At 50.0% G+C, this 121,896-nt stretch overlaps 1 protein-coding gene and 1 long non-coding RNA gene across 3 annotated transcripts; one reads left to right on the forward strand and one right to left on the reverse strand.

The window, feature by feature from the left end:
• Positions 1 to 12,966: 12,966 nt before the first annotated feature.
• Positions 12,967 to 117,313, forward strand: ELFN1 (extracellular leucine rich repeat and fibronectin type III domain containing 1). 2 transcript variants are annotated; one of them, XM_038151355.1, is made up of 4 exons: positions 12,967 to 13,813; positions 36,040 to 36,152; positions 71,274 to 71,407; positions 113,654 to 117,313. In XM_038151355.1, exon 4 carries the CDS (start codon positions 114,093 to 114,095, stop codon positions 116,481 to 116,483), a length of 2,391 nt encoding a protein of 796 aa, XP_038007283.1. In that variant the 5' UTR covers positions 12,967 to 13,813; positions 36,040 to 36,152; positions 71,274 to 71,407; positions 113,654 to 114,092; the 3' UTR covers positions 116,484 to 117,313. The 2 variants fall into 2 exon arrangements, with proteins under 2 accessions (XP_038007283.1, XP_038007284.1); XM_038151356.1 differs by lacking the exon at positions 12,967 to 13,813 and adding an exon at positions 13,879 to 16,893.
• LOC119707004 lies at positions 38,895 to 47,138 on the reverse strand. Its single transcript, XR_005258655.1, has 3 exons — positions 46,217 to 47,138; positions 45,758 to 45,830; positions 38,895 to 39,695 (listed from the first exon to the last, which is right to left on the reverse strand). It is a non-coding gene; the product is annotated as an uncharacterized LOC119707004 (long non-coding RNA).
• Positions 117,314 to 121,896: the final 4,583 nt, after the last annotated feature.

The raw sequence follows: 121,896 nt of genomic DNA on the forward strand, positions 1-121,896 counted from the left end.
TCAGAGAGGATTTTGTCCATGTACAGAAGGAAATGTATTGCCTTTGCAAAGCACTGTCTGACAGGCTAATGCAAAACATGCCAGCACCAAGCTGTGACTCGAAACAAAGAGAGGGAAAACAGGGTATTTTTATTTTCTCTGCTGCTGCACTCAGTTGGAGTTTTTTCTTTCTTCTTGTTTTTGGTTTTTGTTTTTTTTCTTTGCCTGAGACAGGTATTTGGATTCTCTTTGCTCCCCAAACTCTTCCCCGGGCTGTCTCCAGCAATCAGACAGAGTGACAGCTCTGAAACTCTCCAAGTTAACAAGTTCAAGTGCTGATGATTAACTAGATTCACAAAGTTGATTGGAAAAAAATAGGGATATAAATAAATATTCCTGGAGATATTCCACCCCCTGTAGTCATGAACTTTGAATAATTGGAGGGAATTATGCTGAGTACTAATCAAAAGGGTTGTTTTTTTTTTTAATTTGCTAATTACTGCTGGGTTTCATCAGTGTCAGACTCTAATCATCTCAAGACATGTTAATTGACCCTTGGGAGTTGTTTATCTGATGCAGAAAGTTTTAGATGGGGTCATACAAAGAAATGCAATCACTGAGGTTACTTCTTGCCTGCCACTCAGCTGGAGAGAAGAGTTAAAAAGTCTTTGGGCCATGAGGAGGTGTGCACTGACCTTCCCATCAGCCAGGCTCTGGAATGGCCCCTTGTGGACACTGTGGCATCCTCCATCCTTTGGGGACCTTCTCTTTCTTGTCCCTTGCACTTCAGTGTCCTCTCTGCAGGCCTTCTGGTTCTTTACACACAGAGGAACTTCAGTGATCCACCTGCAGTGAGTGCTAACAGAGACATCCCTCTGGGATGTGGTGATGCTGCAAAGCTGTTCTTTTCCATGGCAAGATTTCTGGGACAGGTCTGTGGTGCTCCAGGAGCAGGCCGAGGTTCTGCTAGTGAGTGCAGGCATCACTGTGGAAGGATGTATGCAAAGAGGAAGGGTTTGGGATGTTTTCTAACTAAGTTCAGACACAGACCTTTAAATCCCCACATTGCTTCCACCTCCTGAGAATGCAGTGACCAGCAGCAGGCTGTCACTGTGACTGCAGAGGGGCTCAGTGTGTCACTGTGTGGTCCCCTCCTCCCTCAGAGACAAGGCTGCTGAGGTGCACACTTCCAGGCTGGGTCACCTTTGCAAGCTGTGTGGGTGCAGACCTGTCACCTCCCTAAGCTGTTCTTTTTTCCATCATTACCCCAAAACTGACTTCCTGGGCAGTTTCACAGCCTGGCTGCCTCACCTGTCTCACGTCCTATTAATTAAACAAGAGGAGGTGGGAATTAGTGGGATAAAAGGTGGGGGTGGTGAGGAGCTGGGAAGCACTAAGCAAAGGGCTGACCAGGTTTCTCAAGGGCAGGTTTCAGGAATGCCAATGTTTTCATCATTTAATGTTTTAATTAATGACCTTGGTATAAAAATTAGTCTTATGCTAATGAAATGCTCTAGAGACGCAATGCTGTGAAATATCCTCAATAGAGAGGCACATAATGTCATACCAGGAGACCTGGGTGATCTCAACATGAGTAGAAGTGATTAAATCTAAGAGTGCCAGCAGTGCAAGGTCACTCACATAAGGGCAGATGAGGAGAACTTCTGCTACCAGCTGGGAACTGAGCAGCAGCTCGGGAAAAATGCCTGAGTCACGTAGTTAATGGTGGGTGACCACACTGCAGAGATGCAACCCAGCCCCAGGACTGGCCTCTTGTGTCCATCTCAGCATCACGGCACGACGTGGGTGTAAGTCAAACAGAGGAAGAGCATTCCCAGGTGGTGTGGGACCCCCATGGCACACAGGGGCACCACCAGGAGCTGTACCAGGCTCAGTGCATCCGCTGGCATCACAATTCACAGTGACAGTGATGGAGGGATCTGTGTTCCCATTACTGACTGATAATATTTCACCATGTCTTTTGTACCCATTTTCATTTGGATTCCAGGATAATTTGTATCAGTTTATGAAGTGTGGCCTTTCTTTCATTGCAGAAGAACACAAACACAACTATGTTGTCTAGGTACTATTGACTTAAGGCGTATATAGGCGTGTGTTTTTATTTGATCACCTTCATTTTTCTAATTTTCCCCTTCCCATATTCTTTTTCCTTTTTATTACATTGTGGCTGTTGGAGGTCCTTAAATAGAAATAAACTTTCTAGGTAATATTTCTTAATAAAAAACATCATTTATTATTGTTTTTCCCTACCAGTAAATGCTCAGCTCATTCTCTCACTTGTTATAAGTCTAGATTAACATATTTTGTGGCAAGGCTAGAATAGATACCTGACTGCAGCTGTACCCAGTTGTGGGTGTGCTAACAGAGGTCAGGTCTCAGCCACTGGCAGTGTGTCACGAGTGGCAATTCCTTGCTGCCACAGCTGGACACTGAGTATGGAAGAGATTTTGTTTCAGGCTCCTGCATTTACCCTGTAGTGCCGAGGGGTGAGAGGCTCCTGACACCAGTGCCTGATCCTGCACCACTTGTTGTCCTCCAGTCGAGGTGCTGCTCATTGAATCTCAGCTCAGATCCTTCCCCTCCTGTTTGCTTCAACAGTTCGTCAGGAAGCAGGGGTAGGGATGTCTCTGGAAGACACCTGAGCTGTTGTTTACTGTATTGCCATTTCAAGGAAAAGCCTTTTGTGTAAAAGACACAAAAATAACTAATGGCATTAATATAAACATATACTTTAACTACCGTTTAAGGCTGTCACTGGGTTAAAATAATCCCTGGTGCTGCATCCCAAGTACACAGTAATTATGTGGCAAATCTCTTTATTACAGGGTGTCAGTCAAGTGAGGATGTAGCTGTGAGTGAAATCTCTTTGTGTCTGCACTGATATTCCCAGCACAGAGCTGCACGCTCCACCATGCTTCTGGAGTGCCTGTGCCCAGGATGTCTCATTAAAACATGGCTGTAGGAAGCAGAATTGGGCACAGCAACTGTGCTTGGCTTTTGGGAAGGAAATGCTTCGGCAAGGTATCTGTCCAGCTCCCTGTGTCAAAGGAAAGCACACAGAAACATTTGTTCTAGTGGTGTGCATCTCCAGGTGATGCTCACAGGGCACTGCACGGCAGTCTCCAGCCTGGATGGCCTGGTGGTTGGGCAGAAGCTGGTCCTGCCTTTGCTGGTCCTGGCAAGCACTGGGCTGTACGTGCAGCCACCCTCACCACAGCCCTGGCTAGAGCCTCGGGGGGGCTCCCAGGACACTGCCTGCACCACAGGCTGTGGTGTGCAGCCTCTGGAACTGTTGCATCCCACCAGGGCCTGTGTTTCAGCAGCTTTCAGAGGACATGATAGCAAATCACTTTGGGGACTGTTTATGGTAAAAAAGTGCAATACAAACAGATAATATCATCATACTCCACTATTAACAGGCTTAAATCCCAAGGACAGGGAGAAGCTCCTGTGGAGAGCAGAGCTATATCTCAAACACTTCTGCAGCAATTTAAAAGCACTCCCTAGTGTGGCAAGACTAATTTCACTTTTTTTTTTTTCTCCAGGGAGTGTATCTGGGGCTCTCCCTGCTTGAGGCAGGAGCCCTCCATGCTGATTGGATTCAGACAGTGGTTTTGGTGATTGCTCTCCTTGAGTTCTGATGGAGCATGATGCAGAAGAACATGTTACATGGTTGTCATCCCAACTGAGGCCAAATCAGCTGTGAGCTGGGCAGGATGTGCTTACTGAGTTGTGTCCCAGTGAGTGTGCCACCTGGGGCGGGCAATGGGGACAGCTGGCCAAATTTCCTCTTTTGTTATTGCTGCCACTGTGATCCTTGTCTGGTCTGTGTGGAAGAGTCTCAGAGGTGAGGCAGGAGAGTCAGTAAAAATAAAATAGAAACGGAGAAGAGCATGAAAGGCAAAAATCCTTTTTGTAATTAGGGCAGATGATCCATCCTTTCAGTTTGTACTGAGGGATGGAAATTGATTTTTCAGATTATTTCTGTGTCTGGAAAGATATTTGTATCCAAATATTGCTGGTATGGTTGGTGTCTTGACTGGGCCTTTTCATTTCAATGGCCCTTCTGGAAGAGCCACGTTTTCATGCATTAAATTTGGTTTCTGCTTTGAACAGTGACTCACTGAGCCTTAACCTGGGTCATCCCTGGTGATGCACACGCAGGCAGTGGGAATGCCAGGGATGAAGAGTGGGTGAAGGGATGTCCTCAGCAGGAGGAAAAGGGATAGTAAAGATTGAGTTGTGCTGCAGCTACAGCCCCATAGTGCCTTCAGGAGAGCATCTTCAGTTCCTGCAGTCACCCTCCTGCCAACACCTGCTCAATGCACGACTGGGCCTCCGTTCAGACACCTCTTAGTTCTGACTGGTTTTAAATCACTGCATTTCCCTTCTCGATTTCTTTTGCAGTGGGGGCTTTACCCCACTCAGCATCATTTCCCTGCTCATCTCCGGCTCAGACAAGGCAGGAAACATATTTTCAATGTATTAATTAAAATGTCTTTGCAGCGGAACATCTGCATGGAGAGCGATAGATCACCGAAGTGTGCGTGTGCGCGTGTGCCTGTGCGTTGCAGCCTTCCAGATAACGCATTGCTTTGCATAATTTATTCCAGCCAGCACAGCAATAATTTTCATAGCCTGCGATCTTCAAGTATGAGATTATCAACCTGCAACCTGGCTCCATGTGACCCAGACGTTAGATTATTCCCAGATAAAGGAGATGCAGGACGTTTGGTGCTCCATCACCTCTGGCCAAATGGTTGTATGGGATAAGATCGAGCACTGTTTTTTTAGATCCCACCTTGCTGAAGCAATGGATCTTCTCAGGTATTCATCACTGTCAGCTATTTTGGGAGAGGATGGTCTTTGCCAATGATGCTATTCAATTTCCTGATTGTTCAGCTCATATCAGTTTAGCTTGAAAGATAATAAGATAGAAACCAGAGACTTCCCAGTCAATAAAAGGAAACCTCAGAGACTTTTTCAGTCTTGCATCTGTCATACTTTGTTGATATTTTAGCTGCCGAGCATTTGACAGCTGGTTGTAAAACTCTTATTTCCTCCTTCAAGAGAATTAAATGAAGAACATTTAATTTATTCCATGGAGGTTTCCCCAAGTGACCCATGGAACAGGTCTCTTTCTGGCTGCTGGACCAAATCTGGAGGGATTTGGAGCTTTCTTCACTCGAGGGAGAGAAAAAGTGATTTCATTACCTTTGTCCTTCCTTTTTATATCATCAAACCAATTCAGTGTTTTCCAGCATTGGTCCTACTTCCCATGAGTGGCCTCTGTGGTGCCAGCCTGGCCCTGCCAGTGGCACCCAGCATCTCCTGAGTGGAGATCTTGATGAAGGATTGCACTGGGGTCCAAGCTCCAGGCACTGGTTGAACTGGGAATGGCAACTGGGAGCATTCCTCCTGCAACAGGCACAGAGTGCTCCTGCATCAGACACACAGGTGGGCACCCAGCACCACCCCTGGGGGTGTCCCAGCCCCTTCAGCAGGTCAGGACTTTAATGGGCTCATGGTTAAGGTCACTAATCAGTACCAGGGCAAGGCTCCCTTAGCTGTGCCAAGGGCAGGCAGCTCCTCAAAGCAGCACAATAATTATGTATAGCCCAAGTAATTATTTTTGTCACATCTTCCTGGCAGGAGAAGACCATTTGTGGGCTGGGTTTAGCTACCTTCTACAACACGCCTGTGTCTTATTTATCCAGAACAATACGCTCAGTGTGATTTTTCTGTCGTCTTTTTCCTTTTAACGTCGTTTCCAGCCCACACTGCTTTTAATTTGGTGAGGTAAATTGAGACTGGGAGGGGAAGCTGCAGAAAACCTCCAAACTCCCATTCTCTGAGCAAAACATTCCCCTGGGAGCTGACGGCAGTGCTGAATAGCTGGTCCTTCCCTTCCCAAGGGGCTTGTGAGTCTCAGTGGAGACAAAAGCTATTTTGGATGGCTGTAGTCACTGCACGGCCAGGGCTCATCGTGGGATCTGCTCACAGCTTTGGATCCTTCCCAGCAGCTCCTTCCTTACCTGGGGACCTCTGAGTCAGCAGCCCCAGCTGCCCTATTTTGAATGTCGTGTCAATAAAAGGGACATTAGCAGAATGCTGCCTTCGGAGTCCTGTGCTGGGCTGGTGTGGATGGAGGAGAATTGCTCCCCACACTCTTATTTCAAGGATCCACTCAGCCTGCCTGGGCCCAGCTGGAGAAGGTGATGGATGTGAAGGTCTCTGCTCCTGGAATCCTGGGGAAAGGAGATGTACCACACAACTCATTCTGAGCCCATTTCCATTCCCTTCCTGACAGCACTCATGTTCTCCTGGGTCTCCAGTCAGCCTTAAAATAAGAGAAGAAGCTGAGATGGTGTCATTAATCCCAGATTTGGTGGATTGAGTAGCTGGATTCCCATCTGAATTTCTAATTTGTTCACTGCTTTCAGCCATCTTAATTTTTTTTTCTGCTTTTCAGAGCAAAAGAGTTTAAATGTCCACAGCTGAGCCATAACCAGTCCTGTCTTGTAGCTTCACCTACACATCTCAACTATTCTCTCCTTTTTCCCTGTCATTTTGGCCTGAAATACAAATGCCCCTAAATAGCCTTAAATAGTGCAGGTGGCCACAAATAGCAACCAGAAGCCAGCCTCCATGGTGGCAGTCAGACAGGGTACTGACATTTCCCCTTGTCATGGACATCTTGAAAATGCTGCCTGAAGGTCCTAACGAGGATTCCCTGTCTGGATTTTGCTCCCCTCACCTGTTGCATCTGCTGTGGAGTTACACAGCTTTGAAAGGCACATTCTGTTTTGCACGGGGACAACCTCCAAGTCTGCTTAATACCTGAGTGCTCACTCAGAGGTGTCCTTTCATTTATTGCTTTCACCATCAGCAATCTATAGAAGTTTAGGGAGCCTTAGGGAATTCCTGGCTTTAGCATCTTTTGCTTGGTAACAGTGCAGCTGCTCCTGGTGCAAATGGGTTTCTCCTGGCCCCCTCCCCACCACGTTGCAGCATCGCCCATCCTCTCTTTCTTGGCTTTCTCCCTCCTCCTTCCTCTTCCTCTGGGTGTATTTGCAAAGTGTCTGCTGTAACTATTGAAATGGATATAGTGGCAATTTGGGGAAAAGATGCTGTTTAAAGCTCTTTAATTTAAAGGATGCTAATTCACTCCACTCCATCCTCGAGTGAGTTATCCAGCTTCGTGCAAGCCTCTTTTTCTGCGGGTGTCAAATAGGAAGATGATTTTCTTCAGTGTCTATTTAGAGACTCTGCTGAGCCCATGGCCCACAGGGCATCCTGCAAGGACAGCTGGGGGAGCAGGGAGTTCACAGAAGGCAGAGATGCTTTGGGTCACCATCCCCATGCAGCTGGGATGCTGCTGGGGTGCTGTAGCCTGTGCTGGGGTTCCTTGGGCTCTGCTTTGTCTCTCCTGCTTGGGACCACAGGAAGGGGGGAACCTGAGGCAGGCTGTGTTTGGCAGCCAGGGACCAGGGTGAGGGCGGTTGCTGGGAATAATAATAAAAAACTTGGCTACAGATCTCCGTCCCAGGTGGGGTGCTCCAAGGGCTGTAGTTAACCCATGTGAAAAATTGGCTGGAGACCTCCCTGCAAACCAGGTTCTGCCTCCAAGGCAAGCTGGATAAATAGCTCTTCAAGTCAGGGGGGCAGCTCCAAAGAGAAGCCACAGGGCGATTCTCTGTGTTCGAAAGATCCCTGCAGTTACCATCCCAAATGATTCCTGTCCTGGGCCCGTGTGTGCTCTGTTATCTCCCAGGCTGATCCACGTGTCCCCACACAATTGCTCTGCAATCTCCCCCCGTGTGATATTGCAGGATATTCCACTGCATTAGCAAATTGAACATGTTTTTACTGCCCACTGTCTCTCCATGCAATATTTCACTGTCTCCCTGGCTATTATCCTGGCGGCACAAAGTCCCATTGAAATTCATGGTGCAAGTCGCCCATTTGTTTCCTTTGAGCTTTGCAGGGTTGTTCTATGCAGCTTTATGCATATCATTTTTTGCTATGCAAAGTGAGGGTAATGACTTTACCTGCTCTCTTTCAAAGCACTGAACAAAGCCTGTCCCCATGCCGTAGACTGATTTTGGAATATTTGTTCTAGGTTTTGAAAGGGATGAATCAGAGCTCTTAGGGAATGTGCAATCTGATGCTCTGTAAATAAAAAGAAAGTCTTGCTGCATCTACATGTCTCCAAGGCAGGCGTGTGCTCCCTGTCAACCTTTCTTGCTGGAATCAGCTTCAGGGATGGCTTTGGCAAAACTGAATAGCTTCATTTTAATGACAGCCCTGGAACAGCATCACTTGGTTTGGCCAATGCCACTGACAAGCCTTGAGCTGGCTCTGCCTTTTGAGGAACAGATGATGCCCCTCATGCATGACAAGGTGAGACTCTTCGAGCAAAGGGTCACTGGAGATATCCTCATGGGCATCAGGAGCGTGGGGGAATCAAATGCACAGCAACAAAGGAAGGGTTTTGCTGTGAAGACCTTCAGGCTCAGGCTGACTTTCCTCCACCAGCACCCCAAAGGAGACTGAACCTTGGGTACCCACAGCATGGCTTTGATATCTTGAATGAATCCAGTGACCACTTGTAAACCTGGGGTTCGTGACGTCTGTGCTTGGATCTGTGCAGTGCCAGGAGGGCAGAGACAAGGCTTCCCTCTCCACACAGTGGTGTTTGGATGTGGCTAAGCATGCAGGGTGGATTTTGGACATTGCCCTGGGATGCATGGTTTGAAATGTGTGTTTTGCTGGGCCATGATCAAGTCGCCACTTGAAGGTTTGGTGACAGACTCCTTGCTTTGAAAGCATGCACAAGCTGAGAGTTATCCTCCAAAAAGACTTGTGAATAGCACCTAGCATGTGCACTGGAGAATTTCTCATTTTCTTCATGGACAATGTCTGTGAAACAGAGGAAGGAAAAAAAAAAGACAAAGATCTTTAAAGAATTTGCTCATTTTGAATTATTTACTCTGTCTACTTTCTTGGAGTCCCCAAGAGGAAGATGCTGTGCAATCTGCATTACAATAGCATGTCAAGGTATCCAGAAGGTCCAAACAAAACCATCAACAGCGGGATGAGTCCCCTGGGGCCTTGGTGAAGGACATCCAACTGTGCTGCACTGAATCCAGAGCTGCAGATGTGGGCTCCATGGGGATGCAAGCACAGCAGGGAGGCAGTGATCAGCATCAATGAGGACCAAATGAAACCCATTTTCAGAGTTAGTGGTCAATAAAAGCAGCACACAGGACAGGGAAGTGTCTCTGCTTTGGGAGATGGGTGAGCAGGAATGGGAACTGCACCATCCTCATGGACATCTCCTCAGCTGCCAGGCCCAGCAAGTAAAGGTAGGACTAGAGACCAAGCCAATCCTGGATGTCCCCACCAGCTCCAGGTGCTGAGCAGAGCAACTCAGGATGCACAATCACTCTGCACCTGGGCTTTGGGCTGGCAGGAGTCCCCTGTTCCCACTGCTGTCACCTCTTGCTGACTTTCATTGACTTCTTGAGAGTTTCAAAGTCAAAACTGAAAGAGGAACTCAGAACAAATGGGGACCTATAAAAACACATCCAAGCTGCCAAGTCTACAGCAGATGTGATTTGCAATGGATGAGGTATTAATGCCCTGAAAAATTGGAGTAATGATGTGCAGTAATATTTGTCATCACCAAGGCTGAGTATGTTAAACAAAAATGTTTTGAAATGCAGCTTCTGCCTGGGCCTGGTAACTTTCCCAGATGTAAATATTGCAGTTGTTTTCCAAACATTCTCTAAATACCATAAGGCCTTAGTCCACTTACAGCACCAACAGCCCATAAAATGTCATTTTTTGTTTTCTAATTAATCAGATGATTTTTAGATAGGGTTTGACAACAGCAGTGAAAAAGCATTTCAGGCTGAAAAAAAAATATCCCTTGGATGTCAAGTAACCCCCAGCCAAGCTGTTGCATCCTTGGGCACTGCAGAGCAGCATCCCCTCATCCTACTGGATGGTGACTCATGGTTGGGCACATCTACTCACCCTCCAAGCCAGGGGACACCAGCCAGTCTTGTGGGGATGCAGAGGGGGAGATCACACCCTCCCTGTGAGGATCATCCTCCCTTTTTTCTGGTAAGAGCTCCCCATTGTGGTGCATATTTCAGATGCCCACAGCAGAGAGGGGAGCTGGAGGCAGAGCCCTTGTGGGGGTCCCAGGTGGAGCAGGGCTGGTTGGATTTTCACCCTCTGTGTAAGGTGGGTCATTGCTGGTCTCACTGTGGGGCTTCAGGTGCTTGGGATTTTTAAGACAGTCGAAGCCCCTGCTTTTGGGGGGAGATGAACAGTATAACCCAGCAAAGTGCACCATACCTCCGTCCCTCGCCCACATGGGGTCCCATGGGGGTGTGGTGGGGACTTGTGACTCTCCCCAGGCTCTGTGCAGAGGCAGTCTCGTGTCTGTCACATCACCACCTTTCCCTCCAGACTCCCCTCTTTTGGTGAGTCCTTCCCTCTCGACAAGGACACCAGGTTGTCACACTCACTGTGACACAAGGACAATCCAGAGTCCAGCCCTGCTGCTGTGGGCACTGCAGGGGAACAACTCAGTCCCTGCCCTGAGCAAGGACAGAGGAGACATCGCCTACCCAAAGTCACACTTTGTTTCCTTATCTTACTCAACACCTCCCTGTTCTGCATGGGCAAATGGAGCAGTGCCCAGCCAACACTCTGTCCCTTGGCCAGCATTTCTTTCCAGGTGATTCTCAAAAAAGGCAGCAGAAGAGCTCTCATTCCCACAACCCCTCCACATCATCGTGGGAAGCAGCCAGTGTTTCATTAACCACCTCTCTCTCCTTGTTAAACTGGGTTAGGACTGCCTGAGCCTGCTGTGTTAGACATCTTCTGCTGGTGGAGGGGAAGGGCTGACAGGAGCTCTCCTGACCCCAGACACCTTTCTCACAGCCCTCCTCCCGCCATCTCTCATAAATAGATCAGTCATCCCAGCATGGCTATGTCTTCTTTTACTCCTTCCTGTCTTTAATAATATTATCAATGTCTGGTTTAGATTTTTACTAAATATAGGGGCCAGAGTCTGGACTGGCGTCACTTCCTCCCAGCAGAACTGGAACAGCTTGCTCAGAAGTACTTACTCCTTTTATTAATTTATCTTGGTTTGCAAAGTTGTTTGATTGCACCAAGTCTTTCCACCCCCCGTTGACCTGGCAGCTGGAAGAAATGATGCTGCTTAAATCCTGTCCTTGATCCGTGGGTGAGGCTTGAGGTTTTTGGGGCTGCCTCTCCCAAAGCAACCCTAAGAAGCAGGGACAAAGGCAGCAAATTTGCAAAGAGCCTTTGGCAAATCTTCCCTCCCCTCACTGCTGATCTCCATGGTGAGGATCTTTAATGGAGTGCCAGTGGCATCCATGTCCCCTCTGGGCCGTTCTTCTTCCAGCTGCCACCTGCAGCTCCAGGGCTGGCATGAACCCGCAGTGTTTGTGGCTGGCCCAGGGTTTGTGTGGCACAAATGTGGGGGCTGAACCCCAGAACAACCTGCTCTGGCACCAGGAGGCACCTGGCAGAATCTGTTCCCTGCCCAGGAAATCCAGTTTGTTCCTTCTCCAGCAAAGGCAGAGGAGGGATGGGACCTCTTATCTGTCATCTCCCCAGGAGGACATTTGTTCCCAGAGCCACCCTCATGGTGGTCCCTGCTATTTCGTGTCATTGCCTGGGTATTTATGAGTCCAAAGGAATTTCAGTGGGAATTCCTTGCCTTTAGGGCATCCCATGGGATGTGGGAGAATGGGATACCCCTGCTCCAGGGAGGAAGGGTCTTCCATGCTTCGAGGACATGAGCACAGCTGGTGATGGTGAAGGGGAATGGAAAAACCTCAGATCAACCTACTCACCCAGAGACCAAGCCTGGGGACTGGGTCACAGCTGTGGAAGAGAGGATGCTGGATCCATTCTCCATGCCCATCCTCTCCATCATGCAGGGTATCTCCTGCACTCCCATGGGCACTTCTCTGGGCTGTGTGTCTAATGCAGCTGAGTGCTGTGCCAGGTTGCCAGCTGCCATTTGGAGAGGGGCCATTGCTTGCCTGTTCCCAGGCTGTCTCCCAGCTCTATTACTCCACGCTTCAGGTTTTTTGGCTGTGGTGGTGTTGGTGTTGTTGCTATTAAATTGAAAGGAGTAAAATTTCTTTCCAGCACCCATCCTTTTCTCTCTCCCCTGCCACCTTCTTGCAGGGCTGCAAAAGGAAATCGCTGCCTAGGAGGTGGTTTCAGAAATTATTTGAGACATCCCAAACCATCAGGAAAAAATACACGGGCTAGTCCTTACCTCAAATGACAGTGCCTGGGGAGAGAGAAGAGCACTTCTGTTCCAAGGGCCAGCTCAGTGCCAGCCACACTTCAATCATCCTGATTAAAGGTGTGTTGTGTTGCTAAAACAGCATAAAAAACCTGCCCAAAATGGGGAGGCAGGATGGCAGTCTCTGGGACAGGGGAAGGGAGGTCTGAGGCAGAAGGATGCCTGGGAAGGGCTGAGCACAGGGGCTGGGGACCCCTGGGAGCTGTGGGCAGGGACGTGGTCCAGCTCCATCAGTGTCACAGCTAGTCCCCATCCTCGAGCTCCCTGCATCACCTGGTGCTGCCCAGCTGGCACCAGTTTGGCCCACGGAGGTTCAGATTTGATGTGAGGGGTGGGGTGGCTGTCATGCACACATAGGGGACACACAGAGATGTTCACACAGGCTCACAGAGACACAGCCCTGTGTGGGTAAATACGGACACACAGACACAGCCCGGACCCTCCACCCTCCCACTGCACAGATACACCCCAAGACACCCCAACACACAGTCACACACCCCAAGACACCCCAACACACAGTCACACACCCCAACACACAGTCACACACCCCAACACACCCCAACACACAGTCACACACCCCAACACACAGTCACACACCCCAAGACACAGTCACACACCCCAAGACACGGTCACACACCCCAGCACGATCATCCCTGCACCCCCTCAGGGTGTCACCACACACACACACAAAGGCAGATGTCCCCGACTCGGACACTCACACCTTCACAAGCCCTGCACACTCACAGCCCCGCTCTCACAAGGCGTCACTCTCACAGGCAGTGTCACACACATGCGAGTGACACAAATACAGTGCCGTGTACACACGGTACCGCGCAGTGTCACACAGCCTGTGTCACAGTGTCACACTCTCGGTGTCACCCGCACACAGCCCCCAGCACCCGGTGCCAGCCCGACTCTGCCGGCCAAGCCGTTCATCGCTCCGGGCCGTCACCGAGCCCCGGAGAGCTCTACCGATCCGTGCCGTGCCGAGCCGGAACCGAGCCGAAGCGGCCGTGCTGAGCCGTACCGGACCGTGCTAGGCCGTAGCGAGCCGAACCATGCCGTGCCCCATCGCACCCCTCCACCCGGCCCGCGGCGAGCCGAACCGCGCCGTGCCCATCCCATGCCAGCCGAGCCGCGTCGAGCCGAGCCGTGCCGAGCGGTGCCGGCGGAGCCCCCCGGGCCTGGCAGCGCTGCCCGGCGCCGCCTGCACGGGCAGGGCTCTTCGCCTGACGCAGTGAGGAGCTGCAGCCCTTCTCTTCTCGGAGGCCGGGCTCCAGCGCTGGGATTTGCTCGGCTCCGGCTGCGTTTCCCTGCCCGCCTCCTGCCCCCGGCCCGCCCGCTCGGAAGGGCGCGGGGAGCCGCAGCCGCGGGTGCGTCCGCCGCCCATCACCGCGCTTCGGGGCTGGGCGCGCCGCCGAGCGCCGGGAGCCGCCTCCGGAGCAGGTAAACGCGCCCGCATCCCCCGCCGCAGCCCGCCCGGGCCCCCCCCGCCGCCCCCGACCCCGAGCGGAGCCCCCCGCTCTGCTCCGCTCCGGCCCCGCGCCCGGTGTCGCCCCGCCGCGGCGCCCCGCGCTGCCCGCCAGCCCCGCGCAGCCCCCGGTGGCCGTTCCGTGTCGCCAAACTTTTAGCGGCTGCAGCCCAGGCTGGGGCTCCGGCGGGAGGGGAGAGCGGGGCCGGCGGTCGGGGGAGCGGGGCGCCCTCCCCTCCGCGGGCGGGGAGTCCCCCGGCTCGGCCGGGGCTGCTGCCGCTGTCCTTATCCCCGGGGCGAGCGGGAGGTCGGGAGCGGAGCGGCTCCCCACGGCCGGGCCGGGGCCACGGAGCCGGGAAGCCCTCCGGCCGCTCGGCCCGCGTTCCCTCCCCCGCCCGTGGGGGATCCCCACTTCGGGGTCTCCCTCCCGGCGGGGTGCGCCCGAGCCGGAGCATCCCCCGGGGCAGCCCCTGCCACTGTTGCCTGCGGGAAGCCCCGGTGCTCCGGGGGAAGAGCCGGTGCCGCGGGCAGTAGCATGGCCTCGGGGGCAGGGGTCTTCCGCCCGGGTCACCACAGCGCCGCGCGGAGCGCTCGGACAGGGGAGACCGTCGCCCTCACCCCAAATAACCCCGGAGGCTGCGAACCTTGGGGTGGGAGCTGTGGCAGAGCCGCTCTCCGGCTCTGCTCCCCCCGCCCCCCCAATCCCTTCTGCATTCCCACGCCGGCAGTTGGGACCTGCCTCCCCCCACACGCGCTCCTTCAGCGGCTATTTCTGTCCTCGCCGAACGCGCCGCACACAGAGCTTTAATTAAAGAAAATTAGTGGAGGAGGGCGAGCGGGGGGGTGTCCGTGCTCCGGAGAGGGGGACGGTCCCCGGGACCTCGCCGGGTGCGACTGCCGTCGCTGATGGCTCGGGGGAGGCGGGGGGTAGGTGCCCGCCTGAGAGTTTGAGCCGCTTTCGCTTGGTTGGTTGTTGGTTTGGGTTTTTTTTTAGAAAAGGGCGGCGGTGGAGGTGTGTGTGTGCGGGGGGGTGGTACGGACGACGCGGGAACGCGTTCCTTCCCGGAGGGTGTGTTGCAGTTTTAATTATAATGACAGATGTTGCCGTAAAGTTCCGTCTCGGTTCCTGAATACAAGCAGATCACGAAGCACCGGCAAACTCGCCCGTCGGACCGGGCACTCGCCCTTCGGCGCAGCGGAGTTGCTAAAGAATTTTTTTGGTTGCGTTTTAAACGAGGCTCGGCCGGCTCTGGGGGTCCTCGGGGCGGCGGCGGGGCGGTGCGTGGAACCCGGGGATGCCCGGGAGATGCGGGCAGCCTCCGCTCCCTGGGCAGGATCCCTCCAAGCGGCCCAAACCCCCGGCGGTCCCCAGTTCTCATCCCTCTCAATGTGGAGCGTGGCTACTCGTCCCGTGCGCGGCGGGAGCCGCCTGGCAGCCCGCTGCTGGGGGGATGCCGGGGTGTCCCCCCCGCAGCCCTTTCCTCCTCCAGCTCTCCCTGGACAGAACCCTCCGCACCTCCGCTCATCCCTGCCTCTCCGGCTCGGGCAGCCCGGGGGACCTGCGGTGCTGCCCACGTCCAGGCTGTGATTTGCAGCCCCGGGAAAGCCCCGCGGAGGGAGGGGACGGGGGGGACTGGCATCACCAGGCTCCCTCGGGGCAGAGCCGCCGCTCCCGCCTCCCCGGCCGGGGACTCGCCTCCTCCCGTCAGCTTCGCGCGTTCCGCCGCCGGTTCGCGCTGGATTAAATATTTAGAAGTTTGCAGCGGTGAATAAAGCGATGGTTAATAGAAATTGATGGCACCGATGCAAAGGGGGTGGCACCGGCGGCAGGAGCGGCGCGGCTCAACGGGAGCGGGCGGGGCGCTCCTGGGAGGGTTTTTAAGGGGTTTCACCCCAAGTTAAGGGTTTATCGGTCCGAATGCTGTGGCAGCGCCAAAACCCGGGAGCTGCTCTTCACGTTTCCGACGATGTCATTTAAAGGCGTGTTTTTTCCGCCCTGCCTGCCTGGAAAGAATAACCCCCTGCTTTCGCAGAGACGAGGCAATCCGCTCGAATTTAGCACCTAAAACCCCCCGTCAGCACCTCCCGCCGTGCTGCCTGACACCATGCAGGGCTCCCACTCCTCCAGACCCCCCGGGTTTGCCATGGCAGCGGGGGCAGTGGGCAGCGGGTGCTGTAGGCAGGGACTTGGAGCGTGTCCCCAGCTCCCCGAAGTGCAGCGCTGGGCAGTGGGGGGACCAGGCTGGAGCAGGGATGAAGTTTGCCCCATGACCTGGAGGAGCGAGCGGCCCCCGGGGTGGGGGCGGCCTCCGCAGGGTGGGGTGGGAAGGACACGGGGCTGACCGGGTGGCCGGGGAGCCCTGGCCCCGCACGCCGGCCCCGGCGCCGCGCTCCGAGCTGGAGGCAGCGCTTGTGTCAGCGGCGGGGATGGGCAGCGCTCGGCGGGGCGGGATGCGGTCCTGGCGCGGCTGCGGAGGCACCGGGAGAGGGGGAGGAAAGACGAGCTGGAATAGGATGGAGGGGCGAGCAGAGAGGGAAAGAAAGGGCGAGGGTTGCCCGGGGAGCGGCCGGGAGTGCGGGCCCTCTCCGCAGAGCCGCTGCTCGGTGGGAGCCAGCGGCGACGGCCGTGGGGATGGGGAAAGCGGAGGGCAGAGCGGAAAGCCCTGGGGCAGACCCGACACCACTGCTACGGGTGCCAGAGACGGTCTGTACCCACCGGGGCGGGTCGGTGCCGTGCCCACGCCCGCCCACGCCCCTCACCCCGCGCTGGGGGACGCTCCCCCGGCCCGGTGCTGCCCACGCGTGTCCCAGCCTGGCCGCCGCTCCGGGCTGGGGCAGCGCCGCTCTGTGACAACAGAAAGTGGCTGGAAAGGGGCGAGGCGTCACACGGTCTGCCTCCGGGAGGCAGGGAAAGGCTGAGGGACCGATGGGAAGGCATGAATGAATGAATCTCCATAAAGAGCCCCAAGCAGCAGGGAGAGGGAGAGAGGAGGAGGAAGGAGAGGAGGAGGAAGAGCCGGAGCAGGGCAGGCAGCAGCAGACGTGACGCCGGCAGGTAAGGGGGTGCCGGTGCAGCACGGCCCCGCGGTGCTCGGGATGGCAGGCTGGGGGGCACAGCCAAAGGGGGACAGGAGCTGCCGGGACCCTGCATGGGTTTGGGTATTTTTTTTTTTTTTTTTAGGAAGCATGTTTTCCTCCTGACTCCTTGCAAAATGTGGAGTCCCTAAACTTCCTAGGACTCCTTTCCTCCCCCGGTACTGCCGCCCCGAGCTCGCCGGCTTTGTAGGGCTCCGGGCAGGGGACCGGCGGGGACCGGCCCCTGCTCCGCACCGGGGCAGCCCCGAGCCGGGCCAGCCTGCCCGCTGGCAACGCCACTCGGCCGGGCGTCTAGAGTTACGTTGCCGGGGATATCCAGCTTCTCCCGCGGCCCCATTGCTTTCGGGGCTCAGTGGGGAGCTCCTCTCCCCCCCGGTCTCCATCCCCCTTCGGCGCTCCGTCCCTGCCGTGGTTACATAAGGCAGAGGAGCCCGTAGCCAGCGCTGACGCGGGCCGGATCATCGGGATCGCACCCAGGGATGCCCAGAGCTGAGCTCAGCCTTGTCCGGCTGCTCGCCATCCTCGGTCGCTTCTGCCCCGCTGCCCGCGCTGAGCCACCCGCTGCCTGTCCCTGCTTGCTGCGGGGACTGTGCGGCACAGGTAGCCCTACACACACACAGACACCGTGCCCTGCCCTGCCCTGCCCTTGGCTCCCCCGCAGAGCTGCCCCGCACTAACGCCGCTGGAACGCGCGCAGCCCTGGCAGCGCTCAGCCCGTCCCGTGGAGCAGCCTGGCTCCCGCAGACGGGCCCACGCCGAGGCGATGAACACTGGAAGTGTTTGCACACAAACACAGCGCTGCGGGCAGCACACGGGTCACGCTCCCGCTCACACGTGGGATGGTGCTCGCCCGGGGCTGGTGCTCGCCAGGGGCTGGTGCTCGCCAGGGGCTGGTGCTCGCCGCTGGCGGCTCGGGGGTGCTGGGTGCTCTCGTGGTGCCGGACGGGGCCGGCTCCCAGCCCGGGCAGGCGCTGGGAACTGTGCCGGGAACGCTGCAGGCCTGGCAGGGCAGCCCTGGCTGGCTGCGGTGGGCAGCTCTGCGGCTGCCCGCAGCTTCCCCCTCCCTGACCGAGGTGCTCCGAGCAGGGATCAATAATGCCTTTCTGATTGGCTTCAGTTCCCCATTCAAAGTCACTGCATTAGGACTTGATTTTTCTCCCCTTTGACTCCTGGCCAGATGAGATTGTGAATTTGGCTGATTTCAAGCTACTGGGGGAGGGAAGAATCATACAGCGAGCGAGAGAGAACTGAAATATCCTACAGGATCCCCTGGAGGGGAGAGAAATCAGGTCTAGATAAGAGCTTGTTCTCCCTGTCTGGCTAATGCTTCCCTGTTTGATGATCAGAAAACACAAGATCTAACCTCTCACCAGGATGCTTAACTGTGAAAGGTCAGGCTTTTGGCTTGTTCTAGGTGCAAGGTTTGTTCCTGTCAGCTGTGGATTATGCATTCCAGTTCTCCTGTCTATGCTAAACACAGGAGAGCACGATGCATGCAAACAGAAGGACGTGGTCAGTGATTCTGAGGTTTAGGAGTTGAGCTCTGGGTGTAACACTGAGGTTGGAGAAACTGTGATGGGGACAGGGCACGAGGACCATGCCCTGCAGAGCCCAGGGCTGTCCCATCTGTTTGTCAAGTCTCAGCCCCATCCTTGGGCAGTTTTTTCCAATACTTTTTTGTATGTGCTGGGGATAAGTGAGTGGGTTGTGTCAGTGAAGCCCTGCATTCCAGAGGGACACAGAAAGCAGCGGCCAGGAGCATCCCAGCCGTGCTGGTTAGGGTGCTCTTCCCTGCTGGCTGCTCCAGGACCAGGATTTCATGCTGAGAGAAGTCCCAGCAGCACAGCATCACCTGCAGCATCCCAGCTGCCAGCCCTTGTTGTGAATTGGTGTTAGCTCCAGGTAAAGCAAAAGCCTGGGATCGCATGGTTTGTCAGCAAAGGGCGCTGGGAAGTCTGGCGGAGCAGAGGGACTTGTGAAGGAGCTGTTGCAGGGCGGTGAGGAGCCTGAGGAGGAGAGGATGTGGGGCTGGGGGCTTGCTGCAGGGAAGCTGTGCTGTTCTGGGCAGTGGGGAGGTGGCTGTGGAGTCACCAACAAGGCTGTGAGGTGCAGGGCTGAGGAGATGGGAAGCTGCTGTGGAGGCTGTAAAGGGGGGTATGAGCAAGGAGCGCAGCCTTGAGTGGTGTTTGGCATGATTTCGTGCAGCTGCTGAATTTTCTTGGTGTTGCAAACCCAGGGCTTGGGGAGGGTTGGAGTGAGCCCGATGTCAGGACAGTGTTGGGGTGAAGTATTTGGTGTGGGGAGATGGAAATCTGATGGCCAGCAGTAAACTGGGCCCAGAGGAGGCTGATGAGGAGGAGAGGAGCTGTGTGGAGCTGGATGGGATGGCTGTGGAGTCATACACTGCCCAAGCTGTGGGTGAGGAGGGAGGCAGAGCTGTGAAAGCTGTAGGTCTGTGAGGACCTTGGGGTGAAGGGACTGGAGACCCTGAGCCTTGGTCCAGGGTGCAGACCAGTGCCAGGGGCTTGATGGGGAAAAAGAGGACAAAGCATGAAATGATTTGTGTGGTGTTATTTGGCTGCCGGAGTGGGGAGTGAATGTACCCAGCACGAGGGTTTTCTCAGTCCCTGAGGCATCTCTGTAATAGGAGCAAATAATAATAAATATCAAAGAAAGGAGTTGGGAGAGCTAGCTCCAGGTGAGGGGGACCTGGTGCCTCCATGCACCATGAGGAGCTGGGGCAGGAGGGTCTGGGGGAGGTGGCACTGAGGGTGCAGGGGGTTCATGAGCCTGGGTAGGAAGCTGGAGAGGTGGAGATGGGAATTGGTGTGGCAATGGCAGTAGCCCGTGAGAAAGACGAGTGTTTAAAAAACCACCTCAATAAACAAACCCAAAATGCCTATCAATCAGGGCAGGCTTAAATCTGTCATTTGGGCTTGGTCTCTGCACTGCCTGGTCTGGTCCCCTGTGCAATGTGAGGTTAAAGGCACAGTTAAAGATGGCCCAGTGGCTGTGGAACCAGGGCTCATGAGGAAAGCCCTCTGCTGATGGGAGTGTGGACAGCTCCCTCAGGGAGCAGAGCATCCCACATCTGTGTCCTGAGAGCTCCTTGTCCTCTCTAGGGACTGATGAGGGAGAAATGGGGTCCCAGGGCTGTGACCTCTGCTCCTCCTGGGTGGGGTCCTGCCCCTCTTGGGGTCCAAACCATCAGGGGATTGTTCTAACACACACATCATATGTGTTCAGGGCTCTCACAAAAGCCAAACAACCACAACTCTGCTGGCTCCCCCTACCCCTCTCTCCTTTGTGCTTAGAGGGAGTCAGTGGGCAAATCTCCAAGATCTTTTTTTTTTTTTCCTATTCCAGCATTTCTTTATGAGCTGGACAAGGGCAATCTCTGAACTCATTCGTATTTTTAAATCTGCAGGAATAAGTGTATGGAAATATATGTGTTTTACTGTATCAGCTGCTATCAGCTTTTAACTTTATTACAGTAAGTGCAGAGTTTTCGTGGGCCAAACTCATTCATTGGATTTAATGGAGTTAAACTGCAGGCAGATTTGGCTACTTGTTTGTGTATATCTTTGCAAAATGGACAGGCAGAGATCATAAAATTTTATACTCTCTATGGCATCTTTTAGGGAAAAGTCTTCCAATATGTTTTATAAACAGCATACATATTTTGCCACAGTGTATGCTCATACCTAACACAAGGCACTTTAGTGCTGCTTCTTTTTTCCCTTTCCCAGAGCTATATCTATGCATGTGAGCTTGGATTTACCTGCATTCTTTTCTCTTGCTCCTTTCCTTAGAAGAGTCTTTAGCAGTTTTAAACAATTTAACTGGATTTCTTTCTTTCTTTTGGGTGTATTTGTATCTCTTCCTAGAAATGGTAATAAGAACTCTAACCCTTGCTCTGAAGGGCTCAAAATGAGGGAATAATAATGTTTGTAAAGCCTCTTGCTAAATACCCAAAGCACTCCTAAACGATCCCAGCTGCAAATGCATGATCTCAGGATGTTTCACAGGAGCTGTGATACATTTGAGGGGCTGACTTTCCCCCCCGTCGCTTTTCCCTGAGATACTGTTTTCTTCTATTTTCACGATGTGATGGTATTGGTTTCTTCACCTATTCTGGGCTGGGTTTAGATCCTGCATGTGCAGGGTCTTTCCCAGTGTAATGTGGAGCAAACTGACACTTGAAGCTGTAGAAAAAATGTATTTCTAGGAGATGGATTTATTTTCTAATGAGGTATTTGATGTTTTTCCAGACTCTAAACAAATTAGACCCAGATCTGTGGCTGCAGGGCATTGGGAGGGGAAGTGGCTGATGAGCTGAGCTAATTAATTGCACTTACTTATGACTTATCAAATGGTGATCACCACCCCATATGGAGCACTTGAGTGTGTGGAATTGAGGAGAGAGGATATTGATATGTGGGATAAATGTAAAGCAGTGGTCAATGGCAAGGACATAAATAAATCTGGAGATTCTGGTGACATTAAAATAAATTGTGGGTAGTGAGGTATGAGAGAGACTTAATGTCAAAGGAACCCTATAATGTATTTATATTCCCACTCAGGATTTGCTGGGGTTTCTAAATAATGCATTAATTCAATTACACATTCTTAATTAGTGTTTTCTCAAATTGGAGCAACATCATTAATTTACTGCGTCATATTTTTATTTTGCTGGTGTGGTAAGTTTCATTTTCGACTCTTTCCCCTCTCTGGTTTGTGAGACTCATAACACTCAGCTGAGATGCTCATGGCACAAGCTGCAGCTTCTTTGGGAATACCAGTTTTCTGTATTATGATTTTTTAAAATATTTTTTTATGCTGACAGGCTGCGCAGCACTGACCTGACCCCGTAATAGGAGAAAGAGGGAGAAAAAGAGCCCAGATCTGAAGCAGCTCCTTTTGAATGCTGAGCAGCATCTGTTCTCCATAGAGCAGGGCGATATACAGCATGCTGGGGCAGGATTAGGCCCTTTGGGATACCCCAAATGGGATTATTTGATTTTTTTCCTCTCTGGAAACTCATGGTACTTGCAGGGATGGGTGCTCCCTGTCCCTCTGGGGTGAGTGTGACACACAGGGCTGCTCCTCCCGGCGCCTGGTGCTGCGCAGGGATGGGGGCACAGGGAGCTGTGTGCCACCCCGTGAGGCTTTTCTGTCACCCCATGGGGCTTGTCTGCCTGCTTCTACATGGGAAAGGTTGAGGGACAACACTTTTCCTGCTGTGCCCTTCACTGCTCTGTCTGCAGGGAGGATGTGCTCCCGAGAGCTGCTCTCGGGCATTTGTTTTTCGGCAGCTCCTGGAAAGCAGAGCTGGGTCAGTGGCACACGTGCAGGTGGGTGCTGGTGCCAGGGCTCTGGTCCTCGCCACAAGCCAGGCTTGGGGTTAGCACTTGCTTGAAACAAATGTATTACCTGTTTTTTTCAAGTTGTAGGATGGTAATTGATCAGGGAGACCGGCGCCAGCCAAGACTGCTCCCTCCACGCGACGCCTTCCAGACCAACGCTTGTCCCAACTTCGCAGCGAGCACTTTGGGCTTTTCTACCCCCCGCCCCATTTCTTCCTTTTAATTTTTGTTCCTGGCTTTGCTTCTCTTCCCCACCCTCTGCCCACGCTCTGCTCTCGCTCGGAGGCGAGCGGAGCAGCCTCCAAAGCCCCATTCATCACCGCCTGCTCGCCAGGCACCGGCAGCCGCCGCTCCATTGATTGACTGCGGCGCGGAGTGAATTTAAAATCATTACGCTCCTGAGACAGCTTTTAAATATGAGCAACATCAAGCCTGTTAAGAAGCCTTGTGAAAGGGTGTCTCCAGCCAGGGAATTCCATGTGGCACTGGGTGCTGTTTGGATCCAGAGGAGACTCTGCTGCTCTGGACCTCACGGGTGTCCCTGTGTGAGCCTGGACCACGCCGTGCTGGTGTGATGAGAGTGGGCAGGCAGCTGCTGGTGGAGAATTAAGTAGAAATATTTCACTGTAGAAAACACTATTGTGTAAAGCCATCCATCTGCTGCCTGTCTCATGCTTTGCATGAATTAATGAGCTGATTGATTAGGAGAACCTTGCAGGAGCCGGGTGAGGGAAATGATTCTTGTCCTCATGTTACAGGTGGGGGGAGCTCAGGGGTGCACAGGTTAAGATTAAGGTTTCCAAGCTGGGTTGGGTTTTTTTTTTTGCCATTAGTGAAGGCTATGGTCGAGACATTTGTCTGTCTTGTTTTACTGTTTGATCAGTCTGAGTTTTTGGATGTGTTTTGCCTTCAAGAGCAGTTGTAAGAGCTTGCTGTGGCTGCGACTCAGCCCCGGACAGTCTCTCTCAGGATCTGATCTTCCAGCGTGTTTGCGGCAAAACAGCAAAGTCTGCTGCAGCTCTTGGCTGTGGTGTTTGCAACCAATAGTGTCCTTTCTTTCTGCTGAGAAAGATAAACTCTCGCCATTGCTTACAATGCTGGCTGTTTAACACACTCTCCTCTTGCTCCACAGCCTTTACCAGTCAAAGCTTTCCATAAGCACCCCTCAGTTCCTCACAGTATCTCTCCTGGCCACCTGCAGCTGGCAGAGGCAGGTTACTGATGGCTGATGCATGGAGCATCCCTCTCCTCCACACTACGACGAGTGCAGCTTTTCAGGAATGGAGCATTGAGCAAATGTCACTCCACAGCCCCAAAAATCTATCAAAGGAAATGACAGTGGCTGTAAGCATTAATCATCCCGTATCATCAAAATAAAGTTGTTGCAATGGAGAATTGTCGAAGGATAAATGTCTTACCTTGGGCTCACTGCTGGTTCCTTTAATGCTGCTGGTTCACCAAGCAGGAGGTGGTAGTTGTGTGGCCCAGGGGCTCATCTTGTGGCATTATTAATTAACCCTTCCCTCTCCAGGGTAAACAGTTGGACAGTCTGGTTACCAGAAAAAGGCCTGGGACACTTGAGAAGTTGAAGGAGTTTCTTTTCATCATTGTGCTTAGAAATGTGTGCCTGGCCTGGAGTAAAAGCAGGGTTGTGTGGAGCAGCACTGTAGGGGCACTTCCCACTCACCCTTCTGAGCTCTCACTGCCTACCAAAAGAAGGGTAGATTTGTTAAAGCAATGCAAAAAAGGCAATGATTAAAAAAAGTTATTAAACATCTGATTTGCAGTGTAAAAACACCTGTTTCTGCTTTACTCCTGCCAAAGGACGGGGCTGGAAAGCAAACCCTGTAACCCTCGTGGTGGTCTCACCTGCTCAGGGTGAAGCAGGTACAAAGGCTGATGTGGGCACATATCAGGAGTGTGACAGACACGGCTTCAATCAGGAGCAGTGGGATGAGGGATGGGCTGCTGGTGGATTGACTGCTGGGGTGAGGGAGGCACTGCAGTAGTGTCACTTCCAGCCGCCGTCTCCTGGGGAAGGTGGTGCTGAACAATGAATTGCAAGGTCTGATGTGCAGCCCAAGGGGGATGGAGAGCTGCTGGAAATCTCTTTGTGTTTAAAATCTGGGTGTGCAAGCCAGTCTTTTGTGTTTTCTGGCACCACTTAACTTCTCTGCTGCCTGGGTTTCAGCCTCTGTCCGCAGGGGCTGCAGGGACCTGGCCCGTGCTAGGAACAGGCTGTGCTTTGCCAGCTGTGCACAGAGCAGGACACTGAGGGGGAATGGAGTGCAGCTCTGCCTCTGCCCAGCTCTGCTCAGCAGGCAGGTGGGCCTGGAAATGAGGGCTGCACATAAGGTGGATGGGGATTCACACAGCCCCTCTGGTGCTGCTCACCTGTCCTGGCTCCTTTTTTACATTGTCCATGGAAATGCTGAAGCCTGGGCTCAGGAAAATGCAACTGCTTCTGGAGAACATCTGAACACCACTGAGGAGCAAGGGGAAAGCTTCAATAAATCAACACGTTTCAACCTCTGTCCCAGTTCACAAAGGAGCAGAAATTGGGCTGTGGAGTTTGTGTAACTGCTTCATGTATAAAGAAAAAAAGGAAAAATAAGCCTGTTGGATGAGATTCTAAAAGCTTCATGAGAAACCATATATTCATTTAGGTTGGAAAATAGCCTAAAAGACAAAGTCCAGCCATAATGCTTACAAGCAATGTGAACATCACGGCCCCATCCAAATTCAGAGAAGCTTCTCTCATTGTTTACTGTGTGGGTCAGTTTGTTAATCTTGAGATTCACTGGTGGACTTGATGATCTTGGAGATATTTTCCAATGTAAATGATTCTATGATTCTCCAACAGTTCTGCAGAAAAGTCCTCTTCTACATTAAAATCCTTTCCAGTTGTGAGCTGGCTTGTAGGTTCTCTAATACCACATTGGCTTTAAGAAAAAGCCCCAAACTTTCTGCATGGCTTTTCCCCCTCTCTGTCAATAAAGAATGGATGATTCATGTTATGATTTTTTTAGTCCATTCTAGTCCCAGTCTTAACAAAATAGCCATAAAACAGCATCAGCTTGCATAGCCCTTAGGACAGCACACTCTCTTTTGCACTGGAACTCTTATTTGTGGGGGTAAACAGAATAACACACTTTGTTTTAATGAGGCTGGCTTGGGAATTAAGTGTGTGTCACTTATTGATCTTGCTTTTTCTCCCTATTTATTTTGAAAAGCTGTTGTCTTTATTTTCAGCAGGTGAAATTTGAAGTGTTGCTGCAAATGCTGACTTACTTCTGTGGTTTAGATGGCAAGCAGCTCCTCAGAGCCAGGGCTTGTAGGGTCCTTGGAGGTGCTGAGTTACAGGTAACCTGTCCTGCACGCAGCTTGATGAGAGCCAGGCATGGGAACCAGATGGGAAATGACCTCCCGAGCTGGTTAGGTTGTCTGTGACCATCTGAGAGCCCCTTACCTGTCATCAGAATGATATCCAGAGGGCTGGCAGCTGCACTCAGTGGGTAAACTGGAAGTGAAGGGACAGGCCCAGGGTTATCTGGGGTGTCAGTACCAGAGCCTTGCTGGGACCAGGTCCTTCAACACCTGCTTCTGCACTACCCACAAGACTTCCTTGCTTTCTTTGTCCTTAGTTCTGCAGTGCAAGGAAATTTTTGTTTAATTTTAAATGTTCTCCTAAATCTTGGTGACGGCAGATTGACGTAAGCGTGTGCTGGATCAGGGCCTGTTCTCTAATGCATATGGATGTGGACACAGCTGTAAGCCTTCTCCATCTCCAGGCTTCTGCAGGGAAGGGAGAGATCTTCCCTCCGTGCCCATGGGCGTGTCCCCTCTCCCCCTGCAGCAGGGGCAGCAGCTCTGGATGCCCTAGCCTCCAGTGTGAGAACATGGGCGTGAATCCATGTGAGAACTGAATTCACTGAATCCTCCATGTGAGAACATGGGGGTGAATTTGGGTAGAATGGCTGGTTGCTTGGCTAAGTCATTGTCCATCAGGGCTCCTGGTGAAGCCTGCGTGTGTGTGTGCAGCCTCCTGGGACACTTGGGAGCTGGGCATGGCAGCAGGGAGAAAGACTCTGTGTTGTGGTTGCATCTTCCTTGGACCACAAAAGCTGGGAAATTCCTTCAAGCCTGATGCTCTTGAAGGTTTCGGGTGGTATGTCAGCACATCAGCAGCAACATTGCACGTTGGCCATGTCTTGTGTGCCAGCTTGCCCAGGGTTTTGCTCCTGCTGGTGTCACCAGCAGCCAAAATGTGGCTGGTGCCTTGGGGTGGGAGCAGCAGCTCCTGGAAAGGGTAGCACAAACAGGCTGGGTCAGATGGCAAGGCAGGTTGTGTTCATCCCAGCTGGTCAAACACAGACTGGAAAGCCCAGGCTCTGCATCTCCTCATGTGTGACATCCCTCAGTCACGCCATGGCCCATGTGCTTGCTCCAGAGAGCACAAGCTGCTGCCTCATCCCACTGCAATATCTGCAACATCCAAGGGGGCTCCATCCATTTACCAGCATGGATTGTGCCCAGGAAGCTCCTGAATCAATCTGGATGCAGCCTGATGAACCTGCAGGGAGAATATTAAAGGAAAAAACAGTGGTGGAGAGAGCAAGTCAGCCCAAGTCTGTTTATGGCGATTCCATCTTATTTAAAAAGGATAGCAAAGTATAAACCATTTAAATATTTCATCTGCAGAAGAGCCCTGAATGAGTTTGTACTACATGTGCATGTGTGATGAATGAGTGGGGATGGCAGCAGGAGCAGCAGTGAGCACCAGCCTGCTCAGGCCCATGTGCATGTGGGGGAAGTGGTGGTGCTGGTTAGAGTTTTTCACTTAGAAAGGGAATTCATATTTTATTCTTTTGTTGGTGAAAGTTATCGCTGTCTTAACAGGTTGGGTCTGACTATCTGAAGACAAGGGCCTCATCCTGCTCCTCGGTGCTTTCTGCCTGCTGGGTGCCTGGTGACTCTGGAGGACGCTCAAAATAGCCCCAAATCAGAGCTCTGCCTGCCCAACCTTGTGGAGAGTCACGAGATCACTGGTGTAACTGGGAGGAGAATTTGTCCTTCTAGCTTTAAAAATAGCTGTGTTTTCTTTAATGGCATTTTCCTTGGGGCAGCCAGGAGCTTGCAGGAGTGCACAGCCCAGTTGAGGTGCTGCTGAGTGGGAAGACACCCCAGTTAATCCCATTTCTAAACCACATTTGTCCCTAAAAATGAACCAAACCAAGCTGGATTTCTTCTTCCTTCCAAATTTTTTTTATTTGACTGGCTTCCTAGAGCCAGATTGATGATGTTTCCTCTGTGAAAAACGCTCTCTGGTATAACTAAATAGGATTCTGTAATCTGCAGCAGCTGAAGTGTTTAGTTAGGGTCCAAGGGTGTGTTTTTTTCATCCCAACTCTGTCCTCCCTCACCCAAGTGCGGGGTTTCGAGCGATGAGCGATTTGGGGCTTATCTCTGGGAAGTGCCGTGAATGCCAGACCCATGCTTACACCAGGAGAGAAATGCATGAATTTTTCCACATCAGTAGGAGCTGGAGATTTTGCTAAAGGTGTCTCCAGCTGCAGGGAGCGAGATATGGCTCCACTGGAGAGCTGCGGAGAGGCAGAACTGAGTGGAAAATTTAAATGTGGATTTAATGCCTCAGAAAGCCATCTGTAAGGGAGGTGCAGGTGCTGGCTGGCTCTTGGCCATGCAACAGGTCACTGGGGCTGGCTGGTGGTGAGGCTGCTGAAGAACAGGCGTGGTGTTTAATCTGACTTGGGAGATGTTCATTAGGGAGCCCTGGGCTGTGGCACAGCCCAAGGCCGGTGATGTGCCTGTGAGTGCTCTCCATGCACTGCTTGCACAGGGTCTGGCTGTATCAGCTGCTTGTGCCCCCGTTTTTAAATGAAAAAAGCTGCATTGAAGGTTGTCAGGACCTGGGATGCAGATGGACAGACTGACCACAGCAGGGCAGGGGATGCAGTTGCCTTCCAAATTCCAGCCTCTGCCTGTGTGTGCTGAAGGAAAAGGAAAAGCAGTGAGTACGATCTGTTTGCTGCCCTGTTGGATGGTGAGGCAGTGGCTGAACCTCTTAGCAGACACTGCTCAGCACTTTTGTGGAGTTACAGGGTGCCTTGGTTAAACCCCAGCTCTGTATGGACGCGGGGCTGCGAGCTGCAGCTCCTCCTGCTGCTCATTCCATTTTGGCACAGAGGCTGTGCTGGGCATTCTGGTGTCCAGGGCAGGTCTGTGCAGAGCAAACCCACGCTGGGAGGGAGCATCACCTCTGCCCTGCTCAGTGTCTCAGGGCTCAGAACCATCTGTGCTCACCCCAGCACAGCAGGGTCGTGGTCAAGGTGCAGCAGTGCCCTGTTTGGGGGTCCCTGCAGCCCCCTGTGCCCCCAGCCCTGTTGCTGCTGGCTGCTGCCCTGAGCATCACATCAGCCTTGCCCCTGCCCGTGCCCCCTCCTCACACCCACCGTGGGGTTCTGTTGCCCAGCACGTAGCTGATGTCAATGTGTAAAACAATACTTCAGCATTACCCAGTGAAAACACAGACAGCATTGTACAGCTGGGAGCAACATTGATTGAAGTGATATTTAATCCAAGGAAAATACATGATACATAGTCTAGGATTCCTCACTTATCCATCATATAATGCAGTTCATGGGGATTAAATATCCCTCCTGTAAAGTTGGTTGAGATCAGTGTTATTATTTGTTTTGCAAATGATCCTGACAGTGATGCTGAGAGCTATTGATTACCAATGGTTCTTTAAAAATTACCATTATACTGCAAATTACAAACCTTGGGGGTATCCAGTTATATGATAATGGAAAGGCATTGGTGTGTAATGACACATGCATCATAACAAATTTGCTCTGGCTATATAATGGAGATTGAAAGGGACATGATTTATGACCAACAGGATTAGCTGCTTGCCATGATACATCTGAGGTAACGTGACAACTGTCTGGTTGTTCATTGTGGCAAGAAGTTCTGATGATTAGAACAATTTAGAAATAAATGAAGGAAAAAAAATAAAAGCAAAATCTCCTCTACCTTTCCATTTAAAATACGTAAACCACTCTTCTAATTAATAAATAGCAAAACCACCTCCATCACTCTCCCAGGAGCTTCCACAAAGCCCTGCACAGGTGCAAACCAAGGCTGCCAGTGCTGGTGGAACTCCTGGGTTTGCCTGGAAAGCCTTCAGAGCTTCTGGCCGTGGCTGTGATGGAAGTGCAAACAAGATCCCTGAATCTGCTGGGAATTTCAATGCCTGTGTGCCCTTGAAGCCAGTGGAGGACACTCGTGTTGAGTTGTGTGCTCTCATTCCTGATGATGAATGCCTGATAACACAACTGCTTGTCTTCCAGGCTCTCCTGGTGTTTCCCAGCTCCCTAGCTGAGGACTGAATACTTGATGTGTTTGAGTGGAGCCTGAGGGCTGCCTCAGCCTGCAGTGGCTTCAGCAGACTCACAGGAGCCTTGCCTGCTCTGGGGGCAGAGCTGGGTGCTGTGACCTTGCCCTGTCATCCTGGGATGGCACAGAGGGCTGGTAGGAGGATTTTGCATTCAGGAAGGTGTGTGGTGTGAAGGTTAACTCCTGTGACCATCCTGTGCTCCGGGCATGCTGCAAATACCAAATGCCAGCAATGCAAACAAACCTTTTCCTCATTAGCCAGCTGATCCACAGTGGAGCCCACAGGCAGCAGGGCCTGGGTCTGTGCTCCTGGGTTAACATGCTCAGCTGGGCATGGTGAAATGCATGTCCAGGAGCCAGTGCCAGCAGAAGCGCTTGAAAAACAAAAGGGAGGTAAAAACAGTTTCCCTTCTTCACCAGCACCTTCTCAGCACCTTTTGTCATGAAGTTGTGTGTTGTACTGAGAGTCACCAGGCTGCCAGTGTGGAGAAATACCCATGGACAGGAGTCCCCCTCCACAGACACTGCTTTACTTTTGCCCTGTGCTCTTTTATTCTTTGGTGCTGCCATAGTAAGGACACTTGCCCAGTAATTTCTTTAAAGAACTTTAGCACTTGATAACGGCACTTCAGATGGGGGAAGAAAGGGGTGCATCCTTGTTTAGGTGTTATTCTGTACAACAACTGAAGATCCAGCTCCAGCCTCCCACGAATCCCAGTAGCTCACCTGGAAGTGGGATGGAGGAAGTTTAAAATAATAGAAGGCAACTTGGAGCCCACGTGCACTCATGGTTGGTGGGAGGTGAGTGCATCCCTGAGCATGAGCAGCACTGTGCTGTTACCCACCTTATCCAGAGGAATTACTCTCTGCCTGAAGTGTAAGCAGTGTCCTGGGATGAGGCTGCCAGGCTTCCTCCCTGGGTGAGGAGGAGCAAGGGCTCTTTGAGACCACACCATAGAAGCAGTTTGTGATATAAAAATCAGGGCAGAGTAAAATTCTCCTTGTGGAAGTGCTGGCCCTTGACTTGCAATGAAGCACTTGTGCTTTTTACTCAGCCCAAGTCCTCTGCGGGTCCCCATGTGCTGCACCCTGTCTCGTGGCCTGCTCCTGTGTGTGCTGTGCTTCAGGGGTAATCAGCAGCTGCAGAGATGCTGTTTGTTACCAGGGGAGGGGCACGTGCAGAGGGGGCTTGGTTTTTCCAATAAAAATAAAATCCCAGTGTTTTGTCAGTACTTCCTAGATTCATAGAGAGTTTCTGCTTGTGTAGACAGAGAGCTTTCCAGAGGAGCTGCAGTTTCAGGATTCTGGAGGAGGGTGAACCAGGAGGGGAGGACTCTGGGACTGTGAGCTCAGTTTCTTTTTTGAAGCAGGACTTCTGCCAGTGGTGACTCAGGTTGGTGTTGACTTTGTCTGGACAAGTCCTAGAACTCCTCCCAGGGTGGATATGGGTGTTGGGCTGACTGCTCCGGTTCCTGCCTTTCTTGGGGGAGCAGAGGTGTTTGGGGGTACAGGTCATGGCTTCATCCTGTGACTGCAGACCCAGTGTGAGATCCTTTGGCACTTCAGAAAGAAGGAGGAGTGAGGACCTGAGCTGGAGAAGTTGTAGGGCGTGGGAGAAAGGGCTGGTTTTGGCTGTTTGTTCATCTTCTTTATCACTCCCAGCTGAAGCTGGGTCAGGGTACAGAACTGGACAGGAGATGCCCTTAGCCAGAGCGTGCCTGACCTCTGCACAGATGTGCACAGACATGAATGTGCTCAGGAACGATGTTTTCCCCACCAATACCTTTGTAGATGACCTGACCTGATGTCTCTGATCCAGGCCCTCCCAGGTGGGAGGGCTCTCTTGCAGGAACTCTTTGACTAGCAGACACTTCACAGTGGCTCAGGGCAGGCTGGAGTGGGAGGAAGAGAGCCCTTGTTCCTCTCAGCTGCTCTGGGTTGGGTGGATCTAAAAGTAGCAGGTATGAATGCAACTGTCATTACCTTAACGCTTTGTATCACAGCTGGAGTGGGACAGTGTCACACGTATGGATTCTGGGAGGTCTTTTCATCCAGCATTGTATCACATTTTATGACAAAAATCAGTGTAAAGTGGTTGTGGCTGAGCTGTGTCCTTCAGCCCTGGCTGCACAAGTCACTGAGTCAGTGTGCACAGCAGCAAAGCCATGCCTGATTCAGGAGGGACCTCAGGGTGACACAGGGGACAGAGGGGCCACACAGCTGTCACTGCACTGCGTGAATCAGGTTGGTTGGGTGAAGGTGGGGAGTCCCCCCTGTGCCCAGAACACTCTGGGCAGAACCTGCTCTCCTTAGACCAGCATCACTGGGGTTGTGTTGTGTGAGACACATATTGGGACAGGATTTGCTTCTCCTTGGAGGAGTTTATCTGGTAAATGTGGGTATAGAAGCATTTCTGGGTGGACTACCCCACCCTGGACCACTGCCTGTCCTTATGTGAGTGTCAAGCAGCCCCTTCCTGCTCTGATAGCATCTCCCTTGCTGGGACAGAGTGGGGCAAAGGGAGCCTCAGGGACCATGTGGCCACGGTTTAGAGAAGTTTGTAAGGGATTTGATGACAGCTTAGAAAATCTTCCTCCCTCTCCTGTGTGCTTTCCATTATTTCTTTGCCATTGTAATGAAAGTCCAAGTGCTACACAACTGCAGAGATCCTGACATTGGAGCAGCCAGCATGCACCATTTCTCTGGAAGAAAGGATCCATCCAAATGGTTCCTTTATGTCATGCTCTAATTTTGCTGCTGTTGGTTTATTTTTGTTTTTGGCTTCTTTTATTCACGGTATTCTTAAAACTTCCCTTTCAGGGCTTAACAGCTTAACCATTTCAAAATCATGCCAAGCGGAAATGTAGCATACGATTTTCTCACTAAACATTGTGCTGATCGCTCAAATGTATTCTGGATTTGTGGAAAAGCTGCAAAAAACTGGGATGAAAGAGAGTGAGAATTAGCACTCAAATGAAGAGCCAGGTCTTTGCATGATTGGGAAAGGTCTGTGGAAGCAAACAGAGTGCTCCTGGTTACCTTCTTGCTCTGCAGCATCCCACACTGGCATGGCTCACAGCAGGATTGGTGGGCAGGCAGGTGGTGAAGCAGAGGTCTATAGTCTTGAAACAGGTCTTAGTCCTGGTTGTTGGTCCCTGATACCTGAATTATGCCCCCGGCACTGCTACCAGATTCCTCTCTGGGCTTCAGCAGCTCCTTCGGTCTCTTGGGCCTCCCTCTCTTCTTCACAGGAAAGGGATTATAGTGCCAAAAATAGCCTGTTTTCCTAGGTGGGCCTCTTTGTGACTCTCTTCTGTGAAATACGTCTTTCTCCCTGTTCCTCCAAGTGAAATACAAAGGAGATGTGATTCACCAGCAGTGCTGATGTGCCAAGGCAGCAGGGAAGCTGCTGGTGTGCAAAGGATGCTTTGTACCTGCACATGTGCCCTTCTGACACACAGATCCCCTGCCTGGGCTGGTGCCTTCCTGCTCTGCTTGTCCTACTGAGTAGCTGCAGGATTCAGGACAGAAATGGCCCTGCTCCTGGTGCTGATGGAGCACCTCTGATGGGAGCAAATGCCACTTTTGGGAGGTGAGGTGGGTGTTACATGATCATATGGACAGTCCTGTCCTACAACAACTGATTTGGGATGGGTCTGTTGTGACTTCTGTTTGGCTCTTGCTCCTGCAAGGTGCTACATTTTCCCAAGGAGGAGGAGGGCAAGGGACACATTTGGAAATACAGGCTTTCTCTTGGAACTAAATTACCACCATCTAATGACTGCTGTGGCTGCTGCTGGGCTCCTGGGAGGATCACAGGGGTGCAGACTGGCACAGGAGAAGTCAGAATGGTGTTGCAGAGCTGGGAGGCTTCTTTTAGTCCTGCTTTTCAAATACAAGGATAACAGAGTTTGTTGGTTTTTTGTTGTTTTTTTTTTTTTGCCATTTTTGGCTTTTTATGGTTGCTCACATTAGAAGATCTTTGAGGGTCCTCACTACTTGCAGAAAATGCCTGTGGGACCTTGAGCTGTAGAGATGGGCTGTGGATCACAGCTTACAGATGCTCTGAGCTGGAATTTGCTCTTTTGTTACAGCTCTCAGGCTTGTGAGGTGTAGTGAGGGACAGCTGATGAATATTAGTACCTTTAAAATTAAAATTGCTCTTTAGAACATTAAATCTTTCATTAACACTGAATACAATACACGCTGGGGTGCATGCAGACCAAGAAACATTCAGGTTCCTGCAGTGCCACAGCTTGGGCAGCTGTGAGTTCTGTGAGCAAGGGATTTTCCAAATCAGCAGAGGATGTGGTTAAGGACTCAGTTTGATTTCCAGAAGTCTCATCTGTGTAAATCCTGGACAGGGGATAGGCAAGACCCTGTGCCCTGCTAGTGCTGTGTGTCTTTGAAGCAGTTCCACATCCTTGCTTGCATCACAGACCAAGAGCTGAACACAGCCCCTGATTTATTTATAATATTCCTGGGAGAAGGGGGGGCACGTGGAGGTCTCTGGACTACAAGCAGAGGTGAAGAACACGGCCTAGGTACAAACCACAGTGAGGGTGCAGATTGTGGACATGAGGTGAGAATACTTAGTGAACAGCCACTGATTGAAAAGCCTCAGGATGCAGGAGAAGGGGGTAGAGGGATTCCTCAATTTGTCTCCTTGCCTCTCCCAAGTAAATCCTTTCTGGCCGATGTGGCTGGTGTATGCAGAGCATCTTGGCTTGGTGCTTCAGTGGATGGTCTCCAGCTGGGGTGATAGCTCAGAGCTGGGAGGGGGGAAGCATTAGGGAGCCCAGGGGGCAAAATGTCTTGCCATGATCTTCAAAGAACAGGAAGGAAGAGCGTTTTTTCTGTTATTATTCATATTACAGGAAATTTCCCCACTCTCTTTTCAGTCAATAACCACTGGGGCAAGAGGCTTTCCTAGCTCGTAGGGGAGCAAATCTGAATAAACCAGTAACAGTCATGTTGTTGAAGAGTGGCTCCTCTTGAGTTGTTTTTCCACTGCCTGGATAAATAAGACAATAAGAAGAGCTGCTGAGATAGTTGGCAGAGAAATGGATCCCCCAGGAGATTGGGGCAATGTTGTTTATTCGTGGGAGCTGCCTGTGCATGAGGGGTCAGTCCTGCAGTTCTGTAGAGAGAAGGGAAACAAACATTCTCTGTTCTAGCACTGGATTCATTGCAAGGAGGTATGCCAGGGATCATTAGTGCCACAGCCACCATGATCTTTTGCTCAGATTAGTTTTCTCTTTTTAAGGCCAAAAAAAAAAAAGAATAATGGCAGGTTCCCGTTAGATCAGATATGGACAAAGTAATAGCGGTATCACAGAGATTGAGGTCTGCAAGATTAAAATGTGAGAGGGAGGAGAAATGATAGCTTTGGCCCTGCTTGCTGTAACAGCAGCCATGTGAATAAATGACTCTATGCAGATAAGCAGGGCAAAAATAAAAGGGATGCTTAGGACGAGACGGAAAAAAAAAAAAGGGAACTAATCAGCAGATTCAACCACTGTAATAATGCAGTAAACATAGAAAATTACATTGTATTAGCTCCTCTGCTTCCCCTTGTAGACACTAGCCACAAAGTCATCGATAGGTGATTCCCTGTGAAGGTGCAGTGCTGCAGAATCCAGAGCTCCCTGCTCCTGGGGGAAGGCCTGACTGATGCTAAAGGGGAAAGTTGACTTTTGAACTGCCTGAGGAAGAAGTGGCTCAAGTGGAGCTGTGGAAAAGCTCACAGCTCACCGAGTTAAAAACCTGCTCCCAGGGAAAGGACGGCCAGTGTGTTTGTCCTCAGTGCTCAGGCAGCTGTAGGGCTCGTGCTGAGCCACAGCTTAATTGCAGTCCTGGGATGTTCCCCTGGTGCTGGGGAAATTGGTCTGCTGCAGATTTTTTTTTTATATATATATATATATTTCGTTTTTAACTAGTGAACTGATTTCCATTTTGTTCAATTTCTCACAAAGAATGACAAGTAGCCACTGCAGCTTTTCCCTGCGTTCAAGCAAAACCAGCATGTAACATTATTTGCAAATTAGCTTCATCCCTCTGGCTCCCAGTTAAAGCAGGAACTGCTTGGTCCAGAGTTGCTCCCAAAATATCCATTTAAACCATGTAATGATTCTGACTCTCTCATGCATAGTAGATGAAAGACGATCCGCGATTTATTTTTGAAGCTTTGAACCCCAAACATGGTCAATCATAGAAAAAAAGATTAAAAAAGGAGGAAGTCATGATAATGCAAAGCTGGGAGAAAAGCAGCCCTGCACTTCACAGTAAAATCAGTTTTCTTTGCACTTTTTTATTAACAGCTTCAACTATGATCAGTGCATAAATCTACCTGCAACACAGGATGTTGGAAAATTACCGAGAGACAGCAACGTCCTCCCTGCTGCTTGGTGAGAAAAGAAGGATGCACCTTCAGGTATGGGCTGGAAAATTGTTTCATCCTCTGTTCCCTGTTTGTGTTGCACTAAGCCTGCTCGTTGCATTGATTAGAGGGAGGAAATAAGATGTTTGCAAGTGGGAGACTTCAGAAGGGATTCTCTAAACTTGTCTCAAGCCACAGATAATTGTCTGCCTGGGACCTGCTCTGCACCCAAGCAGGGCAAGGCCCTTCAGGCTCTACTGGGGGTTAATGGTGGCGTTCTGTCCTGTGTTTGCTGTTGTTCTTTGCCGGCTCCTGAGGAGATTTTTGATCCTCCTTCTCAGTGAGAACCAGAGGAGCTCCTCTCTGGGTGCCCCCGCAGCCTCCCAGGGGGAGCAGCTCCGCTCCGGGTGCTCCCACAGCATCGGGCAGCAGAGCCCGGGCCCTGCCATTCCCCTCTCCTGGTTCAGGGAGGATCAGCTCCCCTCTGGGTTCTCCTGCAGCGTTGGGAAGCTGAGCACATGCCCTGCCATTCCCTGCTCCCGGATCACGTCGGACCGCGCATACGAAATCGCCGCTTCCCCGGCCCTTGCAAGGGATCACATGGAGGGCTGAGCTGGATGAAGCTGCGTTGGCTGCTGCTGCTCTGCAGCCTTTTTAGAGCAGGAGCAGAGCTAAGCACTCCTCCTGGGTTTTCTTAATCCAGCCTCAATCCATGCACTTCAAACAGGAGCCTTGTTTTAGGGCTGTGCTGAGCACTCGAGTCTCCCAGAAAGCTGCTCTCGTGCCTGGAAGGGCCAGCCAGAAGCCAAAAAGCTGGTCTTACTCTCTTTTGAAGAGGCTGGAAATTGCTCCCTGTGAGCAATTGGTGGGGAGTATGGAGGGGAGTTGTGGTTCCCAGGACACGAAAAAGGAGGGTTGGCGACTTTCTGAACGTGGATTTTATTGACAGTTGTCTGATGCTTTGGGCTCAACATGGACAAGCCACTGTCCCTGAAATCCAGCATAGCAACTGGATTATAGCTGTCGCATCCATCTCTCTAGGGAGAAAAAAGGGTTTTTCTCCCTAGGGAGAAAAACAGAGGCCAGTTTAAAACATGCCAGCCTTCTCCAGCATGCTTTCCTAAATGTATGTTTTGTAGCAAACAGGGACCTATGGGCTACTTAAATCTTGGCAACTGGTCAGCACTGTGATGTTGCAGGTTGGGGTTTCTCATTTATCTTGGTGGGTTGGTTGCTTGTTTTGCCACCTGTGCAAGTGGTTTGAGGAAACAGTGGGAATTGGCTCATCTGTCATCTCAGTTTATAGATGCCTGTCCAGTGGGAGTCGTTGTTTCTGGTAAAGCTCTTGCTCTCCATCGTGTCCATCACTCCTGTTTGCGTTTCCCTTATCGCCACCTTTGCTCCCTGCAGTGACCTCTGGGGACTTGAAGTGGACAAACTGCTGTTGCTGGGGCTGGCTTTCACCTGGGGCCTCTTAGAAGGCAGTATTGTGAGCATTGGGGTCCCCAGCATGTGACATGGGCTCCAGAGGAAGCCTGTGGTGGGACCTGATGTCCTGACATTCCTGTTAGAGTGCGTCTGTGCTGGTGGGTAAATGGGATGGAGCGAGAGGTGCTGGGGTCAGAAAGGAGATGCAGATTTCGGGACTTGAGTAGGTCTTGGTTTCACCGATGTGTTTCATGGATGTGCTGGCCAGCACCAAGGCTTCCTCATCTGTAGGAAATACTGGCAGTCTTAGAGAGGCAGCTTAGTTTGAGTTGTGTCTGCTGTGTGCTGCTGGATCCTGTCTGGATGTGGATTAGTTGAACAGGTAGCTCTGTATGTATTTTCCAAAGGTGAGGAGACACAATAGGGGATGGGTGTTAGAAGAGGGGTGGGTGAGGGCTGCCATCATGGAGCAGGGTCACCTTTGTGTTGAATTTTCAGCTGGGTTTCCAGCTTTCTGCTCTGGTGCCCCATCAGTACTTTGCTCCACACCGATCTCTCCCCAGTTTTTCCTGTAGCCTCCCCCTGCATGACACACGCTGCACAAGGGCCTGACACCACGTGCCAGGAGACACCATGAAAGTGTGGTTTGCTCCCTGCAACCTACTGTTCCCACCCTGCATTACCTGGGGGAACTCTGGCATCCTGTCAGGCCATGGGGGAGATGTTTTTCACCCCTTCCCACATCCTTGCATGCCTTCCTCCCTGCAGGGAAACCCGAGTTGGCACAGGACAGTGTGGGATGATGCTGCACATTCAGTAAGAGGATGCTCCTCTAAAGCAGGATGAAGGCTGAGAGTAACGCCTTTTAATGTTCCTTCTCATAATTATCCTCTTAATTACTCAATGAAATGCCCAATAAAACAAATCACTATAATTTCTCTTTTATTCCCTGCCTTTTGTGGGTTATTTAAGAGCGCAGGATACATTAAGGAGGCGCTTTCTCATGAGGGAATGCTTTCCAGTAGACGATACTTGCAAAATGGTTTTATGTCCCTGTCCTGTGTGTTTCATCCTCATTTTCCATGCCAGTTTGCTAATTACCAGAGGCACTGGGAAGCACTGCCTGCCTTGCTGCCGGTCTCTGCTGTGATGAAGTCACAGCTCTGAGTTTGTGACATCCCCATGGCAACGGGCCGTGATGTCACTAGCGGGGATTACAACTTTGCAAAGCATCCAGGCGCAGCAGCCGGGCTGCAACTCTCGGGCTCTCACATGGCTTTAAATAGCAAGGAACTTAAACTCAGGGAAGTCTTTAAGAAGGCTTTAGATTTCCCTTTTTTTTTTTTACCCTGAAGGAGAGGAGGCTGTTGGCTGCAGGGCTGCCACCAGCAGTCCTGTCCCCTTGTCCTGCAGCAAGCCCAGCACCCTCATGCAAACTTTGCCGGGGGAGCTCAGCCCTGCAGTGACTCTGGTGCAGGATTCTGTGGCCAAGGGCTGATGTGTTGGGCACCTCCCCAATGTCCCTGTGGGCTGCAGGTGTCCCTAGCCCCATGCAGCTCCCTCTTGCTCTGTACTTCTTGCTGATAAAGTGAACATAGAGCAAACCTGGGGACCATTGATCCCTACAGCTCACCCTGCCCATGCTTCACTGCCTCTAAACTGCTGGCTCCACTGCTTTCTTCTGTGCCTTTGTCTAATACTCCTAGTATTTGCATAATAAGACATTGTTCATGCGCAGGCAGTGAGGGAGGAAGATTCTTGTGTGTGCCTCTCTAGCAACAGGAAAATCATGTAATAACCACACTTTATTTTGCACCTGGGGAGGAAATCCAGCTCCCACTGCTGGTACCACAAACTGTGCAGGGTGTTTAAACACACAGCCCCAAAACTTACACAGGGCAGCCACCTGACTGATATTTATGTACCTTATTTAAACAGCAGAAGCAAATCAAGCAGATGGAGGAGTCAATCTCTTTATTTTAGCTTTTCTAAGGTAGGAATAAAAATGATATTTCAAAGGCCAGCGTGTCTCAGCTGAGCGGTGGTGGGGAAAAGCCAGTGCCGCAGAACATACTGTCCTGTCTCCTGCTTCCTCAGATCATAACTTCTAAGCTGGATTCAATAGAAATAAATGTTCAGTAGTTCCGGTGGTGGCCTTTGGAAATGGAGCTAATGGAACAAGACAAAAAAATAGTTACAACATTTTGACAAGCGCTTAAATGTTTAATGCTATGCACGGCGCAGCCCGACTGTGGGGAGGTGGTGGGTGCACCTGCAGGGAGCTGTGCCCCTCGTTAGCATGACAGCGAGTCCTCCCACAGACACAGGAAATTAAGCAAAAGCTGTTGGAGCTGTGTGGTAGTAAACAGGCCGAGGGCAGCTGTGGCTTTGGCAGCCCTGCACCCTGCAGCAGGTGAAGGGCTCGGTGGCCGCACGCTGGAGTTCCCCGGAGGGAGAGGAGGGTGGCCAGTTCTTGGAGAAAAGCTGTGGAGGAGAATGCATAACATTACCCTGAGCCGAGACAGGGGAGATGAAGAGGCTGCAGTGATTAAATTGGATCTACTGAAATCCTTCCAAAGCAGGCTTAGGCATTAAGAGCCATCAATGTCACATTGAGGGTCACTCGCTGCAGGACACCTCCGGCCGGTGCCCGGCCTCCCCCCCGTGCCTCTGTTTAGCCCCATCTGAGCCTGACGAAACTCATCCTTTGTTTCAGAGCCCAGCTGGACATTCCCCTCTGCCACAGAACAGTGAATCTCAGCGAGGAGGGCCTGGAAGAAGCCAATTTGTTTGGAGAGGAAGGATTAGACTGTTCATGGCCAGTTTTGCTTTGAATTCAGGTGTCATCAGGGATTTAATAACAGGGGAAGGTGGTGGGGACAGCAGGCATTGAACGGGCTGGGCTGACAGGGATCTGCTGGCTGGTCCCCTGGCAGCAGCAGTGATGGAGACTAAGCCCAGGAGGTGTCAGCTGGGGTCCCCTGTGTGTCAGGGACAGCGTGGCTTGCTCACTGAGACGATTCTTACCATGCTCATGGGACCCGACTGAAGCCACCGTGCTGTGCTGCAGGCTGGTCATGCCTGCCTGCCCCTGGGGCTGGATCCAGCTCACCACAGTCTCACCCAGAGGAGTCACAGCCCGGAGCAATGCTCCAGCAGCACAGCTGTGCCACGGCAGCCTGCACCCAGTCTGGGATCGTACCCTCCAACGCCAGCATGGGAATACTGGTGGGACCAGGCAGAGCCAGGAGGGAGCCCACCCATGAAACTGGCAGGCATTCCTTGCCTGGGAGTGAGCTTCCAGAGTGGCTCAGATGCTTTGGTCATGCTGACCTGCTCTAGACCAGGACCTCAGTTCATCTGCTGCCACCGCTGGTGACACATTTACACACATCCCCATCAGTTCTGTGAAGCAGGGCCACCTCTCCCAGCCACATACAGGCACTGAGCAGGGCCCCAGAGGGACTGACAAACCTCTGTCTGATCTGGGACTCCCACTGAAGGTTTTCTAATGCCCCTCCTCCGCCTTTCTCCTTATTTTCCACAGCTGGAACGACGGGTCACAGCAGGGAGAGTTTCACACATCATTAGAGCCAAGTGTCCAATTCCACACAGCCGTCAACCCCAATCAGAGCGATTTAAAAGGCTGCGCTTCCTTTAATCATGCGGGGACGCTCAGATCTGTTGGTGTGAACTGAGTGCTCCCATAGGCACGGGAGAAGCAGGGGGATGGAGCAAGGGGGAAATGATGCTGAGATGAGACTTGTGGTGTTCCAAAGCAGAGGCTCCTCACTTGTGGATCAGCCGCAGGGCAGACCTGGAGGGTGAGGTCCTTCCTCCCTGTCTGCCTCCTCTGGTTTGGATGGGTGATTGAGGTGGCCATGGGTCCGTGTGTGCATGAGCAGGGCTGCTGGCTGCAGCTGAGACCCGAGCCAGGGGTGATGTATCAGAATGTTCCTAAGCAGGAGAGGGCCTCAGCACCAGCATTTCTGACTCACGAGGTGGAAGCATCCTGCTGTGTGAGGCCCTGAGCACTGCAGGTGTCCTGGAGACCCGCGGGTGCTGCGTCAACCTGCGGCTCCACGGATTCCCACGGAACAAATGAGTAACCCGAAATCTCAGAGCTCTGCTTCACCTCTGGCTGCTCCAGCCAGCATCCCTGACCCTGGGCCTCTGTAAGAATGTGTGCTGGGCTCTGTGAAGTGATGCAGCTCCATGTCTGTGCCAGCAGCAGGAGACACATGGGCACAGAGTGCCCCCTTTCCAAGCGGCACCTGGAGCCGGCAGAGCCGTGCTTGCGCAGCCTGTCAGGGCCACGCTGCATTTTCCCCGTGTGCAACCACACGACCTTCTCTTGGCCTTCTCACGGCTCTGCCACAGCCCCCATGCAATGCAGATTGCACGTGGATAGGGGAAGGACAAACATATGAGAAACATCCCGGAGTTAGCGGCACACCTGACTGCAGGAAGATGAATGTCCTTCCCAAACGCTCCGGTATGCGCAGAGTCACTTCCCACAGTCTCCCTGTCTCAGAGCTTTCAGTGCTCATGATTTGTCCAAGGGCAACTTTGCAAAATGTCAGCGTTTTTATCAAAATTCCCTGTGACTGGCTTCAAGTTTTAATTAATGGAACTTGGGGGTGTATGTTTGTTTGTTTCCATGAAATTAGTTTTACTTCTTTTTCCTAAGAAAGCAAATGTTTTTCTAAGGGAAAAATTATAGCCCCTGTTTTTTTTGCTACTCTGCCATGTCTTTCTGGCTAACCTGCTTTCTAAACCAACCTGTGAGCCTCTCCAGCAGGAAGCTCAGCAATTTGGTGGTCCTCTGTCACAGATTCATCTGGGAGAGTAGCACTGCCACGAGTGCCCAAGGCAGCATGCACGCACTACTGGCCAGATCCACATGTGCCAAGACACCTACAGACCTGAAAACACAACCAGCTGATGCTGTAGATAAAACCAGTGACTTGCAGACATGGTTCAGCCTCAAAATCCCTGAGACCAGCAGCAACACAGGCAAAGGCTAGGAGAAATTTTGCCATTAGCCTCTGAAAACCCAAAATTATCTGCTAAAGAAGCAATCTGTTTGGTGTTTGTTCTGCCCTTGCTGCTGCAAATTGATTGGATTGATAGGAATGAAGGCAGTGGTGTAAGAGAGTCAGAGCAGCCTTCTGGACTTGGATTTGATCTCTGCCTTTCATGGTCTTCCCTTTTGTACTTGCTTATCGCTTTTTAAAGCAATTCTTTGATGAGAGGTGGCAAAATCTCACTTAGGCAGAGCTTTTTTGGCAACAAACATTTGACTTTTGGAGCTGCCCTCATCTGTTGGGTAAACATGAAACGATCATCTTTGACTGGAACTGATCCTCTAGAGCTCTGTCATTCCACTGGGGAGAGGTATTTGCACCGATTTTCAATGTGGATTATTTCTGTAACTGACTGTAATAGTTTCTTTGGCAGTATTAGGGCTTATTATGTCAGGATTTATTTCGGCGTGAGGTGATTCAACATGCTGTAGTCCTGTAAGTTCCCTTTGCTTGCTGAAATCCAGGGGCCCCTCTCCTGCTCCCACCACAGACACGATGGGGGCATCCTCTCTGCAGCTGGTCCTGTCTCCCAAGGTCAGCTTTCCCCCAGCTGCTTCGTAAATGCTGAAGGAGCAAGCCAAGAGAACAAATTCCCTGCAAAGGACAGCTAAAAACTCACCTAGGTGAAACATCTATACAGGAAAGCCTCCTAGAAAGAGGAGGAGAGGGCAGCAGGGAAGGGATTGCAGCTTCAGAGGAGCAGTGCAGGCTCTGGGAGCTCCCCAGCATTAGCAGAGGGGTTAGCTGCAGAAAACACAATTGAGGATTAAATGTGGATTATGCTGCAGCGATCCTGAAGCATCGGCAGTGCTGAGGCAACCAGCAAAGCACTTTATTTCCTAAGGAGAAGAACTGCTGGGCCCAAAGCAGTTGTAGATAAAACTCTTCAGGAGCTGCTGGTGATGAAGTGGTGAGGCAGTGAGCCAAAGCAGCATGTTTTGGTATCTGGTACCTCCTGGAGAATTTGGCAATGTAAACTGGTGGATCTGGTCCTCATAGCCCCATGCAATATGGGATTTTGGGCATCACTTCACCATCAAACACTGCCCAGGCTCCACCAAGTATGGGAAGAAAAGGTTCACATAAACCCCTTCAGTGCTGTTCAGTAGAAATGAATGGGTAAGACTGGCTGCTGATCTCTGCCTTTCAGCATCATTAAAATCATTCAGGACCTTGGGTTTATGGTGCACCTGTCTTCCTGGGGTTGGGAAAGGATTGGGCTCATTATTTTTGGTCTCCCCTCAGGCAAAACAAAGGCTTATGAATAGGAACTCCTCTGAGCTGTGCAGTCAGCCAGGCTTGGGGCTTCCTTGGATCCCAGCTGAACACCTCATGGCAAACATCAGCTCAGTGGAACTCAGATGTAGAGACGGAGAGATGGATGATTGGGATGGATGGACTAGGTCATGTTGAGGTGGCAGAGGCCAGGAAATTGGGACCTCACTTGCCTGCAAACCCTGCCTTTCTCAATGAATGACATTGAGCAACACTGACCTCCTCAAGCTGGAGCTTGGATCATGCTTTGCTTGGGCAAAAGGAGGCACTTTCAGCCTGCTGAGCTGGCCCCTCTGGCTCCCTTCACAGGCTGAGGCCAGCAGGGGTGTGTGCAGGAAGAGGGATGCACCCTCTGCTCCACAACGCCATGAGCAAGGCGGCGCTTACACCTTGTCCGCAGCCACAGGGCATTTGTGGGTCCCCCGGCATGACCTCGGGGCTGGGAGGAGCAGGGGGCTGTCTGTCTGTCCATCCTCTCCCACCACACGAGCTGGAGTTAGCCACAGCTCCTTTTGGCAGCCTGATTCCCTGCTCCAGCAAGTGCTGGGCTAATGGGGAGGCGGCCGCAAGAGGAACACTCTGTTCAGCAGCTGCACATTCCATTAATTTAATGAGGATTTTTTTTTTTTACAAGGCAGATGGTAAAATAGCTATTTTCTGTTGTCTAATAAATACCATCAGCAAGGCAGAAAATGTGCAATCTCGCCAAGTCCTTTCTGATTCCTCGCCCTCCTGTCCCGATGCGTTTCCCCGTTCTCTGCTGGCAGCTGGTGGGGCTGGGAGCTGGGATGGGAGGGAGAGGTGGGACACCAAAGGCAAGTCCAAAATTGCTGGTGGGACCTGCAGATTGAGTTAGCAGCTTTCCCTGATTGGGCAGAGCCTCGGTGTCCTGCTGGGAGAGCTGTGCTCTGGCAGCCTCCGCCGATCCAATTCTCACTTCATCTGATTGCAGTAATAACAACTCACACAAATTTCCTGCCTCAACCTGAAATCTTCCAGCTCTGCAATGCAAATAATATAATGTGTGATGAGGAGCCCAATGACGGGGATAATAATAATAATAGTGATGAAGCCTTTATTCAATGAATGAGTGAATCAAGCAAGCAAAAATAAATGGTATTCAGGGCTTGGAAATCAATAGGAAGAGAAATCAGGAGGAAATGCAGGGGAACTTGCATCTCTGGGGGAACACTGTCCTTAGGAATGGATTGAAGGAGAGAAGAGCAGAGCCCTCTGGTCTGGGCACTCCTTGTCCTGCTCCTGGGCTCGCTCCTCTCCTGTGGCTGAATTGCTCTGCTGAGCTCACTGCTGTGCCTGGTCCCAGCCTCCCTTGATCTCTTTGGCCCCCTTGATTTACAGCTCTCCTGGGCTCTCTGAATGTGTCTAGGCAGCTGGCAGGCTACAGACCTGACCTGGGGTTGGGTAATAACTTGTCTTTTGTCCCATGCCCAGGAGGTTGGCCATAAAAAAGCTCCAGACATCAATTTTCCTCTCCACCGGGGTGGAATTGCAAAATGATGAGTTGGTCTTTGCCCTCATTTATCTCTTTTTTCCTTTCTCCTCCTCTTTTTATCTTTCTCTATTCTTCCAACTCTACTGTTCATTGCTCTCTTCTTCAACCCCTTTCCACTATCTCCTCCATCATTTACCAGCCTGCCTCCCCTCTGCACTGCTTCTCCTTTCTCCCCCTTTTCTCCTCTTCTGCCTCATTTTTTTTCTGTGTGTTTCCTTCCCATCTCAAAACTTTCATGATTTTTCTTGCTGTGCATAGCATTTTGATATCTATACCTGTAATAGCTTGCTAATAATACAGTAATTCCACAAGAGACCCTTTAAAAACCCAAAGCCTTGGCAGGTAGCAAAACTCACCTTTTAACTTGGCTTCCTCTTTATCCAGGATTCATTTCAGACAGGATTTCTGTGTGCACAGCTCTGCCACTCTCTGTTAGTTAAAAAAAAAAGAAAAAAAAAAGGGATTAATTCTTGCAACAGGTGAATATGTTTCACAGCTCTGGTAAGCAGGATCTATTCTCCACTTCCTACAGGTACATGGGGGATTTAATCATCTAACATAGTGCTTCCCTTTGTCCAGAGTGTGTTTAAACTGTGCTTTACCTGTACCTGTGCAGAGACCTCCTGGGGAATGCACCGGTGAGGCATTCCCATGAAACCTTGGCATTATCCAAGGGATTTTTCCTCTTTCTGGAGAGATGCCATGTAGCAAATTCTGAGCTGACATCCTGCTCTCTCAGGTGCTACTGACATGGGTTGAGGTCACTGAATGCTCTGTCCCAGCACCACCAGTGCCAACCCCTGCCCTGAACTCACCTGTTGAGGTCTCCCATGGCTCCTGCCTGCATCTCCAAGCAGTGCTTGCTCAGGTGAGGGACTGGCACAGCTTCAGCCTGGCAAAGCCCCTTCTCTGACCTCTGGGAACAGAGTCTTCCATAAGCCTAAAGAAAAAGGACAAGCTTCTCCTGCCCTTTTCCTCTCCAGCCTCTTTTGATGGTGTCTGCAGCTTTGCATTGTGTTTAAATCTATGCAAATATGTTAGTGGATAAAATATGCAGAAGGCAAACCTGGGAAATTTAATCTGACTTGCAAATGTGCAAATTTCACTTGGTAAATTGAAACCAGGCTTTTACTCCTTTTGCACCAACACCTCCAGCAGGACCTGCCCTAGGGCAGTGGGGGAATATCTGTGTCCTGACATCCTCTTCATCTCCACTGTTATGTGGGCTTGGGGGAATGAAGAAACCAGGGTATTCTCCTGTATTGTCAATATTGCAGAAGGACTGACCCCTCTTGGGCTCCCCAGTGCCATCCAGTTTCCCTGCTGGTCCCTAAGTGTGGGTGGAAGGGCAGCATTTGGTTTCTCTGCAGTGGTGGCTGAGGTGGTGGTGTCTTGGTGGGAACACTGAGACTGATGGGAACAGGCAGTGAGCAGCCCTTGGAGCTGGCAGCAGGCAGTGAGAACTGCCTGCCAGTTCCTGCTTTGGGACTGCCAACTCTCTCCAGGGTGGGGAGCCCAAATTTCATCATCTCTAGTGGGTTCCTGAGCAATGGGGCAGGAGATGGCACTGAGCAGGGAGATGTGACTTGCAAATCTTCCTGACAGGCTGTTTTCTGGAGAGCACAAATCTGGAATAATTCCCCTGACCAGGCTGCCAGCTTTATACACAGGAGATGAGGTAGCAGATAATACAGCATGTCTTGTGCCAGATATTCAAGAATTTCTAAGTACATTGCAAACAGGGAGCATTGCTCTTTCCATTTCACACGCAGGAAGGCCCTTGAAAATGGTGAAGTTTCCTGCCAAGTCACCCCAGGGACCATAATCTCTGCTTTATATTTACAAAACTTTGGAACAATGGCTCTCTGTGCTTCCCCGACAGGAGAAAGTATTCATCTTTTCCAAGATAAAAGAACCTGATCTGACAGAGGTTCCACTCTGGACTAGTCACACATGGTATTTTTCAAAAGCAAAAGCTGGCTAGCTCCAACCAAAATGGGATTTTCAGCAAGCAGGGTGACCAGAGTTTGGGGAGAGGGTCTGCAGGTAGAAAGACAGATATGAAAAAATTGTGGTGAGTCACATTTCCTTGATAACAGAATTGTGAGATGCCCTTCTTGCATTGCTGAGCAGAGCAGTGGTTGCCATCTGGTCCTCCTTCCTCATCTTACTGACCCTCACCAAAAGAGCTGAGAGGGGCCCAGGAGCCCTGCTGGGAAGCACAAGTGCCTGGAGGGGGCTGAGCCAAGGAAATCTGTGGCTTTCTTGATCTGGTTTGATGTGAACTGCTGGTTCCCTTCACCAGCACTGTCAGACCAACATTTCAGGGCATCCAGAGACTCCTCATCCTGCCAGACAGCAGGATCCAGGTTGGAAAGGCAGCATGAAATAACTACAGCTGCTTGGACAGAGCTTACAGAGGCGACAGAGCCAAACTCCTCCCAAGAGCAGCAGGCAGCCTCACAGGGGGCAGAGGGCACACAGGCAGCTTGGGAGGCTCAGGCTGGGCACTTGGAAGGAGATGTGCACTGAGGGTGTGGCACAGCTCCACGACAGATGGCCAGAAAAGGCTGTGAGATCTCCATCCTTGGAGGTCTCCAGAACTCAGCCACACTGAGCCATGGCTGGTCCAGCATGGAAGATAAGCGTGGAGATAACTCGCAGGAGATCTCCCTCCTGCATCTGAAGGACAGCAGACTGTCACCTGCGGGCCTGCAAGAGACTTGCCACCCCAAACTGTTGTGTACTTTGTGCGGAGAGAAGAGCCAGGCTTGAAATGTCACCTCATTAGAGCTGATAGGTGAGATTTGTTACAGAAAAGGAGAGCTATCAGTCTTCTGGCTCCTGAGGGGACAAGCTCTTCAGCCAGAATGACTGGGGGATTGTAATGGAGTTAACTGAGGCTGCTGGCATTTAGCTGAAGAGGGGAAAACATCTAGATTTCCTTCAAACCCCAAGAAAACAGCATTTTCTCAAAGCAGAATGGGGGAGCTCCTGCCACGTTGGATTCCTGCCTGCAGGCGGCATGTTTGGGGCGGTGAGTGTGGTCAGTCGAGGTTACAGCAGGTGGATCAGCCCTTTCCTTTTGTGGAGGGTGGTCCAGTTGTCCAAGGCTGCTCTGGGTCTGCCCAGGAAGATCTGCTGGGCTTCCATGGAGCCAGGGCTGGCACGCAGCCATCTGTCTCCTCTCGCCCAGGTGTGAAATCTTTCTTCGAATCAGCCTCTACCATCTTGCCTGCAGAGGGAAGCTGATGGAGAGGAATCCTTTCCTGGGGGCAGGGGAGGTTTTAGCAAACAGCTCTGAACTTCTGTGTTAAACAGCAGCACCCAAGGGGGTGGTTTTGCTGCAGATGCTCCCTCCCTGCTGCAGAGGTGCCCACCTGAGCCCCGACCCAGCCCTGGCCTGGCAGCTGCTCTGCCCTGAGGGTCCCTCTCCAGGGGCTTTGCTTCATTAACCTCCTGATAAGTTGAGAGTTCAGCGCTGAGTCTTAAGAAATTGGCAATAACGCCAAGCCCTCATACAAGGGTAAAAATAGCCCTAATAATTTAGGCAATTAGTTAATTAGCCTCATTTACTTGAAAGCACAGAGTGGCGTGGGAAGACTTTTCTGCTGGGTTTGTTATGCTTTCCTCATTCACTTTGTTTGCTTTTCCCTTGCCATTTTCTCTGCTCCCTGACACAGATACAGGGACCCACAGCATTCCAAAGCAGTGGAATGCCAGCAGGAAAGTGAATGCCAGCCAGGACAGGATGCAGGGCAGTGCTGCAGGGAAGCAGGACTGCTTCTGGTACCCAGGCTTAGTGTGTCTTATGGGGAAGTTCTTTGTGATAGGATCTTGTGGTCAAGGTGGTCTTTTCCAGTCTTAATGATCCTGTAATTTTTTCCTTGCTGTTCCTTCCTCATCCCACCTCTGACCCTTCATTGGAGGTAGAGGCTGTGGCACGTTCAGGGTGTGTCACAGCTCTCTGTCAAATACCTAAGGGGCAATACCCCACTGTTCAGAGCATGGCTTGTTTGTTCCCACTTAGAGAATTCCTGTCGAGTCCTTAGACTAGAAGTGACTGAGAGGTGAAAGGAGGTGAGATAAAACTGGTGTTTACTGGGGGAACTGGGCTGCTGGAGTAGCACAAGGCTCAAGACTGTGTTGGTCCTTAATGAGCTGGCAGAGCAGCCTCCTGCTGCTGGTCTGTACCTGCCAGTCCCAGGGCTGCTGCAGCCCTTGGTCCTCTCTGCTCCCACCCAGCCCCTCTGCAGCACGTGGGGCTGATGCCCTAAGTTTTAACTTTCATATTTCTCAGGCTCTGTGCTGCCTAGGTGTGTAGCTGTGAGCTTCATATTAAGTGTTGGTAAGCTCTCTTCACAGGGTAATTAGAATAAACAATCCTTTTCCGGCCTGAGACCAAGGACGACTGTTACAAGCTTCAGGACCAACAGTATAAACAATGAAGAGCTGAGGGGGGCAAACAAGGAGGATGGGACTTCATAACCTGAAGCTGTAATTGGACAAATAACCCCCATATGCAAATGGACCAAAACTTATAAAAGTGTGAAACCTCGTGACTGGTTGTCCATTTTGTGACCAATTTTGGTCCATCTTGGGTTTAGCCCTGGCTGGGCTCTTGTACTGCCCAAGGTGGAGCCTTTTGAGGCCTTTTAATAAATCCCTGCTTCATTCTTTAGCTCTGTCTAGTCTCTGTTCCAGGTTCAGCCTCTCAAGGCATCACGGCCTCCAGTCCCAGCTGCTCAAAGCCTTTGTCAGTGCCCCCTGCGTGGCTGCACAAGCTCAGCTGGTTTTGGAGAGCTGTGCTCAGGTCCCCTCTGTCCTCCTCTGACTCACACGAGTCCCATTCATTACTGACCTGGGCACCTGAATGAATTCTGTCTTCCTGAATTATTTCTGAAGACATTAGATCTTCTCAAATTGTTCATCTTCCCCAGAAATGACAGCTTGCAGGCACCTGGGAATAAATGGTGCCTTGGAACAATTTCATTGTTTCTATTCCAGGCAACAGGAATTCCTCAGATCTCAACATCAGTCCCCAAACCCTGGCGTGTTAGCATAACCTCCAGACAGCTACGAGTTTCTTGACCCAGAAAAAGGATAGGATTTATTATGAACCCTGGGAGACCAGTGTCCTTGCAGCTTGTGTGCCCTGATGGTGTGCTCCTGTGGCTGGAATTTTCTTGTCGAAACAGCTCTCTGTCAGCAAATGCCACTTCCACAAAACAGGCTTATGTGTGTGAAATCAAATCAATGTTGATTAATTTTCAGTTTGGAAAAGAGGGGGGAAAAAACCCCGTTAAAAATGTCAAGATGCCTTCTCCTTTCATTCTTGCAAGAAGAGCTTCAGTTCTTTATCTCTTAATGACCTTTTGTTTAAAGCCTTTGTGTTTTCTAAGAAGTATTCAGAAAAGGACTGAGCAAAATGAAGTGTTAAATATCTTCTGAAGGAAAATGTGTCCAGTTTCATAAGCTCTTTTTTTTTTTTGTAAATATTATTTAAAGGGAGGCAGGAATCACACTTCTTTTCTCTCTGATTTTTTGCCATTTTGTCCCAAAGCAAGTATCCTTCCCAAGGCTCCTTGCTCTGCCCTGGCTGACACGTGGTGGCACAACAAACAAATGTTTCAGCAGGGTCAGTAGTGGTAGGACAAAGAGTGATGGTTTTAAATTAAAAGAGGCTCAATTTGGATTAGATAAAGGGAAGTTTTTTAGAATGAGGGTGGTGAAACACTGGCCCAGGTTGCCCAGAGAAACTGTGGCTGCCCCATTGTTGGAAGAGTTCAAAGCTAGGTTGGATGGGGCATTGAGCAAGGTGGGATGGTGGAAGGTGTCCTTGCCCATGGCAGGGAGTTTGGACTAGGTGACCTTTAAAGGTCCCTTCCAACCCAAACTCTTCTATGATTTTATAATTCTGTGATTTTTTTTGCACAGACAGTTGTGGCAAAGCTTTTATAGAGAGCTGATCCACATAGTTTCACTTACATTAGGGGTTTTTGTTTAGGCTTTTTTTTTAATCCTGGGAAGAAGTTTTTTTGACCTACTTAAAAAAGTTTGCTGAAAGCTCTTGCATCCTTCAAAATCACTCATAAAGCTTTAAAATTTTTTTTCTTTTTTCAAGTTATTTGAAACTCATGTAAAAATTTTCATTCTAGTTTTGTTAGTTTTCCTTTCCTCATCTCCTTTTTTTTTAAACTCTAAATAAAAAGCAGAGTAGTGGGGGGAAAAGGAGTCATTAAAGAAAACTGAACATTTCTACTTGAAAGAACAAGAGTTGAACTGGAAAATGTTCTTTCAACTTAAAGAAAAAATCAGGAAAAAGTTTTTTTCTGAAGGGTAAATATAAACGTTTCCAGTGAAAATGTTCTGAGGGGAGAATGGTTATTTTGGAGCATTTCTCTTCCCCAGCCCCATGGGATGCCCTTAGTTGTACACTTAAAAATCTGAGCTGCACAGATCAGAGCCAGTGAATGCCTGGGCTCCTCCTTGGGACTGTGACTTTCCTGCTGTTGCTTGGGGGGACAAACTGTCTGGGTGGGGGGGATCAGAGTGAGCAGGGCTTTGCTCCCAGACTAAGGGACAGTTTTAACCTCTGGAGCTGGGATTTCACCCATGAACAGGGTGATAGAACACTTGCTCTTATGCTTAATGAACCCGCTTTTAAAAAACTCTTTATTGATGCTGTGAGGGGCAGTTTCAAAGCCACGGAGCCTTTTATTCCATCTGCATCTCTTCCTGTTGCACAGAGCTGAGCTCTCTGTGTGTGCATCACTTTTCTCTTTCCTGGCACCACATCCCTCTCAGCCTTCTGACACATATGTCTCTTGCTGGAATTTTTTCTCCCAGCCTCCAGCACTCCAGCAGCCCAGCAGCATTTGTGTGTCTCCAACAAGTAGCCACTGAGCCTGAGAAATGCATTAGCTGCCTGACCTGGTTCCATCCAGGTGTGAAAAGATGCAGTGGCTCTGGCTCCGCTCCACCTTTCCTGACCATGTGAGGGGAGGCAGAAGGCTTCTCCTCTCTCCACCAGTTTGCATCATTCAAGTCTATTAAAAACAAAAAAACAAACAAGATAGGAGTGGTGAGCGGATAGACAGAGCCAGTCATGGGGAAACTGTGCAGACTAAAAGACATTTACTGGGTTTTCTGTACTAGAAATGAAAGGAAAACCCTTCAATTAGCTGTCTGCCCGAGGAGCTGAGCAGGAAGGGATGAAAGCTGAGATGCTCTTGCAGGAGCAAAGGGAAATCGCCAGCCAGGAGATGGTTTGTGGGCTCTGAGTCAGGCATCTTCGTCAGAGGGGTGTTCAGCATCTCCTGTTGCAAGGTGGAGAGCCTCCCTCTGTCCAGCTTTTGTGCCTTCCCCTGCTCTCTCCCACAGCTCTCCTTCTTGGCAATGCTTCTGCAATCCTCAATTCGTGCTCAGAGCTTTGGAGTTTCACCTCGTCAAGTGCTGGTGCTCATGTCTGGAGCACTCAGCTTGTCCCTGTGCCCAGGAGGGTGATGTGGGTGCTGAGCAGCAGGATTACAGCTCATGGTCCTCATCCTCCTCACCCAAGGGCCTCCTGCCCCGTGCCTCTATGCCCATATATCAGATGTGCCCATATGTGTCCATATCCCACATCCAACCCCCCTGGCCAGTGCTTTGGGCCACTTGTCACCATTTTGTAAAGCAAACAGGTCACCTGGGAAGGGAAGCAGCAGCTGTTCTGTTTCCTGGGGTTTCAGGCATCTGCTTGTTGCACACACACATAGACACACACAGACACACACAGGCTGCCTTTACCTAACAAACAATTATTTAACAAAGTATGCAAATAGTATAATTACTGTTATTTGTTTAGCTGTTATAAGTGTTTGAAATGTAAATGTCAACTTTGGGATTTTTTTGCAGGGTATGTGTGTGTTGCTGGCTTTCTCTCTCTCTTGTGTGTGCTCTCCCTGGATTGCAATTTGATGAATTTCTCCTTGTCCTAGAAAAAAAAAGCTAATGTGATTTCTCTGCGATTACAGCCGAAGACGTCGGAGTGGGGATTACTCACAGTAACTCCTCTTACTTAGCAGATCTGAGTGGGAGGCAGGATTCATTACACCGAGCACAGAAACAAAGAGGAAATGTCTTTCAGCTTGTGTCTGCCGAGGCAGCAGCCTCACCAGAGCCAGGGCTTCCCTCCCTGGCAGGCAGAGGGTCAGCAGGGCAGCGGCGGCGGTGTCAGGATTTTGGCAGCAGGCTCACAGGAACCTGTTCCTGGCCTGCCACAGCTCCTCCATGCACAGGAGGAGCAGCAAGTCTGAGCTCTGGTTTTCTAAGCAACGTTTTTCCTTCTGAAGGGGACTGGAGAAATAGAAATAACATTGCAGCCACCAGCATGCTCAAGGTAGAGCCCTGGCAGTCAGGAGAGTGACATTTTCCAAGGGTGTGTCCCACTGTCACCCGTCCTGGCTGGCATTCAGTACAAATGGAGCTCTGAGGAGGTGGTCATCAGTAGGTCACAGCCTGTAGTTCAGGCAATCTATCCAAGGCTTGTTAGCATTGCCTCAGCCAGTCTGTCCTCTTGCTCCTGACTGGCTTTGCAGCCCAGGCTCAGCAGCTGCTCCGTGCTGGAAAGGCTGTCAGGGACAGAGCAGGGCTCTGGAGCTGAGCACCTTGATATTTCACAGCATCCCAAACCTGCTGGGCAGAACCCAGCCTTGCTCTGGCTTTAGAGCTTTCTCAGATGCACAGATCCAAGATGAATCCAGTTGGATTCATCAGCTGGCAGCAAGCCTGGCACCAGCTTTTCCTTCAGTTGGCTCAAAAGCCAGCGCAGGAGACGGAGTGAAAGTGGAAAGGCTGCCTTGCTGCCATATCCCACCCTCCATCCTCTCTGTGACCCCTGTTCATGCAGACTGCTGGGATGAGGAGCTCGTGGTTTGTATGGGAATCCCAGGACTCTGAGAGAAGAGGTTTTCACCTCCAGTGTAAACCAGAGGGACTGGAAAGAATGAGGCAGCAAACACAACTAACAGCTCGGCTCCTGGAGGAGCAGGGAGAGCTTTGTGCCCAGCTCAGCACAAGGGGTGAGCCCCAGGGCGTGGTGCACAGCCAGGGCACTCTGCTTGTGGCAGAAGATGAAGATTTCTCCATGTGGCAGATCAGGATTTCTCCATGTGTAGATGCTGCCCCTGAACCAGCTGTGCCTGTGCCCAGCAGGGATCCAAGTCTGCTGGGATCAGTGGCTGTGGCTGAGGGTGTTTTGGGGCATAAGCCTGCACAAGCTGGGCTCTGTGGCATGGCAAGAAGATGCTGAACCAGGCTTTGCTGCTGCTCCAGGTTTCCCCCTGCTCTCTGGCAGGCCTTGAGTTGCTGGCACAGGAGCACTTTGGCGTGCTGGCAGAGTGCTGGGAGTTGGTGCATGGCTCTGACACGTTCATCTCCTAACTGGAGCTGTCTGTGCTCTCTGGACCAGCTTGTTAGTGCCCATCAGCAAGGCTGCTGGTCCCTGGGCACTCCCACCACACAGTGGTGCCATGGGGTGGAACCAGCAAAGCCACTTGGTTTTTAGTTGCAAAGACAGGAATCCAGTGACCTTTGGCAGATTTCATAGCCCAGCAGGCTCGTGTAATTGAAGCTGGTGATGATTTGTCATGGCTCTAAGCTTTCCCTATCTATTTCATTCCTCACTCCCCCAGTCTCTCTTGTTCCCTCTTTCTCTTTGCTTCTTTGTGGTCTCATTATCTCCATGCCTTTCTCTTTTTCTCTCTTTAACTGTAGCATTTCCCCGCATGGAGAGGTACCTCAGGATCTATTTGTCTTGGAGGGGTTTAAATTCTGCCTGTCACAGTATTTTCTCTACTTCACATCCATAATCCAAGAAAACTTCTTTCTACCCATGACCAGGAGACCTGCACCTGCCAGAAAAATCCAGTCCATTCCATCATAAATAATGCATTGCTGTGGTCAGTACCCCCAAGCAGCCATGAGCTCCAAATCCCAACTTTCCTCCCCCTGTCAGGTGAAGGTTGAAGTGACATTATCACTTTTATTGAAATTCCCTGGTAGAAGGCAGGTTCAATGCTATTAACATATTTCAATTCAAGCCATTCTTATTTTAATTAGCCTTAAGTAATTAGTTCTAATTCATTGCCATTTTTTGCTCTGCATATTTTGGGTTATTTACTTCCCTTGCTAAGTAACAATTTGATGTAATTATGTGCTACTCATTCTTTCTATTTACATATGCTCCCTCACTCAGATTTCCTCGTTGAAATTTCAACAGATCCTTTGAATTCCCTCTTGAATTGTTTTCAGAGTTGTCAGCGGTGTGGAAATTGTGGGGTGGAGAGAGAATTGATCCTCTTCTTTGGACATCCCTGGAGCCAAAGGCAGTGAGAGTGCATGTGAGCACCTGGGCTGGCACTGGGCTGCTCTTGGCAGGGAAGGTCCATTGCCAGGCTTTGTTCCTGGGAGTCTGGATTGCCATATGAAAGGAGTTTGGGGACTGTATCCAGCTCTCTCTGTCTTCCTCTTGGGTTGCTGTAGCCCAAATGCCAAAGGGACCAGTCAATGTTGCTGCTTCCTTTCATTTTCTTTGTGCAGCCAAAGATGCTTTGGCTTTCCAGAATGGAAATTCTGGATTTCCAGAGGTGCAGTGCCTCTGTTGCTCAAAAATCCTGCACCCTTTCAAGTCCCGTATATTTTTTTTTTTGACATTTTGAGTACTTTGAGCAATTTGTCACATTTATATATGTCAGTTTCTTATCTGGAATGTACTTATCTCAGCAATCATTTTTCTAATTCCTTTGAAGGACTACATTGTTGTCTTCTTCTCTCCTCAAGGATTGCCCTTTTCTCACACCTTCTGCATAGCTGAGATTCTCAGAGGGTTGTGGTTCATCCATCTGAGGCTGCTTCAACTGCTCTGAACCATCTTTTCCATTGCCTCAAAACTTGGTTCTGAGCAGTCTTAACGTCTGCCTTCCTGCAGATCCTGCTAAAACGTGGATTTCATGCTCACATGGAGTGTGTTTATACCTGTGTGTATATGCCTCACAACTTTTAAGTGCATTATCCAACTCCAGCCGAATTTGATAGAGGGTAGCAGTCTCAAAAATAGCAAGTTCCCTCAAGGTTTGAGCAGACAGGCAGAGGTAGAAAAGAGATGCCCTACTTCTACAGAGGAAAAAGCTGCCATGTTGTGCTGAGCCTTTATTTGATGCTGGTGAATCCATCTGGGAGAGAGCACAAATCTCAGCACCCCACCCACAGGAAGGACTTCAATCAGCCCATGCCCCTTCTCGGTGCCCAAGTCAATCAAGCTCAAAGAAAGCAGGAATTCATAGTTCTGATGTTCATGGAACTACTTGTTTTTTTGGTTTTTTTTTGGTTTTTTTGGGTTTTTTTCCAAGTAGTTTTTTCACTAAAATCTTATCAGCCGTTTGAATCCTTGTTCCATTAGCAAATCCTACTTACTTCATGAATATGCACGTTCACAATGTGTAGCATTGGCTTAACTGCTCCCATTGAAGTTGGTAATAAAACTCCTGCTGACTTCAAAGAGAATAAAGTCAGGCCGATGCTGAGTGCTTTGGAAAATCCCACCCCTTGTTGTTATTTTATTCTTAAGGCATCCACGCAGGAGCTGTGGGATGAGACTAAATACTCTAGAATGAGTGAAGAGGGGGGAAAAAGTTAACAAAAAGAAAAGATCAAAGAGCCAAAAGTGAAAATCCAGATTCTGATGTAAATATTTAGGGACCTGTCTTTCAAGACTCAAAGTGAGAGCAGTTCTGCTTTTGTTGAAGGGTCACAAGCTGCAGCCTTGAGGCAGGGGAGGTGCTCACACCTCACACTGAGGCCATCGTGAAAGTTCAGATCTCAACGACACAAAGTGTGGGACCTCCCAACTGTGCCAAGGCTACACATGACCATGAGCTGGAGTAGAACTGATTCCTGAAATTCTGTCCTTACACTTCAGTTTTCCACATCCAGGAGGGTCCCAAGAGGTTCTGGTCGCCTCTGCTGGCACCAGGAAAAGGCAGAACCCCAAAACATCCCATGGGTTACCAACATTTGCAAGTGAGCAGATCCCTCTTAAATGATCTGTTCCTCTGCTCCTCTCTTGCTGTGAATGATGCAGGGAAAAGGTGTTGCAGAGCTTTACAGCTCTTCGCTTTGGGTTTTTTTTTTCTCAGGTGAATGAAGTTCTCAGGTCTTTGTTTTCCCAACACTTGAAGCCACAGCTCCCAAACTGCCATGGGAAGAGGAAGGTTCTCTACCACCCAATTTAGTGGAGCATTATGCCTCCAGCTGACTTCAAGGGGACATAAACAAAATTATCACACACAAATGATTTCCGCTGGGCAGAACTCCCTTGGCATGAACCCATTCTTACCTGTTCTGCTGAATCAGGGCACGTTCTTCTTGCAGGGACTTTGTGTTTTAGTGTGGGCTATTTTGGTATTTTCCTCTCCTAAGATTATTTCCACTGGAAAAAACGCAGTATTTTTCACTCCAGCAGTATTTTTGGTAACAGTTACTATTTCCTGACAATATGTCTGTATTTTAGGACAAAACCAAATTACATGTTGGAAGTGCCTTTCCCCACTGCAGTTTCTCCAGCACTACTCACAAGCCAGTTACATCGAGAACATAATCTGCAAGAGGCACAATAGAGGCTATATTCAGTTTTTTACAGACTTGCCATGAAATTACATGCAATAGCTGCTTGATCATGTTGTATCAATCAACTTTTGCCTGGCCATTTGGAAAGCAATTGCTCTTATCTTGATGGGTTATTTTTTAATTCAGACCCTGCAAGGATTTTACCAAGAGTTTTTGTCCAATGGCTGCAGAATTCTCCTGGTCACATGGTTTAGTAGGATATGACTGTTAGTACACTGTTGCATGATAAGGGGTATTGGCAAAAAGAACCCTCTCACTGTAGTTAATTTTCATTGTTTTTCTGATTTTTTTTTTGTTTTTTACTCTCTGTTCCTTGACGTCTATAAAAATTTTGACAGCAGTTAGAATGGGATGCTATAAAACAGGCTAGAAACTGTGACAAATTTTTTTTTTTTTGCTCTCCTGCCTGCCATTTTGCTCCAGAACAATGTGAATTTACCATCAAACTTCTGCAGAGTTAGAGCCTCTCTTTTAAACTTGGTAATAATAGGTAAAATCCTACTCCCTGGCTGCACAGTATAATCATTATTATCTTAAAAACCTAAGTGCTTTGTGTAATCTTCAAGGCTGTGTTCCTAGTACTGTGCTTTAGGAGAAAATAGAAGGATCATAATTGTGGAAAATTGCATTTTGTTGCATCTTTGGCCAATTCCCTGAGATCAAAACGGTTAATTTCCCCCTGCTCTATGCCTTGTACAAACTTTGAATCAGCACAGTTTACTCTGGCGAGCCAGAACAGGGCTGCAGATTTGTACTGCAGGTTTTTTTTTTTTGTTGGTAGATTCCTTCAGCTTAGTCGTGGAAAGACCTAAAGAGGTTGAGTTTCCAGTTTTGATTGGATACAAATTATTATTCCTAATATACCTCCCAAATATCTGTTGTTCTCCTGGTCTGTACTTTAACATGAAGATCAATATTGGTTTTCTCTAAAAAGAGTTGTGAGGTTGATTTTTAAAGCTTAATAAAAATTAAGTTTTTTAAATTAAGTTTTTTAAAATAAAACAATAAAACTCAGTAAATTTTATTATTAATAACAGCCTGTATAGCTATGGTTGCACTTTTTTTGAAAGTGACAAAAAAATCTTGGATAGCTGCAGAAATAACCCTAAGAAAGAGGGGAAATGATGAAGGAAGGAGTTGATTCAAATGCTGCCTAGTTGGAACCTGTGTACTTTGTTCTACTTTGCAGTTTCATTCTGAAACTTATGCAAAAACGCCGTATGGGATGAAACTTTTAGGTGTATTAAACCCATCCCATAATGTTTATTTTTGTCATGGACAAGAGATTACAGCTTTTCCATTGAACTTCCAAAGTCATCATCAAAAGCCATCGTTACTTTGTGAACACTTTGTAGTCTGGTGTCTGTCCTACACTAGTTAATTCATGTAAATCTAAAGAAGTGGTTGCAGGCAGGATGGCATCAGAAATATGGAAATAGAGCATCTGGGTAGAAAGGGTAGGATTTTGCAATGTTTCCATTGAAATTATTTTCTCCTGCCAAGTGAACAGATGCAGTGAAAACAGACAGTCTTATCGGCAGCCTTTCTTTTGGGGAGAATAAATGAGTGAATGATCTATCAAAATATTTTTTTTTTCATTTGATTAAACAGATGATATTTATAGCACTTCTAAATATAAACCAAACTGAGGTGACAAAGAGGAAGATTCACAAAGAATGGCCACTCTACAAAGTCAGGTGCTGTTCCTGTCCCCAAAAGTATTTTTAAATTCCTATTTCTTCACCTAAGCTGAGTGAAGGCAGTTCACTGCACTCTGAGGGTGTTTAGCAGACTTACAGTCCTAATGCTCATATTTTGGTCTGGTGCTGTGGGCTGCAGGTATGTTTGCTTATAGATTTCCTTTTGTTTCACATTAGAATAACAACAATATGCCTAAGGGTTTCAAGAGTCTGCCTTTTTTCTTATGTTACAGTACTGGTTCTGGAATAAATACCTGGAAAAGCTGAAAATTTAGCAATGAGATAATAGAAAAATTTGTACCTTGCAGAAAAATACAAGATTTTGACACAAGGTTGCATTCGGAGTAGAATATTAAGTTATTATTAAAATATACTTTAGGTTAATTTTAATGTCATGTAGATATGAATGTATAAAGATTTTGTTATGTGATAAAAATAGAAATGGAAAATTCTCCTGAAGTCTTCCAAACGAAATGTTTGATTTATCAAAACATTCCTAATTCTTTTAAAATGCGATTTTGCCAGAACGAATTCATGTCATGAGAAATTCCAGCTTTGTTGAAATGCAACTTTCTGCTGGGAAAGTGAACTAACACCTGACCAGGGCTGCCTGGCTGTAGAGCCTGCTGGTCACGTTTATTCCTTTGCCAGAAATTACATGGTTATTAACCCCTTTGACCGTTGGTATGATACTGTAATGTTGGGCTTTTTTGGTTTTGCCTTTTTCCAAACTGAGCTACATCTTCTTATTAAAATAATTTTGCATTTGTTCTGAAAAATTTCCATATTTTTGTACTTTATATAAACTCCCTTGTAATAAGGCAAAGCAAACCCTTTTATCTTGCTGCCCCTTTCATGGAAGTCTCCTTTGGCCACTTTTATTTGTGATTTTGCCTTTTCCCTTGATTATGTGTTGAGATTTCTGTTAGACTCTTTAGCATTCTGTCCTGGTTTTGGGTTACAGTGTTCATCTTTGGAGCTTGTTGTCCCTGTGTTTCTTTATTAAGGGAAGCAGCTTTTTCACAAATGCATTTTCTTTACATTGTTAGTAATCCCAAAAACTGTCCTGAAATAAGAGTTTTTACTGCTTAATGTAAGATATCATCATGAGTAATCCTGAGTCATTTAATTTCATATCTTTTAAAATGTCTTTTCTAAGATGGTCAAACTGACATTTGTGTTCTCTGTCAACATAGCATTGAGTCTAATACTGTGTGTTTCCTTCTTTCCAGTGAACAGTCTGAACCCAGAAGATATCATTATTTGAGTGTTTTTGCTCAGATATTTAAATGCTGATATGGAGGATGATTATTGACTTTTCACTTAAATGATGTAGTCGTTTGCAAAAATCAATTTTCCTTATATATTCACCAGCTGTATTTAAGAACTAGCATTTGGCTAGCAATTTTCACAATTTAAAATAGAAAAATCTCTCATGCGGTGGCTTTCCTTAAGAGATCTCCAACACATCCCTGTCACATTAATCTCTTTTTAAATAGAGGAAAATTGAGGCAGAGATGTAGAAATTTATCCTAGGAAACTCAGTGGTTGAAGCAGGAAGGAAAAGAGAGTTGAAAAGGAGAAACCAAGCATTGGTATCTGTCCTGCTGGACTGTCATATTGTTAAGTGAACCTGTTCACTTCACAGGAGGGTAATTTATATCACTTAGGCTCTAAGAATCCTGTGTGTTCCATGTTTCTGGATAGACAGATGGATGCTCCCTTCACATGTCTGAGTTACTTTTGGTATCACACTGTGAACTGAAGGTCTTGCTCTGCCTTGTCTCGAACACGCTCCCATGAGCACTGCGAATAGCCTGTTAAATATGGATGATCCGTCTTGATTTTCCAGATGAGTCAAGAAAAAATACTGGGAGTTTTTTTTGACAGGTGTAAGCCAATTGGTGTGGAGAGCTGAAGTCTCCAAGGCATTTCCCTGGCCCCCAAGGAACCCTTTGGCTTCCAGCCATGGGCTTTTTGTCATCAGCTGCAGCCTGTTCCTGGCAGCAGCACGCCCCAGGAAAGAGCACGAATCTCTCTCCTGGTGAATTAGCACTCACAACTCTTCATTAATTTTATCCCCACTCTTCCTCCACGTTTGTTGGCTTTGGAGAAGGCTCCTGACATACTTTCTGCAATTTGTGTGCCCTGCTCAGAACTGGTTGCAAACATTTCCTTTGGAAAGCTGTATATGGATGGCAGCCTGGCCTTCCTCTGGTGGCTTCTCCTGCCATTTAGTTCCCTATTTCATTTTCTCATGATGATCTTTGAAATGGCAATATCTGGTTTTCCTGTAGACTTCCTGAATCCTGACTTCTGTGTTTTGCACAGATAACCTGTCCCATGTTGTATAGCAGGAGTGGAATCTGGAGGGGTTTTGGCAGGATGGCTCTGAGAGGTGACTTCAATGGCTCTAAAATCTAAAACCTGAGCTGGCACTAAGAACTTGGTCTTCTGAGAGGACTAAAACTGGCTCCCACTGAAGTCATGGAAGGTAATAATCTCATTTATTTATGGAAGACTTATAGTAAGAAGCCTCCTAGAACACAGTAGGATTATTTTTGCAGTGTGGGTCATTAGCACTGACCCTGGACCATGGCAAAACAGAGACATGAAAACTTCTGTTTGCAAAATAGCTCTCAAGGTTGTAAGGAAACCCTTAAAATTGCATGACATGGCTATTCAAGACTGGGAAGATGGGTAGAAGAATGCAGGTGGTGTGTCAGAAATAAATTGGTAGTTTGTAGAAGTTTGGAATTGCTAATCTCAGGAAAACCCAAGCTCAGTAAAAGGCTTGGTCTTTTAGGAAGACTGCACGTAGTTGAGAGACCAGTCCCTGCTTTCCTCCTAGGACTGCAAAATTACACTTTTCAGGTCACACTTTACAAGCAATTGGATGTAATCTGTACCTTGTGCATGACATAAAAGAACTAGATGAGATAATCAGGCACCAACGTGTCCTCAGGTCTTTTTTAAATACTGAGATCACTCCAGGGTATGCTTATGATGATTTACCCTCCTCCATCTCCTGCCTGCTGAGGGAACTGCTTCTCTTGTGTCTGTACACTGCAGGTGTTGGCCAAGTGCTCCCAACCTACCACCATTATTGGCACAACTGGAGTTGTATTCTTTGGTGGAGCACTCCCTGTTCCAGCACTAGAAAGGTGAAGTGTCTAGGCCAAGTTCATCATCCAGACTCCACAGTCAGTGGAGAAAGTTGAACACCTCCAGTGTGTAATTCATCCCATCCAAAAATAGATGTTTAAGACAGGAAGAATGAATCACTCTCTGGGGGTTGGTGCACGTCTCTCTGTTCACTGATGATAAAAGAAGTCTAGACAATTACCTTAACCTAGACATCCAGCTGTAAGACACCTTCAGCTGTGTGAGACTGAGCTGTGCTTTCAGGTCCCTAAGGACTGATTTCCACCCCCCTGTTCAAATGGGAAGTAGTTTTCTGATTTCACAGCAGCTTTCTAGATGAAGTCACTGACAATCAGAATCTCAGTGAGCCACGTATGGCAGTTTTACCATAACTGAATAGCTTTTTAATGAAAGGGTTTTTTACCCTCAGTCCCATCTGGGAGTTATCCGTGAGAAGTTGATGGTGTTTTGAGGAATATTTCTTTCTGTTACTTGCTGAACCATTGCCACCATTAAATATTGCTGCATAATTTCCTCCCAAGGAGTCTGTTGCATGTAGATAATATTCAAGATGTAGTCCCCATTGATTACTTTGATTGAACACATGCCACACATGATGTCCTCCATGAGCAGGAGCACAGCTCCTCAGATGGTGCTTGCAAACACTCTCATTTGTGAGTTCATTTCTCATGGTCTGAAATTCATCTCTCATCTTCTCTCTTGCCTTCCCATGAGCTCATTTGTTAAAGTATTTGGGGAAAGGCAGACAGGGAAAGGCAATGGAGGACTGCAGAAGGCAACAGAGCACCAAGATCATAAGGAGCATCCACAGAGCCCCGGAGAAGGAAACCACAGTGGAGGCAGCTGAGAGGAAGGAAAGCCTCCAGCGCTGGACAACCAAAGAGATGGAGTTGCCAGTTCCCAGTCCACCACTGCAGTTCCTCAGTGCCCACCTTGCCCCATGGAGGTGACCAGTGAAGGAGCAAAGCTGGCAGAGCAATCCAGGGTTCTTGGATATTGGCTGCTCCCCTTTCCAGCCCAGCACTTAGGGCAAAGCCACCTTCAGCTGGTGTTCCCATGGAGAGACCAGGGAGCAGGGGCCAGCAGAGCCCAGCTCCAGCCCTGGGTGGTTGTCCTTGCCCCAGGACAGTGGTTCCTGTTGCCATTGTTTGCAGAGCAGATAGCTGATGGTGATGATGTCTCCAAGGGGACAAAGGGTTCCCTGGCAAAGGTGGGCAGATGTGTTACTCCATGGGCAGGGTGAACTGATGGAGAGGAGGCTTCAGGGTGCCAATCTGTGATGCTAAAGCTTCCATCCCAGACAGGCTAAAAGGTTTGGAAACTACACAGCTTTGGCATATCTGCAGAGAAGAACATCTCAGTTCGCCTTGAAATATGTGAAGAATTAATTCCTTTGACTTTCACTTTTAGAATACTTTTTGCCCTTGCTGTTTTAAAAGTTCAATTCAACATGGAAGTGCAGTCTTCAAGGAAAATACTTGGAAAACATATTGACCAATATGGTTAATGGGAAACATTTCTTTTTTCAAGATGTCTTTTGTCTCTCTCCTTTGGAAGATGGCCAGAAACTTGGATGAAGCCTGAAATGTTTGGGGTTCTTTTGTTTGTTTGCTTTGTTTTGTTTGTTTATTGATTTTGTTTTGGTTTGGTTTTTGTTGTTTGCACGTGTATGCGAATTTTCTAGTTACCAGAAAAATGATTTGCCCAGTGATGTTACAGGTGCCTCTTTGCTTCCCCTGCCAAGACACCTGCCCACTGCTGCCTGCAGGAGCCCGCGGTGGAGCCCAAGCCGAAGCAGGGGACGTGTTTCTCTCAGGGAGTTCCCTGCTTCATCCCTCTCTGTGTCAGAGCTGAACACATCCTGCCAAGATTCAAGCAAAATATTCCAGAAAAGGTTGAGACATTCACCGAGCTCAAACTTACTGTACAAGAAGTACCCTGGAGCAAAAGCAGAGCTGCGAGACACCATCGCACCGAGGCGCTTCCCCCGCCCCGGCAGGCACCACGCCGTACCAGACAAACTCCTCCAGATAGCATCCAGGCAGAGATGTTTGCTTAACACAGCAGCTCTTTGAAAAGGCAAATAAATGGACAGTGAAGCTACACAGACGTGTCACTGTGCAGCGATTTCCGTTTAGCATTTGCGTTTAGTGCCAGGAAACCCTGACTCATGAATATGAAATCAGAAGGAAAGGAAGAAAGCAGTTGTTCATTATTAGAGCTTCGAATTGGGCATGTGGTGGAAATTAGCATTAAAAAACATGCAGGTTAAAAAGAGAGGGGCTGGCTCTGATGGTCCAGGAGGCTTGAAGAGCCTGGCTCTTCAACCAGGGCATGTGCTTTTGTGGGGGCCTCTCTGCTCTCAGGCTTTGCCCACAGGGAGTTGCTGCTAGAGAAGAGCCCTGGAGCTCAGGGTTACCATGATGAGGCTCTTGCTTATTTTGAAGAGGGGGAAAGCAGGTCCTGAATATTCTTGGAAATCCTCCAAATTTACCTTGAGGTAATGGTGAGGAAGGGAGGGAAGAGCAGAGGCAGGGAAGAAGAGCCTCTTAATTACCAGAGATAAGAGAAATAACTGAGAGGAACCTCCAAGAAAACAGATCAACCTCAGGTAGAAATCCTGAGGTCCCCAAAGGAAGCTCACCTTTAACTGAGATTCAGTGGGGTAAAAAGGAAGGAGCCCACAGCCCTGATGCTTCTGCAGGTGGGGTTCCTGTCTCTGCCCCTCACCTGCACTCTAGAGCTGAGAAAAGCCTCTGTGAGCCTGGGGTGAGCCTGGCTCCCTTCAACACAAGCTATCTTCCTTCCAGCCATCAGGGTGGGACACCAACCTTCTTTCTGCTCATATTTCACCTTGAAACAGCTGAGTTTGCTCTGCCAAGGAGGGATGTGGGTCAGAATCACAGAATCACAGAATATCCTGAGTTGGAAGGGGTCCAGAAGGGTCATTGAGTCCAGCTCCTGGCCCTACACAGGACAGCCAACCCCAAGAATCACACCAGGCACCTGAGAGTCATCCAAACTTTTCTTGAACTCTGGTAGGCTTGGTGCTGCAACCACTTCCCTGGGGAGCCTGTTCCAGGGCCCAAAAACCCTCTGGGCAAACAATCTTTTCCTAATGTCTCTAAGAAGAGTGATGCTATTGCAGCAAATATTTTTGATGGTACTGGGAAGGAAGAAGCAAATAAAGACATTGCTGCAGGGTGGCAAGGGCTTGTTTTCCAAAACAGCTCCTTGCATCAAACCCTGGGAGCAGCTCAAGGCAGCGAGGAAGTGTGTCATCCCCTCCAGTGCCTTCATCTGAAGCCGCCCAGCTGTGCTGTATAAGTACTCCTCCTTTTCCTTGCATTTTGGTAATTCCAGTGCCCTTAAAATATGACAAGAGCTGATCTGTCAGTGTGGGGCACAGCAGCTGGCAGTAATAGCAAAGCATTTGGCCCTGGCCTGGAGGATGAGAGGTGCCAGGCAGGAGGTTGGACAATGGGCTGGGTGGGCAAGTGCCCACAGGACTGGACAGATCTGCCCGCGTGTTCCTCACCCAAGTGTCCCCCCCTGCCCTCAGTGACAGCACTGGATCATGGTTGTTTTGCAGAGCCAGGCTTTGCCCCAAGGGCAGGCCATGGGGAGCTGCTGGCAGGGCTCTGCTCCACCCCATGCAGCTATGACAGCTTCAGAGTCGTTAGCAAGCAAGGCGTGCTTGGCGTGAATAATTAAAATACCTGCTGTGCCTCTAAATAGTTCAGAGCCAGCCTTGGAGCTGCATGTGTGAGCCATGGCTGCTGTCTTTGGAGGAGGCCAGAGGAAAGAGGAGGGCTGATATCCAGTGGAAAATTCAGGGCTTGATGCTGCTTCTGGCAGGAGGAGGGATGAGGCTGGCAGCTTCCAGAGGGATGCAGGCAGTCCCTTCTCCTGAGGGAGATGAACAGACTGCTGATGAACAGACATCACGGCACAGAACTCTCCAAAGTCTCCTCTCTGCCAAAAATTGGAGCAGCAGTGGAGCTCAGCTCCCACCCTTCCAACTGCCCCAGGGCTCTCATGCTGGTTCAGCTCTCTCAACCTGTGGGACAAGGAGGTGGAGAAGGGGAACAGGGACAACCCCCCAGCCTTGGGGCTCCATCAGCACTGGCAGCGTGGGGCCCCTCAGCTGAGCACACACAGGTGGGCTCTGGGGAGGATGCACTGTCTTTTGTAAAGATTTCCCCAAGATATCAATTAGACACTGAAATCAAAACAGTTTCTGCATGAACAACTAACAAAGAGTTCCCTGCAGTCTCTCAGCAGCCGGACTCCTTCTGTTCCTACCCCCAGCTGCCAGAGTTTGTATCAGAATAGCAATGAAGGGCCCCTTGCCCCAGCATGGAGGAGCTTCATTGAACAGGGGAAGATACCAAACACTGTGCCTGTGTCAGTGCTGCTGGGGTGTGGAGCTGTAAATCATTTCTTCTCGTGAAAAAATGGGTTTCTGGGCAGGGGATGGAGGGGAAAATGACATTCCCCATGAGTTAGTTTCAGATTGAATTAAACCATTGTTTGACCATAGATCTATATCTTTTATATATATGTATTTATAGCTATTTTTCTGTGGAGACCCTGGACAATTCCAATTTGGGGTCACTGTGCAGTGATTTTTTTTTTCCTCTTTTTTTTTTAGTTCAACCAGTGAACCAAAAAATTGGTTATTTTCACATCTTTTCCACTATTACCTCCAGGGCAGGTAAAAGCAAAGTTTTTAGAGACAGGGAAAAAATGTCTGTTTGGGGACTGGCACGGTGAGGAGACAGAGAGAGCTGTGTGCTGACAGCTTTGCAACAGTGTGTGAACATCATCCTGATGTTTGTCCATTCCCTGGTCCCATGAGGGGAGTGGGAGCTGCCACCTGCACTCCTTTCCTGTGGCCCTTTCCCCACGAAAGGCCAGGGCTCCTGAGCTGAAGATCAGCAAATTAGTCTTCTTCTCCCCCACTGAAGAACGTTATCCATCTAAATATTTCCTTTAATTTAGAGCCATGTAGAGTTTGAAAAGCCCTTCAAGTTCACTTGGGCTGATGAATTGGTAATTGAGTGTACCTGGATGTCAGTGCCTCTCTCTGCATTTGTATCAGTCCGTGTTTGTTTTCTGCAGCTGTAAATCACTCAGAACTTGGAGAGGCTTTTATCAAATCCTGCTAGGAGCCAGTCGTTCTCCCTTTCACAAACACATTGCTAATGCCATGTGGAACCCACTGGCTTTGCTGTTCATTTAAAAACAATGAGGATGGTATTAAATGGGAAGAAAAAAAATCCTTAGCAACGAGGGAGAAGGAGGAGGAAAAGAATTGCTCCTGTCTCTCTGGAGTTTCTCCTTTGGTCTAATGTCTGTCCCATTGATCTCCTAATATGCTCTGCTTTGAGAGCCTGAGTTATTGCTCCACACTCCCTTATCCCTCTGGGTGTCACAGCACACTTTGTTCTCAGCTCCTGCAGCCACCAGCAGGTTGGCTGCCAGCTTTGCTCCAGCCTCACCAGGGCTTCCACCTCCTGGGCTGCTCACCTGTGCCCCTTCCTCCCCAGCCCTGGCCAGCATGGAGAGATAAGCAGGTGGTCTTAAGGGTTTACGGGAGTCAGGGTCATCATCTAAAGGTCTCCAGGTTCTCCAGTGTGTCCTTGGTGAATAGCTCTCCAGTGGCTTTGACAATACCAGGCTCTCTCCATCAGTTACAGAGGGACCACAGCTGGCTCCCTTCCCACATTGCCCATATCCATGGCTCAGCCCAGTAAATGTGCTCCAGCACTGGCAGGTTTGGCAAAAGGGAATTTCAAACAAGAGGGGTAACAGACCTGATTCACATTTCTTGGACCTGTTCCGATCCCTCACTCAATGGAAGAGCTGGAGGAACAGCAGCACGTGCCTGGCATAACCCATCCACCCAGCCTGTGCTTGATTGCAGATTTTTCAATGAACTGTTACGTTGCTATTTGCTCAGTGGAAAAAAAACCAGCAAGTTATATCCATTGAGAAAGAAACGTGAGGACTTTGCAATCTGTGTGTGAATGTTTCCTGAGCATAAAATGAGGTGAAGTTTGCCAAACGATTATTCATTAGGAATTGTTCATTCAGCTCTAATTGCTTGGGTCTAACTGTTCTTAGAAGGACTGTGTCACCCCTTTGTAACATGCACTTAAGGTCAGAAAAGTGTTGGTAGAAATTACTTCACATTAAGTCAAGCTTTCCTTTGGGTGTAACGGGACTGTTCCCCCTTAGCTTAGAAAGAGCAGTAAATGATGCTTCCTGTGCAGCCCAGCTGCTAATGGAGGGTGAGTGGTGCCTTATTGACTCCCACTTTCTCTGTGGAAGGAGTAATTAAATTCACCTGCAGAATCCCCATCTTCTCATGCGTGGCAGTGTGCAACTTCCCTGCATCTCAGCTAACTGGATTAGAGATTACTCATGCTGATGAGAAAGCACCAGCTAGAAAGGGTCTGGCTTGGCTTTCAGATCCCAGCTGTTATTTGCAGGACTTATGCTTAGGAAAAGCATCACTTTCTTTTGTTTTGCTTCTAACCTGACAAAGTTTGTCTGGAAACCCAGAGGAACAAGCACCAGGGAGCCCCACTGTCTGTCTTCCAGCAGCATTTTCTGAAATGGAACAGTACTTTAAAGTCTCGCCAGCTCAGCCTTTCACTTCACAGAATATGTGCCTGTCTCTAAAATACCAGGTTATTTTTCCTTACCCCCATAATATTCCCATCCAACATTCACTCTCCTGGAAATCACCAATCCAACGTTCACCTATGTGTATTCAAACACCTGTCATTGTTCTTGTGCTCTTCTCCTTCCAATTTAGACATTAAATTTCATAACTGACCTCCAACTACCTATTGCCTCCCCGTGACTCTTCACCCTTGTCTGCCTGATTGATTAGTCTATTATGCTCTGCACTCTTCCTGATGACTTACAGATTGCCCAGTATCTGTCACAGGCTTCCTTTTGTTCTCTAATATTCTTGGAGTTTTGGAACACCCTCCGGCTTCCATTCTCTCTCCATATTCCCCGGCCACCACCTGCCTCTCTTATGAATGTCTAGTTTGGAAAAATGACAAGAAATTTTTTGCAAAATAAACCCCTACCTGCTGTGAGTTCACACATATGCTGGTAAAACACACTTCTAAGACACTGTCATTTTCAATGGGGCTCTTTATTTTCTTTGCACAATTTGGAGGTATAAAAATGTCACTAGCTCAGGCTGTGATCAGTGACATGGCTTGGAAGGCAGCTTTCCCCAGGAAATTTCCTCACCTGCATAAGTCAATGAAGCAGTGACAGAGAGGGAGCAATGTTGTGTTTAATGGTGTGGGGGGTAGGAGGGTTCTGCGTCTGCTGGGGGAGAGGTCTGGGACGTGTCCCAGATCCATCCATCTCCCTGTGCTTGCCAGAGGTTGTCCAGCTCTCTGATATTGTTCCAGGCTTGTCCCAGCTCTGTCCATCACTCTGACATTTAATTAACTGCCCCATTCTCCTGGATCTTGCACAGGATTTGTGTTGTCTTGCTGAAATACCTCTTAGGTCATGTCTGAATATTACTAACAGGAGGAGTAACAAAATGGTTGTCCCCAATATTGCTATTATTGTTACTGTGGAGATGATAATAAAACAAGACATTGAATATCACAAAGATGAGTACTGTTACCCTCAGTGTCACTTCTTCTTGCTGTACTGGTTGTTTGGCATCACAGGTGAGCAGGAGCTGACAGCAGTGGGAAGCAGAGAGCCCTGGCCAGCCAGGCATCCAAAAGTAATAGAAAAACAGTGAAGGTGTGGGAACTGACCACTGAGAGCAATAAAATCACACTTAAGATATCAAAATACATTTATGAGACCGATCTTCAGGTGTAACAAGGAGTATTAAACTTGTTAAAACCTGCGCATGCTGGGTGGCTGGTGCTGGTGGTGGCAGTGGCTCCTCACTCCTCCAGGAGCTCTGCATTGATGTTTTGTACCATCTGCCCTGGGCATGCCCAGAGCTATCTTTCTTCCCTGCATCTTTTTCCATCCTTGCCTGGCATTTGTCCCATTCTTTTTACTTCAGTCCCAGATTCCCTTCCAGCATTTCTCACAGTCCCAAATCCATTGGCAAGTGGATTTCTTTTCCCTTTTAGTTACTCTCTTGAGCAGCTGCTCTCATTTGGACCTCCCTGTGGTCTTCTTCCCCTTCACCTCTGGTGCCTGTGTCTCTGTGTTTGATCCATGGTTTAAGCAGCTGTTCTGTCCCTGGGATGGCTTGGTATTAATCAAACCATCAATCAATCTTTTATCCCTTTTGTTGAAACTCCCTCTTATGCTTTCTCTTTTATCCTTGCAGTTTAAATACTGGGCTTGGTGACCACCTCGTGGGACCCGAATGCCGTGTCCAGTGTGCCTCCCTGCCCCCGAGGACAGCAACTAGGAGACATTCAGGACTGTGGCTGGGACCAGCAGTGACACACAGGCTCAGAGGTGAGGGGTGGCATCTCTGGAGTGAGAGGAGTAGCTGGTGTGAGGCAGCTGCCCGTGGGAGAGAGCCAGCAGGGATGGAGCCGGAGAGGAGAGGGCTGAGTGCTGGGAAATCCTCCCCAGGAGTGGATGGTGAAGGGGAGCCTCATGGCACTCATTCCCAGCAGGAAAGAGTGTGATGCAGACACGACAGCAAGCCAGGGTTGTGTTTCTCACACTGCTGATCATGGGGTGGTTCCTGGTGGGATCTTCTCCGAGTCTGACCTTCCTGGGGAATCCCTGAGCGCCCGAACTGTGGCTGCCGCGCTCCCAAAAGTGTGGCAGCAGTGAGACTTATTGTAGTAGCATTTAAATTTTTATTTTTTTAAAGATTGAATTCACATTCTTCTTTTGAGATTTAGGGAATAAAGAAAAAGCACATTATTTCTCCCCTGCAGATGAGAAGTGCAGTGCATGCTTCCATCCCAGCTTCTACGAAATTGTGTTTTACAAAGCAGAAAAAGAATATCAGGTTCATGTTGGAGCTGTAGCTCAGTTTTCTAAGACCAGATTTTGCCCCATGTTCCCTGTTCAAATGACTAGCTGTGCTGGGCACTTTGAAATTTTCTCTCTCTTCCTCATCTCCACCTTGACATTATGAAAAGAGTTTTCATCAATCAATTGAAAGAAGGAGATAACTTTTGTATAAAAGTGCACGGTTGACAGGGTTGAGTTTTTTGGGTAGTGTGTAATTTTTTTTTTACACTGTTATTATTTAAAAGATGCTTTCTAAGAGGACAAAAGGGAATAGCTTAATGGAAACAAATTTCTGTAGCAAAATGTGCAGCTGGATAAAAAAAGATTATTTCTGTTATTGCTTGGTTAGACAGGTGAATTTCGAATTTGAGTACAAAAGGTGCTAAAAAGTGTGCCTTAACTTCTCTTCAGTGTGCTGTTGAGATTGAAAAGAATAATTTTTGGAGAAAAACTTTTCTCTGAGCCTCTATTTCCAGCATTGTCAAATCTTTAGCAGCGGCCTTTTCCCACAGCTATTATCATGTTTTCACCTTTTCTTCTTCCACCTCATTTGTCCTTTTTTGAAGAAAATGTACTACTGGTGAAAGGCAGGCTGGTCTGTGGGCTGGCACTGATCTGGAAGGGAGGGACAGCAGGGCTGGAGGCACACAGGCATGTCTGGAAGCCAGACCAGACCAGGGATGCAGTCCCAGGGAAAGATGGACAGCCTGGCCCGGGGGAAGTCATTTTGAAAGCATCTACAAGCCTGCAGCCCTTAACACCACCTTTCCAAAATGACTTTTAACCAATTAGGAACCTAAGCATCAATGAAGATAAGCAGAGCTTAGGTGCTCAGGTCCCTTGGGGCAGACACAAATATCTCAGCAATGCAGACAGATAGACAGTTTGCCTGTCCAGATGGATCCAGACCCAGAGCCAGGCAATGAATTACAAATATAAGTGCCAAAACAGCAGGCTTGGGACACAAAGGATAAAAGACAGTTGTGTTATTTGAGCTGATAAGCTCTGCATCTCGTCTGGAAGATGCTGGCATCAAAGGCTCCTGCAGGGATTTCACAATGGAGTGTTACACCATGCAGCACTGAGTTACCTAAGATGTAAAATGGGCCTTGCAGAGAAAGCTTCATGCCTGCCACAAAGGAGCAGAATTAGAGTTTGTTTTGAGAACTATTAGGCTGAATAATTTGGGATTGATCTCCATGGACATTGTGAGATATTGCTCCCAACAGAGCAATGATTGCCATTAGTGTCTCAGCTCTCTGCCTTCTTCCTCCTTTTTCTCTCCAGCTTTTGCAAGGGCTGGGTCAAACGCTTCCCAGGCAGCATGAACAATATTTCCTCCTTTTTCGGTAATCATTGTCCCTTCTATTCATTCCTCAGAAGCCTTTCACAAGCAAGAGGTATTTTCAAGGGTTGTAAGCATTCATCTCAATGCACATTTTTATGCCTATTCTTCTTGGAAGAGCTGGAGAACTAGTTAACTTTATTAGACCAAATGAAAGGAGCTTATGGAGGTAGCCTTGTGCAGGAGGTCAGGGAGCTCGAGAGGAGAGACCTCTGAGACTGCTATGGAATTTCTTGCAGGAGCTGAAAAGTAGCTTTTGCTGTTTAGATTGGTGCTGTTCCTCCTTGCCTTGTGCTGGCTCTGTTTCCAGCACTGAGTGCTGAGATCTGCATGGTCCCATCACTGGTCCAGCCACAAAGGCTTAGGAGCAGTAACAACTGTAAGTACCTTGGATTGGCAAGCCTGGAGGTAGCCAGGCTCACAGCACTGGGGTGCTCTGCCAGGGAGGAGATGCCCAGGGGGCTCAGGTGAAGGTTCCCACCATGGGAAACCCCAGTCAGCCCATCCCAGGCCACACCCGACTGTGCAAACCCTTCTCCAAGCAGCTTCATGCACTGGGCAGATGACTAAAAGCCATCTCCTGGGCAATTCACTTCATTCATCAATTAAATTGTTTGCTGTGAACGCTTTGGCCCCATCCAGCTCCTGGATTTCAGCCTTGTAATTTTGCTGGCAGAGGACAGCGGTGCCATGTCCGTGAAATCTGCCTGCCAACTGCTTCCCCTGCTAAGCATTTTCTAGGCGAACGATCCCAAAAACCGTGCCAGCAGCCCCAGCTCTGTCCCTTTTAGGGCAAGCCACTCATTTAAACGTGAGCACATCTAAATGACTCCATCTGCTAAGTGACGTTGGTAAAGAAAAGATTACAGCAGGAGTTAGTGCAGTGTCCTGGGGTTGTAACCCTGTTATAAAATGGGCTGGGAGAACAAGGGGACTGTGAGGAGCTGAGGCCCAAAACCACCTGGGTGACTGTCAGCTTGATTTATTTTCTTGCTCATTAGATAAATTAGAGAACTGGCAAAAGAAATCGTCTCCCGCTCTCAGCTGCTTGGTAACCTGCCACGTGGCATGAGATGCCAGCTGCAGGGAGATGCAACTCCTTCCCACCCCTGTGGCCCCTCTCCCGAGGGGCACAGGATGGGACTTGGGTCTGCTAGTGCCACACATCTCAATTGTCCTGCCACCCTAAACCCCCTCATTGACCCGTCTGGCTGATGGCTGGCAACCACTAGAGTTTCACTTTTCTCTAATACTGTTGGTTTTTGAATGGCAGCTATTTTCTAGGTGAAAACAGCAGCACCAAATATTGCTTTTGAACACTGGCTTTAACCTCAGAACTGCTTGTTACCCTCATTTCACAAATCAGACATGCTAAAGCAAAATAACCCGGTTTGTGCTGTATCATCAGGCAGGACCTGCTGCCCTTCAGAGATGTTGTTCAACACTTTGATCTTGTGGCTTGTGACCAGTCTGCCTTCAGCAGCTGTCCCCCTTGCTTATGAACCAGACTAATTTTTATCTGTCAGAAGGATGAAGCTTAATGGTCAGACTTGATTTAAATCCCTGGGTAAAATTCACTGTCTAGGAGGTCAGGCTCCATTTACAGCACCTTCTAACCTAAAAACTCACTGAAATATTCAGCCTACATAACCAAATGTTAAATTTGGACCATTTGAGCCATCCTCAGTACCTTTAGCTGTGTCTGATGCACTCCTATAGTGCGAAACGAGGCCACTGTTATACACATTGTATTTACACACGAGGAAAAGCTTCCAGACAGGATGAGCTGTTAAGAGACTGCAATGCATTTCCCAGCACGTGGAGGAATCCCTGCTGCAAACAGATGCTGAAACCAGGGGAGAACCAGGGCAGGACCTGCTGGGAAGGAGACCTGGGGGTTCCCAGCACTGCTGTGCCAGTGCAAGGAGGTGGAGGGGCAATACCCTGTGAATGATGGGTGGAGCAGATTTCCTCTGCTGTCGGTGCCCCTTCTGCCTGTGGGACTTGTGCGCTGCCTACCCAGGATCCTTGTCACCCTGTCCCCAGCCAGCATAGGGACACACGTGTCCCGTGGCTCAGCCCCCTGCCAGGTGTGTGCCCATGTGTAGGAACGCTGCCGGGAGGCAGGGGGAGGAGAGACGGGGCTAATTCCTTCCTGTCATATGCAAGGAATCGGCTTACAGCCCGGAGCTCTGATTACTTTTAGCCTGCACGATGCTGGCCACATCCTGAAATTACCCGGATTTTTTTCAAAATCCAGGGGATGGCTCGGACTCACCCGACCGACGTGAGCAAACCCCAGCCCTGCTTTCAACCCCAGCAGGTTTGGGGGGCTGTGAGTCAGTGCAGAAGATGGGGCATGTGGTTTGAACCTCCAAATGCACCTGGTGGGAAGTGCCTGGGTGTGGTGTCCAATCCATCTGAAATACCTGATGGAGTCCCACATGGAGCAACACCAACAGCCCCTTCCCAGCCTCTGTGCAGAGCTGATTGCTCAGGCAGACTCACCTGCTGGGATCCTGGCAGATAACATGCCTCTGAAATGGCCAGCCAGGGAGAGATGCTGTCAAGCAAAACACTCAGTGAAATGTTTGGCTGCTGGGATTAAGCTGCGAGTCCCACCTGTCTGCTGTGTGACATGTGGCACTGCACCCTCCATCCACCACTGCTCCCCTTTCCCATCACTGCCTGCCAAGCCCACCCTGCTTGGAAATTCAAGTGGGGAAATCAAAGTCCTTCTCTACCCACTCCTGCTGTGCCTCTCAGCCACTGACATTAACACTGAACTGGCTGACATTAGCTTTGAATGGATTTTAATAACCCCCCTGCGAGCCTGAATTACCCACACAGCGTGAGGGCCACTGTGAGTGTGGAGATCTGGTGATGAGCAGGGCATCAGGGGCCAGACCTGCTCCCCAGGCTGTGGACACAGGGCCAGACCTGCTCCCCAGGCTGTGGACACAGGGCCAGACCTGCTCCCCAGGCTGTGGACACAGGGCCAGACCTGCTCCCCAGGCTGTGGACACAGGGCCAGACCTGCTCCCCAGGCTGTGGACACAGAACCAGACCTGCTCCCCAGGCTGTGGACACAGAACCAGACCTGCTCCCCAGGCTGTGGACACAAGACCAGACCCACTCCAGGAGCTGCAGTGGCTTCTGCCAGTGGCAGCTGCTGGTGTGGAACCCTGGCTGTTGCCTGGCCCCTGGAGAGCTGCTGCTCTGGCACCTGCTGCCCACAAATGTCCTGCCACCAGCAGCTCTGCAAGGGGCTGATGAGCTTCCCAGCACTGTCTGCTGTCATCCCCCATCCTACTGGGGATGCTGGTCCAGGTGTCTACCTCCATGGGATGTTCTCCCCTCTGGGGTAAGGTCTGGCTGCTGCAGGGGGGTGAGAACCCCCAGTGCCATCAGTGAGAGCATCCCCAGCCCCTACCTGTGCATGGCATAAAATAGCAGCCTTGGTTTAGCTGCCTCTGTGCATGGGATGCTAAATGAGATCATGCCTGGCCCAGCTGGGAGTCTGGACTAGTGTATGAAAATCTAGCAAGAAGATTAAAAGGTGCTCCCAGGCAGAAGAGGGTATTTATCCCTTTCTTTGTGGCTGAGATGCACATGGCGTGGGAGGCACAGGGACACTGACCTCCCCTGGGCACCTGCACGTGGCAGGGCTGTGTCCCCACGGGGACTGCTCTTGGGGAAAACACACTGGACCAGAAAAGCTCCTTCTGGGATACAGGTGGACACATCCAACCTCCCCTCCTGCACCAGGAAAGGGCTTCCTGCCCTGCATCTTCACTGCCAGCCCTGCAGCAAGGGGAAAACCCCTCATTTTCCTTTTCTTTCACAAGAGGGAAAGCTGAAAGAGATGGTCAGGTGGTTCTCACTTCTTCTGGAATGTGCAGAGCCTGGAAACATGCTCTGAAGTTACTTTTCCTCAATTAAAGCTCACAAGATCTGAGCAAGGGATGCAGCCTTCTTGGCCAGTGACAAAGTCACATCACCATTTGGGTGGAGAGTGATGATTTCTAGCTGCCATTGAAACCCACAGATATTTCCAGTATGGAAACAAGAACATCCACAGGGATATGGACAGGAGATCCCAACTGGGGTGGGCCAGCAGCTTCTCCAAGTCAGGCTCTACAGGGGCTGTGAAATCATCAGGCACTTGCAAGAGCTGAGTACTGATAACAACCCCGGCAAAAAAGTCCATGATAATGATTGAGTTATATTTAAGAGGCTCCTTCATAAGTAAATGCAAATAGTTTACTCAGAAAATATTTCCCACTAAGATCTTCTCTACATAAAATGCTAACAGATTGAGATTATGACTCTAATGATTATTTTTATTGCTGGTTTACATTTAAATGGCATATATTTTCCCCTACTGTTCTCTCTTTGGGTTAAATCAATAAAACCTATTAAGAAGGTTCTTCCTCTAAGATTTCTCCCTCTCTTCTTTCTGTCTCATCTCCACTGGTGCCCTTTTTATCCACCCACCACCAGAGATTTTTCAGAGCTGCCTCCACGATATTGGTGCCAAGGATTTGAACATCCCCTTTGACAGAGTGGAGTGAATCTGGTCTTTGCTGAGATGAGGGACTACAGAGGAGCTCCAGTGCTGTTCCTTTTCCTCTCCTTGGGCTGTATTGCAAGGAGATGAAGTTGGAGCCTCTTTTAACATAGAAGCTGTACCTGTCTGTACTCTTGTGCCTCCTCAGCTGTGGATGCTCTTGTGCTCCTTCAAACACTGCCTGTGCCTCACCGAAGAGGTGCTGGATTTCTGTTTGGAGAGGAATTATCCTGGTATATACGCAGAGAAAACCATTAAGATGCTGACCTTTAAATTGGGCTTCTTCCTGCTCATGTAGGGAGGAGGTGGGTTGAGTGCCCAAATCTTATTCATTTTAATGACAAATCCCTCACACAGAGGCTTTGAAATGCTCAGCATTAATGCAATTCGCCTCCCTCTGCTGCAGCTTGGCTTTGCTGTGCAGGGGATGTCTCTGCTTTCCTCTCACAGGGACAGACCCTACAGATTTGCTCCATAACTACCGTGCCCAGGTACCATTGTGTATGGATTTGTGAGCTTAAGGCAGTGCTAACACAGGGATCTCCATGCTCCTTAATCACTATCACTGACCTTTCTTTCCTTCATTACTCTCAGCATCACTTTTTTTCCCCCCCCCCAGCTTAATTTGCATAGGTCTCATGTTATCCATGTTTTTGCTTTGTGCCTGTTATCCCATTACCCTGGATAATCAAAGCTGGCTGTAATGGAAACAACAGAAACAATTTGCTTACCCTTCTATTACAAGATATTCCCTCTACTAAGTCTGAGAATACCTGCAGTTCTGTGGCAATGCTAATTAACTGTGCATACATATAGAAAGTAAAGCGAAGGGCACCAGGATCCTTTGGGATGGTGGGGATTAAAGAAAGATGAGATATTATTCTTCTCTTTCCCTGTGCTTCACTGTCCTTACCCTCAATGGAAATTGCTTTGCACTTATAGAATAAAATGTAATATATGGTGGAGGAGTCACTGACTCTGCAGAGAGCTGGAGTTAGGAGGAGCAGAATTCTCTCTGCTAGAAAATCCACCATGGAAACAGTGATCCTCCCTGATGTCTTGCTTCTTGTCTATTCCCAGGCTGGGGTCTTTTCCCCATGCAGGTGCCCCTGCCTTGGAGCCCAGTGCTGATTCCTGGGGCCATAGCTATCCCCCAGAGCAGAGCTCCAGCAAAATTTGGGTGGAAAACCTCCTGCCCAGCCTGAAGGATTGGTCGGAATAGTGTCTGTAAATGAATGCCCGTGGCAGAGCAGGGTACCTGCTGTTGGAAGTGGCTGTTGGGTCCATCAGGATGCTCAGGTATCCTTCACTCTTCTTGGGTGGCTGAGGCAGCAGCAGCTTCAGAGCAGATGAAAGGCCTGGGGAGAATAAGAAAGATGGTAATGAAAAAAGAAAGATCATTGGGAGAGGGGAGACTGTCCCAGCCATCCCTTTTCATTTTGCACTGCATAGTGCCTCAGGTGAAGGCATGTGGGGCAATCTCCCACCATTAGTGTGCAGCATCCTCTGAAAGTCCCTCATGAGGCTCTCCTGTGTGTCAGCTAAACCGAGAGTGACTGACACTGCCAGGCATGTGTGGAGGGCTGCTGAGCTCTCCATGCAGGAGAAATCCCACTCAAGTCCACCCACCAGCTCCTTGCTGATTTCCCCAGCTCCTCTGCCAGCAGCATGGACAGAGCACCTCAGTGCACCCCATGGAGCATCTTGGACTGGCCCTGACACACTGGGGCCCTGGGTATGGACCCTGTGCTCCAGGAGGGTGGTAAGACAGCCTTTGCACTACTCCTGCCCCTGAAATTGTGAGGGAGATGTTATTTGTGCTCTGATAACCACAGAACCTTTGATGCAATACTCATGTTTGGGATTTTACCACATCTCTCATCCTCCAGGTCTGTCAAGGAGCTTTACGCAGCCGTGACTCAGAGAGAGGCATCAGAGGAGAGAGTCTGTAGAAACAGCCAGCAGCTGTCATGTGGAGGGCTTTAATAATGTATATGCAGGCATAAATGCATGACCGACGAGCTCAGGACCCTCCCTGCCTGAATGGCACCAACTCCTTTAAAAGATCCCTGCACCATGCCCTGGCTCTGGCCAGGCCAGAGGGCTGGGGTTACACAGGCATCACATACATCTGTCTGAGGAAAATGGGCAATAAAAGGGCTGATAGGGTTGAGTCTTGGTGTTGCATGTCTGTCCTGTTCTGCTTGAGCAATGGAATAACTCCTTCCCTGTCGCTGAAACCTTCGGTGCTTGCTGCTCGCCACCACCCTGTGGGTGGTTTTAGGACTGTGGGTGCAGCAGTGCCTTGCTCTGCTCACAAACCTGGTGAGGTTTAAGATGCTTTGAAACTGCCCCCATGGTATTTATGAAAGCAACCCCAGTGCAGGTTGTTGGTGCAAAGGGCTTTTAAGGTGCTTGGGTGAGGCCAAAGGGATTTTCAACCAACTGCTCACTAAGGGCCTGCACAGAGCCATGCTCTGCCTTGCAGGTGCATCATCCCAGCAGAGAGCTCAGTCCTGAAACTCTTGAGGCTCAGCAGAGGTGAGGAGACTCAGATTTGAATGCTGGCTGAAGTCAGTCCCAAAGTCCAGCCCAGCCATCTGAGACATTTTGGTTCTGATCAGGCAGCACGAGCCTCAAGTGGAAGAATGGGTTTAAAAATGAAAATATTAGTTTGACTTGTAGAAGGGATGTTTGAGATTGGAGATGGAACTGTGTATCACTATGATCAGTTGGGAATTTCTTGTTGATTTTACATAGCCGAGTCAAAGGTAAACTTCCTAAACTTCCCTGAGTGACTCTATAATGATTTGACCCTTAAAATTAAAGATTTGCAGTTACCAACTCCAGCATAGCTGCACTGGTGCAGTTCAAGAAGCACACAGAAACAGCCAGCAGCTTTCAACAGCAATTGCACTCAGCACTGTTCTGTCTCCTCAACTCCTGACTTCATCTGGGGGAAAAAAAAGGCAAAGTTTGAATTCATGGGTTTTGTTTCTCTGCAGTTCAAGGGATACAAGAGCCTGGTTTTTAATTGGCACTGAGTTCTCCCAGCTGGTACCCAGGGCAGTCCTGGGACTGACACCCAGCCAGGCAGGAGGAGCAGCGGCCAAGGGGGGAGGCTGTTTGAAGTCCTGGGTGCCTGCCACCCATCTGCAGGGACTCAGAGCTCTCCTTGCTAGATCTGGGGGCAGAGGAGCACTGCTTCATTTCTGATCGTTAATGCATTGGTCTCTTCTGTTTTCTTCTCACTGATCTTCTCTGTGCACAGGCCAGGGAGAGCCACATACTGAGTGGTTTGTGCTGGAGATCACAGTGCAGAGATTACAAAGCTGTTTTCTTACCCTTGGTGTTTCCTCACAGTGCAGCTCAGCCTGGCCCCACGTCTGTGCCCAGCCCCAGGGCAGGAGCTTTGCCCTGCAAGAGTGGCTGCGTGTCTCTGCAGAGAGAAGCAGGAAGGAGCATCCCAGGCTGTGCACGCCCCAGCTTAGCCCCAGCACCTTGGCCAAGTGGCACTCAGCAGTGCTGCCATGCAGAGCCCGTGCAGTGCAGGAGCTGCTGGGATGGAGGGGGTAGCAGCCAGGAATGGAGGGGCTGACTTTGTTAGGGGAGCCCTGGGGTGCCTCAGAGAGGGTCACAAGCCCTCTGACAAGGGTCACAGGGTGTCTGTGGCCCTGTGCAGTGACACCTGGAACACAGACTTCAAGCACAGCTGGGGTGGGGAGCAGTGACCTGCTTCAATAGGCACTGTTACCTTCCACCCCAATGGGACTTGAAAATCCTTTGTTGGATGAGATACAGTCAGTATCTCAATATTTCCAGGCTCTTTTCTCCTCTGTCCAGGAGCAGGAAGGCTCTGTGGCTTCTACAGGCAGTGCAGCTCCCACTGATGATTTCCTTAATGCTCAGAATGGGGTCCCACCTGCTTCTCTCTGCAGGTTCAGCATCACTCCCACCTTTCTGGTTGCCTGCTTTTCTTGACCTCACCTCTCCTTGGTGAGCTGGCTCATGGCTTTGCATCCCGCAGACTTCTTCACCCCTCTGTCTTTTCTGCTCATTTGTGGTTTGACCTCAGGGAAGCACCATTACAGGTGCCCTCTGCTCTGTGCTCATTGTGCTCCATGCTCATACCTGCTTTGCCCCAGGTGCCTTTTTCATTTCCACCAGCACAGTCTCAGTAAATCCTGTGCAAGACAAAAACCTCAGCAAAGCTTTGTCACTCCACCTGGCCCACGCCAAGCTGGAGCTGTCAGCCCCAAAAGCTCAGTGGGGTGGATATACTTATTGCTAGGAAGCTTTATATTTACCATGGCCTTTCTGACATTACAGTAAATGCGTTTCAGAGCCCAAGAAGTATAAAAATAAACGGCAAGAAAATCAAGACAGCTAATTAGCCAAAGGTTACTGCTGGGCTCTGTGACTGTCAGCCCTTTTGAAGTTCTCCTTTACACAGGCAGATGTGTGTGCAATGCTGCTGCTCCTTTGAATAAATGTCTTGGTTTTCAGAGTGGCTTCATATCTGGATGTGACTGAGCACATGTGAAGCCTGTCACAGCGAGCCTGGGCAGGGTAATCAGAATCCTTTAACCCTGCACTTCTCCAGTACTGAAGAGCACCTCATCTTGGGGAGTGGCTGATCAGTGCTGTGCTGCCTCCCAGCCCCTTGTGAGCAGGGTGAGCTGGGAGGTGAGGAGAGGAGAGGTAAGAGAGCTGCCTGTCTGCACAGAGAGCTCTCTGTCCTGGAGATGCTCCTTCCCCTCTGTGTCCCTGCCCTCTGCACTGTGGTCACAGGCTGCTGGGGGCTGCAATGCTCATCCAGGGTTTGGATGGTGCCATTGGGGTGCAGCTCTGTGGGGATGAGGAGCCTGGGAAGTGCTGGGGCACATCCCCCAGCATATCATGGTCTCACCCCACATATCCATCATTCCTCAGTATCCAATATTCTCCTGAGGATGAGCATCTTGTATGGAGCTGCAGGTGCACCAGCTGGGACAAGAGGGAGTGGGGGTCCTGGCTGAGGGAGGGATGTGAGTGCCACACCAGAGGAGAGAGGCTGAGCTGGTCATGACAGTGGTCCTGGTGGACTTGGCTACTGGGTCCAGAGGAGTGTTTTGCTCATATTTGGGCAGGAGAGCCCTGGAGCAGTGATGGAGTTTGAGCCATGTCCCTTGAGCCCAGCCATCCCCTGGCCACAAGCTGTGTGAGCTTTCTCTGAGCTTTCTCTCCCTGTGCTCTGAACTGCTCCACACAGGGATCAGAGTTTGGCCACAGTGACCACAGGAACCACCAGCATCATCTGGGCTGTCCTCTTCTCCTCTCAGGTTTTCCTCCTTCCCTTGTTCTGCTTTCTTTGGGCTCCATTTCCCCTAGGAAAATCCTTTTTGCAGCTCCCTCTTCCCTCTCTGGCAGTTTCTCCTCCTGCTCACAGCTCGTGCCGTGTCATGTGTTTGCTCAGCATTGCTCCTCCTGGAATGTTCATTTGCTGCTCATTTTCTCACAGACTTTACACCACGAGCTGGGGCTTTATGTGCATGTGTGTGTGTGATTCAATTAAACAAAACACAATAAAATCAGAGAAAACAGAGGGAGACACAGACAGACAGCAATTCCCTGCTCTCTGAGGGCTAAGCTTGTCTGCCTGTGAGCTCGGCCCCAGCATGGCTTTCTGATGTTGCCACATGGATTTGCTTGTAGCAGCTCCCTGGATCTCATGCTTGGGGTTTCCATCCCTCTGCCGGGACCCTGGGACAGCAGCTGCTCCTTCTCTGCTGTCAGAAGTTGGGGCTGCTTCGCCACATGAGGTGAACCTTGCAGGAGCTGAGTGTTCATTTTGAATAAGCCCTGAAATGCTGAGGCATCTCTCAATACTCAGCCTCCTCCATCCCTCCTTTCCCTCTCTACAGCTCAGTCCCAGCGGCCCTCAAGGTCCTCCAAGCCAGCAACATCCCTACCCCCCATCGTGCTCTTCCCCTCTGGGATGGCAGACTCCCCCTGTGCTAGGACCCAGCTTCCTCCCCTGTCACACCTTTCCCTTGCAGTGCAACCTGAAAAGCAGCAGCTGTGCTGTGCAGGGCTTTGCCTGGCTGGTGAGCTTCCCATCCACTGCTCTGTGCCCCTCTCTGCCATGCCCTTCCTTTGCTCACTTCCTTCCTGCCTTGTTTTCTTTCCCCTTTTCCCCTCTAATCCATTCATATGGTGAGTGGATGCTTTCTTAGCATCCTTTGCTCCCAGGTTTCTCCCTGGCAGGGTTCTCACCTCTGCGTGCCACGCAGCCGGGGGTGTCTCTCTCCCTCCTGGAGAGCCTGATCCTGCTCAGCCTCCTGAGCCTGGTCCTGCTCCCCCAGCCCTGGCTGGCTCCCTGGCTCTGCAGGTTTATTCTGTGAATCCAGCCTCTTGCCATTGGGCTGCAAATGTGGAGCCTAAAGTGGCTCCTGCAAGTGGAAGGAGGTGGTCCCAGGAAGGGCAGACGGAGAGCAGGCATGAGAGGCAGCCCCTGCCAGATTACAGGGTGAGTGGGAAAGGAGCAGATGATCTTAAAAAGTGAAGATTTCAGGGGTTTTAAAAATGCACATAAAATGTGATTAATGAAATCCTGTCACTCAATGCCCTCAACTTAGGAAAAAACACTGACAGCAGAAGGGATCTCCCTTTTCCTGATAGCAGCCCCCACCACACAGACACCTCCTGGGGATGTGAGAGGTCTCACTGTGCCTTTGCCCCTGGGTTTAACACCCCTCTGAAGTCCTGGGAGGGGCCTTGTGCTGCTGAAAAATCCCAAGGAGGTCATCCCTGATCAATGCTTTAGGGCTTGTGCTTGTTCAACAGAGTAATTGCATCTTACACAGACACCCACCAGCCACCCTCAGCGTGGGCTCCAGAAACATTGCAGAGAGATGCTCCATGCTTTGGGCCTCTGCCCTCTGTCCCCTCCATGTAACCTCAGAGCTCCTTCTAGCCCCAAAGGGCAATCTTTATCTCTGCTTGATCCAGTGCTTCATGGAACAGCAGGAAGAGGCACCCCTCTCCATGCTCTGTGTCCTGGCAGTGCTGGTGGCCGTGAGGTGACACTGTCCCTGACTCCTGTCTCTGGTGGCTGCATGCCCAGCAGAGGTAGGATGGGTCTAATGGCACGTCTCACTCCAGCTTTGGCTCCTGGCTTCCACAGGCTGAGACTGTCCCATCACTTGGTCTGTGTGGACCTTCTTGCTGAGCAAAGTCAAAGGACGGGGCCAACGTTCCTGGTGTGTGAGAGAAGGGAAGCAGCTGCCTTGTGGAGAAGAGAACCAAGGGATTGTCCACCTTCCTCCTAAGTTTGACCAACATCTCCACATGGGGGCCGTGGTTCCTGAGCTGTTGTCCTCATGGACCACACGTGTCCCCAGCACAGGAATAATTTTTAGCTGATGGCAGTACTGCAGCATTTCCTGTGCTTGCAGCCAATGCACCTGGAGCCATTCCCAGATGTCTCTCCTCATTAATGCCCCCTTAGCAATTTTCTGAGGACCAGCATCCATCTCCAGCATTAAAAACAGCTCCTTCCTCTTTGATTTATGGATATTAATCCATGCCAGCAGGCAAGAGGCATGACATGTCTATATAATATATTCATTATTAAATTGTTCCTTTCCTTTCTCCTCCACCTTCCAGGGCTACACCTTCCTTATTTCTCTGTAACATTTGAGCCTGCATGCTGCACTCAGGGACAACTTGCAACATGGAGCAGTCAGCATCACTTGCTAGATCAGCCTCACAAGTCTGTGCTTCCTCCCCAGTGGCCACAGTCAGGCTCCAGCAGAGAGAAGACCCACTTAGCCCTGTCCCCCACGGTATGGCTGCTCCAGAGCTGTGCTCAGGGTTGCTGCTGCTGTGGCCAGGGCTGTGGCATGCTCTCAGTCCCACATCACTTGTGCTGATCATGACACAGGACAGGCCAACTGCATGAGCCTGCTGGCAGCTGTGCCTGACACAGTGCCCAGGCAGGGCTCCAGGCAGGGTGAGTTTCTTCTGCAGTCATTCAGATGCTGGCTCCAGATCAGTGATGGCTGATGCTGTCCAGCCCTCTGATTCAGGGGCCAAAACCCAGATGAGTGTTACCTCCACCAACTCCAGCCCTCCACCTGCTCGAGCCATGCTGCTGGCTCTGGGTTGGCAGCCACCTTTGCAGCTTCTTGATGACTTCTGTGGTACATCAGTGTTCCCAAAGTACAGGACAGATCAGATTTAGCAGCCAGCTTCTGGTGATCTCACTGTACTGTGGCCTGGGAAGAGAGGAAAGGAAGATCTCCGGACCTTGGCATGAGGCTGCTTTAATTTTCCTTTCCCGTGTCTGTGCTGTGTGAGAGCTCAGCCTGCTCTGCACCCTCAGGACAGCCCTGAGGCCTGGCAGCAATGCCTTTCATCCCACTGAGATGCTCCCTGCTCCCCATGGCAGTTTCTGCAGGCCCATCTCCCTGCCCTGGTCGCTTGTTCTGGTAAAGAAGGGGAGAACAGGCAGATTGGGGGATCCCATCCCTGCACCTCCCTCAGTGCATTTATTGCCCATGCCCTGACCTTGCTGTGTGACAGCAGTGTGACAGCTGTGATGGGAAAGTGAGGTATCTGTTATCCCTCTGGATAATCCAAACCCAAGAAGTCCCTGCAGCTCACACACCTGCCATCCCAGCTGCCCTGGACCATTCCTTCACCTCTCAGCAGCACCTTCACAGGGACAGCTGCCCACTGTGGGCTGGTGGGCTCTGTGCACACCATGTCCTTTAAAAGTTGTGCTTTTCTTTGTCCCTTAAAGGAAAGGAAACACAGCCGTGCCTGAATGGCTGTGCCCCTTGAAACACAGCCTGTCCCATGCCTGCTCCTCACCTCCACACAGGTTTTCCACCCACGTTTTTCCAGACCTCCTGTTTTCCTACCATAAAACAGCAGTTAGAGGAAAAGAGCACAGCTAAAAAACTGATGGCACCTCTCTTTGCAGCCTGGCGTAGTTGAGCCTGCTCCAAATCACCTTCCCCTTTCTTGCCCCCACTTTGCACTGCCCACGTGTCCCTGCTGGGGCTCTGCTCCCGGGGACCTCCGTGAGGGGAAGCAGCAAGACATTAGCAACTTAGGAACTCAAGAGCAGCTTAAAAATATTTGTGTTCTTTTGGTAAGTATGAATTTGTCCCAGTGGTAATAAGGCTGGTTTTGTTCAGCAGGCTCTTAGCAGTGATTATTGCTGTTTTTCAATTTAAAAACCAGACAGTCTATTTATAATGCATAGTATGTGGACTGAGATGTTTTATTCTCTCTAACCCAGCCTTTAAAACGTGCTGTCATTTCCACTATTACAATCCAAGGAAGCAGAGGGGCATCTGTCACCTGCAGAGCCCATGGGTGGAATGACAAGTAAAACATAGTTAACAGAGCAAGGCTGCAGTGATGCTTTGGGAACTGGTGAAAAGATGCCAGGAGGGAAGGGTCTGGGGATGTACCTGGGAGGTGTTTTTGGTGGGGTTGGAGCAGCTCTGGACATGGGTGGTGAGTCTATCTATGGCCACACTGCTGTCCATCTTTTCTCTCTTGTCCAGAGCAGGGGGTGCTCAGTGCTCACATCAGCACCATCCCCAGCACAGAGACCAGGGGAAAAGCCAAGCTCCAGCCTTGGCAAAGAGCCCTGAAAAGCAGCCAATGCCCGTGGGTGCTGGGGTGCTACTGAGCAGGATGGTGGTCCCAGGGGTGCATGAAGGGGTCCAGCACAGCACTGCTGTGGGCTCTGGCCTGGCTGACAAGCTCCTGCAGGCATTATATGAACATCCCTACCTGCTCTGAGCATTGGCCCAGTGCTGGGCTGGCATGGCCCCTTCCAGGCTCACAGCTGGCCAGCCCTGTGTGCTTTCAGCTGCAGGGCTTGCTTGGATGTGCCAATGCCAGACATTAGGAGACCTTGGGCACTGAGCACAGAAATGCTGTAAGAGAGTTTTGTTGTGGCAGCGTTGAAGGTGTTTGTTGAGTGCTCCCATACAGGATGTGCGGGCTGCTTTGGCTCCTCTGTGCCTTTCTCTCCATGCACAGTCCAGCACCACTGGACAGCAGGAAATTTCACACTTGCATGTTGATGACTGAGTCCTTCTTGGCCAACTGCAGCTCACCTGTTGACCCAAGAAGCTTCTTGAGGCAGACTTTGCTGCAGACAGGTGTTCTGAAGGCCAGCTTACCTTGTGTTTGCAGCCAAGCTGGAGGCTACACTGCTGCCTCTGCCATGTTGAGGCTTCTGTTTGTTCCCTTTCTTACTGCAGCTTATCTGACAGTGTTCCTCTTTCCATTTCCCCACACAGCCCCTTTTACTGCCACCATTTAGTTATTTTCTTAATTAAATATAGATTATGGCTCTGGGAATAAGGGATTATTACTTATTCATAAGCGACTTAGATTTTAAAGCGTGTGCAGAGTAGAGCTTATCACACGTCTGTGTCTGCATCATTACCATGGCAAGAGCCAAGGTGAGCTCCTGTGGCTGCCAGGCCTTCACCCAAACCTTGCTCCTCTTCTCTCCTCCTGACCTCTGCACCCAGAGGAGTTTTGCTATCTCTTCCTTGCTATCCTTTTTCCAGTCGAGTCTTGTCAGCCTTTTCCCAAGGAATCCATCTCCAATGCCCTCTCCCAAGCTGTTGCAGCCCCTCCATCACGCCTCTGCCTTGCCCCTCCCCAGGGCTGTTGGCAGCTCTCTCCCGATGCTTCCCCAGCCTTCCCGCAGTGCCAGCAGCTGTTTCACCTGCCCTCCGCAGGAGAATGGGGGCTTAGCAGGAAGCAGCTCTGCAGGAGGTGCTTTTCTGCAAAGTTTTCGAGGAAATTCCTCCCAGTATGTGGGTAATTGTTGACTGAACTGCAGCCCTCCTGAGGGGCAGGAGGAGGAGGCAGAGGAAGGGGCTGTTGGCAAGCTGGTGGGAAAAGTAGAGGAAGGAGAGCGTGGTGGGAGGGTGGATACTGCTGTATACCCATAATGTTCGTCCAAAGCCTTGTGCTCCTGCAGTGTGCCCAAGCAGAAGGGTTGGGAGCTGCTCCTTCCACCCCAGGACAAGCAGCAGCTTCCCAGGACTCTTTCTGTGCCTTAAAAGAGTGGAGCACTCCAATCTCTGGGTCATAATAATAATAATAAAAACAACAACAACAACTATAATAATAATAGCAACAATAAAACCATCTGACCTGGTTTGTGCACACCAGGGTGAACTTCTGTCTCCATCTCACTCCAGTTTCTCTGTCCCCAGATAGTGCCATTAATGCCTGATGCTGCAGGGCTTCTCCCAGTCTGCTGGCAAGCCCTCAGGTAGGAACAGGGCAGCTCATCACATGCTGACCTGAAAGGAAAGAGGCACTATTAAATCCCAGTGCTCATCTCCCTCCATCCCCCTGCTCCAGGGCTGTCCCCAGGGCTGCAGCAGGGTCCCAGCACCTCTCAGCAGGTATCCCTGCTCTCACCCTTGGGGACCCATTAGCATTTCCATCTTGCTCCTCCTGTCTCCTCCTCTTGCCTCTGCTCCTTTGCTGTCTGAGATGGCAGCGTGGGGCTGTTCTGTGTGAGCCAGTGTGTCACTGCCACCTGCCACTGTCCCCATGCCTCCCATGTGGTTCTTTCTGACTATTTTCAGGACTAATGCAAAGCTCTGGCTTGATAGCCCTGAGGTCTAAAGACCTTTTGTCAACAGAGCAGATATAAGACAAGCTGCTGCCAGATTCCTCTGAGCAAAATGATCTTGATAAATTGGAGAAATGGCCTGAAATCAATACACTGAAATTCAATAAAGTCGAGTGCAAAGTGTTGCACTTAGGAAGGCAATATCAAAATCAGAGATATGAGATGGGGAAGCACTGGTAAGCCAGCAGGAGAGTGGCTCAAGCAATGGAGTAGCCCTCAAAGTGAGCAGCAGACAATAACCTGGTGCTTGAGAAAGGGAGAGCAAAGGCACATCTTGCCCACAGATGTATTAATAGTTTCAGATAGAAGGCAGCGAGGTAATTTATTTGGCTCTATTTAGTGCTAGTGATGCATCAGCTGGAGACATATATCTCCAGGCTTTGGCATCACAAGTCTAAGAAAGATTCAGACAAATTGAGTGAGTTCACAGAGTTTTGAAAATGTGCTTCAGGGAAGATGGACTGAGAGAGCTGGTTTGTGCTCCAGGACTGAGACAGCTGGAGGTAGGATGTGTAACATTCATCAGGGCAGAAAAAAGCAGTTAGAAAAATGATGCTGATCAATTGGTCAAGGGTTGGACAAGCTGTAATAGGCTTAAACTGCAGCCAAGAGGTCTTGGGTTAGATGCTCAGGAAAAGCTTCCTGAGGACAAGGTTGACTGAGAGCCTGTGCAGGCTGCACAGGGGGTGTGTGGGAGTCCTGTCCCCAGGAGAGCATCAACACCCAACTGAGGAAGCATCTGCATGGAGGTCACCTCCATAGCAGGGATGAAGTTTCACCCCAAGCAGGATTAGCTGTGTTCTTGGGATTACCAGGTTGAGACAAGCAATTTGCTTTCTCTTGTCTCATGTCCTCTTAGCAGCCATACCAGGGGCACCTAGATATAGCTACAAACAAATTACATTTATCCACTTCCACCACAAACTGGGAGAGCCAATGAAAGAAACCAGAGACTGACAAGGTCAAGCCACATGTCACTAAGGATGCTCTGCTGTCTGGACCAGCCCCACTGATTTGCTGTTTGGTAATTTGGTGGCTAGCTGCCACCCTCCTCCAGATCAATCCCTCTCAGTTGCATTTTCTGATCATAATTAATGTTTGCTGTGTAATTACATTGATTTTTAATGTGCTCTGAGAGATGAGGGGAATTCTTAGGCTGAACAAGTGTTTGAGGAGGGGGCGTGATGGTGATCCTGTGCTGAAGGGGAGAGCAGTGGGGGCTGCTCCCAGGATGTGCAAGGGGGAATCTGCTCAAAAAGCCCATGTTACACGGGGGTGTTGCCAAGCTGCAGTGACAAGGGGCAGGACACTGAAATATTTGCATTGCTGCTCCTTTATTCCCTGCCCAAACTGCTCAGCTGGCCCCTTCTTTCCACCTGCCAGCCCTGGTTGTCTGCTGCCCTGGCAGCCCTGCTGCCATTACTGAGCTCAGCAGGGAACAGGGTTTTATTTATTTACCAAGTCACAGTGGGAAGAGGGATTTTAGGGCAGCCTGAGCTTCCCAGAGCTGTGAGCAGTGGATAAAACCTCCTCCGGCTTTGTACAGGGAGGCTCCTGCAAGGAAGAAACCTCAGCCTGTGCACAGCCAGAGCGGTGTCCCTGCTGCTCCTCGCTCACTCATGCTACCAAGCAGCTTTGTCACGAGCATGTAGAAATGTAAGAGGCACCTGTAAGCCTCCCAGGCTGCTCTGTGCTTCCTGAACAGCCGAACTGTTACAGCCAGCACCTGCACAGCAAGCCCTGGGAGATGCTGTACGGGGGCAGCTTTCGGTAGGCAGCACTCAAGGCTGTCAAAATCATGAGGATTTGGGTGGCAACGCCAGCAGTGAGCTCCAGGATCCTTCTACTCGTGATAAAAACTACCAGGGCAGTGCTGGGCCTCCAGACCTAGCAATGAAGGAGAAGGATGCTGGGCTTTCAGTCGTCTGGGGGTGTCTGCTGCCTTCTGGGTTCACTGTCCACAGCTGGCAAGGCCAAGGCGGCAGCAGCTCCTCGTGTCCCAGCACGGGTGGTGACATTTCCCAGACACATCTGGGTGCTGCAAATGTGCAAATGTTTGTCAGAGCAGGAGTGAGCAGGGCAGGTGCCCACAGCAGCTGTGTAAATGGCAGAAGGACAGTTTGTATTCCTGCTGCCAACAGCCCCCCTGGGCTCAGCAGGTCCCAGAGCTGTCACTGCTGTGGCACACGCTGCTGCAAAGGGCTGCAGGAGGAGCACCAGCCTTGCCTGTGCCCCCCTCAGGGACCAGGCAGCTCCTGGGCTAGAGCTGGGGGCAATCACAAAGTGGATGCCCAGCAAGAACTGGGGTGCAAACACAGCCCAAAATGCTGATGGAAAGGCTAAATCCCCTCTGCCACCTCCTCTTACCATAACACCACAGCTGGGTTGGCAGCCCAGCTCTCCCCCCTGAGTGCCAGCAGCATTTGTTCAGGTGAGCCATTGCAAACTCACTGCCTGCTCATGCCAAGCTTTCCCCTTTTAAAAGGGATGTCTTTCATATTTGTTCCTCAGCACCTTGTTTTCCATCACATGTTACGTACACACCATCCAAGGATCGTTCTTGCCCTTAGCAGCTCAGAGGAGGCCACACAGCACTGAGTCAGCATTGCCCAGATGAGAATGCTGTGACAATCACTGCCGAAAATCAGCCTTGTCGCACACAGGTGTTAGGAAGCAGCCACAGATGTTGCACAATTTTTTCAATTAAAACCCCATAAATTAAAAAAAAATAATGAGGCAGGCGCTGTGCTCAGCAGAGACAAAGGAACAAGCTGTCAGTGGCATTGTGCTGGGCCCACTCTGCACTCTGGGCAAAGAATGCTTAGCTGGTCTCACAGTGCAGTGGCCAAACACCTGTGGGGACTTTGTGTTACAGAGGTGGTGCCAGGAACATTTGATTTCTCCACTGGCAAAGGCCATCCAGCCCTGCTGCTCTTCCCTCTTCCTGGCTGGAGTTGGGGAGAGGCAGGACCAGTCCTGGAGCTGCAGTCAGTGGCTACCACTCCTAGCATTGAGTGGATATTGCAGGAATTGGGAATTAGGCCTTTAAGTAGGCTGAGAGCAAACAAAGGTTGTGTCTTTGGGGTTTGAGAGCCGTGGTGAATGGAGGTGGCTCTCCCTTTTGTGTTGTGTGCGTGCCCTAAATGCAATTATTTGGCTCCTACCATGTCTGATATTATTATTTTCTTGCTATCTTTGGTACTTTTATGGCCCCATCACCATAGTAACTGAGCATCTCAAAACCCTGTGAGGAGGGAATAATATTATTCCCCTTGTAGAGTTGAAGGAAGAGAACAACAGCAAGGCCCAGAGCTGGAGGCACAGGAGGACTTGAGTCCCTCCATGGCCGGGGACTTTGGTGTCATATTCTTGCTACTTCCAGTTTTAAGCAGTCACACTAAGTTTCCTAGTCAGCTCCGGGCCACATTTCCACCCCACTTCTCTTCCTCCTTCCTTGAGTTAGCCCAGTACCAGCCTCCCACCTGGAGCTGCTCCCTCCTGCTGCCCCCTTGCCCTGTGCACCACCAGCTGATGGGCACTGCCCAAGGCAGGGGAAGTGTTGGTTTGCTCTGCTAAAGACCTTCCCTTTGCACTATTTCCTGCTCAAACCATCTTAAAATATTGAATGAAAACCAGAGTAATGTCAGATTTTCTTCATCCCTGACCTATTCCAGACTAATTTCCACTCTGAGCATTTAGCTGTTTTTCTTGAGAGACAGCTGACAGAGAGTCAGAAAGAGGGATTTGAAACCAAGCCCTCAGCAGCACAAACTGAAGATTCAACAGGTAAGGGCAGGCCAATGTGGTGGCCAAAAGATTGACCTGGATTTCCACCTACCTGGTTTTCTCTTCCCTGGGCACCTCCTCCCAGTGTGATAAGACTGCTCCCTCCCTGGCTTCCTGTGCCGCCAGTTCATGGCTTGTGGTGCTGCCATCACACTCCCCAGCACATCATCTCTTTACTGCCTTCCCTGCCTCAGGTTGTTCTGGAATAAAACAATCTTCAATTATTTCTCTCCTTTTTTTTCCCCGCCCTTTTGTGCAATATATCATTTTTTTAATTAAAAAAATGCCTTGTGGAAGTGAAAGAGGCTATTAAATGTTTTGGTCCATAATTATCATCAAACCCTTGACTTAAAATCTTTATGGATTGAGTGATCTTCATTAGCTGTTGCATGGCTAACACTGCACAAGTTTTGGTGACCCGGGGGCTTCAAATCACCCATATTTCCCTGCAAAGGGAAAAAACCCCAGAAAGGCCTCACCAGGGACTCTGTTCCACTCCAACACAGTGACCCACCTTGGGCGAGCAAACCACCCCCTGCCCCCAGCAATTCCCCCTGGGGAAGGATATCAGAAGTGACAGCAGGAGTGCACCCCTTTGCCCAGGGGAAGGCAGGATGTATCCTGGATCCTGGAGGGAAGTTATCTCCCTGCACAAATCACGGCCTGGCAAGCACAGCAGCAGCGGTGCCGATAACACCGCGCGCGCTCCCTCGGGCTCGTCACGGTGGCGAACCCCATAGCGGTGACAGGCGGCTCAGGGGGGCTCTGCCAGCTGACAGGAGTGGGCACGAGTTACTGGGGACCTGCAGCACGTTTGTCACCCTCCTTCCCAGCTCCCCGGGGAAGGGTGTCAGCTGGCAGGCTGCCTTGCGGCGCTGCGCTGGTGTGGCGGGTTGGAGACAGCGCTGTCACTGAGGAGGGGACAGCAGGGTCCCGTGTGTTGTCCCTGCAGCACAAGCCCAGCAGGCACATTTCAGGTGTCTCCAAATTGCTGCCAGGGCAGGCTGGTCCCCACCTCCAGCCCAGGCATTGGGTGCTCAGCTTCAGCAGGCCATTGATCATTGCTGCTGATGCATGGCCTGGGCACACGCTCGCTGCCTTCTCCAGAGGACTTGGGGGTTGACTTTTGAATCCCTTGATGATTCTCAGCATTTTCTGTAATAAATTAATGGCATTTCATAGCTTGGATCACCATCCAGCATTGGCTCTCAGCAGAAGAGACACATCTGTTGGGGCTGCTGGCAAATTTCAAGCATATTTCCACCCACACTCTAAAGGTGGAAATAACATTGGCGTTGAAGAACTGGTCTTTGATCCTGACGGATTTTATGGATGACCAGCTCTTGTTTGAGCTGATGAATGCAGCTGCCAGCTTGCCAACTTATGGTATTATTCTTTCTGGGCACCTCCACTGGCACATTCATTATGGCCACTGGACACTAAGTGACAACTTCCATATTCTTGGCTTTCTGAATGAAGCTGGAGTTAGGAGATACTGGTGTTCTCATTAGGTCTCTGCTGTGTACTCAGCTATTAGCCTGCTCTTGCTAAGCAGCTCTGGACTGTCTTTCAGGCTTTGCTTGTACATGAAATGAGCTGTCAATTCCAAAACCCTTGGCTGTATTTCATAGCCTGGCTGTCACTCAGGCACCTCATAACAGTGAGGACATCAGAAGTATGCACTCTCCAAGGTATGAGAAGATGGTCGACTTTCAGCACTGTTATATTTTTCTTTTGAGCCGAAAATGAATTTTTCCTTGAAGGAATCTTGGTTCACCTGGGACAGGATCCAACTGCAGTCCCTAGTGCTACATTGGCATGGCAGCTTGGCCATCCTCTGTAATCCATCTTCTCTTTCCAGCTCCAGCTCTTGAAGGAGGAGAACCTGAGAAAAAGGCCAGGCTGTGGAGGGGACACTCATCTCCCAGGCAAGACCTGCTTGGGGCAGCACTGCCCCACCAACATCAACAGCAAGCAAGGTGTGCTGCCATTGTGGACAGATGTCAGACTGTGCCACAGGCACAGCTAAGGATCCACAGCCTGGGAAAAGGAAGGCAGAAGCAGGCTTGGCTGCATGGGCTATGTTAAAATGACTCCAAGCCCCAGTTTGCTGCTGTTGTAGTGTGGGAAAGAACTGGCACCATGATCCCCACGGCAGGGCTTGCCTATACCTGGGGAGAAATGGAGGGATGTTTTAATAATCTAAGTATTAGTTGCATCCCCAGTCCCCTCCTTGAGACTGATGCTGGGCAGAAGGGCTGAAAATTAATTACAGGGTTTTAATTTTTTTCATTATTTCTTCATTTTTCTTCTTTTTATTTTTTGATTCTCATCTCAACTGTATTAAACTTTAAATCAATAGACTATGGGATATACAGCAGTAGGGATTCTGCCTGCTCTCTTCTGCTCTCCTCCACTTCAGTCCCAGCCCTGTGGGTCAGCAACAACATTTGCTGCACATAGCCAAGAGCCTGTGGAGAAAACAAAGCTGGGAAGAGTCCATTTTCTTCTGCTTTGTTTCCAATCCTGCCCAGGAATGGAATAAACTCAAACAGGCGCTGTTTCAATCAAGTTAGCTTCTGCTGAGTCAGCTCCATTTAAAACTTGGCCTTTCCAAAAACCTGCAACTCTCAGAAACCCCGGCCAAGATTCTATGGGTAAATATAAATTGAATTAGGAGGCAGGTTTTTAAAATAAAGGATTGCTCTTGGAACCCAGGGGTAATAATAATTCCTCAGGAGAACACAGAATCTCTTAATCAGTAGCCCCGAGGTGCATGCTCAGCAGCACAGTGGAGGTGCTGCTGGGTGGAAGTAGATGGAGCTGCTCTTGGACACCGTGGTGGATCCCCCATTCTGGCCACTGGCACAGTGGCTGCTGCTCACTGGGGGCACAGCTGGCTTGGAAGGGGTCCTGTTTTTGTTTTCTTTTTGTCTCTCTGGTAGCAACAATCCTGTGAGCTGGCTGCAAAATGTCTCCAGGCAAGTCTGTGCACTCAGAACTGATGATTCAACCCCACCCGATTGTCTGGAGGAGAGAGATTGGTTTCATTGCTGTTTTCAGCAAGGACATTATCAAACAGGTTTCATTTGGATGGTGTCATTTCAGCTTGACTCGGTGGCGTGGCTGGGATGCTCCGCTTCGTTTGTGTTACAATCGAGTGACTGAAAGAGATGAGAGGCAAAAGGAAAATCAATTTTGAAGTATTTCTTTACTGCAAGAAAAATAACCCAAAACGTTGACTTGTGGCCCCAGTCTGCTACCAAATCAAGTTTTGCTATCTTGAATCTTCTCACAAGCCAAAATGTCTGGGATTTGTCCAGCCAGCTGAAGTGATTGCTGCAGGATGATCTCACTTTGGACAGTCCAGGAGCTCCAGACTCATGCTGGAGGCACCACAGGGGCATGGAGAGAGTGCAGCCCTGCCGCAGGACAGTCCCCTCTCCCCATGGATGTTTGCCAGCCTGTGCCCAAACAGCATTTGTGTCTGTAGTGACAGAGCCCCTCCACCTCCCAGGTAACCACTGCCTTGCTCCAGGAGCCTTTTTTGTCCCCAAGTCTAACCTGATTTCTCTTGCTGTAATTTAAGCTGATTATTTCTTGTCCTGTCCACCATGGACATAAAGAACAGATTATTCTCTTCCCCTTAGCAGCAGCCTTTTAAGCACTTGAAAACTGTTATCACATCTCTTCTTCCATCATCTCTTTTAGGCAAAATAACCCAGTTCTTTCAATCTTTCTTTGTAGGTCATGTCTCACAGACCTCTGATCATCCTGTTTGCTCTGTGCTGCCTACAGCAGCGCCACCTCCTTTCTGATACGAGCTGCCAATACCAGAATCTACTCCAGTGTAGAGCTCACCAGCCCTGAACAGATCAGCAGGATGATTTTGTGAGGCTCCTAGGCCACACTGCAGCTTGTACATCCCAGGGCTCTGCTGCCTCTTGACGCGACACAGACACTTCATGTTCTGCTTGTGACCCATGATAATTCATAGACCTTTTCCTGGGGAGCTACTGCTTGTGGGCTTGGTGTTTCCCATGAGGTTTTGAAGTGAATAGCAAAAGGCAAGAATGAAGCATCTCAAATGAATGTTGTGTTCTCTTGTATTTGTCAGTCTCTTGCAGGTCCTGATTTTGGTGTGTTCATGCATTCAAAGCATACTTTTGGTCAGACTTTTGACCAGGCTGTGTGATACCTGGGTTAGATGTAACTCTGTCCATGCTGAAGAAGCTTTATTGATGATCCTTTCAGTTGCTGACTCCCATTACCTCATAATTTCTAGTGTTTTATCTCTTTTGTGCATGTCCTTTTACTGTCTAAAATGTGCTTATGTTTAGCACTCGTTAATCAGCATTTTATGCAAAAGAGATGAGATTTTCAATTTTCTGCAGCTAACAGAGCATTGAAAAGCCTGTCTCCATCCCTCAGGAGCTGTTTTTAGAGTGAGCTGAGCCTTTTTCCATGACTTGACTTTTTTCCTTAGAAATGGAGGTTTCTGTTCAGAAGGACTCCATAGTGGAAAGCTGAAGGCTGGTTCCTGGGGCTCAAACCTAAAGGGACTCAGTGCAGAGACTCCAGATGATCCCAGGAGAAGTGCTTCCACTACCCAGCCACAGAATCAGTCTCCAATGAATATTTAAATCGTTTATACCACGTGGAAAAGCCCATCCCCCAGAGATGGGGCCGCACTGATGCTGCAGCTCTCTGAGGCAAGGGGTGAAGGAGCCCCCCATGCTGCAGGTGAGCCTGGGCCAGAGCCAGCCTGTCAGCAGACCTGCCTGACTGCCTCTCCTCCTCCCCAGGGGCTATCACAGCATCAGCTTTGCTCAGTGCTGGAAATCCCAGTCATGCCAAAGGTCCCACGGGGAGGGAAATGCAGGTCACTGCTGGGACAGACGTTCCAGGCAGGGGAGCTGTGCCAAGGTACTTGGGCTATGATAGTAATTAATGTGGACATTGCTGGTAATGGCAGAGCCGGTGCTTCAAGTAAGTGCACAGAGGCAGGAAATGAACCCCATCAATTTTTAAGGTGTCAGCTGTTTCATGGGGCAGCGGCAGAGATGGGAACACTGGACCTCGTTTGTTAGGCAGGTCCTGCCCACAGCTGGCAGCTGGATGCAAACACTCTCCTCCCCTGCCATGGGCTGGGCCTGCCTTGCTGCCTGCAGGGAGATGGGCCTGGGAAGCTGGAAATGGTCCCAGTTCAGTGAGTGTGCTAGCAAGACTGTGGGCATTCAAGCATTCAGCCAGAAGGTGTGTTTGAGGGTGATGATTTAGATGAGGGTCTCTCTGTTGCAGTCTGCAGCTATTCAGTCCATGCTTCCAATGGGTCCCAATTCAGCAAAGCATGTTTGACTGCAGGTGAGGGCATTTCCACACCAAACTCCCCTCTTGCAGTGGAAGAACCCCTTTTTGTCCAGGACCTGAGTGGTATTTGTAACATTTGGGAAACCACCCTGTTCCCACTGAAAACCAGGCATCTCTTGTCCCCAGTTCCCACAGAATCAGTACAGAGATTGTCACAGAGTAGGTGTTTTTATGAACTGGCTGCTCTCTCCCTTCACAGTTCTAATTAAGTTGTATATTTTGGAAGTAAAAATGTCCTTTTTGATGATATTGGTTAGGAAAGCTCTCCAGTATCTCCAATAAAGGGCAGGGAAGAGGCAAGTGATCAAAGGCAGGCTGTAATGAGCTATCAGAGGCAAGCCCAAGGTCAGTGGGGACAAAAGGGCCCCTGTCATGCTGGCTGATGGTGCTTAGCTGGTTCCCTGCTCCTGCACACTCCCATTCCCACCACTGTAGCTGAGGATTTGGGTCTGCACTCCCTAAACACATGGTGGTGTGGAGAGACAGTCCCCACCACGTGGGCAACACGCTTTAAATCCACACGGTGGAGAGGAGGGATGCTCACCTCACTTTAGGGAGGGGGCAGACACATGCCAAGACCAACAGCCTTCTCCCCACAGGGGTGAGAGTATCCAGCTGCTCTGGAAGAGCTGGAAGCACTGCAGGAGTCGTCTGCAGGGAGAGACACCATGTTGGCAGCAGGCAGAGATCTGGGGCGCTGATGAGAGGAAATCTAGGGCATCAAAGAGCAGAGATCAGGATAATCAAGGAGAAGAGATCTAGGGCATAGAGGAGCAGAGATGTAGGTAATCAAGGAGCAGAGATCTGGGGCATCAAAGAACAGAGATGTGGATAATCAAGGAGCAGTGATCTAGGGCAGGGAGGAGAAGGGGTCTAGGTGATCAAGGAGTGACAATCTAAGGCACCAAGTGCTGCTGCTGTGGGGCATCAAGGAGAGGGCATCTGAGGCACTGAGGAGTGCTGTGCAAGAAGGTGGAGACAGGACCAATGTCCAGCCCAGAGCAGCATTTCCTAGTCCAGGGTAGAGGGGAACAAACTTCCACAAGAAACACTAGGCAGCATAGTTAAGCTCCCAGAGCTGTCCAGGACAGCTGAGCCTGAATGGGCAGCTCCAGGCTCCTCCAAGGAAGAACCCTGGGGTTGCTTCAGCCAGCAGGAGGGAGCCTGCCTCCCCATCAGCAGGCAGCAGCAAACATGATCTGTCTGAAAAATAGAGCCGAGTTAACAGTTATTGATCTATAACTTTTAACCAATTTCTTTTTTACAATATTGGATTGCGTGCTAATATTAGCTTTTTATGGTCGGCACTAGGCAAACTCCACTCCATCAGCGAAAAACAGCTCCTGTGGGCCAATCTGCACCTCCCATTGAGCTGAATGATAGAGGACTGGAACAATATTTTTTGACAGATCAGTTCCTGTTCAGGGTAGCGGTGGCCATTATGCAAATCGAGCTATAAGAAGTTTAAAAGTCTGGAACCATTATATTTCTTTATTTCATTAACATCAATGCAAGCAGGCAAGTTAATACAACAGAGTGATCCCATTCCAGGGCTTGCACAAGAGTCCCCCCATCATTTAACAGGACTGGTGATTTCCTCTACAGGTGCTCCCAGCAGCTGTACTGGGGCACTGAGGCGTTTTTTTGCATCATGCAGCTGGGAGAGGGGTGGGTGACAAATGTCTGTGAGCAGATTAGAGCACAGGAATCCTCTGCCTGAGCTGGCAGATGGCTGGGAGGGCCCTGCTCCTGGCAGCAGGCAGACATCCAGGTGGATGGGGGACAAGTAGGGAATCCATGACAAGGGCCTGATTTCCCACTGGTCCTTGGGGATCTGCTCCCCATCTCGGAGCACCTGCACAAAATCTCTTTTGTGGTTTCCCTACCTCTAATTCTCTGTATGGGCCATGAGAAGCTGCTTGGGCAGAGCTGCCCTGGAGTCACAGAGTGCACAGAGGCATAAGCACTTAGGATCCAGGTTTACAGGGCAAGGCAGCACAAGAGCACGGTGTTAAGCCCATTTCCTCCAGCCCTGGTGCTGGACACACATTTTCCCAGCAATACAAGGAGCTAAGCACTGATACAATACAGGTATGATTCTATAAAGAGCAGAGATTTGTGCTCCAGCACATGCCCTGACACCCAGGTGGTGGCCACTCTCCTCCTCCATCATATCAGCACCAGCACAGACACAGACCTTCACAGCCATCCCCATCCTCCCACATGCCCCTCACCTCCACCCCAGCAAGGCACAGAGGCATCCACTAGAGCAGCTTTGCAGAGCACCCATCCCACTTTGTGCCCCCTTCAGCTGAGGGTATCGGCACCTCTTTACAATTAGAAAATTAATACACAGTGCTAGGAGATGATGGGGTCCTGGGGCTCAGCCCTTGCATTAGTGCTTTGAGGCAGGGAGTGGGTGATTCCTGGTCACCCACAAAAGCCAGCAACCCTGTGAGAAGCTGATTCTTTCCCACATCCTCTTCCCGCCATATAACTCCCACACCAGACCCAGCCACGTGCACACTCACACTTACCTATTTGCATAAATCTGGAAAATGAAGATCACAGCCTGCCACACTAATGGATCCCAGCACTACAATAGCTCCATTATAAATGGCAATGTCTTGGAGAATTACTGCTAAAGACTCTACCTTTTAGTGTTGAAACTTTTAATTGATTTTAAAATGCACGATCAATCACAGTTAATCAAGGAATCATGAAGAAGCTATCGTACACAAATACACAAAGACAGCATATAAACTACAATTAATGACCACTTAAACAATGGGGGGAATGAAAATAGGATTATTTATTAGTGTTTATGGACAGTAACGGATGAAATAATGAAGCAGTAGCACAGTGGTGTGTTAGAAGCCAAAGTTGGTGATACTTAACACCAAGTGGCCATAAGTGACTCTCCAGTGGATGGGTCAATGGCACAGCTTAGAGAAATCTTTTCCAAGGAAGGAGAAGCCTTTCCCCCCTCCTCTAAACATTACCATGGCCCTGCAGCTGCTGGTGGAGGTCATCCATCCTGAAGGAAGGATGTAAAAAGTAATTCCTGGGTTTTCATCACAAACCCCATCTCTGTCCTGGGGCCAGTCAAACCTGTCAGGTACAGCTTTGCTCTGGCAGGGGGTCCTGTAGCCCCCCAACAAAATCATCTCTGGGCTGCCTTCAGCCAAATGCCCATCTGTCACCTGCCAGGGAGCTGACTAGTGCAGCTAGACAATTCTGGCCTTAGTATTAGGGGAGGAGGTTAGAAACCCAGCTGAGTGCCCTGTCCCATCCTTGGAGAGCCAGTTCTTTTTGTCTCAGGGTGGCAAGCAGCCTGATGGGCCAGAGAAGGGTGAGCAAAGCAAGGTCTGGGGCTTATTTAAGCCTGAGCCAAGGACAGTGAGCTTGGGCAGGGCAAAGGAGGTAAATTCCATGGAGGCATCTTGAGGCCCCTGAGGTCTGTCCTTGTCCACAGCTCCAGGTGGTCTGTCCAGGATTTAGTACAAAAGACTCTTTTGTCTAAGCTGGCTTTATTCCCACCCACGTAGCCAGAGCCTTGCAAGCCCAGAGCCAGGTGCTGCTGAGGCACACACTGACACAATCCCACCTGGGCTGCCTGCAGACTCGGTTTGCTTGCTGCTGTGCTGGATCAAGACCTTTCTGTGCCTCCAAGCAACGCCTGCTGTCCCCAGGGACAGTCAGAGGCACAGGGGTGTGGCATTCCCACCGGGAGCAGCCTTTGCCTTCCAGCTGTGCAGCTTGCAGCTTTGCAACCACAGCTATTTAGTTCTCTAAATTAATGAGCAGCACCCAGATCCCCCCTCCTCCCTGCCTGGCACACGAAGGCAGTGATGAAACACTCCTGGTAAGGAGAAGGGGACAGTCCAGAGGAAAGTTTGTCCTGTTGCACCATTCCCTGGAAGGCCAGAGCCACCTAACTCCAGAAGACACCACCAGCACAATCCACGTGCTGGTGTCCCTGTAGAAAGGTGGGGACTGTCCCTCCTTCCCTCCTGGGGCAGGGGTGTGGGGACATTCTTGTGCTCAGATATTTCTGTAGTAAGATGGAGGTGCTGCTTTTAGTGCTGGCCTTAAACTGCTGTTAGTCATCTCAGATCTCTGAAAGGGAGCTGACAGCAGGTCAGCCCCCATAACCACATCTTCCCTGGGGCTTTGGTGGGGGCTGAGGATGCTGCAGCCCCTCTCTCCCAGCCCTGCCTGCCAGCAGCCTCCTTCCCACAGTGCTTGTGCTCGCTCGCATGGATCAATGTCTTCCTCTCCTCCACTGTCTCTTTTATTGCCTTGCAAGTTGGCCCCAGGATGTTTTATCACACCACAGCACATAATACAAATGAAAAACAAAGGGGAAAAGTTTGAATCATTTTTTTAATATATTCATCCCTGTGCTGGGGAACAATGATCCGTCTGATTAAATCCGCATGCCAGAGTTTATTAAACCAGGTTGGCCTCTCGCTTTCTCTCTCCTTTAGGCAGGGACAGGCTCATTAAAATGAGCATACTCTGCTCCCTCCCCAGTGCAATCCTTCTTCACACAGTCCCTGTGCTGCTGCTATCTCAGAGACATCACCAGGAGCTGATGAATAGGGCTCTGCAGCTCAGTTTTCCCTGGCAGCAGCACAGCAGCCGAGCTGTGGTGTGGCTTTTTGGCAAAGGGCAGGAGGTGCCTTCAGCCTCACAGCTGATGGGAACACACATCCAAGGAAAAGCCCCTTAAAATTGGAGGGAGGGTGGGGCCTGGCCACCTCTCCAGCCCTGCCCCAGCACCTGATAGGTCATTTACCTCCTCCTGGGCTCTGTTTCCCATCTGTAAAATGGGTTTCAGGGCACTGCTTCCCCATTAGGATAATTAATGGCTATAAAGCACTTTGGATCCTGCACTAAGAATAAACCCATCAGCAAGGACAAGGTGACAAGTGGGCATCTGAGACACTCTCTCCCTAGGACCAGGTCACGGCATCTGCCAGCAGCTGCTGTCCCTGCAGCTCCATCTCCCCTTGGGCTATTCAGGAGGGTCCCCAGCCCACCCAGTCACCCTCACCAGGAGGCGTTTCCAGCAGGCTGGTATTTGCTGCAGCTCCTCTTCTTCCTCAGGAGCCCTTCAGGGGCAACCTAAGTCTGTTCCACCCCAGCAATAACAGTGGCTTAGGCACTGTAATCCCTCCTTTACTTGACTTTGGGTTATTTTGAGCAGGAGATTAAAAGCGATTATCTGCATCACCTGAGATGCTGCACTTTCTATCTCTACCCCCTTTCCTCCATCCCCAGGAGCTCACCCAGGCCCAGGCAAATAAACCCTTCCCTCCTTCCCATATCCTCTGCCATGCTCTTGTCTCAGGACAGCTGTCTGTCCACAGGGTGCTGCCTGTGGTGGTCCATCATCAGCCTTGCTTCCTAGCCCCAGCTTCTCACCTGGCTACCCATGTGTCCTGCCTCCTGAGCCAAGGGCAGAGATGCTCCACAGGAGGGGAAGACAAAGGAGAGCACCCCAGCACACTGCAGCACTAATTGAGTTTAGTTCTCTAGGCTTCTTGAGGAGGAGGTGGCTGCAGAGAGGATAAAGAAAGTCCTCCTTTGGGCACTTCGAGCTTGGCAGGGTGTGCTGGGTTCAGCATCAGACATTTACTGCCACAGCTGGAGGATGGAGAACGATTGTTTGTTTGGGACATTCCACACTACTCAAAAAAAGCCAAATAGCACAGGAAAAGCACTGAAAAATGTCTTTTTCATGCCCAAGGAGGAATTCCCATCCCCTGGCAGTATCCAGCCATGGGCAGGGAGCTCCTTTCCATGTTCTGGAGACCATGTGCTGCTCTCCAGCTCACTTCAGCTTGGATTTAGCAAAGCACTTGGTGCTGGTTTGAATCCCTCCCGAACCCTTGCTGAAATCAGCAGCTTTGTCAAATGAAGGTCTAAACAGGCAGAGCTACAAGCAGTGACCAGAAATGTTAATTTGCCTTCCTTTATGACTGAGAGATGCTCAAACATCCCAGGGGGGAGGAGCAGGTACCTAGAAGCAATTGTTCCCCTGGGAAGCAAACTCCCACACATGGCATGGCACCAGCGTGTGTGACCTGTGCACACGTTCACGGCAAGCTCGCACCTTCACGGGCTGTTTTTCCTCATTTCAGACTACACCAGCCCAGAATCCATCTGCCACCCTGGAAATTAATAGCAATCATTAAACAAAAAGAGCTGGCAAAAAGAAGCCTGAGGTGAAAAGCAGCTATTTCTGCCAGAAAAAAAATTAAAACTATTTAGACATACAGAAAGTCATTTATTACTGTGAAGTCCTCCCTCCACCTGGGGTTTAAATCTCATTACAGTTTGTCCAAAACAGATGTTACCCTTTAGCAGTAGATTATTAACAATAAACTCCAATCCTCCAAAGAGGGTAGGTGTTTTGGGTTCACTTGCTTTTTCAGCTTGGGTAACCTCCACAGGAAATGTTTGGGAAAAGGACGGGCAATCCAAACACTGGCACAGCTCCCTGCTTCTGTTGTCTTGGACTCCAGAGTTTCTTTCCGCTCTCCATATCCTCTGGACAAGCAGGGAAACACAGAGGCCCAGAGAGTGGCCACAGACCTGGCTGAGGGGCAGCCAGGATGCTGAGCAAGGGCTTTGTGAGCTGCGAGCCCATGCTAACACACCAGCAGCTCCCACTGCTGCTTTTCCACCATCACTTTGGCACGTGCCCAGACAAAAACAGTTCCTTTTGGAGTCTAGCATGTGCACAACCCATTTTTACAAGCTTCTCTGCATCTGGCCACACACTTTTAGGCAGAAGGCTGTTTGGTTCAGCTTTAGGCATGCTGGCACTGTAAAGGAAACCCAGTGGTCCCTCATCCCTGTAGCTGAGTATCCTCTGTGGGCAAAGATGGGCTTTGCTTGCTCCCACCAGTGCATGGGCATGCTCCAGTGGGAAATCAAGTTTCTCTTGAGAGAAACACTGCCTGGCACCATGTTTAACCAGCCAAGCCCACAGTGGAGTATCTGTGTTCTGTTTAGATTTAGCATAATAAAGATACCTGCTCAGGAACCTAGGAGCCTTTAAATCATGCTGTAAACATAATCAAATGAGACATTAATATCAGCTCCAAACACTTATGGCCATCTGGCTGTCCAGCCATCTCCCTGACCATCTCAGGTAGCAGGAGGCACATTCCCAGTGTTCTCCAGAGACACTGCTAAATAGATGTTCTCACAATGCCTCTCAGCATGCCTGGGAAGGCAGTGAGAACCAGCTATTTTGGGACTGTTGATGGTGAAGCCAGTACCAGCATCTCAGGGCTGCCTCAGAAAACTCTTTTTGCTCTCTGTACAATTTTTCCTGCACCCCAAGGGAAGCATCAAGAGCTCTCCTGAGCCATGTACGTCTGTGAGTACTTATTGCTGAAGAGAATCTTTCCTCAGCACAGCACATCTCAGGCCTTCAGGCTTCACAGCTTGTACTCAATCCCTTCCTGGAGCCCTGAGGGGCCCAAGGAGAGCCCCAAGAAATCAGTGTACTCACCTCCCTACAGGTGCAGGGTATTCTTGGGATGAATCTGGTGCACATCCTTTCACGTTGTGTCAAAGGCACGATGGAATAACTGCAGGGGCTGTGCTGGTTGGGAAGAAAAGGCTGTAATTCATGGCTGAAATTAAACCATTAAAGAGCAGCTGAGGTGAATAAATGCACACAGACATCTAGTGGACTCTGCCCTCTGCCAGAGGGTGCAGTCATTGCTGCCTCACATCCCTGAGCCTCCTCATGTGCTAATCTGTGCCAGCCCCTCGTCCTCTCACTTCCATCCTAGCTGGAGCACAGACCTGCAGCATCCTGCAACATCCACCACCACCAGGCTGGGACCACTGACCCACCGCCCAAATATCCAAATAAATGGATATTTGTTTGTAGTCTGGCTGTCTGACCCATGAGTAGTGTCCTATTAAAAAATAAAAAATAAAAAGGTGGCTGCGTATTTCCACTGCTGAAACAACAGACCCACAGCCTGATAAACTGCTTTTCTGTAGAAACACAGCATCTGTTTGGGTTAAGAGGGCAGGGTTGGAAATGTTGATGAGGACCTGAGTTGACCTAGGGAAGGGTCTCCTCCAAGAGTGGACCAATGTGAGCTGCTCCAGCAGAGCCACCTGCAGGAGCAGGGCTGTGATGGGTAAGCTGTATGTGCAAGGTGGTCATGCTTGGTTTCCTCTGCAATGCTGTTATCCTGAATAAACATTAGATTGGTTTTGGAGGGCTGCCCAGATGATCATTAACCTTCTCCTGGCCCATGATAAGAAACCAGCCTGCAGCACTGAGCTAAAATTAGGCTTGTAGGGCACTGGGGCTTGCCAGATATAGCAATATCTGGGCAGAAACCCCCTTCAGAAAGTGAATAGCCAGAGGGTCCAGCCTTAAGCTGAGTTTCTCAGCTCCAGAGGACCATTAAATCACCAGATAACCTGGGTTGGAAGAGACATCTGAAAGTCTCCAACCAGAAAAGCAGGACTAGCTTCCAAGGTGAGCGAGTCAGTGAGAGGTTAGCAGAGGAATTTGCTTACAGCACAGACATAACAATTCCTGTGTGCAGGACATGTGCTGATGGAAGGGTGAATTTTATTCTGCCTACCCAGAGATCACAGATCATGAAGTCCTTCATGAGCTGTGTGTTTTCTTGTCCATCTCTCAGCACTCAGCATTACAGCCTACCTAGAAGCTGTGATGTTGCACTGGCCAGAGACCCCTTCACAGAGGGGGAAGTGTTCTTCTGCAAATACAACCATAAAAAATATCAGAATGAAAAAGACACTTGCACCTCTAAAAATAATTTCTAGCAACTCACCATTTCACAGATCCATCCCCAGATTTTCCCCTGTGTAAAAGTGGGTTTTCCCGTCTGGGAGGCAAAGGGTTATGCAGGCTTCCTGCAAAAATAAATTAATGAATGAAAGCAGTAAAGCCCTTTTCCAAAGAGCAGCAAAGATCTGAGTGAGGATGACAATGCAGGGGAGACAAGGCTCAGCTCAGATGGTCACTGCTGAGGAACACCAGCAGCTCCACTTCCCACCGTGGGGCTGGCTCCTTCCATGGCATCGGTGCTGGAAAAACATCCTTTGATCTTCAGCACTATTTACAGGGGGAAAAGGGACTCTTGCTTCCACACCAGACCTCTGCTTTTCCCAGCCTACCATCAGCATAACCATCCCATAATGAAGCTGTGATTCAGACTGATTATTTCTAAGGAAAAATCCCATCAAGAAAGTATTAGAGAGGCTTTCTCCCATGGAAACACATCTTTCTTATTGCTAGAGTGGTACCTGATCAGAGCTCTTACTTCTCTACCTTCCCTAAAATGTTCTTCTTCTTCATCTTCCCCTAACTCTGTCTCTCTCAGCACATTTCTCAGCTCCTTGAGGGCTCAGCTGCTCTGTCAGGGGCTGGAGCTGATGTTCCACTGCAGCTCGTGCTGATGGTTTGGAAGGCTGGTTTAATGCACAGGTACCCCAGCTGGGCTTAAGAGGTTGCTCACCAAGAAGATCATTTATGCATTTACTTAAACTCAGCAGAGGCTTCTGCTCAGCAGCCCACAGCAGCATGAGATAGGGTTGTCATCTCAACAGACCCTGGAAACCAAGCAGCATGAGATGGATGTAAATGATTTCAGACTGCAGCTGAGTAACAGCAGAATAGTCTTATTTTCTGAAATCCCAACAGTTTGTCTTGAAAATGTTGTCATTTTAAACCAGAATTTATCTTGCCGTAGAAAAAAAGTTTCTTAAAAATGTTGGTGCAAATAAGGTCTGTTCTGGCAATTCTCAGGCTGCAGCTCTGGCCTCATCCTGGCTTTTGGAGGCACAGTGGCTTTGAACTAGGGCTCCCCTCAGATACAAAGTTTACTGCTAAATTAAATGGGATTGAATATCAGCTTCCACTAAAAATCATAACTTTTTCAATCAAGGTTAAAATAGGAATAAGCCTAGGAGAGATTGGCCCCAGCACCACACAGAGCCCATGAGCGTTGACATACTGGTAATAGTAATGTCCCTGTATTCAGAACAAGCATGTAATTTCTCTTTGTTTCTCCCAGTGTCTCCCAGAAAAGTTATCTCTTTGCCATCCCTCCCACCTGGATACTTGTCACACAGTCTGTGACCTGCCAGAGCCCCAGTAAAAGCTATCCTGGATGCAATGCTGAGCACTTGTCTCTCAGCCTCCCCTTCACCTCTCTGCTTCATTCCTTCTTAATCTCTCCTCAAACCTCAGTGGGAAATATATCTCTTCTCCCTTGCCTGTTTTTCTTAAATAATAAATAATAGCAGGAGAGAGAGTAGCATTGACTGGAGAACTCTATTATCTAACACTGTGAGGCGTTTGGGAATAAGGTTGGGATGCACAAAATGCTGCCTAAGCCCTGTCAGTGAAGGGACCAGGGTGTCTGGATATAAAATGAACTTGAATTTTACTGGCCTGAGCATTTTTGTGATCCAGGGAGGTTTTGATTCTGACCAACATCACCCAGCAGGAGTCATGGAGCAAAGACCAGGAGTGTGAATGAGGGAAAAGCTGCCTGGAAGCCTCCTTTCCCCACCTGACATATAGAGGATGGACATTGGCTATTTACAGGTGATTTCATCACTATTAAAGGTTTCATCTGCCATCTTTAGAGCTGCCTCTCCAGATTATCTTACACATAATGAAGAACCAAGGTTCACTTTAAAATCTGGTTTCTGTTAGCCAAATTTTCCCTTCCCCTCTGTTTGGGTGACCAAACACTCATGTTTGTAATGTAGCACTCCCATTTTCCTGTGGCTCTCTTTGTAGTGGGGATAATTTTTTGATGAAACAGCCCAAGTGGCTGTGAAAGGGGATCTAAGAGAAGCCGGAGATGGAGCAGCTAGGGAAAAGGAAGTTGTGGAGATGCAGAAATGCCAAGGAGAGGAGCACTGCTGTGTGTATACTCACGCACACGCATGCGTAATCTTGTGTTCCCTCAGCAAATGTAATCCACAGTTTGAAATAACTCATTCAGTAGAATAACAAAATTAGGAACTGAGTGCCAGCTCTCTTCCCAGCCCCCACAGCTGCTTTGTTTGCTTCCTTGCAGCTGCTGCTCTGGTTTAATTTTCCAAGATGCCATTAGTTGGGAAATGGAAGCAAAAACTTCCCATTCAGCTTGCACTGGTTTTTGAAGCTCCAGCTTTTCCTTTTCCTTTCCACCTCCCTTGCTATGGGTTTTCAGCCAGGATAAGGATGCTGCTGCTCATCAAGGCAGGCTGCAGCCTCGAAATTCCAGCCATCCCTCTTTGCTGCTGGGTTGCTGACAGGGACCAGGGCTGGAGAAGCAGAGATGGGTAGGAGGGGAGCATATCCCAATCAGGGCTGAGGATTAGCAGGGAGAAGCATGGATCTGGGCTCCAGCAGAGATACTGGATACCAGAGGCAATGTGCTGGAGGAGCAAGGAGTGAGTGGTCATTGTCCCTTTGCTGGCCTCTGTTAGGCACAAACCCCAAAAACCCAGCATCATCTCTGCTGGTCAAACCATTCTGCCTCCTGGGAGCAGAAGGAAAGGGAATTGCAGCAGTGTCTGCAGGGCCCAGGAAACTGTGCAGGAATGATGCTGGATTTTCCTGGGTGGCTACCATGGCCTTGTCATGTCTGTGGCCTGTTGTCATTGTCACCATGGTGCCACACTTCAAGATATTCTGACTGAGATTAAACCCATCATTCCAAAGCATGTCTATTGTTATTCCACACTCTCTTCATTCCTTCCTTTTTCTTCCTTCTACAGCAGAAAAAGAGACCCCAAAATTACCACTTTCCTTGTTGCTTTTCATGTGAGACTTTTGCTGGTTTATTCCCAGGTTTTCTCAACTCTGTAGGGGTTCAGAGGACTGGAAAAAGTGATGTGTAATTGTGTTACCAGGAGAATAAACTCAGGACAACTGGGCAAAGATGAATCAGGCAGGCAAGAGAGTTATACCACTAGATCCTTGCAGGATGCTTGGTGCTGGTGTTGCTTGGGCACACACCCACACCCACCACGGGCTGGGATGGAGGCTCTCAGGAGCCAGCAAGATGAACAATTATGCCTTTTGTTCAAAGCAACAAGACCCACTTCTCCACTCGCCAGTCATGTCTGAGAATCTAATAAAAAGGGAGATTAGCCCCTCTTTCCTCTCTCACATCTCCTTAATGCTGTCATTTTATTCACACTTTGTAAAGCAAATAAACCAGCAAATTGCTTGCTTTAATGAGCTGAAATTAAACTCGGGCTGCTGATAAAATGCCATTTCTCCTTTCTGTTGTTGGGAAGGACCTGGCTGATAGGCAATGTATGGGAAATAAGAGAAAACATACAGTGGGAGACTTACTGGACGTGTTTGAGTCATTTACTGCTGCTCTTCTTCATCCTCAGCACCTCCAATTCGATGGGGGAAGCACAAGGGTGCTGTAGGGGAAGGCTGTAGGGGATCAGCCTGGCAAGATCTGTGGGGAGTCTGTCTCTGTTCCTTGCTCATGAATGGTCCCACTGCACAAATTTCCTCTGTGAGGAAAAGGCTGGTTTGGCTCTGCAGAGCCTTCCCAAACCCAGGTTTGCCCAGACAGGGGTGGTTGGGTCACAGTGGGAGATGGAGGGGGCAGAATAAATGCTTGCTGAAGAGAATATGCCAAGTGCATCCCTTCCTGCTGCCTGTGCTGGGTTTGGCAGGGCTTCCCTTGCCTGCAGGAATCCACAAGTCCACGGAGGAGGACAGGGAGATGCTGGAGCAGGGAAGTGCCACCCCAAAGGGACAATATAAGCCATTGCTTATGGCTCTGCAGGCCAGGAATGCCCTCATCCCACACCCTTAGGGGCAATGCACATCCCCACAGGATGCAGGAGGAGCTGGACACCAAGCCGCTCCCTGTGGCAGAGGAGAGCTGGCACACCTAGTGAGAAATTCTCCACCTGCAACACAATGGTGTGTGCTGGGATTTTCACCCCAAAAAGAGGAGCTCAGGGCACTTTGCTTCAGTCTCCCCCCAGCTCGTGAAGTGCTATCGTTATCTCACGGTACCAGAGAGGAGGCTGGAGTGCAGAGAGGTTAATTGAGTTGTCTAACACCAGAGGGATGTAGCAGCAGACGTGTTTCAGTCTGGCACTGCAGCCTGTGTCTCTGTGGGGGTGGCAAGGGGGGGCACTCACCTGCAATCTGCCAGGGAGCACAGTCCCACTTCCTTCCTCGCTGGCTCCGAGGTTTCAGCTATGTTAAAATGGACTTGCAAGTATTGCCAGAGCATCTCAGGACAATGACAGCACAAGGTGGCTGGAAAGTCTCATGTGCAGAGGTCTTGTGTCATTTATGTAATGGAAACTCAACTGTCACCAGGAAACAGACTCATTGGTCACAATCCAACCAAATAAACTGTTTTCCTGCTTATTAGTACTGGCCTGTTTACCAAGGTATGAACTGAATGGTCGACAGGGGTCTCTGCAGTGAAATATGCTCTCCTTTCCTGCTGGTATTGTGGCTGGAAAAAAACCCTGGTTTCTTTGGGACAAGGGTCAGAGTATACATCCGCCTCTAAACAATCAGCCCCACATGATTTTCAGGCATGTAGCACCAAGAACAGTCCAGCCTGAGCACTGTAAAATGGTCTGGAAAACTGTTTCTGGGTTTATAGTATTTTTCAGATTTAATGAAAGAAAATTTGGATGTAAGATGTGGTCATACCTCCTTCACAACTTCCCAAGAAACCTGCAGTTCTTACCAGCTCTGTTTCCAAGGAGTATTGGTGGTGCCTTCCCTGGCTTCTACAGTCTGCCCTTGGACAAAGGAAACAAACAGGGCTCCTGTTCCCAAAAAAGTTCAATGAAGGATTTTCCTAGCTAGGCCATGATGATTTTTCTCCATTTGTGGGCCACTCCATCTCTGCTACAACATCTCGCTGCATCCATCCTACCAGCCCAGAGTTCCTTTTTGCAGTAGAGATACCCACAGATGATGTTTTCACTATCTTGTGGAAAAGCATGACCCAGGAGATGCTGGTGCTCATGCATTTCCCACCTCTCCACTTTTGCCTTCCTGTTTCCCTAAGAAATCAGAAAAAGAAGTAAGAGCTGTTCATGGAAATTTATGCTTAGTCAAAAATTTAGGGGGGTGGGAGGGAAATGGAAAATGTGAGCCAGAAATTAGTTTCTCTGTGGGGAGTGAGGCTGCTGGAAAGTGAAGACTTTTCCTAGTCTTCCAACAGCTGTTTCTGGCTGGGGAGGGTCTTGTCCCATCCTCTGCAAATGCTCTTGTTATGGCACTGAGTGTTTGCTGGTTTCCCACACCTCTGCATCATTTCACCTGGGAAGGGAGAGCCTTGGAGAAAGGCAGCAAGCCCCCAGCAGGGACAAGGACACTGCGTGGTTCACAGCCACACCAGTGGGTTTTGCAAAGGTTCCCAGAAGCAGGACAAGTGTTTGACGCTGGGCTGCGTCCCAGATGCCACATGGCAGTGCAGGCAGAGAGACACGGTGTCCTCGACCAGCACCCTTTGTGTGGGCACTGCTGCCACGCACACCAGCACATGAGACAGCCAGGATTCCCCTCAGCAAAACGCTGCAGCATCAAATCTACATCAGAGCAAGTTGTCTAGACTTCATCTGCTCTCAGCCGAGAGGAACAGACACTTCTGGGGCATCACTCCTCTCCTCCTCAGGTAGACACCTAAATAGGTCAGACAAACGTTGTGCTGGATGTGTGTTGGTCTCTCAACTGCCAAAAAAGTGGTGCTGGACAAGGGCTCAGAGGGCCACCTCAATGGTCAGTGACCACCTCTCCTTGTGCTGTCAAACAGTGCTGGTGGCAGCCAAATAAACCAAAGGCTCCTTGAAAGGTGGCTGCCAGAATGAGAAGGCGAGTGCCTAACTAAGAGGGGAGTTGGATGGATCTCCGACGCCTCTGACTGCTGACTGTCTTTGCTTTGTGCTTAGCTTGTGCTTGTGTTTTGTTTTGAGCAGGTGAGCCGGGGGACCGAGCGGGGACAGCCAAACACACGGAGGCACAGGGAGATGGGGACCAGCGCCACGATGTGCAGCAAAAAGAAAACGAGGAGAAGTACTATAAAAAATGAGAGGAAGGCTTGTCTCTAAGTCTGAGCAACTCCTCTGCACAGGCACTTAACTTCATGACTCCCTCCTCGAGATGCCGGAGGCTTGGTGATGTGGGACCAGCCTCAGCCACCAAGGCCTTGGTAGCAGCCCCTGGCTGCTGGCTGCCGAGTACCGTGGGCACCGAGGTCCGCTTTCCCCACGGACACTTCCCTCCCGTCTCTGAGCCATGAGGAGAAGGGAGAGGCAAGCAAAGCTGCCGAAGGAGCACTAGCCCACACCTTCCCAGCCCCTGTCCTGTTCCCCGCTTCCAGCAGACCAGGAGCCCTTCTCCGTGCTGCCCTTCCAGATGGCAGGTCGCCGGTGGGCCGCGACGTCAGCCCTCTGCATGTGCGTGGCGGCCGTGTCCCTCCTGCACGCCGGCGGGGTGCGGGCAGACTGCTGGCTCATCGAGGGGGACAAGGGCTTCGTCTGGTTGGCCATCTGCAGCCAAAACCAGCCCCCCTACGAGTCCATCCCCCAGCAGATCAACAGCACCATCGTGGACTTGCGGCTGAACGACAACAAGATCAAGAGCGTGCAGTACGCCTCGCTCAGCCGCTTCGGCAACCTGACATACCTCAACCTGACGAAGAACGAGATCTCCTACATCGAGGACGGTGCCTTTTCAGGACAGTTCAACCTCCAGGTGCTGCAGCTGGGTTACAACCGACTGAGGAACCTCACCGAGGGCATCCTCCGGGGCCTGGGGAAGCTGGAGTACCTCTATCTCCAGGCCAACCTCATCGAGACCGTCACCCCCAATGCCTTCTGGGAGTGCCCCAACATAGTGAACATTGACCTGTCCATGAACAGGATCCAGAGACTGGACAGCAACACTTTTCGGGGCCTAAACAAGCTCTCTGTCTGTGAACTCTACAGTAACCCCTTCTACTGCTCCTGCGAGCTCCTCGGCTTCCTGCAATGGCTGGAGGCTTTCACCAACATGACACGCACCTACGACCGGATGCAGTGCGACTCCCCACCCGACTACATGGGCTACTACTTGTTAGGCCAAGGCCGGACTGGCTACCGCAATGCTCTGAGCATGCTTTCTTCCCTTTGCACTGGTGGCTCCTACACTGTGATCCCTCGTTTTATCCCTCCCAGGTACCAGGTGACCACGGTGCCCTCTGAAAGCCCCTGCTCCGAGGAGGAGTGCTCCTCCGGCGACGGCACGACGCCGCAGTTCTCCCTGTTCACGCCCATCGGTGAGACGGAGGTGCGCCCCAACATCCAGGTGAAGCACCTCAACCACAACTCGGCCGTCCTCACCGTGCAGATTCCCTACCCCTTCAGCAAGATGTACATCCTCTCCCAGTTCGAAAACGGCTTCTCCTCCATGATCACCAAGCTCAGGAAGAAGGAGGAGAACATCACCGTGAGCAACCTAGTAGCACAAAGAGATTACACCTACTGTGTAGTCTCTGTTCACCAGTACTCCAAGTACAACCACACCTGTGTCACCATCACCCCCACCAGACCCAACCGCAAGGAGCCGGTGCCCACCCCTTCCACTGCCACCCATTACATCATGACAATCCTGGGCTGTCTCTTTGGCATGGTGATTGTCCTGGGCGTGGTGTATTACTGCCTCCGGAAGAGGCGCCAGCAGGAGGAGAAGCACAAAAAGGCTGCTGGCAGCATGAAGAAGACCATCATCGAGCTGAAGTATGGGCCAGAAATGGAGACCACCAGCATCACCCAGCTGTCCCAGGGACAGATACTGGGTGGGGAGACAGTGACCCGCATCCCCTACCTACCTTCTGCTGGCGAGGTTGAGCAGTACAAGCTGATTGAGAGCAGCGAGACTCCCAAGGCCACCAAGGGCAACTACATGGAGGTGAGGACGGGTGAGCAGCCTGAGAGGCGAGACTGTGAGCTGTCCCTGCCACCAGACACGCAGGGCTCTGTGGCTGAGATCTCCACCATTGCCAAGGAGGTGGACAAGGTGAACCAGATCATCAACAACTGCATCGATGCCTTGAAATCCGAGTCCACCTCCTTCCAAGGGGTGAAGTCGGGGGCAGTCTCCACGGTGGAGCCTCAGCTGGTGCTCTTGTCAGAGCAGATCCCCAGCAAGCACGGATTCCTTTCCCCCGTCTACAAGGAAAGCTACAACCACCCTCTCCAGCGACACCACAGCATGGAGGCGGCCCCCAAACGCTCCAGCACCTCTTCCAGCGGCTCCATACGGAGCCCCAGGTCCTACCGCTCCGAGGGATCGGGCCACAAATCCGAAGCCAAATACATCGAGAAGACTTCCCCCACCACCGACACCATCCTCACTGTGACACCGGCCGCGGCCATCCTGCGGGCAGAGGCGGAGAAGATCCGCCAGTACAGCGAACACCGGCACTCGTACCCCAGCTCGCACCCAGGGGAGCAGCACGACAGCATGGGCGGGCGGAAGCCTTCCATCCTGGAGCCTCTGACCCGGCCTCGCCCCAGAGACCTGGCCTACTCCCAGCTCTCGCCTCAGTATCACAACCTGAGCTACACCTCCAGCCCAGAGTACACCTGCAAACCATCGCACAGCATCTGGGAGCGCTTCAAACTCAACCGCAAGCGGCACAAAGACGAGGAGGAGTACATGGCAGCCGGCCATGCCCTACGCAAAAAGGTCCAGTTTGCCAAAGACGAGGATCTTCACGACATCTTAGACTACTGGAAGGGCGTCTCTGCCCAGCAAAAGTCCTGAGTCCTCACACAACTCGTGACTTAACACACTAACTGGACCAAAAGAAATCCGCAGCAGCTATTTTTATTCAGACTGTCTTTGAAACAAAATAAAATTAAAAAAAAAAAAAAAGAGAATCAATAAAAAAATTAAAAGAGAGAACAAATAATGAAAAATCTATAAATATTCTATATAATATATACAGTGAGATATTAAAATGTCCTCACGTTGGTGAGACATGCACCAAATTTGAACGCAAACTTTGCAAACAAACAAACTGTGGAGTGGGAAAAAAAGAAAAAAGTTTTGTTTCATTTTGATTTTTTAAAAAAATATAAGAAAAAAGAAAAAATTGAATATAAAATGAAAATGAAAGAGCGGGCAGAGAGCTGAGGTCTGGCGTTTTCCAATATTGCATTGCATGAGTCCCTATTCCGTGATTTTGTGGATTCTTTGTGAACAGTTTGTGTTCTTCCTTCCTTCCCTTCCAAAATCAACAGCGACAAAAACAGCAACAAAAACCAAAAAGAGACCACAAGGAGCTCCATCTTTTGGGCTGTTTTTGCAAACGGAGTCTTCCAGTTTAGACTTTCACCCGGTTGAAGGCCCGTTCACATTTTCACTCACTAAGAGGTTTTACCACACATTGCATTGTAAACCGAAGTCGTTAATTGTACAGAGAAAAATTTCTATATTTGCAATGTTTGCTGTATAATGAGAGAGAGAGAGGAGAAAAAAAACAATACTACATCTACTAAAAAGAAAATATATATATATATATATCTATATTCACCTGTTTGTACCAGGTTTTAATCATGGATTTTAGAGAAAGAGATGGAGTTTTATTTGAAGGACTTTTTTGTTGGTTGGTTGGTTGATGGGATATCTTTTGGAGGGGGGGATGTTTGGATTTCTAAGTGTTTTGTTTTGATTTCTTCCACCAATTGTCTGTGTCCAAGTGCTCATCACTTCCAAGTGCATTGAATCAAAAAAAGGCTCGTACCCAGGAAAAAAGAATCCCTCACCTTATTCTAGGTGGGAGACCATCACCACCAGGAAGTGGGAAGGGGATGAGAAGTGAAGGGCTCTTGGCTGAGCAGGTGCCACCACGCAGTAGGATTTCTCCTACAAATCAGATGTTATTTGTCTCTGCCCCTACACAGATGTGTCTGGGCAGTGGTGGCCCTTGGGACCAGCCACTGAGGGGTGGATTATCCCCCCACTTTCAGGATGGGGAGCCAGTGATGGGTTAGAGCACAAAGCCTTTTGCTGCTCTGTGGAGAAGGAGAGAATGGAGGGGTGATTTTGCTTTTGAGGCAAAAGACACTCAGCATTTACAGCTTGCCCCACACTGGGACACCTTGGGGAGCCCCTGACCAGCCCCTGGCACTCTGAGACTGGAGGGGAAGGGGGGTGGTGGCTCTGTGTCAATGGGTCCACCCAAGCAGCCACATGCCCCTCAACCATTACGGGCCAATACTGTTCCAAGACTCCACAGCTGTTTGCCCCATCTCTAAAATACTCACATGAGGTGAGGAGGGAGGTGTTGAGGCCATGAAGGCACTTCCAGGCCACACTGGTGGCCAAAGGACACTTCTTGTCCTGATCAGCTCCAGCTGAGTCACAAGCCCCTACGTCTCACCCACCCATGACCAAGAAAAAGTGAGGGCTTCATGAGGATCTGAGAGCTGCCCTGCTCCCTGGTGGGTGTGTGGGAACCCAGGGAGCCAGCACAGTGAGGTGAGGTGCTAAGCTCCCCAGATGCAGCCCTCTGAGGCCCCGCTTCTTGCCAGAGTTTTTTCCCTTGCATCCTGCTCACAAGTCGCTTTGGATGGACATCCTGAGTCCTGATGGATGAGCACTAGGGCCCAGGAGCAAACCACATCCCATCCTGTTATTTCAATATTTCAAAGCGATTTTGACAGGTATTCTTGCAAAAGGTTATGTTTGTTCAGAAAGGAGCTGAGCCAGGAAGACACAGAGCAGGCTGGGAAGTGCACGAGTTCATTCCCCGTGGTTATTTGTGTAGACAACAAACCATTAGCAGGATTTCATAATAAAAGGCAGGTAATTTCTCCAGGAATGCATTCACTCATCCTCCATCTCCTGCAGGTGCCCCAGATCCTGCCCACAGCACGCAGCTTCCCGGGGCTGTGTCCTGCTCACCAGGCAGTGAACAGGAGCTGGAGGGGGAGTTGGGGTTCACCTCTCTCTTGTTGAGCTCCCTCATGGCAGGTCCCTCCCCAGATCTCAGCTCCAGCACCTGGACCAAAGCAAACCTTTCAGCTGAAACAGCCTTTCCTTGCAAACCCTGAGTGCCTCCCCGTAGGACCATAGAATGGTTTGGGTTGGGAGGGACCTTCAAAATCATCTAGGATTATAAAATAAAAAGTCATCATCATTTAGTTCCAACTCCCCAGCCATGGGTGGGGATATCACCCACTAAGTCATGTTGCTCGAGATCCCAACCAGGAGAAATAAGAGTTGGTCAGCAAGGATGGAGGATGGAAACAGTACTGGGGCCTCCTGACACTGTTTCATGGTCTCACAGGATTCCTTATCAGGAGGCTGGGGTGGTCCAAAGTGATGGTAGCTCATGAGTTAATGTGGGCTCAGATGCTCCGGTGTTGACAGTCACTGATAGACACCCAAAGAGCTTCCTCAGCTGATCTCTGCACTGACACCATTCCCACACCAGTCTGGGAAAGGCACCAGGACCATCTCCACGGGACTGGGAGCAATGGCCCAGCCAGTGCAGTGTGAGGCCTCGCTGTGGAGCCAGCAGCCAGCAGCCAGCTCAGCTCTTTAGCTAGGGCCAATAATTTTGCTTCTCTGCCTCTGTTTCCTCCTCTGCGAATGCTTCCTTGTGGCATTGAGGGCACAGGCTGGCTGGGGAGGCTCAATTAATTAATTGGCTGTCTGTGAAGCCCATTTAGCTCCTAGAATAAAAGCTGCTATCGAAATGTAAAGCTGTTAGTGGTGTAAAACAGCAGGGGCAGATGAAATCAAAGCCTGATTCTGTTTTCACACCAGGATTTCACTGGTGATAAACCAACAGAGACCGACAGGAATGTGATACAGCAGTGCTGGCCTTTCTAAATTAAACACTTCCCACATGCAAACGGTCTGCAACTGGAAAAAAGGAGAATTAGAAAAAGTCTAGGCCCTTCTATCTCCAAGGTATCTCTAAGGCATCATCCAGTACCCCATTGCTCGTGGGGCCTCACCACAGGTCTCCAGATGGCTCCGGGGCTGCTGAGCACCTTCCAGCCCCTTGCCCTGCCTCCAAAGCAAGGTGCAGTTCTGGCAGCCATGCTCCACATCCCTTGGCAGGAGATGCCATAAAATGAGCTGTGAAAAAAGCCAGACAAGAAAAGGGAAGAGGTTCCACTGTCCCCAGGGCCACCACCCCATGGATGAGCTCCAGGGCTGGCTCTGCACGGGGCCTGGAGAGCTCTGTCCACAGCATTTCCATCCTTCCAAGGCAGCTGATTTACAGACCCCTCTGGGAACAGAGCAGGGATTTCATCATCTGTGACCTGCTGGGTGTTTTTGTTCTTTGTTTTGTCTCCTGTTCCACCACCAAAGCTCTCAAGCTGCTACTGCAAAGAGCAGTGATACCTTGTGCAGGCAGGCTGCTCCTGCTGCCCCAACTCATCCAAAGGAAGAGGGCTCCCCACCAAGCAGAAAGGAGAGGGCACAGGAAAGGCACGTTGGAGTGAAGAGGAGGGGAAGCTAGAGGAAAAAAAATCACAGTTTCCTGCAGTACTCATAGCCCTGGAGCTGTGGAAATGCATTCTGCTGCTGCCCTTTCTGTGTCCACAAAACTGCTGTTGTCTCAACAACCTGTCTTCAAGGGCAAAACCAAGGCAGCACTAAAAATCCTTCCTCTGATCCCTCCCCCAGCACCCCAGCAAGGACAGCCTCTAGTTGGGGAGTAAATCCAAGCCCACATTACCCATGGCTCAGTCCTCCCCCTGGCCCAGAGGCAGCAAAGGACCCTGCTATATGTTACAAAGCCTGTGTGGCATCCAGAGCCTGGATATTATTTAAAAACCTGTAAATTAGGACAGAAACATCCCTTTATATAGACATGCACCATTTAACCCTCAGGAATCCTGAGGGCACCTGCCAGCCCTGGTGTGCACATGGGGTGTCTCCATCTGTTGCAAAGCATGGCCTGTGGGACGGGCCAGGTTCACTGACAGATCCTGGAGCAGCGCAGGGTGGCAGTGGTGGCAGGCAGTGCCTGCCCAGCTCCCTCCCTCCCTGACGCAGCAAAGCATCGAGAGGGGAGCTGGGGGCTGCCTCCCTCTGCAGAGCTGGTGGAGGTGTGAACTGTCCCCTCCCTGCCCAGCATTTGAGCCTCCTGAGGGCTTCAGCTGAGTTTGCCATGAAACCAGGTGCAGCTCCCATGGGAGGGGTCTGTGGGGGTGCCGGGGGGCCCTAAGAAGAGAAGGTGCTCCATGCACCACCCTGACCAGACAACAGCCGGACTTCATTGGCTCTGCTCAAATCAAGCCTGCAGTGACCTGCAGTGCTTCCTGGGTGCTGGCACCTTTCCTAGGGCTGCCAGGGAGCCGTCCCTCTCCCAGCCTCGCTGATGCTTGTGGATCTGCCCATGAATCAACACCTGGGTGATGCCCAGGGCCTCTGGAGAGCCAGGGGCAAGCAGAGCCCTGGGCTCCAGCAGCCCAGCCAGCTCCTGCATGTTCCTTCGCTCCCAACTCCCCTCTGCCCTTCTTGAGGTCAGTCTTTCCCTCAGTCAGGGCTGGGTCTTGGTGAAACGAGAGCCCCAAACTCATCCCGGTGGCTCTGCAGAGATCGGGATCCTCACCCTCCCAGCCAGGCCCTGTCTCCAGCCGGGCTGTGGAGCCATAAATCACCTCGCCAGGAGCAGGGCCGGAGGACAGAGTGCTGCAGGTGGGCTCGTCACACAAATGCTTTGGGTGAGGAGGGGTCCGGGGAGGCAGCGGAAGGATGGGATGGGATGGGATGGGATGGGATGGGATGGGATGGGATGGGATGGATGCACTGCAGCGCAGCTGGACCGGACCCAGGAGCGCGGATCGATGAGGGTGATTGAAGCCAGCACGCACTGCGTTGGGATATTTTTAGCACAGCCAGCAGAGCAGGAATTTGGGAGCCCAAGTCAGAATTTATTTGCATCTGTGAGTGCTCGTCGGGGGAGGACTAACAACACCTCCCAGTGCGGGTGCAGCAGCGCCCTGCTCCTCGTTTTGGGACCTGCTCACCTTGGCTTCAGCCCCTCCTGGGTGCACATCGTGTCCCTCTCCTCTGCAGTGCCCTTTGGGGACAGTGACACCCCCCCAAGCTCGGAGCTGTGAGCACGTGGATGCACACGGACACAGGATGGGGACAGAGCAGAGAGGGGAGGGGATGGACTTGAGGGGATGAAAGGTTTATTTGGGAA

This window comes from Motacilla alba, chromosome 14 (genome assembly GCF_015832195.1).
Source record: "Motacilla alba alba isolate MOTALB_02 chromosome 14, Motacilla_alba_V1.0_pri, whole genome shotgun sequence".
Classification (NCBI taxonomy): Eukaryota; Metazoa; Chordata; class Aves; order Passeriformes; family Motacillidae; genus Motacilla; species Motacilla alba.

What these genes read in the sequence shown, in the direction of transcription:
- ELFN1 (XM_038151355.1), top strand. Translation starts at nt 114,093, where the DNA reads ATGGCAGGTCGCCGGTGGGCCGCGACGTCAGCCCTCTGCATGTGCGTG.